This window comes from Triticum aestivum, chromosome 6B (assembly GCF_018294505.1).
Source record: "Triticum aestivum cultivar Chinese Spring chromosome 6B, IWGSC CS RefSeq v2.1, whole genome shotgun sequence".
Classification (NCBI taxonomy): domain Eukaryota; kingdom Viridiplantae; phylum Streptophyta; class Magnoliopsida; order Poales; family Poaceae; genus Triticum; species Triticum aestivum.
Window position 1 is genome coordinate 315,789,031 of NC_057810.1, and position 144,179 is coordinate 315,933,209.

Here is a 144,179-nt window from a genome sequence, read left to right on the forward strand (position 1 = left end):
ATGAGATGATCATGTTTTGTAACCGAGTTATCGGCAACTTGCAGGAGCCATATGGTTCTCGCTTTATTGTATGAAATGCAAGCGCCCTGTAATTGCTTTACTTTATCACTAAGCGGTAGTGATAGTCGTAGAAGCAATAGATGGCGAAACGACAACGATGCTACGATGGAGATCAAGGTGTCGCGCCGGTGACGATGGTGATCACGACGGTGCTTCGGAGATGGAGATCACAAGCACAAGATGATGATGGACATATCATATCACCTATATTGATTGCATGTGATGTTTATCCTTTATGCATCTTATCTTGCTTTGATTGTCGGTAGCATTTTAAGATGATCTCTCACAAATTATCAAGAAGTGTTCTCCCTAAGTATGCACCGTTGTGAAAGTTCTTCGTGCCGAGACACCACGTGATGATCGGGTGTGATAGGCTCTACGTTCAAATACAACGGGTGCAAAACAGTTGCACATGCGGAATACTCAGGTTAAACTTGACGAGCATAGCATATACAGATATGGCCTCGGAACACGGAGACCGAAAGGTCGAGCGTGAATCATATAGTAGATATGATCAACATAGTGATGTTCACCATTGAAAACCACTCCGTCTCACGTGATGATCGGACATGGTTTAGTTGATTTGGACCACGTGATCACTTAGATGACTAGAGAGATGTCTGTCTAAGTGGGAGTTCTTAAGTAATATGATTAATTGAACTTAAATTTATCATGAACTTAGTCCTGGTAGTATTTTGCAAATTATGTTGTAGATCAATAGCTCGCGTTGTTGCTTTCCTATGTTTATTTTGATATGTTCCTAGAGAAAATTGTGTTGAAAGATGTTAGTAGCAATGATGCGGATTGGATCCGTGATCTGAGGTTTATCCTCATTGATGCACAGAAGAATTATGTCCTTAATGCACCACTAGGTGACAGACCTATTACAGGAGCAGATGCAGACGTTATGAACGTTTGGCTAGCTCAATATGATGACTACTTGATAGTTTACTGCGCCATGCTTAACGGCTTAGAATTGGGACTTCAAAGATGTTTTGAACATCATGGACCATATGAGATGTTCCAGGAATTGAAGTTAAATTTTCAAGCAAATACCCGAGTTGAGAGATATGAAGTCTCCAACAAGTTCTATAGCTAAAAGATGGAGGAGAATCGCTCAACTAGTGAGCATGTGCTCAGATTGTCTGGGTACTACAATCGCCTGAATCAAGTGGGAGTTAATCTTCCAGATAAGATAGTGATTGACAGAGTTCTCTAGTCACCATCACCAAGTTATTAGAACTTCGTGATGAACTATAGTATGCAAGGGATGACGAAAACGATTCCCGAGCTCTTCGTGATGTTGAAATCGACGAAGGTGCAAATCAAGAAAGAGCATCAAGTGTTGATGATTGACAAGACCACTAGTTTCAAGAGAAGGGCAAAGGGAAAGAAAGGGAACTTCGAGTAGAATGACAAGCAAGTTGTCACTCTTGCGAAGAAGCCCAAAGCTGGACCAAAGCCTGAAACTGAGTGCTTACACTGCAAAGGAAATGGTCACTGGAAGCGGAAATGCCCTGAATATATGGTGGATAAGAAGGATGGCAAATTGAACAAGGGTATATTTGATATACAGGTTATTGATGTGTTCCTTACTAGTGTTTATAGTAGCCCCTGAGTATTTGATACTTGTTCGGTTGCTAAGATTAGTAACTCAAAACAGGAGTTACAGAATAAACAGAGACTAGTTGAGGGGGAAGTGACGATGAATGTTGGAAGTAGTTCCAAGATTGATATGATCATCATCACACACTCCCTATATTTTCAAGATTAGTGTTAAACCTAAATGTTATTTGGTGTTTGCGTTGAGCATAAATATGATAAGATCATGTTTATTGCGATACGATTATTCATCTAAGATAGAGAATAAATTGTTATTCTGTTTACATGAATAAAACCTTCTATGGTCATACACCCAATGGTGATGGTTTATTGAATCTTGATCATAGTGATACACATATTCATAATGTTGATACCAAAAGATGCAAAGTTAATAATGATAGTGCAACTTATTTGTGGCACTGCCGTTTGGGTCATATCGGTGTAAAGCACATGTAGAAACTCCATAAAGATGGATTTTCGGAATCACTTGGTTATGAATCATTTGATGCTTGCGAACCGTGCCTTTTGGGCAAGATGACTAAAACTCCGTTCTTCGGAACAATGGAACGAGCTACTAACTTGTTGGAAATAATACATACCGATGTATGCGGTCCAATGAGTGTTGATGCTCGTGGCGAGTATCGTTATTTTCTGACCTTCACTGATGATTTGAGCAGATATGCGTATATCTACTTAATGAAGCACAAGTCTAAAACATTTGAAAAGTTCAAAGAATTTCAGAGTGAAGTGGAGAATCATCGTAACAAGAAAATAAAGTTTCTACAATCTGAAGAGAAGAATATTTGAGTTACGAGTTTGTCCTTCATTTTAAACAATGTGGAATTGTTTCACAGCTCACGCCACATGGAACACCACAGCGTAATGGTGTGTCCGAACGTCATAACCGCATTTTATTGGATATGGTGTGATCTATGATGTATCTTACCGATTACCACTATCGTTTTGGGGTTATGCATTAGAGATAGCTGCATTCACTTTAAATAGGGCACCATCTAAATCCGTTGAGACAACACCGTATGAACTATGGTTTAGCAGTAAACCTAAGTTGTCGATTCTTAAAGTTTGGAGTTGCGATGCTTATGTGAAAAAGGTTTCAACCAGATAAATCTCGAACCCAAATCGGAGAAATGTGTCTTCATAGAATACCCAAAGGAAACTGTTGGGTACACCTTCTATCACAGATCCGAAGGCAAAACATTCGTTGCTAAGAATGGATCCTTTCTAGAGAAGGAGTTTCTCTCGGAAGAAGTGAGTGGGAGGAAAGTTGAGCTTGATAAGGTAATTTGTACCTTCTCCCGAATTGGAAAGTAGTTCATCACAGAAGTCAGTTCCAGTGATTCCTACACCAATTAGTGAGGAAGCTAATGATGATGATCATGAAACTTCAGATTAAGTTACTACAAAACCTCGTAGGTCTTCCAAAGTACAGTCCGCACCAGAGTGGTACGGTAATCCTGTTCTAGAAGTCATGTTACTAGACCATGATGAACCTACGAACTATGAGGAAGCGATGATGAGCCCAGATTCCGCGAAATGGCTGGAGGCCATGAAATCTGAGATAGGATCCATGTATGAGAACAAAGTGTTGACTTTGGTGCACTTGCCTGATGATCGGCAAGCCATAGAAAATAAATGGATCTTCAAGAGGAAGACACTCGTTGATAGTAGTGTTACTATCTACAAAGCTCGACTTGTCACAAAAAGGTTTTCGACAAGTTTAAGGTGTTGACTACAATGAGATTTTCTCAACTGTAGCGATGCTTAAGACTGTCTGAATCATGTTAGCAATTGCCACATTTTATGAAATCTGGCAAATTGATGTCAAAACTGCATTCCTTAATGGTTTTCTTAAAGAAAAGTTGTATATGACGCAACCAGAAGGTTTTGTCAATCCTAAAGGTGCTAACAAAATGTGCAAGCTCCAGCGATCCATCGATGGACTGGTGCAAGCATCTTGGAGTTGGAATATACACTTTGATAAGTTGATCAAAGCATATAGTTCTATACGGACTTGCAGTGAAGCCTGTATTTACAATAAAGTGAGTGGAAGCACTACAACCTTTCTAATAAGTATATGTAAGTGACATATTGTTGATCAGAAAGGATGTAGAATTTTTCTGGAAAGCATAAAGAAGTGTTTGAAAGGAGTTCTTTAAAAGAAAGACCTCAGTAAAGCTGCTTACATATTGGGCATCAAGATCTATAAGATAGATCAAGACGCTTGATAAGATTTTTCAATGAGTATATACCTTGGTAAGTTTTGAAATAATTCAAAATGGATCAGTCAAAGAAGGAATTCTTGTCTGTATTACAAGGTGTAAAGTTGAGTAAGACTCAAAACCCGACCATGGCAGAAAATAGAAATAGAATGAAAAGTCATTCCCTATGCCTCAGTCATAGGTTCTATAAAGTATGCTATGCTATGTACCAGACCTATTGTATACCTTGCTCTAAATTTGGCAAGGGAATACAATTCTGATCTAAGAGTAGATCACTGGACAGCGGTCAAGAATATCCTTAGTAAGGACTAAGGAAATGCTTCTCGATTATGGAGGTGATAAAAGAGCTCATCGTAAAGAGTTACATCGGTGCAAGCTTTTACATCGATCCAGATGACTCTAAGTCTCAATCTGGATACATATTGAAAGTGGGAGCAATTAGCTATAGTAGCTCCGTGCAGAGCATTGTAGACATAGAGTATTTGCAAAATACATACGGCTCTGAATGTGACAGACCCGTTTACTAAACTTCTCTCATGAGCAAAACATGATCATATCTTAGTACTCTTTGGGTGTTAATCACATAGAGATGTGAACTAGATTATTGACTCTAGTAAACCCTTTGGGTGTTGATCACATGATGATGTGAACTATGGGTACTAATCATATACACATATGAATATTCGTGTTAAATCACATGATGATGCGAACTAGATTATTGACTCTAGTGCAAGTGGGAGACTAAAGGAAATATGCCCTAGAGGCAATAATAAAGTTATTATTTATTTCCTTATTTCATGATAAATGTTTATTATTCATGCTAGAATTGTATTAACCGGAAACTTGATACATGTGTGAATACATAGACAAACATAGTGTCACTAGTATGCCTCTACTTGACTAGCTCGTGAATCAAAGATGGTTAAGTTTCCTTGCCATAGACATGAGTTGTCATTTGATTAACGGGATCACATCATTAGGAGAATGATGTGATTGACTTGACCCATTCCGTTAGCTTAGCACTTGATCGTTTAGTATGTTACTATTGCTTTCTTCATGACTTATACATGTTCCTATGACTATGAGATTATGTAACTCCCGTTTACCGGAGGAACACTTTGTGTGCTACCAAACGTCACAACGTAACTGGGTGATTATAAAGGAGCTCTACAGGTGTCTCCGAAGGTACATGTTGAGTTGGCATATTTCGAGATTAGGATTTGTCACTCTGATTGTCAGAGAGGTATCTCTGGGCCCTCTCGGTAATGCACATCACTATAAGCCTTGCAAGCAATGTGACTAATGAGTTAGTTGCGGGATGATGCATTACATAACGAGTAAAGAGACTTGTCGATAACGAGATTGAACTAGGTATTGAGATACCGACGATCGAATCTCGGGCAAGTAACATACCGATGACAAAAGGAACAATGTATGTTGTTATGCGGTTTGACCGATAAAGATCTTCGTAGAATATGTGGGAGCCAATATGAGCATCCAGGTTCCGCTATTGGTTATTGACCGGAGACGTGTCTCGGTCATGTCTACATAGTTCTCGAACCCATAGGGTCCGCACGCTTAAAGTTCGATGACGGTTATATTATGAGTTTATGTGTTTTGATGTACCGAAGGAGTTCGGAGTCCCGGATGAGATCGGGGACATGACGAGGAGTCTCGAAATGGTCGAGACGTAAAGATAGATATATTGGATGACTATATTCGGACTTCGTAAAGGTTCCGAGTGATTCGGGTATTTTTCGAAGTACCAGAGAGTTTCGGGAATTCGCCGGGGAGTATATGGGCCTTATTGGGCCATACGGGAATAGAGGAGAGAGGCCAAAAGGAAGGAGGCCTGCGCCCCCCCTCTGGTCCGAATTGGACAAGGGGTGCAGCCCCCTTTTCCTTCTCCCCCTCCTCCTCTTTCCTTCTCTCCTACTCCAACAAGGAAAGGAGTCCTACTCCCGGTGGGAGTAGGACTCCCCCCTTGGCGCACCCTCCTCCTTGGCCGGCCGCCTCCCCCCTTGCTCCTTTATATACGGGGGCAGGGGGCGCCCCATAGACCCAACAATTGATCTCTTGATCTCTTAGCCGTGTGCGGTGCCCCCCTCCACCATAGTCCTCCTCAATAATATTGTAGCGGTGCTTTGGCGAAGCCCTGCGACGGTAGAACATTAAGATCGTCACCACGCCGTCGTGCTGATGGAACTCTCCCTCGACACTCGGCTGGATCGGAGTACGAGGGACGTCATCGAGCTGAACGTGTGCCAGAACTCGGAGGTGCCGTAGTTTCGGTGCTTGATCGGTCGGGCCGTGAAGACGTACGACTACATCAACCGCGTTGTTCTAACGCTTCCGCTTTCGGTCTACGAGGGTACATGGACAACACTCTCCTCTCTCATTGCTATGCATCACCATGATCTTGCGTGTGCGTAGGAATTTTTTTGAAATTACTACGTTCCCCAACATATGTCAGTCATGGCATATCACAAAAATAGTGCAGCTTAGCTGTGAGCAAACTGGGACTCTTTCAAATCACCGCAATGTGACGTCAAGATATGTGGCAGAGGTGATGGAAACAATTGTGCAGGGAAGTGTCAACATTAGTGTTAGGGCTTTGCAAAAAGATGCAGAAGATCAGATTGGCTTCCCTGTCAGCTACAACAAGGCTAGGCATGCGAAGGAAAATATATTCCAGAACTTGTATGGAACCTATGAGGAGGCCTATTCTTATGCCCCCAGAATGCTTCATCAGATAGCAAGTGCTAATAGGGGGACTCAAGTTTGGCGGAGAGAACGTACAAACCCAAAGAACCCGGGTGAGCTAATCCTGGACCGCTTATTCTGGGCATTCGCCCAGACTATACAAGCCTTCAGGCACTGTCGCCCTGTATTATCAGTTGATGGTACCTTGAAAGTACAAGGGCACACTATTGGCGATTGCAGCAAATGCAAATAATTAGCTTCTTCCTATTGCATACGCACTGGTCGAGAGCAAAAACAAAGATAGCTGGTTGTGGTTCCTGAGCTGCGTGAAGATGGGTGTCGTGAAAGAGCGTTTAGGTGTTTGCATCATCTCTGATTGCAACACAGGATTATTAAGTGCTCTCGACATAATTAAGGAGTCGTCAGAAGAGTGGGAGTGGCCGGATCTAGAGGGAAGGTGGTGCATGCGGCATTTGGCAGCAAACTTTTACTCCAAATTCAAGAATAAGGATTGGTTCAAGTCATTTGTAGGACCTTGAAGTATGTCTAGAGGGGGGGTGATTAGACTACTTGACCAATTAAAAACATAACCTTTTCCCAATTTTAGACTGGCAGATTTTAGCTATCTTTGGACAAGTCAAGCAATCTTCACATAATTCAAGCAAGCATGCAAAGAGTATATGAGCAGCGGAAATTAAATCATGCAACTTGCAAAAATGTAAAGGGAAGGGTTTGGAGGACTCAAACGCAATTGGAGACACGGATGTTTTTGTCGTGGTTCCGATAGGTGGTGCTATCGTACATCCACGTTGACGGAGACTTCAACCCACGAAGGGTAACGGTTGCGCGAGTCCACGGAGGGCTCCACCCACGAAGGGTCCATGAAGAAGCAACCTTGTCTATCCCACCATGGCCGTCGCCCACGAAGGACTTGCCTCACTAGCGGTAGATCTTCACGAAGTAGGTGATCTTCTTGCCCTTACAAACTCCTTGGTTCAACTCCACAATCTTGTCGGAGGCTCCCAAGTGACACCTAGCCAATCTAGGAGACACCACTCTCCAAGAAGTAACAAATGGTGCGTTGATGATGAACTCCTTGCTCTTGTGCTTCAAATGATAGTCTCCCCAACACTCAACTCTCTCTCATGGGATTTGGATCTGGTGGAAAGAAGATTTGAGTGGAAAGCAACTTGGGGAAGACTAGAGATCAAGATTCATATGGTAGGAATGGAATATCTTGGCCTCAACACATGAGTAGGTAGTTCTCTCTCAGAAATGGTAAGTTGAAGTTTAGGATTGTTCTGATGGATCTCTCCACAAATGAAGAGGAGATGGAGGGGTATATATAGCCTCCACACAAAATCTAACCGTTACACACAACTTGCCAAACTCGGTGGGACCGAATTGGTAAACTCGGTCGGACCGATTCAGCAAATCTAGTGACCGTTAGGATTTTTGATGGGACCGACATGCAACTCGGTAGGACCGATATGGTTAGGGTTAGGGCATAATGTAATCTCGGTGAGACCGATTACACAAACTCGGTGAGACCGATTTTGGTAATAAGCTAACCAGAGAGTTTGGGTAAACTCGGTGGGACCGATTCGCTCTTTTCGGTGAGACCAAAATGTTACGAAAGGGAAACAGGGAGTTTACATTGCAATATCGGTGGGACCGATCGCTCACTTCGGTTAGACCGAAACGTTACGAAGGGAAACAGAGAGATTACAATCCCATCTCGGTGAGACCGAGATCCCTATCGGTGAGACCGATTTGCCTAGGGTTTGTGGCAGTGGCTATGACATTTGAACTCGGTGGCGCCTGATAGAAAGAATCGGTATGGCCGAGTTTGACTTTGGGTTTAGGTCATATGTGGATGTGAGAAAGTAGTTGAGGGTTTTTGGAGCATATCACTAAGCACTTGAAGCAAGAGGCTCATTAAGCAACACCTCATCCCTCCTTGATAGTATTGGCTTTTCCTATAGACTCAATGTGATCTTGGATCACTAAAATGTAAAATGTAGAGTCTTGAACTTTTGAGCTTGAGCCAATCCATTGTCCTTAATATTTTGAGGGATCCACTTTCATCATCCATGCCATGCCATTCACTGAGCTTTCCTGAAATAATAGTCTTGGAATAGCATTAGCTCAATGAGCTATATGTTGTTATGAATTACCAAAACCACCTAGGGATAGTTGCACTTTCAATCTCCCCCTTTTTGGTAATTGATGACAACATATAGATCAAAGCTTCGACAAATGATAATAAGATTGAAAAACATCGTTGCTTTGAGAAGTATGTGATAAGCAAGAGCTCCCCCTAAATTTGTGCATAGTTTAAGATTTGCTTTGGACTGCAAATGCACAACGAATTAGGCTCATGGGTTACTCTTCCATGTCACATACATCTTGTTGGAGCGCTCAAAATAATAAATATTGAATACATGCACTCATCACCAAGCAAAGTGAATGATCATATAAGGATAGTTAAGATAATGTCATCCAACAAGCATAAATGTAGCATATGATCAAACACATGATCATCAAGTATCACACAGACATAAAGTATCTCAAACAAGAAAATAAAGTTCAACCACCAAAGCAAGAGAGAACAAAAAACAACACTCTCCCTCGAAGCCTATGATCTATACATTTTTCTCCCCCTTTGGCAACAAGTTACCAAAAAGTTCATAGAAAATGCATAGGACTAGATCGACTCTCAGGCTTGGTCTTCAGGTGGTGGTGTAGATAGAACGCCAAGGACGAAAGCATCAGTTGATGTAGATGGAGCTGGAGGTGTGGGTGCTGAAGCTGGTTGCACTGGAGCTGTAGGAGTTGTAGCTGGTGCAGATGAAGTGGCTCTGGTGTCTGTCACTGGCACTGCAGCTGATCTTTGAGCTCTTGGCACTCTGGTAAATGCATCTGTGGTTGTCTTGCCCTTCCTCTCCTCCATGTCATCCTGAAGCTGCTCAACAACAGACTGGATTTCAGTCACCCTCACATCTAAATTGTAGAACTTCTGCTCCATGATCCTCTCCAGGCTCTCCTGGTTTTGAGTCAAGGTGGCCAGCCCCTTCTCAATCCTCAGAGTGGATGCAATCAAGTAGCCTAGTTGATCCAGTTTTCTTTTCAGAAAGTATTGAGATGCCTCTTCCATTGTTGGCATCTTGGTTGCCTTCTCTGTCCTTGCCTTCTCCTTCTTGGCTTGAGCATGCACAGAAGATGGTTCATCTTCATCCATAACCACTTGGTTGTCCTCAAATTCTGGATAGATAGCAAAATGTTCCTTGTCCATCAAGTATGTGCATGTGCCCATCTTGGAGTTGATCAGCTCCTGAATCTGTGGGGCATACCCACAACTTCTCTTCTGGTCTGCTGCTGTCCTCTTGATGGTCTCAACAATGAGGCTCATGACCTTGAATTTTTGTGGCACATCAAACAAGTGTAGTAAGTTTATAGCATGCCCTCTGATCATGTTGTGTTCACCTGACTTGGGCAATAGAGTATGCCTGAGGATCCAGTTGATCGTTGGGAGTCCTGACAGAAGATCATGTACAGATCCAAATTTATGTGTCTCAACTGCAGCATCTGGGATCTCCTTGTACATATGAGCCATGGAATTGTGATCCATCTTCTTCTTGGCATAGAAATCCAAGTCATCTTCCTGCTCCTTGGGTGCATTGATCAGATTTGCCCATTCCTCAATAGTTGATTGGTACCTTGTACCTTCAGACATCCACACTATCCTGCCATCTGGGTAGAAATGTGTTGTGGAGTAGAATTGCATAATGAGCTCATCATTCCACTTTGTGAGCTTCTGCCCAAGAAATTCTGCAACTCCACAAGCAATGAAACTGTCTTGTACTCCAGGATAGTGTTCCTCATTCTCTTTCATGTAGGTCCAGTCGACCCACCTCATGTCACAAACTATAGGTTTCTTGTCCAACAACACTGTCTCATAGAAATCCTGCTGTTCCTTAGTGTGGAACCTGTAGTCAACAACAGTCCTCCTCCTGATAGCATAGGGATCAAATAACCTCCACTGTCTGAGTCCTGCATCCTTTCTTAGCTTCATGTTCTCAGCCACAGGATGAGCATCATTGTGGTATGGAATCTTTGGCTTTAGCTTTCTCAACACATGCTCTTCATCTTCTTCTTCCTCAGCAACAGTTTCAGGCATTGGGGCCTTGTTCTTCTCAGTAGCTGGTATACTCTTGGTATTCCTCTTTGGTGCACTCTTGGGCTTGGAGGCAGCTTTGGGTGCTTCTTTGGGCTTTGATGTTGCAGCCCCTGACTTTATAGCATCACCCATCAGCTTTTGTGCCTTGGGTGCTGGTGCATCAACCTCTTCTTCCTCCTCCTCAGAGTCTCTCCTCATAGAGGGGTTGCCAAGAACCTTGGCAGTAGTGGTTTTGGATCTCTTCTTCTTCTTATCTTGACCAGCAGCTTCATCTTCTGACTCAATAGTAAACTTCATGGTTTCTCCAGTGGGAACCTTCTTGGGTTTGGAAGTGGTAATCCTTCTTGCAGGTGCCCCTTTGGGATCAGGCTTTTCAGGTGCTTGTGTTGATCCTCTGACCTTCAGCATAGGTGTCCTCTTGGCAGGGACCTTCCTATTGAGCCCAGGCTTTGTGTTCTTTGCTAAGCCATACTCCTTTTTAAGCACTACCTTCTTGGAAGTAGCCTCATCTTCAGCTGCCACATAGTCCTCATCCTCAGAGTCTGAGGTTCTCTTCCTTCTGGCTCTTGTGGCTGCTTTAGGCAAATTGCTACGAGTGCTTCTGCTGCCATCATCTAAAGAACTTGAGGGACTAGTGCCCTCACTCATGTGAATCTGCTCTTCTTCCCTGTTCTGACTATCACTTTGGTCTGACATGCTGAATACACTGACTGCTAACCCTGTGAATAGCTATAGATGAGATAGAATGGATGAGCATCACAAAATGCAGAGATATTTGCAAAAAAGTGATTCAAAAACTTAGTTTTAGTTTTCCATTGAAAGCATTTAGGATCAACCGATTTTCAAACTCGGTGATACCGAAGCAGTTTTGGAACCTAAACTAGTGAACTCGGTCAGACCGAGTCACAGTTCGGTGGCACCGAGACTGCTAGGGTTTCACAAAGTTCTAAAATCGGTCACACCGATTAGCAAGTCTCGGTCAGACCGAGAGCTACTAGTGCAATGGCGTTAGCCGAATCGGTGGGATCGAGTTTTCCAACTCGGTGGGTCCGAGATGGTTTCGGCGGAAACCTAACCCTAAATTTTCAAATCACATCTATTCTAAGGATTGTTTTGACTGGATAGAAGTGTTTCAATCATGGCAAGAATCATAATGAACACAATGTGCTGAGAATCAGACGAGGATAGCACTGTGATCGAGTTCATACCCTAGTTCGGCGATGAACTCGCTACGGCGGCAACGGCGGAGAAGAAATCGAAGACGTCATTCTATGGCGGCTACGGTGAGTTCTGGGTCTGGGGCATTGATATGAACTACAAAATGTTGTGGCCAGATGGGCCGAAATGGGTTCTGAATACCGACTTGATGAGAACCGCCAAGGGACGACGTCATTCTAGGCTTCATCGCAATGACATGGACCATAGCCAGATGGGAGAACCAAGGTGATGCCGCGTTTGTAGGTGTCCTGGACATTCACGTAGGGAATGCCCGTATCGAGCGAACAACACCGCATGATGTTGATTTATCTGTACTCGCTATGTCTACTTATATTTGTATTATACTTTTATTAATTTAAATTGAATCTGTTTGTATTATTGAATCTCTTTGTGTTATTGTATTTATATTTATTTTAAATTGAATCTCTTTGTATTATTGTACCCGTGATGTTAACTACAACTAATTAATGTAAATTATATCTCTTTGTATTATTGAATCTCTTTGTGTTATTGTATTTATATTTATTGTACATTGAATCTCTTTGTATTTTTTTTGTATGTTTGTGTGCAGGTTATGGCAGAAGTGTCAATGCTTTTGGAGGGGCCCCATGACGCCGGCCACCGTTGCCACCTATTTTTTAACCCAAATAAAGAACATGATTATCGGAGTTTCAGACTTCGAACCGTAAAGAAAACCTGGCCAATACACAATTATTTCATTCCTCACCTTGACGCTTATGGACTACATGCTTTTGCTAGGCTCACATCAAGCAAAGACCCATCCAAGTTACGTTCGGACCCATCCCTTTTGACATCCCTCGTTGACCGATGGAGACCTGAAACCCACACCTTTCACTTTCGTTTTGGGGATCTTGCACCTACACTGAAAGATGTTTCTATGATTCTTGCTCTACCAATTAGAGGTGAGCCGTTAGTCTCTCGATGAGTGTCTAAGTCTTGGGCACAAAATATATCAGACCATCTTGGGATGACAATGCCAGAATCACAACATACTGGTGGCCCTCGTGGCATCCCACTCCCCTGGCTTCATGATAACTTTCTTAATTTTTCTAGCTTCGCTGATTCTGAGACGAGGAAAAGACATATGTTTGCGTATTTGTTGTGGCTCCTCGGGGTTATGTTGCCAAATTCACACGGGGACGTACTTCTCCCTGGTCTCATCTACATTGTGGAGAAGATGGTAGATGAACCTTTACCCGAGCAGCCAAAATACAGCTTCGGTTCTGCCATTCTATCTCATACATATAGAGGCTTGTGTGATGCCACACAAAAAACTTCCTTCGCAAAAAAAGCTCTGTTACTTTGTGTCCCCTACGAGTTTCTACAGTTGTGGCCCTGGGAATACCTCCCTATAGGATGACCTCATACAATAAATCCCATACACCCATACGACTGTAGCGAGGGCAGTTGTGTAACTATGGCCAGCAGGTGGACAAAGGCACGGAAACATTGGTCTCCAAGTATTGCGAAAAATTGTTACCCTATATACCACCAGCAGTTTGAGGCACTTGATGAGTCTATAGTCACATGGAACATATGGACTCAGGAGCATGTACAGATGGTCTTTGATATACGACCCATCATAGCAGGCATGTTGACCGATAGTGCATTCTAGCAGATGTACCGACGAGAAACCCATAAGTAAGATGTGATCTCCCTAAATAGTTAGTGTCCTTTTTAATTTGCTAAACTCACACTTTGTTACATAATTTGCAGGCTAACCAATATGGGCCACGGTTGGAGTCTTTACAATTGGATGGAACGCAACATTCAATGGGTACAGAAGTGGGAAAATGAAGCGCTAGCAGATATAGTGTATCAACTTAGGTACATTTTATTTACATTATTTATTACAATGACCATACGATGCGTGAAGATGCTTTGCTTTCATCACAAGCAGTGGTACTGCATCAGCACGCGTACAAGCCTGGCCGGTCAACCAGCTACGATACCAACAAATCTCACGCACGAGGAGCAGATGCAGAGACCTGTTGAGCTGCATGCAGCTTACTATCATGACGGGATGGTAATCACTAGTAATTTTTTTAGGTCCATCATTTCATAATCATTTCAACCAAATAACAATCAAATATTTTTCCAGCTCCAAACTGCCAACGAAATAGGACAAATGGCGACGGAAAGCATGCCGCCCAGGGGACAAGTTGTCAAGTCATTCAATAAACGTTTTAAAGAGTACGTGCTAACAAAGTTGAGATGTGGTAGAGGCGACGACGTTGTCACTGGAGCGTACAACATGCCAGTACCGAGGTCAGCCAGACCGAGTGCAGCGCCATCATCCAGACCGAGCGAGCCGCGTACAAGCCATGGGCAGTGGGGGGAGGATCTGAGTACTACAACGACATTGCCACGACATGACTCATCTCTGCCACTACATCGCTCTTCATCGGTATTGCTTCATCAGGGGCAAAAATCGCAGGACCATGGCATGGGCTTGGATTCGATGCCCGAGTTGTATCTTTCCCCAAAGCCATATGCATACGCAGGATATGGTGCATACACTCAAGGTGAGGGATCTCAGCCGTATCTCTCCACGCGAGGGATCTCCATGCCCGAGGAGACTCGTGTCCCAGATTTAAACCTGTACCAGGTAGAATGTTCAGACAGTACAGGCGAGGGATCTGATCAGGTAGTCATGTTTACATTTTTATGCATTTACAGTGATATTACATATTATCCTCTAACAGTTTTTGTTTACAATGTTTCTATGTGCAGGGCATACCTGATGCAAATTGGGACGATGAGTACACCCAACCTGGCGACAATGTTAACGCAGTAGATACAGATTTCTTCAGAGAGGACGTTATTGGCCCATCTTTTATCCCCGAGGAGTCACAACAACCATATGCCTACAATTATGCAGCGGGTTCGCAACAAGAATTATAGACTCCACCACCTATGCAGGAGTCGCAGACACAGGAAGACCAACTGGAGTACGGTCGTGGTCTTCGTGTAACTCGACCACCTAATCGCTTGGAGCTTTCCGGTCCGAAGGGAAGGCCAGGTGGCCGTCGTCGACTACAATGATTCATCTATCTACGTGTGCGACCCATTGTATCTACATATGTCAGTATCAGACTTTCCGACTTATGTATCAAACATTATGTATGCTGAAATAAAAATGCACCAGTCCCGTTAAATTCAGATGTACTTGCATTATTAGTTTGTGCTTGTTGTACTTGTTGAACGACGTTCGATAATTAGTGGAGGGAAATAAAATGCTACATCTTATTGTAAACCAATATTTTTTTCATTAAGACACGATACAACTGAAATTAAGATACATCATACTATTGAAATAAAGCTACATTTAAGTACTGAAATAAAGCTACACTAAACTGCAGAAATTAAGATACAAACGATTGCGAAATAAAGCTACACGAAACTACAAAAATTAAGACACTAAACTCACACATCGTCCCCCACGTCCCTCTGTCCAACATTCAGAACCACGACAATCTTGCCCTTCGAGGACGTAGCTTAAAAAATACATGAAGGCATCATCGTCATCCTCCGTGATGCAGAATTCTTGCCCTTCGAGGACGCGGAACTCTTGCCCTTGGATGATGCAGAACTATTGCCCTTCGAGGATGCAGAACCCGGAAGCGGCGACATGAAGATATCATCGTCGTCCTCGCTTTCTTCAGTCCATAAAAATGGATGCTTTGTTGCAGTCCTTTTGAAAGTTTCACTCTTCGGCTCCACTACCTTCTTCCACCTTTCATGCAACCTAAGAAGTTCAGTACATACGTCCTCATAAGTCCTTTAAGGCCACCCAGACCTATGTAATTCGTGGGCCAACTCATTCATTATGGTGTCACTACCGGTGAGTTCGTCCCATGGAACTATCCTATTGTCCATCCTGAAATCAGTGGCTAGCTTCAGAAGACATCTGCTCATCCCAGGGTGAAAACTACGATCGAAAGGATAATGGGACATGTCGACTACACTACACTACACTGCTTATTCACCTCCATGTGAAGGTGGTTGGCGGGAAGAGGATGACTGGACGAGAGCCTCGGTGTCTCCTTTTATAGGCTTAGACGACAAATGATGGCGAAAAAATAAGCGCAAACGGACGAAATTAGGCGGGAAATTTTAGGATCCCTGTAGTGTCGGCACAACAGGTTCCCGCAGCATCGGATTCCCACAGCGAGTGACTGATTGCCACAGTGCGTCACATCCGCTCAAGAAATAGTTAGAGCGATTCTCGCAATGTCGTCGCATCCGCTGAGGCAAAAGTAGCAAAAGCAGGCTGATTACCAGTGCATCAATGCTCTTCGGTGTGCGGCACAAAACACGCGTACAAATAAGCACGCCTGAGTGTTGTCGCTTCGGGGCTAAAGACGGAAGCGTAAATCATGCAGGCAGGCGGGAATCCGATTCCAGATCATCGGAACTTGCGGCAGAAAGCAAAACAAATTTGGTGTTGTCACCTCCGCTGCAGCAGCAACTTTCGAAGCATGGGAATTAGCAGAGTTTGCATCGGAATCAGTGCTGTCAGTCACGGAAATCAACGCCAAATCCTCCTTTCCCGCAAGCGCATGCAGCAGCCGGCCGCCTCCGCTAATGGCGGCAGGGCCCGCGCCTCGGCCAGAGCAGCAGCAGTTGTCGGCCAGCAGCTGTCGGCCAGGTGAGGCCGCCTCAGGTAGTGGGGGCGAGGCCCACTGGCAGGGCGACCGCGCTAGGGCTGGCCGCCTCCGGCAGTGGGGGCAGGGCCCACCTGGCCCACCCCGTTCCGTCGCGGCTCGGTGTGGTGCTACGATTTTGTTCGCCTAGGTGACCGCCTCCTGCGGTGGCGGCAGGGCCCGCCGCCTCCTTGCATGGTGGCAGGTGCCACGTGTCGCCTGCCGCGCCTGCCGCTACCGCTGAGGGGGTTCTTTTTATCAAATTGATCCACAGGTAGTCCTTTTTGTCAATTCATCTCGGCAGGGGGTCCTTTTGGACAAAAAAATCCCTCTTATTTTACCTTTTAACAAAATAAATAAAAGGTATCTGATTATGGCGTGACAACCGGCATCACTAACTGGCATTTGTTAATACTCGTGATACTTTACATGATATATGTGCTTTTTTGAAGTTACATGCATGAACAAAATGACTGGATTGCAAACCTCTTAGACTCACCTAAAATAACCCTAAAAAAAGACTCACCTAAAATATGTGACGAACATGCTACTACATAAACTCATTATAAAGCAAAGTAGAACCAAACACATTTCAAATGTAGCTAGATCTTTTGAACATATATGACACCATACACCATGCATAACTTAAGCTTTTTTCCATGCCTTATGAATGGTGCTTTCTTTTTTCATATAGAATTGCCTATAAATTCAGAGACAACATTAAAACTTCCTAATGAAAAAAAATCCATCATGTGGTATGTCATGATTACAAAATATGGAGTGCGTTTGGATTCATATTCTCTCAAATCCATATAGTGGCTTCTATCTGCAAAGTAGAATCTCGAAGTAGGACATGACAATCGGCACCACAAACTTGTATTTGTAAACACTCATGACATTTTGCATCATGTATGTGTTTTTTAGTTACAAGCACGGATAACTTGATTGTGCATTCCAACCTCTTAAACGCACCTAAAATATGTTATGAATATGCTACTACATGAACACATCATAAAGCAAAGAAGAACCAAACAAATGTAAATGCAGATAGATTTTTAAACAATCACCTATACCCAATATATGATAATGTGTATAACTTAAGCTTTTTTCATGCCTTATTAATGGTGTTTTCTTTTTTGTGTGGAAAATGCACCCAGAGACAGTCCCAAAACTCCCTAATGATATGTACACAATGATATTTTTAAACCCTCTTCACCATGTGGTATGCATAATGATTACAAAGTATGGAGTGTGTTTAGATTCATATTCTCTTAAAATATGGGGGCGACTGTCACACCTCAAAAGTCCTCACACGAATAGTGACAGGTTATAACCAAGCCGCCACCCCCTTACCCTTGATGTTCGGAATCACCTCTAAATTGGGAAGGCATGTCAAGAACAATGACCAGTAGTTATCCATAAAATTAGCAGAGGCAAAGATGGATACTTTCCCCTTCCCAAAATCATTTCTTAAGTGCCAGGTTTTTCAAAAAAATGAATATGATTTGCTCACGCACCGGAGAGCTCAACTAATCCAACAAAATAAGGATCCATTCTGGCCCAAGAATCCGAAGAACTCTTCCCCTCTAATATTCCAGACATCTCTCAATGCCATCCGAAGAGCCATCACCTTAGGGCAACTCACCAGGGCATGGAAAACATTTTTATCTTCTACCCCGCAAATAAAGCACATACCAGAAGTAGCCTGATGGTGTTTAACTCGGTTAACCTGTACTGCTAGGCTATTAGATGCAACACGCCACGCAAAAAAAACTGATTTTCTGAGGGACATTCGCCTTTCAAATGACATTCCAGAGCCTCATATCCCAGTTCCCTCTGCCACTTGATTGTCCACAGTCATCTGTATGCTCCTTGATATTCCACGCTAAATTGTACGCATTTTCTACGAGAAACAAACCATTTCTTCTTATAATGCCACGTAATAAAATCACCATACCCGAGGATAGAGTACGCAACTTTAGAATCTCTTCCGCATCATGGGGATAGAACAAGTGTGTGATCAAATTCTCATCCCATCTATTCGATCTGATCATGAATAACTCGCACCTTGATCCAGGTCCTATCCTTTCTTTGTTGAAATTTTAAGACCAAAAATCTTAGGGACCCAATTATCTCTTCAAATATTAATGCTAGAGCCATCTCACCCCTCCAAATCACAGTTTTTGATAAGTTCCAGATCATGCATGATACCTTGCTGTTAGAAGGGAATAGAAGCTGATTGGCGTAATGCGTTGGATAGTTTTTGTATTGCTTGAGGCTCGTGGGCGTATATATAGGAGTACATGGTCATCTTGGGGTATAAGGCAAGGTAGAATAACATCCTACGCTATCCTAGCTTTCCTAATAATCACGATACTCAACATTTTCCCGCAGTCACAACGTTAGCGACACAGACGGTGAGACTAAAGAAGAATCTGAAGGTAAGCGGACGGACACTTCCCCACAGTCGTAACGGTCGATGCATCACGGAAGTCGTGGCTGGAGTGGAAACCGACGAGTTTGCTCAAGCAAGGCGGTAGCCCTTTTTGCCGATGTCGATGTAGCCGAGAGTGTAGGGTGGTGTAGCTGTTGTTGAGGTAGTCGTGCGAGGGACGTCGTGTTCGATGTCGAGTCGGGGTGGCCGATGTCGAGGTAGTCGCCGTGGACCGGGAAGAAGAGCGGTGGCGGCGGCCTGAGGAGGTGGTGGAGGCGGCTAGGTCAGAAGCAAGACGACGGTGCTTGAAGTAGGCAAGGAATAACCCGACGGCGTGACGAGGACCGGCGTAGATGGTGACGTTCCCGTGCCTAGGAAGCCGGTGCGACGCATACCACGTAGAAGTCGACGCGCGGGGAAGCCGGAGTGGACCGCGCACCCCGATACTATGGCCCGAAGGGGCGACACATCGGTAGTGCACGGGTCGGGGCGACGACGGGGAAGACCTCATGCCGGTTGTTGGGACCACGTGCCACGCTCACAACGACCCGACGGAGCGATGCATTGGCAGCGCGACGGTTGGTGTGTAGCCTCGGGGACGGCCTGGAGCAAACGGCCTCAAGGCGGCGGTTGACCGCGGGCCGCAGCACTACGGTTCGAAGAGATGAAGTAGTGGTAGCGCACAGGTTCATGCAACCACGTGAACGGCGGGGACCACGTGCCGCGGAGTTACGACCTGAAGGGACGACGAAGCGGCGGCGCGGATCGGTGCAACCACACGGCGGCAGCGCTGCGGCCCGACGGGGCGACGCAGCGGCAACCTGTTACTCGATCAGTGGTGGGACGGCGTATACTTGATCATGATCTTCGCTAAATCCTGCGGAGACGCGCGCATGCAGTTGACCTGACCGGCGGGACAGACGTTGAGGTGCCCGCGGCGTGCGTCCGCACTGCCGGACGATGCAGAAGCTCGCAATCCGGCGAAAGTGTACAAAGAAGCCGGTCGAGCAAATATGCACACGAACAGCCACCTGGGCTGCAAGCATCCACATGCGCGTAGGACATAGCGTGCGTATCAGACAAGACCAGCGGAACATGCACTGTCAGCCATGCATGCAAGGTGCAGGAACGTGGTATGCATCAATGGGCCCCAACGCGGGTGCTCTAGCCGCCAACAACGCCCGCGCGGCCGCGTGAGACCATGAGTGGTCGCGGGCGACACGGCCACAACGACAGGGCAGCGCAGGGCTGCACAACTGACCACCGTACCAGCATACAAGATGCACCATGCGTGAAGCAGAGGCGTCATCTGGCAACTAGATCTTGATGAAGATGTTGACGAAGTAGGCACGCGTCTTAGATCACAAAAGAGGATGGGCGACGCAAACTGATCTATATAAAAAAAAATCATCGATCAATCAATCGGCGAGAGAGAAAAACCAAATCAACAGATTGGGAAAAAGACTCTCAAGGGCATCCGATCAACACGATCGGCGGACGAACCCGAGGTACGGGCTGTGCGGCCCCCGGCAGCGGCCATGGAGGCTGACCGCCCTGGAGGCAGTGCGTGGAGCGGAACCGGCAGGCGACGGCTAGGGTTGGATCGATTAGGCTGATACCATGTTGGAAGGGAATAGAGGATGATCTCTACTCCTAATGGAGCAGTTGGTAGTCTCGCTTCCAGGTTTTTTTTCGTCCCACCACTTTCGTCCGGTTTTTTTTCGTAGGTTAATCGTCATAGATTTTTTTCGATGCTGGTTTCTTATTCACCGGTTTGTTTACCCCTCAGCTCTTTTCTTGCAAATCAGCACTTTCCAAACGTGCACGCAATCACGGATCTAAATTTATTAACTTATCCAAATCAACCGATACCTTCCATTATTGCAAATCTCTTTAGGAAACAAATAATAGATTTTAAGGAAACAAATAAAAGATTTTAAAGACGCATCATACTTTACTAACAATCACTAAAAATCAAATCTAAATTAATTAACCTTACCTTAAATCACTCAATCACTTTAATTAGAAAACATTTCCTTTCCTAACTGCACCCCGCTTAGTGTGCACATAACAATCCGAAGTAATTAGAGTCACATGATTGAATCTATTTATTTAGAGCGACATGATTGAATTCACTTATTAACAATAATCCTCACTAAAAGTGCGTTTAGCAATTTTAGAGGGCAGACCAAAACTCTGCCATCCGCTCGCTCACGTTTGTTTAGGTACAGGAAAAAATGGCATAATATATGGAAACAACACGACCGGGGCGGCAGCGCAATCTTCGGGGATAGGGGATCGGAGGAGAAGGATTGGCCTGGCAGCATGATCGGGGTGCTTCCCCACGGCCGCGGCCGTCCTCGCGATGCCACCTACCCGAAATCAACGCTGCTCCCTGCCGTCAGTCGAGGCGACGCCGCCTGCCCTCCTACCCACGGCCCGCTGCCGCGTGGAGCTACGGCGGGAGGAGTAGCGACGGGGCCGAGGTCCTTCATGCGTTCCGGGATGGAGGCCATGATTTCGTCGAGGTCGTTGCTGCCTCCTACACTCAGGGTGTGTCACCGAGATTGAGGCGAGCATGAGGAGCTGTGGCCACCGCCATGGTCACCCCATCGCAGGGGATGGAGCACGCCGCCGGCCTACAGCTTGTGGAGATCACTATTGCTCTTCAGGTCGCGTGGTGACCGGATCTTGCCGATGTGTCCCTCCCCAACGACCTCCTCTTCGCCCGGTTGGCCGGCATGGATCTCGCCACTGCTGCCCTCAACTTCTCTGCCTCGAGCTCGACGGTCAGCCACCATGGATCCCCCAGCTGGAGGGTCACGTGAACCAGCCGTCCTCCCATGCTGCAGCGGCGAGAAGGTTTCATGGCTCTCCGTACACGAAGAGTGGAGTTCAGTCAAGTACTTATATACTTGGCCTCTACTGCTGATCCATGTACATGGAGAAGAACAGACAACCGCTCATTCATGCTTCGTTCCACTCCTTTGCGCTACATTACTGGAGGTGACATTTTCCTATCTCTCTATGTTGTAACAAGCCTGCTGCCTGCATAGTTAATGAATTTTTTATTTAAATTTATCGCTGCTTAGTGCTTTGTTGCAATTGTTCACCCAAGATTCTTATATATAATCTGAGCGTATGTAGGCATACTTAGCTTTACTATTCCATTTTTTCTGGCGCATAGAAATAAGAGTATTGTCCAGGTTAGGTATTCAATTGAGTATGGTATTTGGATTGCTATCAGAATGTCTTTTCTATGCATGTGATTTCTCACATCTGGTTATAATATTTGTGAAGACGTGCATTGCACGTGCACTTGGAAGCGGGCCCGTGGCCCGCACTGGACGGCGCCGACGCCGACCCGAGCCACCTCGTCCGCGTATTCTTGGAGCTGTGGCTGGTCGATTTACATGAAATTAATTCCCTCAGTTCTGGTGACAAATATAATACACATAATCCATATTGTTATGCACTAGCGTGTATGTGTGAAATAGATGGATTATGGTCCCGTACCCAATAATCTCTACTCCTAATGGAGCAGTTGGTAGTCTCGCTTCCAGGTTTTTTTTCGTCCCACCACTTTCGTCCGGTTTTTTTTCGTAGGTTAACCGTCATAGATTTTTTTCGATGCTGGTTTCTTATTCACCGGTTTGTTTACCCCTCAGCTCTTTCCTTGCAAATCAGCACTTTCCAAACGTGCACGCAATCACGGATCTAAATTTACTAACTTATCCAAATCAACCGATACCTTCCATTATTGCAAATCTCTTTAGGAAACAAATAATAGATTTTAAGGAAACAAATAAAAGATTTTAAAGACGCATCATATTTTACTAACAATCACTAAAAATCAAATCTAAATTAATTAACCTTACCTTAAATCACTCAATCACTTTAATTAGAAAACATTTCCTTTCCTAACTGCACCCCGCTTAGTGTGCACATAACAATCCGAAGTAATTAGAGTCACATGATTGAATCCATTTATTTAGAGCGACATGATTGAATTCACTTATTAACAATAATCCTCACTAAAAGTGCGTTTAGCAATTTTAGAGGGCAGACCAAAACTCTGCCATCCGCTCGCCCACGTTTGTTTAGGTACAGGAAAAAATGGCATAATATATGGAAACAACACGACCGGGGCGGCAGCGCAATCTTCGGGGATAGGGGATCGGAGGAGAAGGATTGGCCTGGCAGCATGATCGGGGTGCTTCCCCACGGCCGCGGCCGTCCTCGCGATGCCACCTACCCGAAATCAACGCTGCTCCCTGCCGTCAGTCGAGGCGACGCCGCCTGCCCTCCTACCCACGGCCCGCTGCCGCGTGGAGCTACGGCGGGAGGAGTAGCGACGGGGCCGAGGTCCTTCATGCGTTCCGGGATGGAGGCCATGATTTCGTCGAGGTCGTTGCTGCCTCCTACACTCAGGGTGTGTCACTGAGATTGAGGCGAGCATGAGGAGCTGTGGCCACCGCCATGGTCACCCCATCGCAGGGGATGGAGCACGCCGTCGGCCTACAGCTTGTGGAGATCACTATTGCTCTTCAGGTCGCGTGGTGACCGGATATTGCCGATGTGTCCCTCCCCAACGACCTCCTCTTCGCCCGGTTGGCCGGCATGGATCTCGCCACTGCTGCCCTCAACTTCTCTGCCTCGAGCTCGACGGTCAGCCACCATGGATCCCCCAGCTGGAGGGTCACGTGAACCAGCCGTCCTCCCATGCTGCAGCGGCGAGATGGTTTCATGGCTCTCCGTACACGAAGAGTGGAGTTCAGTCAAGTACTTATATACTTGGCCTCTACTGCTGATCCATGTACATGGAGAAGAACAGACAACCGCTCATTCATGCTTCGTTCCACTCATTTGCGCTACATTACTGGAGGTGACATTTTCCTATCTCTCTATGTTGTAACAAGCCTGCTGCCTGCATAGTTAATGAATTTTTTATTTAAATTTATCGCTGCTTAGTGCTTTGTTGCAATTGTTCATCTAAGATTCTTATATATAATCTGAGCGTATGTAGGCATACTTAGCTTTACTATTCCATTTTTTCTGGCGCATAGAAATAAGAGTATTGTCCAGGTTAGGTATTCAATTGAGTATGGTATTTGGATTGCTATCAGAATGTCTTTTCTATGCATGTGATTTCTCACATCTGGTTATAATATTTGTGAAGACGTGCATTGCACGTGCACTTGGAAGCGGGCCCGTGGCCCGCATTGGACGGCGCCGACGCCGACCCGAGCCACCTCGTCCGCGTATTCTTGGAGCTGTGGCTGGTCGATTTACATGAAATTAATTCCCTCAGTTCTGGTGACAAATATAATACACATAATCCATATTGTTATGCACTAGCATGTATGTGTGAAATAGATGGATTATGGTCCCGTACCCAATAAGATGGATATGTGTGTGTGTTAGAGAGAGAGGGAGAGGGGGATAGAGAGTGAGGAAGAGGGAGGAACAGTGTGTGTCTATGTGTGTGAGGATTTGATGGTAAAAAAGATCGCCAATGTCGTAATATTGAACTCTTAAAGTTAATGTGGCCCCGTTGCAACGCACGGGCGTTCTTCTAGTTGGCATAATGCGTTGGATAGTTGTTGTATTGTTTGAGCTTCCTGGGCGTATATATAGAAGTACATGGTCATCTTGGAGTATAAGGCAGCGTAGAATAATATCCTACACTATCCTAGCTTTTCTAATAATCACGATACTCAACACTTGCCAAGCTACCAACATCGACTGTGAAAAAACCATGTCCAGACGATGCCTCTGAGGATATTCTTTCGCCTTCATCAATTGGGCATACAACGACTCCAGATTTACCAATAAATATTGAAAGTGCTAGTTATCAATTAGGAGATAAATTTTTCAAAAATGGGCGCTTTATTACTTAAAAGGTTTAAGCATTACACTCGGCCTCTGCATAACTAAGATCCTCACAGCCAACAAAGTCCTCATGACAAGCCAAAATAAAAGGAGAAGGCGAAATACAAGGATTATCTGTATGACGCTTAAACCGAAGGAGGCCCAATCTTAAGATCATGCTGCCACCCATGTTGGGCAAAAGTATCCCTCGCCGCAGCCTCCAATCGTGTACACACCTCCATAAACAGGTCTCGATTCTCTACTCGCTGTAGAGAGGACCATAAACGAAGCGTCCTGGTACATCTGTAGATAACCTGCATAAGGGAAGTACTTTATCATTAAAAACCTTATCATTTCTACACAGCCAAAACGACCAAATCACGGCAAGCGCTCCCACCCTGAGAAGAATTCTAAACATGTGATCAACCCCATGTAACCGGTTGCCAAATATATTAGCAACACTACACGAATGATACAAGCTAGAAACTATCTGGATGACTAACAATATAGAACGAGCCAATTTACAATGGAAGAACAAATGTTTTATTGTCTCATCATACAGACAAAAAACACACTGCATACTTCCATGCCAATTCCTCTTAATAAGGTTATCTTTAGTAAGAATGACTCCACGATGAAGAAACCACGCAAAGATTTTATTCTTAAGAGGTATCTTCATCTTCCAGATCTTCTTATTATTATCAACTGGCACGTCTGACTGGATCAAAGCTCTATACATAGACTCCACTGAGAACTGCCCATTCCCATGTAGGTTCCAACGAAAGACATCAGACCCTTGTGACAACTATACCGTGGTTAACCGTTGGAGCAGTATGTTCCACGATTGGAGTCTAGGTCCAATTAAATCCCTTCTGAACGTCACATTTGGCGGAAATGATTCCAAAACATTGGCAATAGTATAGCCCTTGTGACGCACAATATTGTACAGAGCTGGATATTGTTCTCGGAGAGTAGCATTACCTAGCCACTTATCCTCCTAGAATCTAATTTCTGAGCCATCCTTAATTGAGAAGGAACCATAGAGGAAGAAATATTTCTTCGTGGCCATTAGTCCGTCCCAAAAATGAGAGTCCCCAGGCTTCCAGTATACTTGCGATACCGCCTTAGAACCCACATATTTTTCTCCTTAGGAGGTGCTACCTCTTGAGCACTGCGTTGGTTTTCCCTTGAAGAGGAAAGGGTGATGCAGCAAAGTAGCATAAGTATTTCCCTCGATTTTGAGAACCAAGGTATCAATACAGTAGAGGCCACACGCAAGTCCCTCGTTCCTACACAAACAAACAAGAACCTCGCAACCAACGCGATAAAGGGGTTGTTAATCCCTTCACGACCACTTGCGAAAGTGAGATTTGATAGAGATAATAATAAGATAAGATAAATATTTTTGGTGTTTTTATGATATAGGTTGGAAAGTAAAGATTGCAAAATAAAGTAGATCGTAAACTTATATGATAGAAAATAGACCCGGGGGACATAGGTTTCACTAGTGGCTTTTCTCAAGATAGCATAAGTATTACGGTGGGTGAACAAATTACTGTCAAGCAATTGATAGAAAAGTGCATAGTTATGAGAATATCTAGGCATGATCATGCATATAGGCATCACGTTTGCGACAAGTAGACCGACTCCTGCCTGCATCTACTACTATTACTCCACACATCGACCGCTATCCAGCATGCATCTAGAGTATTAAGTTCATAAGAACAGAGTAACGCATTAAGCAAGATGACATGATGTAGAGGGATAAACTCAAGCAATATGATATAAACCCCATCTTTTTATCCTCGATGGCAACAATACAATACGTGTCTTGCTGCCCCTGCTGTCACTGGGAAAGGACACCGCAAGATTGAACCCAAAGCTAAGCACTTTTCCTATTGTCAGAAAGATCAATCTAGTAGGCCAAACCAAACTGATAATTCGAAGAGACTCGCAAAGATAACCAATCATACATAAAAGAATTAAGAGGAGATTCAAATATTTCTCATAGATAAACTTGATCATAAACCCACAATTCATCGAATCTCGACAAACACACCGCAAAAAGAGTTACATCGAATAGATCTCCAAGAAGATCGAGGAGAACTTTGTTTTGAGATTCAAAGAGAGAAAATAAGCCATCTAGCTAATAACTATGGACCAGAAGGTCTGTGGTAAACTACTCACAACTCACTGGAGAGGCTATGGTGTTGATGTAGAAGCCCTCTGTGATTGATTCCCCCTCCGACGGAGCGCCGGAAAAGGCTCCAAGATGGGATCTCACGGGTACAGAAGGTTGCAACGATGGAAATAGGGTTTCGTGGTGCTCCTTGATGTTTTCAAGGTATGTGGCCGGTCAGGGGAGCCACTAGGGGCCCACGAGGGTGGGGGGCACGCCCACCCCCCTAGGGCGCGCCTCCCTGCCTCGTGGCCACCTTGTTTGCTTCTTGACATCCACTCCAAGTCTCCTGGATTGCATTTGTTCCAAAAATAACTCTCCCGAAGGTTTCATTCCGTTTGGACTCCATTTGATATTCCTTTTCTTCGAAACACTGAAATAGGCAAAAAAACAACAATTTGGGTTGGGCCTCCGGTTAATAGGTTAGTCCCAAAAATGATATAAAAGTGTATAGTAAAGCCCATAAACATCCAAAACGGGTAATATAATAGCATGGAACAATCAAAAATTATAGGTATGTTGGAGACGTATCAGGATGGTTTGCCATACACCATCTTCCGTCAACAACTTAAACAACCATTTGCCAAGGAGGGCCCTATTCTTAACCTCAAGGTCATGAATTCCCAAACTGCCTTGGTCCTTGGGACGGCAAACCACACTGCATTTAGCTAGCCAATATTTTTCTCTCTCGCTATCTCCTTGCCAAAAGAATCTCGACCAGAAGTAATCCAATCTATGTAATACTCCTTTCGGAAATTGGAAGAAGGAAATCATATATAGTACCATGTTACTTAGTACTGAATTTATGAGGACCAACCTTCCACCTATAGATAGCAATTTGCCTTTCCAACTGCTAAGTATTTTTTGTAGTCTCTCCTCGACGTGTTTCCATTCAACATTTGTGAGTCTCCGATAATGTATCGGTATCCCCAAATAAGTGATCAGAAACTGGCCCAATCTACATCCGAATAGCTCAGCATACGCATGGGCCTCGTCTTGAGCCTCGCCAAAACAAAACAGTTCACTTTTATGGAAATTGATCTTAAGCCCTGAGAGTTGCTCGAACGCTGATAAAATTAATTTCAGATTTCTTGCTTTCTCGAGGTCATGATCCATAAAGAGAATCGTATCGTCAGCATATTGGAGGATAGATAGGCCACCATCCATTAGAAGGAGGTAAATAGGCATTTTTATGAAAGTCTTAAAAACAGGCAATGTATTTGAAGAAGCGGAAGCTAAACAAGAATTAAACAGAACACATTCAAAGTAAGTCTACCCTAAGCATGCATAGTGAGCGTAGCAAGTACATGATATACAATGAAACATAGGGAACAACTAGCTTGAAGACAAAAATATAATTAGGGGAAATGTCTTCAAGCAATGTCTTCACACAAGTATGAGCAAGTAAAGGCTTCACACAGAACATTAAGTAAAGTAGTGAAGTGATAGAACCAGATGCTCGATGAAGACAGGTGATTTATTTGACCAGTTCCAGTTGTTGTGCAATTGTACGTTTGGTTGGGGAGACTAAGATTGAACTCTAAAGACCTGGTCTTCACCTTATTCCCCTTGATCTAAGGAAGACCTCGCCCAATCTCTCATGTAAGTCTTCAAGGTAGACTTTCAAACCTTCACAAACTTCGTTCACCAGCAATCCACAATGCCTTTTGGATGCTCAGAACGTGGCGCCTAACCGTCTGGAAGATCACAATCTTCAAGCATAAGAATTCTTTGGTTCACTCAAAACAGAATGTCTTCGGTGATGCTCAATCACTTTGGGGCTCTTGGTGTTTGGTTTTCCTCTCAAGGAATCTCTCTCAAAGGCTTCGGAGGTTGGTTGCTCTCAAATGACAAAAGCAGTGCAATAACTCGAAGCAGCCACCAACTTATGATGGAGGGGTGGCTATTAATAGCCAGGGGCAACCCAACATGGTATGACCGAACTGACCCTGGTGTGACGCCCGAATAATTAAGCTACAGTAACCCTCTACTAATGAGGCCACGTAACCACGGTTACTGTTGATAAACTCGCGTTGATTCAAACCCTGTTCAAATTCTAATTTAAAATCAAGTCAAACTTTAAAAGTTTTCAAACATTCAAACTAAAATGTTCATCATGTGGCAAATAATCCCACTAATTTTGGAGGTGCAACAACCTTCTATAAAGTGTATAAATGCCCTTAAATAATCAAAACAGCGGCTAAACAAATATTTAAATGCTTTTAAAATAATAAACAAATGCAAACTACTTTATTTAATGTGCCAAATTGTATGTGGCAGTGGCCTAAATTATAGTACTGTTTTAGGTGCAAATTTTGTATTTTATAAAACTAGTTTGTTTTAAAAAGAAATAAAAATAAAACAAAACTAGAAAAAGGAACCCACCCCCCCCCTTGGCCACTTGGCCCAGTTAGCTACACGGAGCCCAGCCCATGCCCCACTCACCTCCCTCGTCGCTACAGGGCGGGGAGGGGTCGTGGCAAGCATCTGGTCGCCTCGGTTGCGTGGCGGCCATCCCGCCCTCCTCGACGCCATATAAGGCCGCCCCCGACCCCTTTCATGAAACCCAAGCCCTCCCTCAGCTCCCCCTCTCGGTCGCCCCTTTCCCTCTGTCTGACAGCCGGAAGGGACGTCACCACACCGTCGTCAAGCCCGCGGCCACCGGACACCGTTCGCTGCACCGACGAGTCCAGGAGGATCTCCACCGTCGACTTCGTCCATCTAGAGCATTAAATCGAGTGGAGCCGTCCCGTGCGCTCGCCATTGACCTCATTTTCATCACGTACATCGTGGTTGTCATCGTCGATTCCCATCATTCCGGTTCGCCCCGACCATCCCCGAGCACGCAGCCGGACTCACGGTGAGCTCCTCCTTCGAACCCCCTCATCCCGGTGTCGATCTGTTGTCGTAGTCGCCAGTAGCCAATGGGGCCGCCATGCCCGAAGCTTGTCATGGCCGTGATAGATCCTCTGGATCGGAGTAGGCTAGATCGGTGGGATATAATCTGTATTCGGTTGTGTACCTTAGCCTTCCGGCCATCGCTGGTTCGTCGGTGAAGGTCTGCGCACGGGCAGCGACCAGTCGGTGTAGAGGGCGACTGCGAGGTAGTTGTGGCATCGTGGGCTTCCCATTGCTTCAGTGCCTCCCTCTCGATCGAACTAGGGTTAGGAGTGGGGAACAGTAGCGGCGGCGAACCTCGTACCTTGTGCTATGGTCCCCACCTCCTCTATATGGCACTATGCAACAGGGGCCCACCAGCCTTGTTTGGGCTGGACGCCCCCGATCAGGGCGTGGGTCAAGGGTCCAATGGGTCGTTGGGCCCATTGGGGAAGAGATCAATCTAACATTCTCCCCCTTGACCTCATCATATACTTTTAACTTTATACTTTGAAATAACTCTTTTCAAAGTATTCGTTCCATCATAGATTTGCATGTAGAGCATGTCTCATCATCACCGTCTATCCCCGATAGAATCAACACCTACAACTCACTCCTCTGTTTTGAAACAGATTCTTTAACCTTGGGCCCTTTTATTGTCCGAAAATCTTATACTATACCATAAAACCCATGTCGATTGTGTGTTCTCCGAACACACTAGGCGGTAAGCCTTTAATAAGCAGATCTGCAAACACTTGTCTGTTGCTTTTATGCTTTAAGCATTTCTACATAATTCTGGACTTTCTCCTTTACAATGCATAACTCTGCGTCCGTGTGTTTGGTATCAACACTTGACTCGTTGTCATAGGAGCGAAAACTTAAAATGGTTATTGTTGTTGTCAACCATTATCAACTCCGGGTACAGGTCTTCCTAAACATTTTGCCTGTCCCTCAGCCTCATATCAAGCTATAACATGTTTTTGCATCACATTGATGATAATTGTTTCATTCTTTGGAGCTTTTCCACACAAAAACTCCAAGTGTGAAAGTTAGCGACAATTGTGGATTTCGCTATACATTTCACAAGTCCTGTCTTTGTACTCACAATCTTTTGAGAGCATTTCTTTCTTTCAACATGAGACCGATATCTTTGACTCCATTCTAGTGATCTATATATGGACTGGACATGCCAAAACAACCCGGATACGTGAACTGTGTAATATATTGAGCTTCCAACAGCTGAAGCATATCGCACCATATCCATTTTCAATCTTCTCTCATCAACTTTTGGAACACCAAAGTTTCTAGTTCCATTACCCTTGACTATAAGAACAGGCGTAGGTTTTCTCACATGCATACTTTAGAGACCTTTCTTAGCATGTCCATGCGACATTCCTAATAACCCCTTTTTATTCTTTTCTTGGTGAATCTTGATAATTATAACGAGAGACACCCTACCGAGAACATTCTTTTGAACTTTGAGGTCAAGAACTTCTTTTCTCCTCCTGCAGTAGATTGACATGACCACTATCAAGTAGGACGTCATCCACATGCACGGGATTAGAATGAATTCCCTATTCTATAACTTTGCATGAATACAATTGTTCTCTCATTTTCTTTAACCCAAAATAACATCTGATTCATAACTTTAAATGCCACTGTCTGGAGACTTGCTCTAGTCCATAAAAGACTTCTTGAAGCAGTATCCCTTGTGTTCTTTACTTTCATCTTATGTAACTCAGATCATGATCTCGATCATGATGTGCCACTGACACTCATTGTAATTTATTCATTCTCTTTGCACAAAAACTTTCGATTTAAGTCGCGCTTTACACCTTTACATATTTCCTTTGGAGTCACATTGGCCTTGTAGACCCTTTACAACCTACTGCTTTGGCTCCATTGAAAATTACTTATGAGTCCCAAACATCATCGGGATTCACCAATTTTACTTCATCTCACATAGTATCTTATCATTTAAACAAACAGACACTTCTCAAAGCTCGATTGAGCGCTTTAAATGAGGTGGGATAAACCTCCATTTAAATTTCACTAACATAGACTTTATAGTAATCAGAAGTATCTGATTTCCTCATTCCTTGAGACCATATGTGTCTCAGGTACTAACACTTCTTTCATATGGGGTTGTTGTTGCTTTGTCATTGCCAAGAGGCAAATTAATTCTATAGTCTTTCATTTCCAAGAGGCAATAGATTTTACAGGGACCTGTATCACAAGATCCATGTTTACTCATTCATCCTTTATAGAGCTGACAACAGGTGTTGTATAGGTCATACAACATGCTCCCTCGGATTACTCCATCTTCACTAAAAAATGGCGTAGCTTTAAACTTTATTATTGGGTTTATTCTGTTAAAACTTTCTTCTTTATGGCACTTTAAGCATCGTCTTAGTATTCCTTAGTCTGCTTTCGAAACTGTAAAAGATCCAGGAATACAACTATTTCTTTTCTTTAGGGGTATTATTATAACCATCATACTCCCCCAGACGATCACATCCTTCATTAATGGATCACCTTAGATGCATAATGTGCATCACATTATCTAAAGTATAGGGGAGTTTCAACATTCTTAATTTATCTCATATTTCTTTCTCCCCCTCGAAACGTGGCAAGAACTTTTCTGCCACAATTTTGAAAAACCATTCATAACTCTTATGAATTGAGGAAACTTCGATTATCTACTTCATTTATCTGATTACTTCATGTGAAATGAAGTTATCTGTCAACTGGTAGGGGAGTACTTTTTCCTCATTCCATTTCAGAAACTCAACAGAGTTCTTTATCATTAGTACTTTTGCAAGTCACACTTGTATATCATTCTTATCTTTAGGTTTGGCTGTAACTTTTATTCTCTTTGGATTTATAGAGTGCTTAATGACCATTACACATAAGGTGTACGGTCGATACTAGGAAAGCATAATAGCTACTCCATACTTTTCTCCCAGAGTGGGACACATTAAAAGCACATGAGTCATCATATCTTTCTCCTGTCATACAGGATAAGTCCTTTGCCAAAATTTCTCCCGTCATACGGGATTTTTGACATAATATTATGTCAACTTTACCCCTCTACGCGGGTATTTTCCCAGACTTTTCCCGCAATGTGGGTTTTGTCATAATCATCTTTTCCCGCCATGTGGGTAATTCCCTGTAAGGGACATAAATGCCATAATTGGCTCTTTTGACTGCATATTCAATCATAAAATTTAGGAACAAATCTGAATGCTCTTTGACACACATGCTTGATCCGATGTTGGTCAAATTAAACACACATGTTGCTTGTTTAATCTCAAATCATGTTGACTGAAAAATCTTCTTCATAGGGAGTACATGAAAGACATTCGTCAACCAAGACTTCTCAATGATCTATCTCTTTTCTTTTGAAGCCATTCTTTAGAGAGAACATACTCCCTCACGTTATGACCTTTCTTGGTCATCTTTCGGGTCAAAAGTACCTAGCCATTCTCTTTCACGAATGAAAGCATGGAAAACTTTTAGTCTGAGAAAAATTAGCAAATAATCAACAATAATGAGCATAAAAATAGCCCCATGTTGGTTTGGTTAAAAAATATGCACATTAAACTTTTAAAATTTTCTTTTATATTCTAAATCACCTTTGGGCAGAATTAGAATAAAACATCATCCTTCTACATTAATTCCATATCACTATTGGGAGGAAATGGAAATAATGCATATAACTTATAAACAATGTGTATGTCTATTAAACAACTTTGCTAAGAAATAATCATCATCAACTTTATTGTAGCGGGAACAAGAAATATACATTTCTCCAGTTCAAGAGCATTTCTTGATCTTTATCTATTCTCTGAAAATTGATCACTTTGATACAAAATTTATCACAGATTTAAGCTTTGAACATAAGACTCATAGAATTATAGTATTGTTATCACCAAAACTGGACAAGAAAATAAAATAAAGGAAAAAGAGCAGCAGCCGCGCCGGCCTCGGCCCAGTGCGTGGCAGCGCCTCCCGGCCCAAAAGGCTCGCAGCAAGCGCGCGATCGCGGCCTGGTCCGACGACACAAAGGCCCGGGGCGGAGCTAGGGTTTTGATCCTGGTTGTCGATCTGCATCGGACGGTCCAGCGTGCTTTTAGCTTGAACAAAACCTGGGAGAGAGCTCCTCCGAGCGGAACCCTAGCTCCATTCTGTCTGCCTCGCTCGATCTCTGTCTCTCTCGTCGACGCTCTCCCTCTCTCCTGCAGCGGAAACAAGGGCAGTGCCCCAGCCGCCCGGCCCAGCCGCCGGCAGCGGCGGCTGGAGCCACCACGTCGCGTCGCCTTTTGTTTTCCTTCTCCTCTTTCCTCCATCCAGCCTGCGCCTCCTGTGGCAGAGAGAGAAGGACGCGACTGTGCCCTTCTCTGTTCCCCAGCGCGCGATGGCGGCGGACCGACCACCGGCGGCGGCGCCGAAGCCACCTCATCGCGCCTCCTCCTCTTTACCTTTCCCCCTCCCCTCTCTATTTCCATGAGAGAGAGAGAGACGCAACGAGGCTCCCCTTTCCTTTTCGCGTGAGAAAAAAAAAGAGGAGCGCAGCCACTTTGCGCCGTGGCCATCTTCAGTTGCGCGTCCTCCCTAGTGGTGGGCGCGCCGCCGTCGAGGGATTTGGCCGCGGTGCTGACCCCCTTTTTTGTATTTTTCCTTTCTTTTCCGGCGAGCCGTTGAGCTAGCTCCGGTAGTTCTTCTTCTAGACGCATCCCGATGCGCGTCCGAATCGAGAGGAACGGCGCGGCCGTGAGGCGACGCTACTTTTTCCTACGGGATTTATTTTCCCTCTTTTCTCTGTTAGTTCTTTGTACCATAGATCTTAGCCTAGCATCGCTCTGATACCATTGATAGATCCTGGGGGTCGGAGTAGGCTAGATCAGTGGGACATAATCTGTATTCGGGTGTGTACCTTAGCCTTCCGGCCATCGCTGGCTCGTCGGTGAAGGTCTGCGCAAGGGCAGTGATACGTCTCCAACGTATCTATAATTTTTGATTGCTCCATGCTACTTTATCTACTGTTTTAGGCAATATTGGGCTTTATTATCCACTTTTATATTATTTTTGGGACTAACCTATTAACCAGAGGCCCAGCCAAGATTTGCTGTTTTATGCCTATTTCAGTGTTTCGTGGAAAAGGAATATCAGACGGAGTCAAAACAGAACGAAATCAACTAGAGAAGTTATTTTTGGAAGGAACCCCACCTGATGGACTTGGACCCCATGTCAGAAGATAAGGGAGGTGCTCACGAGGGTGGGGGGCGCGCCCTCCCCCCTGGGCGCACCCTCCTGCCTCGTGGGGCCCCCGTAGCTCCACCAACGTTCTCCCTGCACCCATATATACCTACGTACCCTAAAACTTCCAAAACAGAAGATAGATCGGGAGTTCCGCCACCGCAAGCCTCTGTAGCCACCAAAAACCAATCGGGACCCTATTCCGGCACCCTGCCGAAGGGGGATCCCATCACCGGTGGCCATCTTCATCATCCCGGCGCTATCCATGACGAGGAGGGAGTAGTTCACCCTCGGGGCTGAGGGTATGTACCAGTAGCTATGTGTTTGATCTCTCTCTCGTGTTCTCTCTCGTGTTCTTCTATGGCACGATCTTGATGTATCCTGAGCTTTGCTATTGTAGTTGGATCTTATGATGTTTCTCCCCCTCTACTCTCTTGTGATGAATTGAGTTTCCCCTTTTGAAGTTATCTTATTGGATTGAGTCTTTTATGAACACTTGATGTATGTCTTGCGTGGGATAACCGTGGTGGCAATGGGTTATTCTATTGATCCACTTGATCTATGTTTTGGTGATCAACTTGCGGGTTTCGTGGCACTTAGGAACCTATGCATAGGGGTTGGCACACGTTCTTGACTCTCCGGTAGAAATTTTGGGGCACTCTTTGAAGTACTTTTATGTTGGTTGGATGAATCTGAGATTGTGTGATGCATATCATATAATCATGCCCACGGATACTTGAGGTGACAATGGAGTATCTAGGTGACATTGGGGTTTTGGTTGATTTGTATCTTAAGGTGTTATTCTAGTACGAACTCTTTTATAGATCGATCCGAAAGAATAACTTTGTGGTGGTTTCGTACCCGACCATAATCTCTACGTTTGTTCTCCGCTATTAGTGTCTTTGGAGTGACTCTTTGTTGCATGTTGAGGGATTGTCATATGTTCTATCTATGTTATTATTGTTGAGAGAACTTACACTAGTGAAAGTATGAAACCTAGGCCTTGTTTCCTATCATTGCAATACCGTTTACGCTCACTTTTACCGCTTGTTACCTTGCTGTTTTTATTATTTCAGATTACAAAAACCTATATCTACTATCTATTTTGCACTTGTATCACCATATCTTCGCTGAACTAGTGCACCTATACAATTTGCCATTGTATTGGGTGTGTTGGGGACACAAGAGACTCTTTGTTATTTGGTTGCAGGGTTGTTTGAGAGAGACCATCTTCATCCTACGCCTCCTACGGATTGATAAACCTTAGGTCATCCACTTGAGGGAAATTTTCTACTGTCCTACAAACTTGTGCACTTGCAGGCCCAACAACGTCTACAAGAAGAAGGTTGTGCAGTAGACATCAAGCTCTTTTTTGGCGCCGTTGCCGGGGAGGCTAGGTAAGTGAAGGTATATCTTTAGATCTTGCAATTGAATCTTTTTGTTTCTTGTTTTAGCACTAGTTTATTTTATAAAATAAAACTACAAAAAATGGAGTTGAGTTTGTCTCATACGATTCACATTTTTAATATCTTTCGTGAGTATGATGGAAAGGATAATTGTGCTCAAGTGCTAGAGGAAGAAATCTATAGAATGTTTGGTACTAAATCTTTGAATGATGAGCATGATTGCAATGTTGTTAGTATGAATTCCTTGAATATCCATGATGCTAATGATATGCAAAACCACAAGCTTGGGGAACCTATGTTTGATGAATATGATATATTTTGTCCCCCAAGCTTTGATGAGCTAATTTACTATGATGATAACATGCCTCCTATTTATGACGATTATTGTGATGATACATATGTTATAAAGAAGAAGTTTGCTTATGTGGAGAGTATTAAAAATTGTATGCTTGTAGATCATGAAAAGAATGCTTTAGGTGCTGGTTATATTGTTGAATTCATTCATGATGCTACTGAAAATTATTATGAGGGAGGAACATATGCTTGTAGGAATTGCAATAATGTCAAGTTTCCTCTTTATATGCTTAAATTCTTGAAGTTGTGCTTGTTGTGCCATCCTATGCTAGTTGATTATTGTTCCCATAAGTTGTTTGCTCACAAAATCCCTATGCATAGGAAATGGGTTAGGCTTAAATGTGCTAGTCATATGCTTCATGATGCTCCCGTTATGTTTCAATTCTTATCTTTTATGTGAGCATCATTGTCATCATCATGCCTAGCTAAAAGGCATTAAAGAAAAGCGCTTGTTGGGAGACAACCCAATATTTATCCTTACTGTTTTTGTGTGTCCACATGATTATGCTACTGTAGTAATCATGTTTTATAGCTTTTGTTTCAATAAATTGCCAAGTAGAACCTTTGGGAAGACTTGGGTGAAGTTTATGTGATCTTGCTGCGAAAAACAGAAACTTTAGCGCTCACGAGATTAGCTGCCAATTTTTATTGGAGAGTGCTTTTAGGCTGATTCTTTTTTCAGATGATTAATAGACAAATTTCTCAGGTCCAGAAATTTATTTCATAATTTTTGGGGTTCCATAAGTATACGTTTTATATAGATTATTACAGACTGTTCTGTTTTTGACAGATTCTGTTTTCTATGTGTTGTTTGCTTATTTTGATGAATCTATGAGTAGTATCGGAGGGTATGAACCATAGATAAGTTGGAGTACAGTAGATATTACACCAATATGAATTTATAATGAGTTCATTACAGTACCTAAGTGGTGGTTTTATTTTCTTATACTAACGGAGCTTACGAGTTTTGTTTTGAGTTTTGTGTGGTTGAAGTTTTCAAGTTTTGGGTAATGATTCGATGGACAATGAAATAAGGAGTGGAAAGAGCCTAAGATTGGGGATGCCCAAGGCACCCCAAGGTAATATTCAAGGACAACCAAGCAACTGAGCTTGGGGATGCCCCGGATGGCATCCCCTCTTTCGTCTTCGTTCATCGGTAACTTTACTTGGAGCTATATTTTTATTCACCACATGATATGTGTTTTGCTTGGAGTGTCATTTTATTTTGTGAGGGTTTGCTTGATGTTAGTTAGAATAATATTTTGCATCTTTAGTTTCAACAAAAAAGTTAAGGATAGTCTTTGCCATGCTTATTTTGCTAGTTTGCATGTTGTTGTTTGAAAACAGAAAGTTTACCGCTGTTGCAAAAAATTCCTAGAAAAGTCAGAGCATGGTCTAATGTTGAATCTTTTTGATATTGAGATCTGATAAATTTATTACAGTGGTAATTTTAGTTCATAATTTTTGGAGTTAGGGAAGTATTGATACTCTTGCATTCTTTACGGATTGTACTGTTTTGGCAGATTGCTGTTATGGTTGCATTGTTTGCGTATGTTTGCTTGTTTAATGATTTTATTTGAGGATAGAAGTATTAAATATACAGAGTCATTTAGTATGCAATGTTGAATAATAATTTAAGTGATTTTCTACAGTATAATATGATAAGGTTTTGCATTGGTTTATACTAACCTATCTCACGAGTTCTTGTTGAGTTTGTTGTGAATGAAGCTTTTAATAAAAAGAGAAACCATGATATGAGAGGAATTAAGGAGACACAAAAGCTCAAGCTTAGGGATGCCCAAGGCACCCCAAGATAATATTTCAAGAAGTCTCAAGTATCTAAGCTTGGGGATGCCCCGGTAGGCATCCCACCTTTGTTCTTCAACAACTATCTAGTATCGGTTGAGCCTAAGTTTTTGCTTCTTCACATGAGTTGTGCTATCCTTGCAATGTAGTTTTCTTTAGCTTTGCTTGCTGTTTGAATAAGTATCAAGATCTGAAATTCTTTAATGAGAGAGAGCCTTACACAAATTGGAATTTGCTAGAATACTCTATGTGCTTCACTTATATCTTTTGAGCTTGATAGTTTTTGCTCACACTACTTCACTTATATCTTTTAGAGCACTGTGGTGGATTTGTTTTAAAGAAACTATTGATCTCTCATGCTTCACTTAGATTATTTTGAGAGTCTTTAATAGCATGGTAATTTGCTTAATGTTAATATACTTGGTATTCAAGATATGTGAAACTTTCTTTTGAGTGTGTTGAATACTAAGAAAAGGTTGATGCTTGATAATTGTTTTGAGATATGGAGGTGATAATATCAAAATAGTGCTAGTTGGGTGATTATGAATTTGAGAAATACTTGTGTTGAAGTTTGCAAATACCGTAGCATGCACGTATGGTTAAAGTTGTGTAACAAATTTGAAACATGAAGTGTACCTGGCTTGTGCATCTTGATGAGTGGCGGTTGAGGACGAGCGATGGTCTTTTCCTATCAATCTATCCCCCTAGGAGCATGCACGTAGTACTTGATTTTTGATGGCTTCTAAATTTTTGCAATAAGTATATGAGTTCTTTTGACTAATGTTGAGTCCATGGATTATACGCACTCTCACCTTTCCGCCTTTGCTAGCCTCTTCGGTACCGTGCATTGCCCTTTCTCTCCTTGAGAGTTGGTGCAAACTTTGTTGGTGCATCCAAACCCTGTGATACGATACGCTCTATCACACATAAACCTCCTTATATCTTCCTCAAAACAGCCACCATACCTACCTATCATGGCATTTCCATAGCCATTCCGAGATATTGCCATGCAACTTCCATCATCATCATCATGACATACATTACTTTTGTCATATTGCCATTGAATGATCATGTAGTTGACATCGTATTTGTGGCAAAGCCACCATGCATTATTTTTCATACATGTCACTCTTGATTCATTGCACCATCCCGGTACACCGCCAAAGGCATTCATATAGAGTCATATCTTGTTCTAGTTTCGAGTTGTAATTCATATGTTGTAATGAAAGTGTGATGATCATCATTATTAGAGCATTGCCCAAATAAAAAAAGGCCAAAAAAAAAGAAAGTCCCAAAAAAAGAAAGGCCCAAAAAAAGGCCCAAAAAAATAAAAAAATAAAAATAAAAAGGGCAATGCTACTATCTCTTTTCCACACTTGTGCTTCAAAGTAGCACCTTGTTCTTCATGTAGTGAGTCTCATATATTGTGCTTCAAAGTAGCACCTTGTTCTTCATGTGGTGAGTCTCATAAGTTGTCATTTTCATACTAGTGGGAACTTTTCAATATAGAACTTGGCTTGTATATTCCTACGATGGGCTTCCTCAAATGCCCTAGGTCTTCGTGAGCAAGCAAGTTGGATGCACACCCACTAGTTTTCTTTTTTTGAGCATTCATAGCTCTAGTGCATCCGTTGCATGGCAATCCCTACTCACTCATATCGATATCTATTGATGGGCATCTCCATAGCCCGTTGATATGCCTGGTTGATGTGAGAATTTCTCCTTTTTTGTCTTCTCCACACAATCCCCATCATCATATTCTATTTCACCCATAGTGTTATATCCATGGCTCACGTTCATGTATTGCGTGAAGGTTGAAAAAGTTTGAGATTATTTAAGTATGAAACAATTGCTTGGCTTGTCATCGGGGGTATAGAAATTGGGAGCATCTTTGTGTGACGAAAATGAAGCATAGCCTAACTATATGATTTTGTAGGGATGAACTTTCTTTTGCCATGTTATTTTGAGAAGACATGATTGCTTTGATTAGTATGCTTGAAGTATTATTATTTTTGTGTCAATATGAACTTTTGTCTTGAATCTTTTGGATCTGAATATGCATGCTACAATTAAGAAGATTTACATTGAAATTATGCCAAAGTATCACTCCGCATCAAAAAAAATTATCATTTACGTACTCGAGGACGGGCAGGAATTAAGCTTGGGGATGCTTGATACGTCTCCAACGTATCTATAATTTTTGATTGCTCCATGCTACTTTATCTACTGTTTTAGGCAATATTGGGCTTTATTATCCACTTCTATATTATTTTTGGGAGTAACCTATTAACCGGAGGCCTAGCCCAGATTTGCTGTTTTATGCCTATTTTAGTGTTTCGAGGAAAAGGAATATCAGACGGAGTCAAAACGGAACGAAATCAACTGGAGAAGTTATTTTTGGAAGGAAACCCACCTGATGGACTTGGACCCCACGTCAGAAGATACGGGAGGTGCTCACGAGGGTGGGGGGCGCGCCCTCCCCCCTGGGCGCGCCCCCTGCCTCGTGGGGCCCCCATAGCTCCACCGACGTTCTCCCTGCACCCATATATACCTATGTACCCTAAAACTTCCAGAACAAAAGATAGATCGGGAGTTCCGCCGCCGCAAGCCTCTGTAGCCAACAAAAAACCAGTCGGGACCCTGTTCCGGCACCCTGTTGGAGGGGGATCCCATCACCGGTGGCCATCTTCATCATCCCGGTGCTATCCATGACGAGGAGGGAGTAGTTCACCCTTGGGGCTGAGGGTATGTACCAGTAGCTATGTGTTTGATCTCTCTCTCGTGTTCTCTCTCGTGTTCTTCTATGGCACGATCTTGATGTATCCCGAGCTTTGCTATTGTAGTTGGATCTTATGATGTTTCTCCCCCTCTACTCTCTTGTGATGAATTGAGTTTCCCCTTTTGAAGTTATCTTATTGGATTGAGTCTTTTATGAACACTTGATGTATGTCTTGCGTGGGATAACCGTGGTGACAATGGGCTATTCTATTGATCCACTTGATGTATGTTTTGGTGATTAGCTTGCGGGTTTTGTGACACTTGGGAACCTATGCATAGGGGTTGGCACACGTTCTTGACTCTCCAGTAGAAACTTTGGGGCACTCTTTGAAGTACTTTTATGTTGGTTGTATGAATCTGAGATTGTGTGATGCATATCGTATAATCATGCCCACGGATACTTGAGGTGACAATGGAGTATCTAGGTGACATTAGGGTTTTGGTTGATTTGTATCTTAAGGTTATATTCTAGTACGAACTCTTTTATAGATCGATCCGAAAGAATAACTTTGTGGTGGTTTCGTACCCAACCATAATCTCTACGTTTGTTCTCCGCTATTAGTGTCTTTGGAGTGACTCTTTGTTGCATGCTGAGGGATTGTCATATGTTCTATCTATGTTATTATTGTTGAGAGAACTTACACTAGTGAAAGTATGAACCCTAGGCCTTGTTTCCTATCATTGCAATACCGTTTACGCTCACATTTACCGTTTGTTACCTTTCTGTTTTTATTATTTCAGATTACAAAAACCTATATCTACTATCTATTTTGCACTTGTATCACCATCTCTTCGCCGAACTAGTGCACCTATACAATTTGCCATTGTATTGAGTGTTGGGGACACAAGAGACTCTTTGTTATTTGGTTGCAGAGTTGTTTGAGAGAGACCATCTTCATCCTACGTCTCCTACGGATTGATAAACCTTAGGTCATCGACTTGAGAGAAATTTGTTACTGTCCTACAAATCTGTGCACTTGCAGACCCAACAACGTCTACAAGAAGAAGGTTGTGTAGTAGACATCACGCAGCGACCGGTCGGTGTAGAGAGCGACTACGAGGTAGTCGTGGCATCGGTGGGCTTCCCATCTCTTCAGCGCCTCCCTCTCGATCGGACTAGGATTAGGAGTGGGGAACGATAGCGTCGGCGAACCTCGTACCTTGTGTCGTGGTCCCACCTCCTTTATATGGCACTGTGCGACAGGGGCCCACCAGCCTTGCTTGGGCTGGACGCCCCCGATCAGGGCGTGGATCAAGGGTCCAATGGGTCGTTGGGCCCATTGAGAAAGAGATCAATCTAACAGGTCGTACCTGAGCTCATGTGCGCCCGTTGTTGCCGCTGTTGCTTCATGTTGCTGTTGCTCTTGCGTTTCTCCTTGCGCTGCTGCTGTCCCGCTCGCCGCAAGCTAACGCCCGTAGCCGCCCTTACCCACGCCCAGCCCTATGCACCTCGCCCCCGGCCGCCCTCGCCGCTGCCCCACGGCCTTCGGCGCGCACCCCCCGCACCCGGCGCTCGCCCTGGCTGTATCCAAGGCGTGTGCCCGCAGCCGCTCGCGACTGTGCCTGCTGCTTGCTGCGCCGCTGCTACTACCTGCTGTCGCTGCTAGTTGCGTTGCTGCTGCTGCTCCTAGCGACTACTAGCTACTGCTACTCTGCTTCTACTGCTCGCCTGCTACTGCTACTGCCTATAGCGCTGCTGCTGTTGCCGCTTATTGCTACCTGCTGCTGCCTGGCCATGGCCGATGTGGTCATTTGCTGTGCATGTGTGCGCACAAGCCGTGAGGCTGGCTGTGCCTCTGGCCGGCCATGTGCAAAATAGTTTAGCGTTAATTACTAGTTAGGTTAGCTACTAGCCTATGGCAGGTGGACCCCATTTTGTAAAGTTAGAACTTATATATTTTGTTTAGGTATAGTCTATGCCATGTGGGGCATGCCTTCCCTTTTAATCAGTCAAATTGACTTGGTCAACTTGAATTAAAAGTAATTTAAAAAATCTAGAATATTGTTGAAGTCTTGAAAAATCATATAAAATAAACCGTAACTCAGATGAAGAAGTTTTATACATGAAAATTGCTTAGAAAAATATGAAGAATCCGAATATGCGGTCCGTTCGTCTGCCACACGTCCCTAGCATAGCGAGTATGCAACTGTCCCCCTCCGACTCATCTATCCGAAAATGCCAAACTTCGGAAAAACTTTCCCGGACGTTTTCCCCCTTCGCCGGTATCATGTAGCACTGCGTTAGAACACCCCTAGCACCGCATATCGTCATGTCATGCTTAGTAATGCACATATGTGCTTTGTATTTACTGTTTCTTCGCCCTATTCTTCTCCGGTAGACCCCGAGACCGTTGCTGATGCCCTTGTGATCGACGACGACCCTTCTTCCTTTTCAGCAGAGCTTCCAGGCAAGCCCCTCTTTTGATCATCCCGATATCACCCATTTCTTTCTCTCTCTTGCTTGCATTAGATTTGCTATTGTCATTGATTGCTCCTATTTTGATGCATAGCCTACTTTTTTACCTGCTATTGTTACCTACCTGCTTATCCTAAACTGGTTAGTATAGGTTGGTTGGTGATCCATCAGTGACCCCCACCTTGTGCTTGTTGCCCCTGCTTCATCATCAACGACTCAATCAACGTGATCGACGACCAGAGACCGACACATCACTTCACCCCCTTAGTTGTACGACTCTGCATAGTTACTATCGAGTGCCGAGGGTGATACCTCGTAACGCACTCCTAGTGATAACTCTGTAGTGTAGCTATTCGGTTGTGGTCATCAAGGTGATTCCTCCTTCACCACTCCCGATATGACTCTGTCATGCAGCCCCTCAAATGTGAACGTCGAGGGTATGCCTCATACGTTCACCTTGATGATTACATCGAGTGGAATCCACCGAGGGTGATTCCTCGGGATTTCCCCTTGATGTTTGGACACACGGTTACCTTGAATTTACTTGAGACCTTTGTGAAAGTCGGGCGGGCCCGGAGAGCACCCGCAAGTTAATTACGTGGTACGGCCGGGCATTCTGGGCCCTTCCTGTAAGTCCACGAGATGGGGCGACGGGGTCACATCGATCGTGAGTCTCTGCTCGTCTCCGCAAGCTCTTAATACACTAATGGTTTGGGTATTTGTTTTGAGTTGGCCTCTGGCCTTTACGCACTAACCATCACGCGGGAATAGTTATGGGCCTCGGCGTCATAGTATCAGCCGAAGCTTTGTCAGACGTCCAGTTCAGCATTGTGGGCCTGTCGGGCCAGTGCCATCCATGATGAGGTGGTGCTCGTCCCGGCTCGTCGCACAACGACCGAGAGTGCAACGGGTGATGGGCCCAAGACCCCGGAGCGGTTAGGATGTAGACCGGCAGGGACCTCTCTGCTGAGCCTAGGTAGAGTTGCGACGTGTTGATCTTCTGAGATCGGGCGTTAACTCAGAAAAGTGTGTTCGGCTAGAGTAATCAAGCGTGTTGGAAAATGTGGTGCACCCCTGCAGAGAAGATTATCTAAATAGCCGTGTCCACGATAACGAACGTTCAGACTTGTATCCTAATCTAGTACAACTAGAAATGGATACTTGAGATATGTGATGGATATGTGGCTTCGAGATTGCTTTCTCGCAGGGAGTCGAGGAAGGATCTCTGGGCGTTGTTTCTAAAACATGCTTGTTAATTAAACTACTGTTCCATACTCTTCTGAATGCTGCAAGATGCTTGGAGCTGCTTGAAGATGCTAGTCTTCAATAGGCTAGGCCTTCCCCTCTATTCTGGCATTCTGCAGTTTAGTCTACAGATGCAACCCTTTCATTTGATACTAATGCCTACTTAGTATAGATCTGATGCTTGCGAGTATTTTGGATGAGTACTCACGGTTGCTTTGCTACCCCTTTTCCCCCTTCTTTCTTCTTTCCGGTTGTTGCAACCAGTTGGTGAATCCCAGGAGCCAGATGCCACTGTCGACTACTACTACTACCCCGAGGGTGCCTACTACTACGTGGAGACCGTCGACGACCAAGAGTAGTTAGGAGGTCCCAGGCAGGCGGCCTTGCCTCATCGATCGTTGTTACTTTTGTGCTAGCCTTCTTAAGGCAAAATTTATTTAACTCATGTCTGTACTCAGATATTGTTGCTTCCGCTAACTCTCTTGTGTATCGAGCTTTTATATTCGAGCCCTGGAGGCCCCTGGCTTGTAATATAAAGCTTGTATTATTTGATTTTATGTCTAGAGTTGTGTTGTGATATCTTCCCGTGAGTTCCTGATCTTGATCGTACGCATTTGCGTGTATGATTAGTGTACGATTGAATCGGGGGCGTCACACCTGGGTTAGTGGCCAAACGACACGTGTCCAATGGCTGGGTATTTAACACATGCGGCAGCTTGACTTGGGCTACGAGCAAAGCTGACTCAACCAAATCTAGAAGAGGTTTTCTCTCATTGTCTTCGCTGGAGGACATAGGATTTTAGGTTGAGTATAACGTCAGTTTCTGACTTCATTAACCTCGACCCCACTTAGCAATACGATGGTTCTTAATACACAAGAAAGAAGAAAATGAAACTACCAAAAGACTATGTGTTCGCGCTTCATTGTCTTCAAGCGAAAGTCTTCGCGTACCAGCATTATCTTCAATGTCTTCATATATGTTTAGGGGTCATCTTTAATGGGTGAAACCAAATCACAGGGACTCTGTGTTAACCTGTGTACAGTCGCAAACACATTAGTCTCCCTACTAAGTTTGTCGTCAATACTCCAAAACCAACAAGGAGTGACACTAGATGCACTTACAAATGCCAAGCCTATTTATCCAAAAACGCCTTATTAAATAATCCATGATCACGAAAACCCGTACCTCCTTCACCTTTAGGTGTAGTCAATTTTCCCAGGCAAGCCAGTGAGTTCTCCTCTTATTCTCTTGATCTCTGCACCAAAAAAATCAGATAATCTTGGATAATTCCTCACATAACGAAATCGAAAATTAAGAAGTTCCCATAGCAAAGACAAGAGCAGCTGAATAACTGATTTGGTTTGAAATTCCTTCACTCCACAAGAAGCATACTTTCCATCTAGTCAGATAGCCTTTTAAGGGCTTTATCTTTGGTCGACTCAAACTTACCTGCCTGCATTCTTCCCTCAGGCACATATAAGGCCAAATATTTATCCTCAAAACCATTAGGTGTAATATTTAGAAGGGTCTAAGCATTAGTGTCACTATCCAAACCATGAAAAAAAACATAAAACATCATCATGTCAATCTATGTTTGCACTGTCAGCTCAACTCCTTTACATTCATGCAAGTTGACTTATTTGACATGTCTATCCCACCCCCACCCCCACCCCCAATCCAAAACCTCAAACCATATCCATGACCCCTTCGTAAAGGCCAAACAGAAAACTATGACTCACTAATGACTACAATGAAACACCTATATTTCTCAAATTGCATCGGAAGATCAAGAACCAGCAAGCTCATAAGCAACTCCGAGATGGCCTCGTGGAACACTTGTGAGAATTTCATGGGCAATAGTTCCATCATGTTTTATTTGGATTACTTCATTTGGATCATATGTTGTGTTTGAATTAAAATTTAAAATAATGAATTTATAGTGTTGCTAAAAATGTGTGTTATAAACATAAGGTTTGAATTAATAAGTTTTATGTCAACATAAGGATAAAAGAAGGGCCCCAATAGTAAGCGAACGTTCACTCTATGGTGCATGTCATTTGCGATGTTTTTTATGGCAAATTCTTCATAAACGCATGGCAATTTTATTCAAACACACATGTCAAATTTGGATCTGAGGCGGAAATTGGTATTTTCGCTTGAGGAATTGCCACACTCCCAACACATAAATTGCGGTGAAAAACATTCATTTTGAACCCCAGGGAACCATGAATAGCATTACAGAAAAAAGATAACAAAGAGAAAAATAGAGTTGAGCAAGCGGGCAATTAGTTTTCGCCCTCCCAAATTGTTTTAGAGTGAATTTTCAAGAGTTGAAGACAAGGTAAGGTTTAGAGATGCACTAAACACAACCAAAATATAGGGAAATGTTTAAAACTGGCCAACCGGCTGAACATTGCGCTGGCCACACGCCAGTCACGCAATGGACAGAGATCCTATGGCACGCCACACACGCTTCGTCACCAGTCAACCAGACAATATCAACTTAATCCCCACCGACCCCATTATCCATTCAACCAGAACCATCCATCTCATCTTCTCCACCAAACTCTCCCTCACCTGCAAACCAGCGTCGGTCGCCGTTGCTGCTAGGTCGATCGCGCCGTTGGTACATGGTCGCGTACTTCTCATATCCGCCTCCTCTATCCCCCCCCCCCCCCCCCCCCCCCCCCCTGACAGGCTTCAGGCTACCGCGGCGAGGCTCCTGGCTGCGGCGAGCCACTGTTGCAACTGCGGCGAGGCTCCTAGAAGCTGCGTCCAGTGTGCGGCGCGAGAGTGCTGCAACCGGCCATGGGGGAAAGCTGGAACCGTCGGTGGGGCGCGCTGGAACCAGCGACAACAAGAGCTGGACGACAGGCTTCATGCAGCCGCGGCGAGGCTCCTGGCTGCGGTGAGCCACTGTTGCAACTGTGGCGAGGCTCCTGGAAGCTGCGTCCAGCGTGCGACGGCGTGAGAATGCTACAAACGGTCATGGAGAAGCTGGAACCGTCGGGCGGCCGTGCTAGAACCGGCGACAATAGGAGCTGGACGAGACGGCGCAACGCGCGACGACGCCAAGAATGCTCAAACCGGCAACCATGTTTGTTGGAACTTGGAACCGACAACACGGCGTGCTGCAACCGGACAAGTCGAAAGCTGCAACCAACACCGCGTGCCGGCAAAAGCTGGAACCAGCGACCAGAAAAGCTTCAACCAGCGGCGTGTTTTGCTACAATGGATGCGGCGACAAATGCTATAGAAACCGATTAGGCATCGAAGCTGCATCCAACGGCATTTTTTGCTACAACAGGCATGTGTTTTTGCTGGAACCATCGATGAGCGGGGGCGAGCGCCGGGAGCAACATCAAATGATGCAAAATGCTACGACCTGCATCAGGTTATGCTAGAACCACAAAAATCTCCACTGGCGAGGCATGGCGGCTGCCACCGTGGGGGCAGCATGGAGGCACGGTTGCTGTGCAGCCATTTTTCCTGAGACAACAACCACCTGATGGACTAGCAGTGTGACGGATGGATGGAAGTGATCATCGCACGCGCTTTCGAGCTCGCCGGTAGTGGGGTTGAGCGCAGTGATCACGAGGGCATGCAAGGGGTAGCGGGGCTGAGCGCAATGACCACGAGGGCATGCGAGGGGTGAGCGAGCGGCCCCGGAGGGAGAAAGGAAGACGCGAGACAGGGCCGGGAACTGGTTGAGTTGGCTCATCTGGCTGTCAGTCATCGAATCAGAGGGGGCGGTAATCTGCGCCGGCGCACCGGCCCAACTGCTGGGCTGGTCGAACGCCAGCCGCCCAATGCAGCGAGCAGGGACCGTCCGATCTGGCACTCAGCCCCAACTCGTTCTTCTTCCTCTGATCAAAGCTTCCAGAAAAATCGCCCCCACCCGCAGCCAATCTTCCTCCTCCCTGCCCCTGTGCGTGCGCTCCCGGCGAGCTCGCCGCTCCTTCCCCCCCCCCCACCCCCACCCCCTCCAGATGCTGCTCATGGCTCGCTTCACCAATGGCAAACAGGCAACGCCGGAGCTCCGTCACCACGAACCGGCTCCACCGTGTGTGCTGGTTGTAACTTTGCGCTGAGCGGTTGCAGAAAAAAAAAAGGTGCCCGCGGGGGATGCTCTTCTAGCACCGCCAGGTCACCGGTGTAGCAAGAAATACGATGGCCGGCGAGTTGCAACCGGCAACATTTTCACAAGCTGGAAACGGCAATTTAGAACGATACAACCAGCTGAAACGAAAGTTGCAACCGGCGTTTCGAAAAGCTACTACCGGCGATCAAAAAAGATGCAACGAGCTAAGCTGGAAATGGGCGATTAAAAATGCTGGAACTGGTGTTTGTAAAAGATGCAATCGGCTTGTTGAAAAGCTGCAACTGGCGATTCGGAAAGCTACTACCGGTGATCAAAGAAGATGCAAACGAGTTGAACAGAAGTTGGAACCGGTGATTAAAAATGATGGAACTGGTGATTGGAAAAGATGCAACCGGCTTGTAAAAAAGCTGCAACCATTGATTTGAACTGGTACTGTAGAGATTTAATTGAGGCCGGGGGTCGCCGGAGATGCAAAGGACATGGCCGTGGGTTGCAGCATGACCTGTTGTAGCAAATTTTGACACCGACTGTAGCAAAGAATCGATGATGATCGTGGTGACCGGCGAGCCCTAGTGCTCCGCCAACACGAGGTTGTAGCTCCCGGCATTGCCGGTTGCAGCTCCCCACGACAAGGTTGCAACTTCTAGCGCCAGTAGTCCCCGCAGCCGGCGACCGTGGGTGTCGCCGTTGCAGCTCGCCGCGCAGTGGCCCTGGTCGTTGTTCCAGGAAGCCGCCATCCTCATCGTAGCTCGCAGCGGCAAAGTAGGCTTGGGCGGCCGCGCTCAAGGAAGGGAGCGAGGGAGGGAGGGAGGGAGCTGGGGAGGTGGAGATGGACGGGAAAGCAGCATGTGTGGAGATAGAAGGAGGTGGGGATGGAAGGAACAGCAGCATATGCGTGAAGAAAAAAGGAGGGGAATGAGTGGTCAGCAAGGACGAACGGGAAAGGATAAGGTCGCGATGAGCGATGCGTATGGTAGCTGCGCTAGGCGAGCGAGCGGTGTGACCGGCTGAACATTCGGCCGGTCCGCCGTTCCCAAGCGTTTTCCAATCAGAGGGCTGTGCGGTCTGGGTCGGCCGACCGGCGCCTAGCGTTGTCCCCAAATACATTAATTTTCTTGTGTTCTATAAAAAAACAAATGATAACGTCCACATGTGTGGCATGTTTGCACATCGCTCACCCGCCTTGATCCACGTTGATTATGTTTTGCATGAATCCTAAAGTGCCATGTGGGCATTGTGTTTCTGCGTTGGCCCACACGCCCCGCAACACACGGTTTGCCAGTTGCGCTGTGTGGGCGTGTGGGCGAACTAGTTTTCCGCTCATACAGCCACCACCTAGTCCACGCGCGTATTGGCGAACTGTTTTTCGCCCACACGACACTCGTTCGTTGTTGGATGGCAACTGCAGTTTCACGTACATGAAAACTAGGTAAACACACATAACAACTATGGTTCGTTGCTTGACGACAACTGCAGTTGCGCGTACGTGGTAACCAGATAAACACACATGACAACTGCGATTAACCATATAGGCAAATATGGTTGGACCACACATGGTAACTAGGTAAACAAGCATAACAACTATTATTTGACCATATGTGGCAAGTAGTTAATCACACACCAACTACCATAAATTAGATATGACAACTATAAACAGAGAAAGTTGTCATGCTTTTACTACTGCATTTGTCATCCTGAATAACTACATCTGCCACAACTAAATCGTCATCCCGCGGATACCTAACATAGCTACGCTAGGACGTGTGGGCATACTTTGTGCCACACGCGCAGGGTGAGGAGTAGTAGTATTTATTGGGCGTGTGTGCCCACACGTGTGTGCAACTCTAATTTTCGCCCACACACAGCCCGTGTCGGCTGCCTCCTGCTCATGCCACACACGGTGTGGACGGATGTCTAGTAAGCCACATGTGCGGGCGTTATCAGGACAAAAAAATCACAGTTGGCAGCATAATAGCATATGGTCCACGGCTCAAAAGCGATCCAGGGTTCTGGATGTGGTCATCAATGATTGGGAAAAGGAACATGATAATGCAATCATATGAGTAGACAAAGCTTCCGGCATTTGAAAATTATCATAGGTAAAGGGTGTGCGGTCTTCTCTATGACAAAATTGATGGTAAGCTACCTAACTCTGACCTGAACCTATGTAATTAATGTGTAAGGTAGACCATCTCTGTATAACACTTACAAGCTGTGTATTATACTAGTAATAAGATCAAGTAACCTGGATGGTACATGGTTCGCAGTTTTGGGTAAAAAAGCTTGTCCTTGTCAGAGAAGCATCTGGGACAAACTGCTGCACATTTGCTCCATATAGCTGACTGAACATTCCGGCACCAGGAGCACCTCTTCTTTCAAGACTCCCTTCTGAGAAAATCCATGTCAGAACTCGGAGCAAACAAACTTACCGACCACAGGCATGAAACCCCTGATTCCATTCAGCAAGTCACCAGTCTTTTCCTTTTGACTATCCTCCACTCACGCAGTTTAGGGCAGACCTGTCATTTGGAAAAACAGGCACCAAACAGCACATGGTAAACAAAATACAGCATTTTTTTAGGACAAAAATACAGCACTTTGGATGCTAAATGCAACAGGATTATGATTACAGGACATGCCTAATTGAAGCTTTCTGGCTTCTGGATACAACCAATTTGGCACCTGCATAATCTTTAAAATATCACTTCAATCAAACCACTCAGCTTTGCAGAAAATAATAATTAAACAAAACAGAAATAGTAAAACATGAGCAAATTTTGTATCATAACGAAAATAGAATGATAATTTGAACAGGGAATGCACAGGAAGCTAAACCTGTTTAGTGGAAGGTCGCTTCAAATCAGCTCATTCACACAAGTGCATATTCTCACCAAGGACGTTTCCAGTGAGCATTTCTGTCTGCTCCATAAACTCGGCAGAATTGCTGTTTGCCAAGCTACCAATTCCCTCAAACTTGGGTTCATCTTTCTCAGCCACACATTTTAAAGGTGTGTGCACTGCCATAGTCTGGACCATACCATTGATAACACATGCCATTGAGCTTTCAGGACCAACAGTTTCATAAACCATGTGAACTGTTTCCACAGCTGCACAGCTTGTGCCTGATGCTGCAGACTCCTCAGATCCATGTGGTGAACTGGAGCAATTTGCTGATTCCAAATTTACATTGCCATGCGACAGTCCATTCTGAACTCCATTACAGAGGGCACTGGAAACCAATTTGACTGTGTTTCCGGATACAACTTTACTTACAATGCTTCCATATTCAGGTGGACTTTCCTCGTAGCCTAGGCATACTGAAGACCTTTTAACAGATTTACATGATTCACTGTGACCAGCTTCATCAAAATCACGCTTTCTCTTTAGTTGGCCCAACATAGATGCTGTCAGTGTGTCATCTTCAGTGTCATGTCTATCAGACTGCTCTTGCTGGTTTGCATGCATTGGTGGACAAGGTTTCTTGTAACCCTGTTCAAATACATAATAAGGGATCTGCTTCTTACGAACATGAGTGACCGCTAGGTCCATTCCAGACTTCCACAATGTGTACATTCCGATTTCATGCATAAACTCATCTACCGTTCCACGAATATCAAAGTTTTGACCATGTATTTTCATCCCTTCTTTCCTTGATAAGCCCATGTAGAAGGAGCAATGAGCACACTGTACTGTAGGATTTGAATAGTCACATGGGTAAGGATGGCATTGCAGCATTCCATTAGTATCCCGCTCTATCTGCATTTGATTAAAAATATATTATCACAGGGAAAGAAAGTATTCTGTGGTATCTTGGTCTAAAAAAGACCTGCTAATGTATATGTTTCTAATAAATATATGATCACAAAAGAGCAACTATAGTTAAAAACAAAAAATTGTGGGTTAAAATTAAGGCTTGTGAGCGATAAAGTTCTAAAATGAGGGAAACCTTCAAGGTCAGCTGCCTCAGTCGAGACTCAACCCATCCCTTCCAAAGCCGAAGATCATCATCATTGTCCGCAACAATGTCAACCACTAGATACTTCGTATATGCCTCGAAAAAAATAAAAGGCTCAAACAAGGCAGTCCAACTAGCCTTATTAAGGTCAATTTCCTGCATCAAAGATTCAGCAATGACGAATTGTCCTGAACACTAGGTCTGACGTATAAAGGTAAAAATAGTGTAATACCTGACAAATCTTATTACCGAGCTTAAATTGCTCCTTGATAACCCTCAATGTGCTAGAAGATACATTATAGCTAGAGTTCATGCATGGATAGCCTGGAGTTATGATAGGCATAACATGAGATCTATCACGAGGATTTTTACGTGGATCCCATACAGAAAAACCAAGGTCATCATTCTCAATGGCACAAAGCATCACTGGATTCGGCCACTGCCACTGCGTAAAAACTCTGAAGAATCTTGAGACCAGCATACTTGGTACAGCATTAGGATAGAGTTGGCAGATAAGAGCAACCAATATGGCCCAGTTGACACCCCCAAGGAAACCAGTAACCTAACCGAGAAAACTTTTAGATGCCAGCACGGTTCACTCACAAATTTAAATGGATCACAGATGATAAACATGCTTACATTGGAATAAACGCCCCTTCTCTCTGCCCAGTACTTCAAACACCTGAGTGTTGTCCGGAAATTCTACAAAGAATATGATTATTATAATGAGAAAGTGGAACAAGCATAAACAAATGGCAATTCCTGAATTAAATAACCTCAACATTTGGAACAAGTCGAAGAATCTGGTCTGCCACCCTGCACCCATTAAGACTTCGAACAGTTGATTCGTCAACACCACAAAGCACAGACCCTTCAGAGATGTTGAAATCCTGCAACCATATTACCGGGGGAGGGGGGGGGGGGGGGGGTAATAGACTTATTGGCATGTAACTGCAAAAGAATTCAATGCAAATAAAATGTAGTGCTGCACAACTTGCATTGAACTGAACGGTTTGCCTTTTTCATCACCTCAATATAGTAACCAAATGACCACGATTTAAGTTGAAGCAGACATTATAAATCTCCATCAACAGTTCAGTTGGCATAACAATTCCAAATAACAGGTCTTATCATAATTCCCCATAACCATTTGCGGCATGCGTTCATTAGGGACAACTAAAGCGGGGAAGGGACCTTACAGAATTGGTTGAGCAGTCAAAAGCAATACCTCAGGTGCATGCATAACGATAATACTACTCAAGTGTAACAAAAATATTTGAGAACATGCACAAATATTACCTAAAATGCAACTTACTGGTGGTATTACTGCAAGAGATACACTGGCATAGAGAAGGTCAATTGCCATCCTGTGGAACTTAAATTTCATAAGAGGTACATGAGCATCAGGTACAGGTTGTAGTTCAGTCACTTCTTCCAGTTGTGTTAATATGCCATGTAGTGTGACAAAGAAATCCTCCTGCAGAAATATTAACATTAATTATTGTAAGGCATATGTAATCTATAAACAGTAGGTTTTATGCAAAAGAAAGGTGACTAGACTTCACCTCTCGGTTCACATATGAAGGTCCAACACATAAGATATCAATGTCTGCTCCAGGCCCATGAACCTAACAAAGAGGTCATTATGAAGTAGACTCGCTTAAATTTACCAGCACAGGAAGTATTTACTCCAGAAGCCGAAGGAGATCATATACTGTAACAGGAACTTAGCAAAATACGTGAAAGAGCATAAAACTAAGAAAGCATGTGATATGCTGAAAGGTACATGGACAGATGCTGCACAGTGATGGCATTTAAACCTCTACATTGTAGAATCCCTTATTCCTGTGAGTTAACTACTGATATCAGAAGATTAGAAATATCCATTACACATGTGCCACTCCCACACATGGTTAGAAATGATTCTTAGCACGTTAAACTATTATTATTGCTTACAATAATGTTTAAGAACATTGTTTGGAAAAAGATGCAAAATCTCAAACATGAGCAACTACTCAATTGAATCTATCTTTCCTATATACCAGTATTAATGATCTGTCAGGTATCCTTGCGACGAGGGGCATACCATCAACACCAACCAAGCAGCATCCGTTCCAATCTCGAAAGCATGGATACAGCAGATTCAGCGATTTGCTGTCCTAGTGCGGCAGGACACGGTGACACGCCGGGATACGTGTATCCCACAGTACCATCTCATTTACGAATTAAAAAAATAAGAAAAAAAATAAGGACAAGGCTGGGATATGGTGGGGACTCGGGAGGCCCAATAACAGCCTCTGCTTGATACAAACCCACTCGCACATACGCTCACCACAAAAGGAAACGAGCTGCTCCTGGCTCTAGCGAACGCGCCGCCACCGCCTACATCAACGCCGCTGCCTGGACTCGCCCTGCCACCGTTTCCCAAGCACAGCAGCCTCTCCTACCAACGGCAATCACGCTCGAGCAGGTAACCCCAAGCACAGCAGCCTCTCTTCAACCTCTTCATCTCTTTGTGACACTTGTTGTTGAGCTGCTGCTGCTTGCTTCCCCATGCAGCCATGTCATTGCTGCTTGCGTTTTGATTGGCTACATGATATTGTGCTCGATTGAATGTGGTGCTGCTGTTGGGTGTTGATAGTTGCTTGCTGTTAGGGAGCATGTTATCTGGGAGCACCACTGCCAGTAGCGAAGACGCTGAAGGGCAGCCTGATGTTGAGATCCTGCTAGTTTACTAATACTAGCGTTTGATGTACTTTGTAAGTTGCAATGACATGGGTCTAGAGGATCAATTAATTCAATAATTGAGCACTTGAAAAATGAGACACCAGATGGAAATGAGGCGGTAGTCTGATCTCATCTCAATTCCTCATTAATTTTTTTGTTTTAACTCTATATTACATGGCATATTTAAAAATTTCTTTACATATACTCGTCGTATCCCCGAAATGGCTATTTTGGGAAAATGCCGTATCCCATGTTATCGCCGTGTCTGTGTCTCCGTATCCGTGTTTCTTAGGTTCCAGTACCAGATTGCGAAACATGCTGAACTAATTCACTACTCCAGACTCCTTCTAACTCAAATCTTATCTGTGACAATTATTGCTTTATTCTGGTCCATCATGAATTCATGAGAAAGTGTAAAAGTTGAATGTATGACCACATCTTTATTGGTTGTCGTTTTAGCTTACATCACACAGAACAGGTGGTCTTTGATTGTTTATCGGGTGACCTATTTCTCCCTCTTGATTTAACATAGTAATGGCACATAAATTACTCCACTGGCGCACCCTACTCATCCAATCACAATGACAATTTTTTCCTCTGACGTAATGTGTAGCAATGTTGCGGTGACAATATTTGTTTCACTCATTGGACTAAAGAGGAATGGTTGTGATTACTTTCAGATTACAAAAATTAGTTCTAGCAGCCTTTTAATAAATAGTTGTAGCACTTAACTTGACTTTTGATTCGTTATCCACCGTCTAGAAGAGCAGTAATGTGACCCTGACATAAACTATGCAATATCAGAGGGATGCAGTGCCAAGCTGATAACAACTCAACAAGCAATAGCAGTTTGGCAGCAGGTTATGGAATTTATACTGCAAAGTAACTTTTAGTAGGGGCCAATTTGGATGAAATGCCTAGAAAACCCAAAAGCATCTCTATGAGAGATGAAACAAGTCAAGTTTCTAAAACTGCAAACCCAAGTATGTTTACTTCTTCAAACGAGAACTTTTGGGTGGATGTTCTTATTTGAATCCGCTTGATTCACATTAATAAGATAATAAAAAGATAGACAAGTATGTTATTTAATGTGACAGAAGGGACAAGGTGTATGGAATAAAAGAATAGGGCAGAGAAATAGGCAGTTACCCCCAAGCGGTAAGATCCAAAAGTGAAAAGGACTACATTTGCCTTTTCAATCATTTGCTCAGAATACCCTTTCTGACTAGTTAACTGCTTCACCCATTCCTTAACTATCTGCAAATCAATTAAAAGCCCGAACAGGTTAGTAACTGCAGGGCATCGAAATGTAAGACCTGATAAAACATACTCCCTCTGTCCCAAAATAAGTGTCTCAACTTTGTACTAACTTTAGTACAAAGTTGTACTACAGTCAAGACACTTATTTTGGGACGGAGGGAGTAAGTTACACTACAGATAGGATTTACCATTTCTATCTAAAATAGAAAAATGGAAACAGGAATAAAACTAATCAAACATTCTCAAGTCTGGGTACTGAAATACAATACTCCACACCAAAAATCATTTGAATATAGTGCCCACAGGAAGCATTAGCTACTTAAATATCATAGTCATCGAAATGGCCATGCAAGGCAGACCTTTCCGATTAAATATAGTCCCCTTCTAGGTTCACCTCCTACTTCCATAGAATCAGAGACATCAAGTACTCCCTCTGTAAATAAATATAAGTGTTTAAACGCTCTTATATTTGTTCACGGAGGGAGTAGCAAGCAATGAAAGGGGTTACCCCATCAATCTCCCGTAGCACCTCCTCCCGTTTCGCGGACTGCTCCTCGCTCTCGTAAAGGCCCGCTTCAACCAAGAACTGCAAGCATGTTGCCAACGACACAAAAGCAACACTATCATCACAACAGACCACTTAGCAAAGCTCCAAAACATAAGCGATTAGCAATGAATAATAACCTTCTCGAGCTCAGCCGTCTTCTGCAGATCGAACATGGTCGGCCTGGTCAAAGATAACGGCGGATCCATGCCGTTGTACCGCTTTGGGGACGACCGAGGTGCTACCCTGCCTGTGCCCACAGATCCCGCCATTGAACCGCACAAACACAAACGTAGCTGAAAATCCCGTCGGTATTACAGCAGAATCGGAATCAAGCTAACCGCCACCGGCACCTGCATCCGACGCCCACTGATTCAAATCGACCACTAGATTCGCTCGTCGAAACGCACGACGCAGGCCCGACCAAACCAAACCGGCGGAACCCTAGAAAGCCGAACCCTGTTCCCCTGCAATCCCGATGGCACGAAACCCGCCGCGCGAACGGCCGGCGGCGGAGGAGAACCCCTAGGTGCGTAGTAAGGCGGAGTCGTGCGTGGGCGCGAGACGTTTGCCGTGTACGCGCGGTGGAAACGGGAAAGCAATGCGCGTGAACAGTATAGTCCACAAAAGCACTTCACAGACCTTTTTTTTTCGAGGCAAAGCACTTCACGGACTTGGCCAGATGGGCCGGCACGGCCTGGCCTAAACCGGCCGGCTCATCAGCATGTTTAGCCCATCAGCCTGTCTGATTTTGGGCTGTTTTGGGGGCTAATATATAAAAAATATCTGGAAAAAAAAAACGGGTCGGGCCATGCTGGCACTCGTGCTTAGCCTCGCAGCCCAGGCACAGCCCTAGGAGGGCCATGTGTCGGTACAGCCCGATTATAAATGGGGCGGGCCAGGCCCACCACGGGCCGGGCACGCGGGCTATCGGGCCAACACGTCAGTACTGGCCCATTTGGCCACCTTTGCTTCTACTACTGTGTGAGGTGCATCTTTCTTATTTTAATTGGGAATTAAGATAGTACACAAACTTGGTACGCTTGAACTCTATTCATATATGAACTTGATGTGGCGTCGCATATACCTTATTGTGATACCACTAGCCAACATGGCGCCGAAAGTTCCCTAGCAGAAACCTAGGGTTTAACATGTCCTCTTGTGATGTGTCGGCGGGAGTTTCCTTACTGCTTGACTGATCCAGCCATGTTCCCACGGCCTTCGCAATTATTGATGGGGATTTGCGTGCTTTACATTGACGTGCAGCGGAGGTGATCGTCGGTTAGGGTTTTGTTGCGCTCCCTCCCATCACTGATGGTTGACATGAGAGGATCGAGCAGAGTGACGAAGGCTGGTCGCAAGCCTATCGAGGATCATTGGTCGCCTAAACCTACATGAAGAAGAAATGGAGGATTTCATCTGGGAATAGTAAATTGTTGAGACCACGATCCAAGCCAAGTGGCTCGGTATTGCTAGGGTTCATAATCAGGATTCAACCCTACTTCACTCTATTCAGTATGAGGCATGCCTCATATCCAGCAAAGAAAGTAGTCTGAAGGGGAATTGAGGATAGTCTCTTCACGATCCAATTTGGCCGCCTGGGAGATTGGATAAGGCCACATGTGTTAAAGCTCTAGGATAACTATCTCCATTAGAAGGTAATTATAGGTATGTGTAGACCCATGGGAGAGATTACTCAGGTTCACATTAGATTCCCAACCGATTTTGTGGGTGGATTTGTTATAATATGTGTGGATCTGGGTGCTGCTAGGAAGCTTGTTTGATTTGTATCGGTCACAAAAGATACCAAAAATGTCTGGTACTAAGTGAAGTATGAAAAATTACCTACCTTTTGTGGAAACTATGAACTGATTGGCCATTAGCTACAGGAATGTGGTATCGAATAACATGATGAAGCTAAATTAGAGTGGGTGATTTTATTCTGGTCGATGGATGAGGCAGAGGAAGTGGTTGTGATAGAGGAGGCCGAGGGGCGCCAACTGGATGTGCCCCATCTATGGGACAATGTTATGGGTGTGCTAGCAGATTTGATGATGACTTTGATGGTTGCCACATGGGCACTACTTGGAGAGCAAATAACTTTGACAAGGATGATGTTGATAAGGCGGAGGAAACTTTGAGCTGGAAGAGGCTCACATACGAAACCGATTTGAGCCAACACTCAAGGACCTAATAAGTTGACCTTTGAGGGAGAGTAGCGTCAATTGTTAGTCAGATTCGTAATTATTAAAAGGGATAATTGGTTTTATACCCTTAGTTGTGTCCCCCTCGTCAGGATTGCCCCTAGTTTCTGAAAACACGTGGTCTTGCCCAATCCACTTTGTCGTCTTGTGCTTTTGCCCTTTGACCGTTTGACTGTCACTTTGAAAACTTCATAACTAATTCATACTAAATCAGAAAAATGCAAATAAGATAACAAAATGTTAGAAAAAACATTAGATGTATGTCAATGTCACTTGCATTCATGACAAAAGTGTTGGTAAGTGCCGATCCGAGTTTTAGCTCTTATCATACCACCATGAATAGTAAAATAAAAAAATAAAAAAAAGTTGGTGGCAAAGAATGACAAGTGTTTTAAGTGCTTGCCAAGTTTCATCAGGGAATGACATTCGTGCAAGTCATGGCAAAAAAATGTCATTCCCTGATGAAACTTGGCAAGCACTTAAAACATTTGTCATTCTTTGCCACCATTTTTTGAATTTTTTTAGATTTTACTATTCATGGTGGTATATAAGAGCTATAACTCGGATGTGCACTTACCAACACTTTTGTCATGAATGCAAGTGACATTGACATACAAGTGATGTTTTTCCGAACATTTTGGTATCTTATTTGCATTTTTTTGATTTAGTATGAATTAGTTATGAAGTTTTCAAAGTGACGGTCAAAGGGAAAAAGCACAAGACACCAAAGTGAGTTGGGCATGACCACGTGTTTTCAGAAACTAGGGGCAATCCTGACGAGGGGGGCACAACTAAGGGTAATCCCTTGTTAAAATAATAGTGGCAACACAACTTCAGTTGCAGGGATACCGGGTAAAACGCAACCTCTAAACATTCGAGAATGGGAGGGGACGAACAAAATCTTTCGATACCGGTGGCCTGTGTGCAGGAGGCTAACTGGATGCAATGAAAATCATCAGTTTGAATTGCCGTGGCTCTAGCAGGCAAGGCCCTACTTGATGTTCATGCTAGTAGGTGTCTCAGTGTGCTTTTTTCGTCAAAAGCACATATGGATGAGTGGCTGACATAATGTCTCCAGAGGAGGTCGGAAATGGACTTTAAGGAGGTGGTTTTTAGTGATGGTACAAACTATGGCTTGGTACTTTACTTTAAGAAGGAGGTAGCGATTTCTTTGAGATTCATAACAAATAAATGTTTTTGATGTTTTTGTCGGTAATGACCCGGGACATGTTTGGAGGTTTGCTAGTATGTACAGTGAGCCACGGTGGGAGGATAAACACTGGCAAATGTTACGGGATCTGAGAGCTATGGGTGATATGTTGTGGCTTGTTATGAGAGATTTGAATGAAATTTTGTACTCTTTTGAGAAGCAAGGTGGAAGGTCTTGATGCGGAGCATCCTATGGTCATCCCCATGGACCTACCATTGTCTCATCAAGTGACAAGAGGACCAATGACACGAGCACGAGCTAGAGCCCTCGAGACCGAGGTGACTTCCTTCCTTAGTGATATTCCATATGATACACTCGAGACATGGTTACTATCTAAGTCTGGAATGTTGTGCATGATCAGGTACCAGGAAGGCCCTTTAGAAGATGCACATGAAGATGGACAAGTCCCCAAGCTCACGGATGAAGAGGAACGATGGAAGGAATCGGAGAAGCCCCCAGGACCCGGACATCCGGCCCCTGGAGCATCATCCATAGCAGCAGCCCAGCCGCCAAGGATCTATAGGCCTCGAACATCCGGCCAGGCCCGGAAATTCGTCAGGAGCCCCAAACATCCGGCATCCACCAATCCAAAGAGCATCTGAATGGCCACTGCCAGCCCATACATTCGGCTAGAGGCCCGGTCATCCGGCTCCAAGCGAGCCGCCGGGTATCCGGCCTCCGACCCAGAAATCCGACACCCTCCTTCCATAGAGCATCAGGATGGCGTCTTCCCAGCCCGGCCATCCGACCCGACAGCCCGGACATCCGGCGTCTTGGGAAGGCCTGGACGTCCGGCCCAACGCCCGGACGTCTGGCTCTATCTGTCTGCGCACAGTAAAGGGCTGAAGCCCATGTATCCCTTCGCCCCCCTAGACTATATATACTCCATCTCCCTCACGTTTTAGGGTTAGCATTGGTTTAGCTCATTTGAGAGATAGAGCTTTGCTCATCCATCCGAATCTACTCCACCGAGAGAGACCGCGGCCTCTACAGAGTAGATCCATCTTGGATTCAAGACCCCTCATGGGAAGACCTTCAAGACCTCATCATGGAGAACTTGCTACTTGTATCGTCCTTTGTTGATCGTGGGTTGTGTATATCTTTGTGTTTTGAGGATCTAGCACATGTGTAATCGAATCTTGTTGGTTTGAGTGATTTCTCTCATTTTCCCCTCGTATTCCCCCCCGTGTTGTTCGTAGGACTGTTGGGGAATGTAGCATGCAATTTCACAAAAAAAAACATGCGCTCACGCAAGATCTATTTAGGAGGTGCATAGCAAAGAGAGGGGGAGAGTGTGTATACGTACCCTCGTAGACCGAAAGCGGAAGCATTTGACAACGCGGTTGATGTAGTCAAACTTCTTCTAGCTTCGACCGATCAAGTATCAGACGTACGACACCTCCGAGTTCTGCACACGTTCAGCTCAATGATGTCCCTCGTCCTCTTGATCCAGAAAGCGGAAGGTGTCGAGGAAGTAGATGAGTTCCATCAGCATGACGGCATGGTCACAATGATGGTGATGTGATCCACGCAGGGCTTCGCCTAAGCACCGCGAGAATATGATCGAGGATGTAAACTGTGGAGGGGGGCGCCGCACACGGCTAATAGTTGATGTTGTGTGTTGTCGGTGCCCCCTTCCCCACATATATATAGGTTGGAGGGGAGGGGAGGCAGCCAAGGGGGCGCCCCAAGTAGGAAGAATCCTACTCGAAGTCCTCTCCCAATTCAGCCAACCCCCTCTCCTATTCCTATTCGGAGTAGGAAGGGAAGAGGGGGAAGGGGGAGTCCTATTACCTTTTTCCTTTCCTCCTTCCTCTTTCCTTCTCCAATCTAGCCAGCCCATATGGGGGGTGCACCAGCCCATTTATGGCTGGTGTGTTTCCCTTCTTGGCCCATAAGGCCCATATCTTTTGCCGGGGGTGCCCGAAACCCCTTTCGGTGACCCGTAAGTACCCGGTGCTTCCCGAAACACTTCCGGTATCCGAATACCATCGTCCTATATATCAATCCTTACCTCTTAACCATTTCGAGACTCCTCATCATGTACGTGCTCATTTGGGACTCCGAACAACATTCGGTCACCAAATCACATAACTCATATAATACAATATCGTCATCGAACATTAAGCGTGCGGACCCTACTGGTTCGAGAATTATGTAGACATGACCGAGACACCTTTCCGGTCAATAACCAATAGCGGAACCTGGATGCTCGTATTGGCTCCCACATATTCTACGAAGATCTTTATCGGCCGAACTGTTATGACAACATATGTTATTCCCTTTGTCCATCGGTATGTTACTTGCCCGAGATTCAATCATCGGTATCTTCATACCTAGTTCAATCTCGTTACTGGCAAGTCTCTTTACTTGTTTTGTAATACATCATCCCACAACTAACTCATTAGTCACTTTGCTTGCAAGGCTTCTTATGATGTGTATTACCGAGAGGGACCAGAGATACCTCTTTGATACTCGAGTGACAAATCCTAATCTTGATATATGCCAACCCAACAAACACCTTTGAAGATACCTGCAGAGCATCTTTATAATCACCCAGTTATGTTGTGACGTTTGATAACACACAAGGTATACCTCTAGTATCCGGGAGTTGCATAATCTCATAGTCGGGGGAATATGTATTTGATATGAAGAAAGCAATAGCAATAAAACTGAACAATCATAATGCTAAGCTAACGAATGGGTCTTGTCCATCACATCATTCTCCTAATGATGTGATCCCGTTTATCAAATTACAACACATGTCTATGGTTAGGAAACTTAACCATCTTTGATCAACGAGCTATTCTAGTAGAGGCTTACTAGGGACATGGTATTTTTTTCTACGTATCCACACATGTATCAAGTTTCCGGTTAATACAATTCTAGCGTGAATAATAAACATTTATCATGAAATAAGGAAATGCAAAATAACAACTTTATTATTGCCTCTAGGGCATATTTCCTTCAATCTCCCACTTGCACTAGAGTCAATAATCTAGTTCACATCGCCATGTGATTTAACACCAATAGTTCACATCATCATGCGATTAACACCCATAGTTCACATCGCAATGTGATCAACACCCAAAGGGTTTACTAGAGTCAATAATCTAGTTAACATCGTCATGTGATTAACACCCAAAGAGTACTAAGGTGTGATCATGTTTTGCTTGTGAGAGAGGCTTAGTCAACGGATCTGTCACATTCAGATCCGTATGTGTTTTGCAAATTTCTATGTCTACAAAGCTCTGTATGAGCTACTCTAGCCAGTTGCTCATGTATCCAGATTGAGACTATGAGTCATCTGGATCAGTGTTAAAGCTTGCATCGACGTAATCCTTTACGACGGACCCTTTATCACCTCCATAACTGAGAAACATTTCCTTAGTCCTCTTTAGGTACATAAGGATAATTTTGACCGTTGTCCAGTGATCCACTCCTGAATCACTATTGTACCCCTTGCCAAACTCATAGCAAGGTACACAACTAGTCTGGTACACACCATGACATACTTTATAGAACCTATGGCTGCGGCATAGGGAATGACTTTCATTCTCTCTCTATTTTCTGTCGTGGTCAAGTTTTGAGTCTTACTCAACTTCATACCTTGCAATGCAGGCAAGAACCCTTTCTTTGACTGATCCATTTTGAACTTCTTCAAAACTTTGTCTAGGTATGTGCTGTGTGGAAGTCCTATTAAGCATCTCGATCTATCTCTATAGATCTTGATGCCTAATACATAAGTAGCTTTACCAAGGTCTTTTATTGAAAAACTCTTATTCAAGTATCCTTTTATGCTATCCAGAAATTCTATATCATTTCCAATCAACAATATGTCATCTACATATAATATCAAAAATGCTACATCACTCCCACTCACTTTATTGTAAATACAGACTTCACCATAAGTTTGTATAAAACCATATGCTTTGATCACCTCATCAAAGCGTATATTCCAACTCCGAGATGCTTGCACCAGTCCATAGATGGATCGCTCGAGCTTGCACACTTTGTTAGCACCTTTAGGATCAACAAAACCTTCTGGTTGCATCATATACAACTGTTCTTTTAGAAATCCATTAAGGAATGCAATTTTGACGTCCATTTGCCAGATTTCGTAATCATAAAATGCGGCAATTGCTAACATGATTCGGACAGACTTAAGCATCGCTACGGGTGAGAAAGTCTCATCATAGTCAACTCCTTGAACTTGTCAAAAACCTTTTGTGACAAGTCGAGCTTTATAGACAATAACATTGCCATCAGCGTCAGTCTTCTTCTTGAAGATCCATTTATTCTCTATGGCTTGCCGATCATTGGGCAAATCCACCAAATTCCACACTTTGTTCTCATACATGGATACTATCTCAGATTTCATGGCCTCAAGCCATTTATCGGAATCTGGACTCATCATAGCTTCTTCATAGTTCGTAGGTTCGTCATGGTCTAGTAACATGACTTACAGAATAGGATTGCCGTACCACTCTGGTGCGATCGTGTTCTGGTTGACCTACGAGGTTCGGTAGTAACTTGATCTGAAGTTTCATCATCATCATAATTAGCTTCCTCTCTAGTTGGTGTAGGCATCATGGAAATAGATTTCTCAGATGAGCTACTTTCCAAATTGAGAGAAGGTACGATTACCTCATCAAGTTCTACTTTCCTCCCACTCACTTCTTTTGAGAGAAACTCCTTCTCTAGAAAGGTTCCATTCTTGGCAATAAAGATCTTGCCTTCGGATCTGTGGTAGAAGGTGTAACCAATTGTTTCCTTAGGGTATCCTATGAAAACACATTTTTCCGATTTGGGTTTGATCTTATCATGCTGAAGCCTTTTGACATAAGTGTCGCAACCCCAAATTTTAAGAAATGACGGCTTAGGTTTCTTGCTAAACCACAGTTCATACGGTGTCGTCTCAACGGATTTAGACGGTGCCCTATTTAACGTGAATGCGGCTGTCTTTAATGCATAACCCCAAAATGATAGTGGTAAATCAGTAAGAGACATCATATATCACACCATATCTAATAAAGTGCGGTTATGATGTTCAAACACACCATTACGCTATGGTGTTCCAGGTGGCGTGAGTTGTGAAAAAATTCCATATTGTTTTAAATGAAGGCCAAACACGTAACTCAAATATTTGCCTCCATGATCAGATCGTAGAAACTTTATTTTTTTGTTACAGTGATTCTCCACTTCGTTCTAAAATTCTTCAAACTTTTCAAATGTTTCATACTTGTGTTTCATTAAGTAGATATTACCATATCTGCTTAAATCATCTGTGAAGGTCAGAAAATAACGATACCCACCGTGAGCCTCAACACTCGTCGGACTGCATACATCAGTATGTCTTATTTCCAGTAAGTCATTGGTTCGCTCCGTTGTTCTGGATAACAGAGTTTTAGTCATCTTGCCCATGAGGCATGATTCGCAAGTATCAAATGATTCATAATCAAGTGATTCCAAAAGTCCATCTGCATGGAGTTCCTTCATGCGCTTTACACCAATATGACCTAAACGGCAGTGCCTAAGTATGTTGCACTATCATTATCAACTTTTCATCTTTTGGCATCAATATTATGAATATGTGTATCGCTACGATCGAGATTCAATAAACCATTAACATTGGGTGTATGACCATACAAGGTTTTATTCATGTAAATAGAATAACAATTATTCTCTATCTTAAATAAATAACCGTATTGCAATAAACACGATCCTATCTTGTTCATGCTCAACGCAAACACCAAATAACATTTATTTAGGTTCAACACTAATCCCGAAAGTATAGGGAGTGCGTGATGATGATCATATCAATCTTGGAACCACTTCCAACACACATTGTCACTTCACCCTCAACTAGTCTCCATTTATTCTGCAACTCCTGTTTCGAGTTACTAATCTTAGCAACCAAATAGGTACCAAATACCCAGGAGATACTACGAGCACTAGTAAGGTACACATCAATAACATGTATATCAAATATACCTTTGTTCACTTTGCCATCCTTCTTATACGCTAAAAATTGGGGTAGTTCCGCTTCTAGTAAGCATTTCCTTTGCAGTAGAAGCACTCAGTTTCAGGCTTAGCTCCAGCTTTGGGCTTCTTCACGGGAGTGACAACTTGCTTTTCATTCTTCTTGAGGTTCCCTTTCTTTTCCTTTGCCCTTTTTCTTGAAACTAGTGATCTTGTTAACCATCAACACTTTATGCTCTTTCTTGATTTCTACCTTCGCTGATTTTAGCATCGAGAAGAGCTCAGGAATCTTTTACGTTATCCCTTGCACATTATAGTTCATCACAAAGTTCTAGTAGCTTGGTGATAGTGACTAGAGAACTTTGTCAATCACTATCTTATCTGGAAGATTAACTCCCACTTGATTCAAGCAATTGTAGTACCCAGACATTCTGAGCACATGTGAGCCATTCTCCTCCATCTTGTAGGAAAAAGTACTTGTCAGAGGTTTCATACCTCTTGACATGGGCATGAGTCTAAAATACCAATTTCAGCTCTTGGAACATCTCATATGCTCCGTGGCGTTCAAAACATTTTTGAATTCCCTATTCTAAGCCGCAAAGTATGGTGCACTAAACTATCAAGTAGTCATCATATCAAGCTTGCCAAACGTTCATAACGTCTGCATCTGCTCCTGCAATAGATTTGTCACCTAGTTGTGCGTTAAGGACATAATTCTTCTATGCAGCAATGAGGATAATCCTCAGATCACAGACCCAGTCCACATCATTTCTACTATTATCTTTCAACTTAGTTTTCTCTAGGAACATATCAAAAAACATAGGGGAGCTACAACGCGAGCTATTGATCTACAACATATTTTGCAAATACTATCAGGACTAAGTTCATGATAAATTAAGTTCAATTAATCAAATTACTTAAGAACTCCCACCTAGATAGACATCCCTCAACTCATCTAAATGATACGTGATCCAAATCAACTAACCCATGTCCAATCATCACGTGAGATCAGGTAGTCATCAATGGTGAACATCTCTATGTTGATCATATCTACTATATGATTCACATTCGAGCTTTCGGTCTCCAGTGTTCCGAGGCAATGTCTGTACATGCTAGGCTCGTCAAGTTTAAGCCGAGTATTCCGCATGTGCAAAACTGTCTTGCACCCGTTGTATGTGAACGTAGAGCCTATCACACCCGATCATCACGTGTTGTCTCAGCACGAAGAACTGTCGCAACGGTGCATACTTAGGGAGAACATTGATACCTTGAAATTTAGTTAAGGGATCATCTTATAATGCTACTGTCGTATTAAGCAAAATAAGATGCATAAAGATAAACATCACATGCAATCAAAATATGTGACATGATATGGCCATCATCATCATCATGTGTTTTTTATCTCCATCTCCAAAGCATCATCATGATCTCCATCATCACCGGCTTGACACCTTGATCTCCATGGTTGCGTCATGGTCGTCTCGCCAACTATTGCTTCTACAACTATCACTACCGCATAGTGATAAAGTAAAGCAATTACATGGCGTTTGCTTTTCATACAATAAAGAGACAACCATAAGGCTCCTGCCGGTTGCCGATAACTTTTACAAAACATGATCATCTCATACAATAACGTATATCACATCATGACATCATGTCTTGACCATATCACATCACAACATGCCCTGCAAAAACAAGTCAGACGTCCTTTACTTTGTTGTTGCAAGTTTTACGTGGCTGCTACAAGCTTCTAGCCAGAAGCGTTCTTACCTACGGCACAAAAACCACAACGGTGATTTATCAAGTTTGCTATTTTAAACTTCAACAAGGACCGGTCGCAATCAAATTCGATTCAACTAAAGTAGGAGAAACAGACACCCGCTAGCCACCTTTATGCGAAACTAGCTGCATGTCTGTCAGTGGAACCGGTCTCATGAATGTGGTCATGTAAGGTCGATCCGGGCCGCTTCATCCAACAATACCGCCAAATCAAAATAAGACATTGATGGTAAGCAGTATGATGATCACCGCCCACAACTCTTTGTGTTCTACTCATGCATATCATCTACGCATAGACCTTGCTCGGATGCCACTGTCGGGGAATGTAGCATGCAATTTCAAAAAAAATCCTACGCTCACGCAAGATCTATCTAGGAGATGCATAGCAACAAGAGGGGGAAAGTGTGTCTATGTACCCTCGTAGACCAAAACGAAAGCGTTTGACAACGTGGTTGATGTAGTCGAACTTCTTCTAGCTCTGCCCGATCAAGTACCGAACGTACGTCACCTCCAAGTTCTGCACACGTTCAGCTCGATGACGTTCCTCGTCCTCTTGATCCAGCAAAGGTGTCAAGGAAGTAGATGAGTTCCGTCAGCATGACGGCGTGGTGACGTGATCCGCGCAGGACTTCGCCTAAGCACCGCGAGAATGTGACCGGGGGTGTAAACTGTGGAGGGGGGTGCCGCACATGACTAACAATTGATGTTGTGTGTTGTAGGCGCCCCCTTCCCCACATATATATAGGTTGGAGGGGAGGAGAGGCAGCCAAGGGGGTGCCCCAAGTAGGAGGAATCCTAGTTGGGGTCCTCTCCCAATTCGGACAACCCCCTCTCCTATTCCTATTCGGAGTAGGAAGGGAAGAGGGGGAAGTGTTGGGGAATGTATCATGCAATTTCAAAAAAAATCCTACACTCACGCAAGATCTATCTAGGAGATGCATAGCAACGAGGGGGGGGGGGTGATACGTCCATTTTGCATCATGCTTTTATATCGATAGTTATTGCATTATGGGCTATTATTTCACGTTATGTCACAATATTTATGGTTATTCTCTCATATTTTACAAGGTTTACATAAAGAGGGAGAATGCCGACAGTTGGGATTCTGGGCTGGAAAAGGAGCAAATATTGGAGACCTATTCTGCACATCTCCAAAAGTCCTGAAACTCCACGAAAGTCATTTTTGGAATTAATAATAATTATTGAGTGGAAGAAGCACTAGAGGGGGCCCACACCCTGGCCACGAAGGTGGGGAGCGCGCCCTACCCCCTGGGCGCGCCCCCTGCCTCGTGGGCCACCTGGCAGCCCTCCGATGCCCATCTTCTGCTATATGAAGTCTTTTACCTTGGAAAAAAATCATAAGCAAGCTTACGGGACAAAACTCTGCAGCCACGAGGCGGAACCTTGGCAACCAATCTAGGGCTCCGGTGGAGCTGTTCTGCCGAGGAAACTTCCCTCCGGGAGGGGGAAATCATCACCATCCTCATCACCAACGATCCTCTCATCGGGAGGGGGTCAATCTCCATCAACATCTTCACCAGCACCATCTCCTCTCAAACCCTAGTTCATCTCTTGTATCCAATCTTTGTACCAAAACCTCAGATTGGTGCCTGTGGGTTGCTAGTAGTGTTGATTACTCCTAGTAGTTGATGCTAGTTTGTTTATTTGGTGGAAGATCATTTGTTCAGATCCTTAATGCATATTAATACCCCTCTGATTATGAACATGAATATGCTTTGTGAGTAGTTATGTTTGTTCCTGAGGACATGGGTGAAGTCTTGCTATTAGTAGTCATGTGAATTTGGTATTCGTTTGATATTTTGATGAGATGTATGTTGTCTCTCCTCTAGTGGTGTTATGTGAACGTCGACTACATGACACTTCACCATTAGTTGGGCCTAGAGGAAGGCATTGGGAAGTAATAAGTAGATGATGGGTTGCTAGAGTGACAGAAGCTTAAACCCTAGTTTATAAGTTGCTCCGTGAGGGGCTGGTTTGGATCCACTTGTTTCATGCTATGGTTAGGTTTACGTTAATACTTCTTTTGTAGTTGCGGATGCTTGCAATATGGGTTAATCATAAGTGGGATGCTTGTCCAAGAAAGGGCAGTACCCAAGCACCGGTCCACCCACATATCAAATTATCAAAGTAACGAACGCGAATCATATGAGCGTGATGAAAACTAGCTTGACGATAATTCCCACGTGTCCTCGGGAGCGCTTTTCTCATTATAAGAACTTGTCCAGGCTTGCCCTTTGCTACAAAAAGGATTGGGCCACCTTGCTGCACCTTATTTATTTTCATTGCTTGTTACCGTTACAAATTATCTTATCACAAAACTATCTGTTACCTATAATTTCAGTGCTTGCAGAGAATACCTTACTGAAAACCGCTTGTCATTTCCTTCTGCTCCTCGTTGGGTTCAACACTCTTACTTATCAAAAGGACTAGAATAGATCCCCTACACTTGTGGGTCATCAAGACTCTTTTCTGTCGCCGTTGTCGGGGAGTGAAGCGCCTTTGGTGAGTGGAACTTGCTAAGGAAGCATTTATATAGTGTGCTAAAATTTACCGTCACTTGTTACTATGGAAACTAATCCTTTGAGGGGATTGTTCGGGGTATCTTCACCCCGGCCAGTAGAGCAAAGAGTTCCTCCTCAACCTACTAAACCTACTGAAAATGTTTATTTTGAAATTCCTTCGGGTATGGTAGAGAAACTGCTATCTAATCCCTTTGCAGGAGATGGAACATTGCATCCCGATTTACACCTTATCTATGTGGATGAAGTTTGTGGATTATTTAAGCTTGCGGGTATGCCCGATGATGTTGTTAATAAGAAGGTCTTCCCTTTATCTTTGAAGGGAGATGCATTAACATGGTATAGACTATGTGATGATATGGGATCCTGGGACTATAAACGATTGAAATTGGAATTTCACCACAAGTTTTATCCTGTGCATCTTGTTCATCGTGATCATAATTATATATATATATATAATTTTTGTCCTCGAGAAGGAGAAAGCATCGCTCAAGCTTGGGGGAGGCTTAAGTCAATGTTATATTCATGCCCCAATCATGAGCTCTCAAGAGAAATGATTATTCAAAAAATTTATGCTCGGCTTTCTCTCAATAATCGCACCATGCTCGATACTTCTTGTGATGGTTCTTATATGTTGAAGACTATTGAATTCAAGTGGGATTTATTGGAAAGAATTAAGCGCAACTCTGAAGATTGGGGTTCCGACGATGGTAAGGAGTCAGGTATGACACCTAAGTTTGATTGTGTTAAATCTTTTATGGATACCGATGCTTTTAGTGGATTTAGCACTAAATATGGACTTGATTCTGAGATAGTAGCTTCCTGATAACCCACAAGTATAGGGGATCGCAACAGTTTTCGAGGGTAGAGTATTCAACACAAATTTATTGATTCGACACAAGGGGAGCCAAAGAATATTCTCAAGTATTAGCAGTTGAGTTGTCAATTCAACCACACCTGGATAACTTAGTATCTGCAACAAAAGTATTTAGTAGCAAAGTAGTATGATAGTAATGGTAACAGTGGCAAAAGTAATGATAGCAGTTTTGTAGTAGTTGTAACAGTAGCAATGGAAAAGTAAATAAGCAAAGCACAATATGGAAAAGCTCATAGGCATTGGATCAGTGATGGATAATTATGTCGGATGCGATTCCTCATGTAATAGTTATAACATAGGGTGACACAGAACTAGCTCCAGTTCATCAATGTAATGTAGGCATGTATTCTGAATATAGTCATACGTGCTTATGGAAAAGAACCTGCGTGACATCTGTCCTACCCTCTCGTGGCAGCGGGGTCCTAGTGGAAACTAAGGGATATTAAGGCCTCCTTTTAATAGAGTACCGGACCAAAGCATTAGCACTTAGTGAATACATGAACTCCTCAAACTATGGTCATCACCAAGAAGTATCCCGATTATTGTCACTTCGGGGTTGTCGGATCATAACACATAATAGGTGACTATAGACTTGCAAGATATGATCAAGAACTCACATATATTCATGAAAACATAATAGGTTCAGATCTGAAATCATGGCACTCGGGCCCTGTTGACAAGCATTAAGCATAGCAAAGTCATAGCAACATCAATCTCAGAACATAGTGGATACTAGGGATCAAACCCTAACAAAACTAACTTGATTACATGGTAAATCTCATCCAACCCATCACCGTCCAGCAAGCCTACGATGGAATTACTCATGCACAGCGGTCAACATCATGAAATTGGTGATGGAGGATGGTTGATGATGACGACGGCGATGAATCCCCCTCTACGGAGCCCCGAACGGACTCTAGATCAGCCCTCCCAAGAGAGATTAGGGCTTGGCGGCGGCTCCGCATCATAAAACGCGATGAAACTTTCTCTCTGATTTTTTTCTCCGCGAAAGAGAATATATGGAGTTGGAGTTGAGGTTGGTGGACATCCAGGGGGGCCACGAGGCAGGGGGCGTGCCCAAGTGGAGGGGGCGCGCCCCCCACCCTCGTGGACAGGGTGTGGGCCCCCTGGCCTTGATTCTTTCACCAGTATTTTTATATTTTCTGAAAAGTTCCTGCATGGATTTTCAGGTCATTCCGAGAACTTTTATTTCTGCACAAAAATAACACCATGGCAGTTCTGCTGAAAACAACGTCAGTCCGGGTTAGTTTCATTCAAATCATGCAAGTTAGAGTCCCATGGGCAAAAGTGTTTGGAAAAGTAGATACGACGGAGACGTATCACTTCCTTCTATGAATCATTTGCTACTCATGTTGATCTCCCTAAGGAGAAGTGGTTTAAATGTAATCCTCCCACTGAAGTAAAACTGGTTGCACCTGTTACGGTTGAAGAAAAGATTATCACTTATAATGATCCTATTGTTCCTACTACTTATGTTGAGAAACCACCTTTCCCTGTTAGGATAAAGGATCATGCTAAAGCTTCAACTGTGGTTCGTTAGAGTAATACTAGAACATATACACCTCCTGAGCAAATTAAAGTTGAACCTAGTATTGCTATGGTTGAAGATCTCTTGGCTGATAATATTGATGGGCATGTTATTTATTTCTGTGATGAAGCTGCTAGAATTGCTAGACCCGATGCTAAGAAACATAGACCCGTTGTAGGCATGCCTGTTATTTCTATTAAAATAGGAGATCATTGCTATCATGGCCTATGTGATATGGGTGCTAGTGCTAGTGCAATACCTCATTCCTTATATAGAGAAATTATGCATGACATTGCACCTGCTGAGATAGAAGATATTGTTGTTACAATTAAGCTTGCCAATAGAGATACTATTTCACCATTTGGGATTGTTAGAGATGTTGAAGTCTTGTGTGGGAAAGTTAAATATCCTGCTGATATTCTTGTTCTTGGTTCCCCACAAGATAGCTTTTGTCCCATTATATTTGGTAGACCCTTCTTGAATACTGTCAATGCTAAGATTGATTGTGAAAAGGATGTTGTTACAATTGGCTTGGGGGATATGACACATGAGTTTAATTTTGCTAAATTTCGTAGACAACCCCATGATAAAGAATTGCCTAGTAAGGATGAAATTATTGGTCTTGCTTCTATTGTCATGCCTCCTAATGATCCCTTAGAAACTAGAACATGAAAATGATATGTTTATGAATGAAAGAAGGGAGATAGATGAAGTATTCTTTAAACAGGGTCCTATTTTGAAACACAACTTGCCTGTTGAAATCCTAGGGGATCCTCCTCCACCCAAGGGTGATCCCGTGTTTGAGCTTAAACCATTACCTGATACTCTTAAATATGCTTATCTTGATGAAAAGAAGACATATCCTGTTATTATTAGTGCTAACCTTTTAGAGCGGGAAGAGGAAAGATTATTGAAAACTCTGAAGAAGCACCGTGATGCTATTGGATATACTCTTGATGATCTTAAGGGCATTAGTCCCACTTTATGCGAACACAAAATAAATTTGGAGGAAGACGCCAAACCAGTCATTGATCACCAACGACGGTTAAATCCTAAGATGAAAGAAGTGGTAAGAAAGGAAATACTAAAGCTCCTTGAGGCAGGTATAATTTATCCCGTTTCTGATAGTCAGTGGGCAAGTCATGTCCATTGCGTTCCTAAGGAGGGAGGTATTACTGTCGTTCCTAATGATAAAGATGAATTGATCCCGCAAAGAATTATTATAGGTTATAGGATGGTAATTAATTTCCATAAATTAAATGAAGCTACTAAAAAATATCATTACCCTTTACCTTTTATTGATCAAATGCTAGAAAGACTATCCAAACATACACATTTTTGCTTTCTAGATGGTTACTCTGGTTTCTCTCAAATACCTGTGTCATCAGATGATCAAGCAAAGACTACTTTTACTTGCTCTTTTGGTACTTTTGCTTATAGACGTATGCCTTTTGGTTTATGTAATGCACCTGCTACCTTTCAAAGATGCATGATGGCTATATTCTCTAACTTTTGTGAAAAGATTTGTGAGGTATTCATGGATGATTTCTCCATTTATGGATCCTCCTTTGATGATTGCTTGAGCAACCTTGAACGAGTTTGCAGAGATGCGAAGATACTAGTCTTGTTTTGAATTGGGAGAACTACCACTTTATGGTTAATGAAGGCATTGTCTTGGGGCATAAAATTTCTGAAAGAGGTATTGAAGTTGATAAAGCTAAAGTTGATGCTATTGAAAAGATGTCGTGTCCCAAGGACATCAAAGGTATAAGAAGTTTCCTTGGTCATGCCGGTTTTTATAGGAGGTTCATTAAGGACTTTTCTAAAATTTCTAGGCCTCTGACTAATTTATTGCAAAAAGATATTCCTTTTGTCTTCGATGATGATTGTGTAGAAGCATTTGAAATACTTAAGAAAGCTTTGATATCTGCACCCATTGTTCAGCCACCTGATTGGAATTTACCCTTTGAAATTATGTGTGATGCTAGCGATTATGCTGTAGGTGCTGTTCTAGGACAAAGAGTTGATAAGAAACTAAATGTTATTCAATATGCTAGTAAAACTCTAGACACTGCACAAAGAAATTATGCTACTACTGAAAAAGAATTCTTAGCAGTTGTATTTGCTTGTGATAAGTTCAGACCTTATATTGTTGATTCTAAAGTAACTATTCACACTGATCATGCTGCTATTAAATATCTTATGGAAAAGAAAGCTGCCAAACCTACACTTATTAGATGGGTTCTCTTGCTACAAGAATTTGATTTGTATATTCTAACATATAAGAAGCCTAGCCGACCCGCTCTCCTGAAGCATCCTCGTTTTTGCGCCGCGCGTGTTCGTCCGATTGGGCCTAGTCAGGTCAACGTGCATGCCCAGGCCGTTCGATTTTCACCACCCGTTTTGACTGGCTATTTTTCCGTCGAAGCAGATGACTGGTGGGCTCGGCGTGGTTTCTGGTTGGCTGGGTTTGAAAATTTTGAGTGGCCATTCGGCGAGCGTTGCGTGTGCTGTTTCGGGGTTGACCGCGCTGGGCGGTCGCGTGGGTTGGGAGACGGGTTTCGTACCTGCCTGGCGTGGCCTGCTCTTCCTGCCAGGTGGGCTCATGGTGATGCTGGGCCCGCTCGTCAGTAGCGCTGGCTGGGGCGCTGGCTGGGTTTGGCTCGCTGGCCCGCTCGTCGGTAGCGCTGGCTGGGGAGCTGGCTGGGTTTGGCTCGCTCACGGGATGGGATGCGCCCTGACTGCACTGGGCAATCGCGTGGGTTGGGCGACGGGTTTCGTGGGCCCCGGTGAGATGGGCTATGCGTGGGAATCACCGCGCATGGAGAGTGCAAGGGGCGGGGCGTGGGCATGCAGAGCCGCTGCCATGTGGGACACCCTAGTCCCTGGTCCTACGCGTCGGTGGGTTGTACCTGTTCGTCCTATGTCCAGCTTATATGGCCAGGGTTGGAGGGAGTTGTTTGTTCGCCCGCCTCGGCTTGCCCTGTCGATTTCGTCATGCGACTTTGACTCTTGCGCCTGTTATTTCTTTTGGGTCTTTCGGTACTCTTCTTTGCTTTGTTGCTGGTGGCTGCTCATGGGCCCCTGTGGATGGGCTGTCCCAGTTGTCAGTGGAGCGGTTGTGTGCTACAGGCGTGTGCTATGGGCGTTTGCCCCATCGATGGCGGTTCGCTGTGGCTGACGCACGGCTCAACCGGCCGGATGTGCACGTGCTGTGCATCGCGTGCGCTCAGCCTGCGCGACTTGACCGGTAGGACATGCGCGACCCGCTTCGTCGACTCTGCCTCTCCGTAGTGCGCGCTGAGCCTACGCGTTTTCCTCTTGCGCGAGGCGCTTTCACCTGTTGGCCTGGTGTATGTATGACGGTGGGCCAAACTTCGGCGCCTGGGACGCGTGTCTTCGCCGTGGTGGTGGGTCTGCTCCCATGCCCTGCTGTTGGCTCTGCTACGGAGAGGCGGAGAGGTCGCGCACACCCCTTTCCTCCTTTAAACATCTTTCCTTCCTGCTCCTTTTCTCTCTCCCGCTCTCCATTCTCGCTGTCCATCATTCACCTGCTTCGCCACACCACATTTCACTTCCTCTCTAGCTCGCTGCATGTGCCTGTTGTTCTTCGCCATCCGTGTGCGTGCCCGTTGTGATGGCGTGCCTGCGTGCGGTCGATGCTGCTGGTTGAGGTTAGTGCTCTGCTTGCTTTAGATCATGTTCATTTCCCGCGTTGCACCTTGCTTACCTTGCTGCTCTTCCTTTTCTATGCTACACGTGCAGCTGAAATCCTCTCTGTGCTGTCTCCTGCGCCAACCGGTGCGCCATTCTGCCGTCTGCATTGAGGTTGGGCTTCCTTCCGTTTGCCTGCATGCGACGTGTTCGGCAGAATGCCTCTGTGGTGGCCTGACTGTGTTTCTTCTCAGGTTGTTCGTCTGCCATTCCGCCTTCATTTGCTGTCCTGGTTGTTGTTCTTAATCCTGGTAATGTGCTTCTCCTTGCCTTCTTTCTTTCATCGGTGCAGAGATACACATGTGTTGTGAGTCTATGTGCTGATGATGATGTTGGTATGGTGTCTTATATTCTCTCTTCTAGGTTGTCTTACGCTCATGCTGTTGCGGTTGGGGTTGTTAGAGGCTTTATGCTAATTGTGTTTATTAATTTGGCTGAGAGCGCATAGTATGAGGTTGATTCATAGGAATCTTCTTAAGTTTCTACATGAGGGGAGAGGGTCGTAGCACTAGCAAGCTAAAGGCTTTTGTGAATATTCAGGAGAAAGATGCTTTAGATACATTATATCTAAATAGTTCTGTTGCACTAGCAAGATGTATGGTGGCCTGATATGATGAGATCTGAATAGTTCTGTTGCTCTGCGTCTATTGGATGGGCTTTGTTTAATGCGTGTTCTGCTGGCTTCTGTGGTTACATTGCTATTATTATGTTCTTATGTCTCTGTCTGGGTTTATTTTGCAGGTTTGAAGAGCTGCTCTGTTTCTGCATCTTCACCTGCGACTTGCTACTGGTGCTGAAGGTTTTCTCTCCTTTTACACCGCATGCGATTTCTTTCTGACTCAAGATATATTTATTTTTCTACATGCTGTTTTTTTACTGATTGTTTTGTTGTGCCAGATTTGTCTGGGGGTCGTGTTATTTTTCAGTTTTGTGTGACTTTCGTTTCATGTTTATATTTGGTGATTGCGTGTGAGCAGGATGTGTGCTCTTATTTCGACCGTTATACCTGTTTGGAAGCCGTGGTGGCTCGGTGTGCTTTGCCAGCGCTTTCGTACCTATGTGAGATCGCAGAGGATGGGTTCATTCTTGCTGGGGTAGAACTGGAACTTCCAGGGGATGGTTCTGGTCCAGTTCCATGAAGAGAGTTTTTTTGGAGCTCGGCCTGGTGTGGTTTTGTCCATGCCTATGAACAAGCTGCCCTCCAGGCCATAAGATTTTTACAGGGTTTATATGGGTTTGTGGTGAGAGACTATAATTATGATTGTATGATGGCCTATAGGAGTTCCCTTCGTTCTTCCATGACAGTTGCGGTCTCTGCCGTTCGGCATGTTGAGCGCTTGGAGAGGGAGCTATTGCGCTTGCGATATGCTTCTACGAATATAGAGATTAGCCCAGATATTACCCCTCTTCTAGCCCACTTCGATTGGGCTTTGTTGTGCTCGCATCTACTTTCCTCTCTTCGTTCTCTTTAGCTTTCTTCTATTGAATGTTTATTTAGGACCATGTGCCTGCTTTGTACTTGATAGTTAATGATTCCTCTGATGCAATAAAGTAGATAGTTAATGATTCCTCGGATGCAATAAAGTCTGGACTTTTTATATTTAATGTGGCTGCCCTGAGGGCCTTGCTGTACCTGCACACCAGCATTGTTGTTGTTGCCTGTGTTGTCCCTTTGGGCCGCGTTGTCTTTTGTGAGCAGGTGATTCTTCCTGGGCTTTTCAGAGGATGTTTCTTGCATTTGCCTTTTTGGGCTTTCTCTGTATCTTATCTATGTTTTCCTATCTTTTTATCTTAAAAACACTGTCCTCTTTGCATGTCTGCAGGAAAAAACTTGTGTGCTTTTTCTTGGGGTTGCTTTTGGCTGCCTTTCCCTTTCATTGGAGACTAGGATGAGATCTACAGGGTTTTGTTTGTTGGGGCTTGCTTCTTGGTTTAGGTCTGTATCTTCTTCTGTTGTTAGAAAACAGAGTATGGTTTTCGTAGGTTACAGAGATTTACAGGGTTTTGTTAGTTGATGCTTGCTACTTATGTTCTTTGTTTCATTCATCGTGTTACGTTTCTGTTGCAGTATCTCGCAGTCGTTCTTCATGTCATTTGTCTGAATATCATGCCTCCATGTCGTTCTATTCGTCTTAAGGCCGATTCGAACAGCCATCAGGCACCTCCATGCCGTGTTGTTCAACAAAAACTATCTTTCTGTGGACCGCCGTTACCTTACATATCCTCTGGGCTACCCAAAAGGAAATGCATGAAATCCTCTTTCGAGTTGGATTTCTTTTAGTTTACTGGTGTGCCTTCTGCACGCTCTTGCTCTCTCTTCCTAGTTGTGACATTGCCTCCATTTTTTTAGATGATGGTTTCTTCCCCGTTCTTAGTCCAGAAATTTCGGCCCGTAATAGAAAGAGATGCAGGGTGATCATCGATGGGCTTAGGGGACAAGGGCCTGTCATTCGGTCACCCTTAGGCACTAATTGGGCCGGGTTCACGCCCGAGGAGTCTGAGATGTTAAAAGGTATGCTTATTACTGGTGTTCCTATAGGCTATCTTGTGTTGCGTTGCTTGTTTGCAATTGTTACTAAGGCAAGATAAATTTGCAGTTGGGTACCGAAAGAGATCTTTCTATGGTGGCCCAGACTACAAGTGTCCCAGATGTGAGGCAGTCTTCTGGTTCGAGGAGAGAGTGAAGTCAGAGTCCGCTATCACACGAAGGCGGATGGTTTACAACAAATGTTGCAAGGGTGGTAAGGTGTATATTACACCTTTTAAAAAGCCACCCTTGTTCCTCTCTGAATTGCTGAGATACAATTGTCCTCCGCGTAGCAAAGATTTTATAAAAAAGATATGCCAGTACAACTGTCTCTTTGTGTTTACTTCTATGGGGACTACTGTTGATCGCTCAATAAATGATGGTAATGGCCCAAATATATACAAAATAAATGATCAGGTTTGCCATCGAACGGGGTCTCTTATGCCTAAGAAAGGAAACACCCCAAAGTATGCTGAATTGTATATATATGATACCCAGAATAAGATAAAAAACATGATTCAGGCTTTGGACAAGGGTGAAAAGGGTAATGGTGCTTTAGACAAGTCTATTGTTGAAGGGTTGATGCACATGCTTGATGCGCACAATTCTTTTGTCAAAACATTTCGATCAGCTAGGGAAATATTAGAAGCCAATAAACATGCTGAAATAGCCATATGTTTAATTGCCCCTGGAGAATCTGATAGTCCACAGTTTAGTCTTCCTACCACCGATGAGCTTGCATCTTTGATGTTTGGTGAGTTTACGGTAGAAACTTCTTGTCATGACATAATAATACATGGTAGGGATGACAATCTGCAACAAATATCTTCTTTGCAAACTTCATATATGCCTTTGCAGTATCCTCTTCTCTTCCCCTATGCCGAGCGTGGGTTTCAGCTTGGGATTAGATATATTGGTTCAGACCCCCTTGATACAACCAAAAGAACTAGGCTTACCATGCAGGATTATTATTCCTATTGTCTCCACTACAGACCAGAGCAACATAATCCATACCTTTGTTGTGGTTTGCTCTCCCCACAGGCCATTGTAGATGCACGCGCTTGCATAGATGAGTGGAGATTGCATTTTATCATGAAGGCTAACAATGATCTTAGAGCAGAAAACTTGCAAGGGGTTACTGATGCTGTTGGAAAAGGGCAGACAGATGCAGGTTCTGTTGGCAAGAAAAACATACTTCCATCATCTTTTACCGGTGGCCGCCGTTATATGGTTGAGAACTTCCAAGATGCGATAGCTATTTCGCGTGTATTTGGCCCACCAGACCTTTTCACCACCTTCACCTATAATCCCAAGTGGGGTGAAATAGCTGAGGCCTTGTCATCTGAGCCTGGGCAAATGCCTTCGGATCGAGCTGATCTTCTAGTTAGGGTTTATCACATGAAGCTAAATGACTATCTTCATGATATCAAGTCTGGGGAGGCATTTGGCCCTGTTGTAGCTGGTAATGCATGCTTTACGATCACTCCAGTTTCATTTGTTTAGGGTTTTGCCCTCTGGGCCCATGATAAATCTTGTCTTTGCTTTGTTCACAGTCCTGCATACTGTAGAGTTTCAGAAAAGAGGGCTTCCTCATGCTCATATCCTGATCTTGCTTGATAGGAAGAAGCGGGAGGTTAGTCCTGCTTTGATTTACTCTTTTATATCGGCTGCGATTCCTGATCCTGTGGCAGATCCTCTTGGATATGTTTTTGTTTCTGAGCATATGATGCACGGCTCATGTGACAGAGATAATGAGAAATGGCCTTGCTTGAAAGATGGAATGTGTTCGAAATTTTTTCCTAAGTCATTCTAGCTAGAAACCTCCATAGATGATAGTGGGTTCCCTGTGTATAGTCGCCCAGATAACGGTCGTTTTGTGGTAAAAAAAGGTTAAACTTGATAATAGGCATGTTGTTCCTTACAACTTGCTCATGCTGAAAAAATACCAAGCGCATATTAATGTTGAGTGGTGCAATAAAACTCATGTCATCAAGTATCTTTACAAGTATGTTACAAAGGGTCCTGATTTTTCGAAAACTTTGTTTGAAAGCATAAAAAACAAGAATGGTATTGAGATTGATGAGATCATTGAATATAGAGAATGTCGCTACATATGTGATAAAGATGGTTGCTGGAGGATATATGGCTTTGATATACATAGTAAAATGCCTTCTGTTGAAGGACTACCCATTCACCTATTAAATAAACACATAGTACGCTTCAATGTAAAGGCAAACCTGAAGTCGGTTGCTGATGATGCCTGGCTACAGAGAACAATGTTGATGGAGTGGTTTGTGGCTAACAGATCTCATTTGAGTGCTAGGTCTCTTACTTATTGCGACTTCCCAACCAAATGGACTTGGGTAGGAAACAAGAAACAATGGATTCCTAATACCTCAAGTTATAGGATTGGTAGAATTTATTATGTACATCCTACAACTGGAGAACTTTACTCTCTTAGAATGCTTCTCATGATTGTTAAAGGTGCCAAGTCTTATGCAGATGTTAGAACCTATAATGGGATTGTGTATGAAACTTTCAAAGAGGCATGTGCTGCTAGGGGCTTGCTTGGAGACGATCTCGAATGGTATAGTGCATTTGACAAGGCTTTAACCTGGGGTATGGGGGATCAGTTACATAGGCTCTTTGTTACAATACTTGTCCATTGTGGGGTTAGTGATGAAAATGCTTTTTTTGAAAAATATTGGTTGGAGTTGGCTCAAGATATTGAACACCGTATAAAGCGCTCCTTTCATGATGATGATCATGTTGTGCATGTTGATGAACTGATAGATATGTTACTTGATAAACTGACCATTCTATTTGCTAAAAATGCATCTAATATTCTAGATCACAATCTACCATTAAAGACTGTATATGATGATGATTTAGATGAAAATGGTATGATAAATGATGAACTATGCACTGATCCTAAAGCTAAGCTTATAAAAGTAGAGACCATGTACAACCAACTTAATCCAGATCAACTCCTAGATTACAAGAGTATTATTGATAGGGTTATATCTGGAGAACTTGGCTTTTTCTTTGTTTCTGGATATGGCGGGACTGGGAAAACTTTTCTCTGGAATGCTATAGTTGCTTATCTTAGAGGCAAGGAGAGGATTGTTCTCACGGTTGCATCTTCTGGGGTTGCAACACTTCTTTTGCCTGGAGGTAGAACTGCTCATTCTAGGTTTAAAATGCCGATCTGTCTAGATGACAATGGAACATGTGATATAAAAAGATCTAGCAAGTTAGCAGAGATGATTGAATCAGCCTCACTAATAATTTGGGATGAAGCTTTAATGTCACATCGTAAGTGCTTTGAGGCTCTGGATCGTAGTTTGCGTGATATTTTATCTGCTAATGATCCTTCTATTGTTGGCATGCCTTTTGGTGGTAAGGTTGTGGTTTTGGGTGGTGATCTGAGACAGATTTTACCATTCATTGAGGGTGGGACTCGCACCCAGGTTATTAATGCCGCTGTAACAAATTCGCCTCTATGACAGTTTATAGAAATTCTACATCTTAGGATAAACATGTGTTTAACTGGGGAAATGGCAGACCCTGTTCTACAAGCTGAGGTAGCTTCTTTTGCTGATTGGATCTTGAGTATAGGTGATGGCACAGCACCTTCTGTGGCTCGGCAAGGAGAGCATGAACCAAGTTGGATAACAATTCCTAATGACATGTCCATTCTGAGGATAATATAATAGCTGCTATTGTTAGTGTTGTATACATAGACTTTGCTAAAAACTGTTCAAATCCAAAATACTTGCGTCGAAGGGCTATCCTAACAACAACTAATGATCTAGCTCATGAAGTTAATGAACACGTGCTAACCTTGACGCCTTCTGCCGAGAGGGAATATCTAAGCTATGATTCTATTGGAAATGCTGCTGATGCAATGCGTAACATGGATGTGTTTTATCCTGTTGAATACCTGAACACAATTAAAATTAACAATTTCCCACAACATAGACTGATTTTGAAAAAGGGTGTGCCCATCATGCTCCTTAGAAATTTAAGTCAAGCAACTGGTCTTTCTAATGGTACTCGTCTTATTGTCTCTAAGCTTGGTGAGAAGGTCATAGAGGCTGTTATTATGACTGGTTCTAATATCGGAGATGTTGTGTACATTCCAAGGATATGCCTCACTACCAAGGATCCTAGATGGCTGTTTACTCTGCATCGCCGCCAATTTCCGGTTAGGGTTTCTTATGCCATGACCATCAATAAAATCCAGGGACAGACTCTCTCAGCTATTGGATTATACCTTAAAAGCCCTATTTTTACTCATGGCCAGCTTTATGTGGCGGTCTCACGTGTCACTTCTAAGAAAAATTTGAAAATACTTATTGAAAATGAAGATGGCACACTTGGATCTCATACTAGAAACATTGTTTTCTCTGAGATCTTTCAGTCTCTGGAATAATCTTTATGTCACATGTTATTTTGCGAACTACTTCTGGTCTCACTACTACTTACTGTTTTCACATGGATCTTGATTTTGATGATACCTTTTGTTTGCGTGATCCCTTTTCAACAAGGTTTGAGATTGTAAATACTGTTTACGCTGCCATCACCCATTGCCTCGGATAGTATCTATGTTATCGTTGGTTTTTAGCTTGATCTTAGACTCTTTAGCTATATTTACGTCTTCAAACTATTTTCATAATTTGCTTGGTATGTTTGTTCGCTTCAATTTAATTAGGTATGCTATATCATATTGCTCTACTTAGTATAACTCTTCTGTATATGTTTTCATCTTCCTAAGCAGCGCTGTGTTTGCCTTTGTAGATGGCGCATCAAATGCTTTCTGAGATACACAACCACAGCAGGAAACGGGTTGTCTTTGTCCTTGTATCTCACCTCTGGTTCTAGCGTGGAGGAACTGACAATGGACCCATCCAACACATGGATTTGGTTGTTCTTGATAGCCAGGTATGCCTTGTACATGCCTGAATGAACACTGTTTGTCTATGTTGGAGCTGGGCTGTCTTTATAGTCATTCATTTTGTTCGCAGGGCAATCATATGTACGTGCAGATACCGCCTCAGGCAGCAGAACGCCTGCAGCATGAGCTAGAAGAAGGAAAGGTCTACATGATGACTAAGTTCAACTGCATTAAGTCAAAGCCTACCTTTAGGGCTGTTGAGAGCCTATACATGATCTAGTTCACCAGGTTCAGTGATACAGTGCTTCGCCCAGGCTTGTAGGCAGACTACCCATTTTGTACCTATAATCTGGTCTCATTTGAAGACATTCCCAGGCCAGGTGGTCGTCCTGTCCGTTTTCTTGGTAAGTTCTGATGATGCATGCCTACCCATAGGAAATATCTCCTTCTAAAGATTTGGAAAGCTCATACTTTTGTGGATCCTTTCATTTTGAAGATGTCATTGGAAGGATAACTACTGTTTCTGATGTGATCCCTATCCAATCATCACACCAGCCAGAACCATCAAACACAAGGACGAATCCTCACTGACTTACAATGAGTTTAGTTATTGTTTTATTATGCTCAGGCCCTTTACAATATTTGTGCCTTGATTGCTTTGCTGATCCGTGAATGGTGTGGAATCTGTAGGGGCCAGGAGCTAAGGCTGGTCCTCTGGGGTGACCGCGCAGTTGAATTTGAAGCAGAGGCAGTGCACGCAAGGGACAAAAAGTAGGCTGTCATTGCAATTTTCGTGGGAACATTGCCTAAGATGAATCAAGGTAGTCACTTTACGTGTGTGTCCTGGCTGAAACTATAGTATATTATGCTACTTTATATTGAATTCTGTGCAACTTGCTCATCCTCTGTCATGTTTGATAACTACACAGGTGTTAAAGGACTTAGCGGTAGTTCTGCCTGTCGCTGGTACATCGATGAGGATTTGCCTGTTATAAATGACTTCCGCAACAGGTAATTTTTATGTGCTTGCTGATGGATTGCCTGTTATCTTTCCTTTGCTTATGAACATGTTGCTTCTTATTTCACTATAGCCCTGGCTGACTCCTTTGTTTTACACAGGCTTGGAACTAATTTTACACCTATTGATGTCAATGCTGCTATTGATGGAGGGTCGCTTCCTGCTCGTATCTATGATGCTCCGGTCGAAATGACTGTGTCAGAACTCCTTAAGCTCGACCCTTATGAGAGCGGGCTATGTTTATTCTCTTCTCATGCTTTCCAGATGTTCCTTTTTACTTTTGTTGTTTATGTACCCAATACTGAATGATGTTGTTTACACAAGAAAAAAGGTTCATCTGCACCGTTACAGTCCAAAGGCTTACTCCTGATCAGTGCTAGTGGTTCTTCTCTTGCTCTTCCTACAGCAAGACCTCAACAATGATGGGATCGCAGTACCGATGCACTAATCCTAGCTGCTCAGCTAAAGAAGCACAAGAAACGTATGTGCCTTGCTCACTCTCTGCTTGTTGTCCGCTCTTTTACAGTTGTTTATTCTCGAGCTTGCTGTCTAATTTCATTCTGCTAATGCCATGTGTAGATACTGTGTTTCTGTCCTTACACGTGATGATGTGGATGAGGCTGAGTTTGTTATGTTTGATAAGGTCGGAAAAGCAGCTATGGGAAAGCCTCTTCTTACCTTGCTGAAGTTTAGGAACCCAGGGCTTGTAACCATAGAAGAAATTGCTCGCGTGCCAATGGTTGACAGGATTGCTCCACCGGAAGTTAATCAGGTTGTTGGGCAGAAGTATAAGCTCCTGGTGTCCATTTCAAGGAGAAGCTTTTCAACCACTAGCCACCAGTTGTCATTCCAAGTTGTAAAGATTATGGAAACCTACAAGCCTCAGTTAAGCTCATCTGCTTTTGACTATATTCCTGGGACGTCCGGAGCATCATCTTCTACCTCACTAATTGATGGTCCAGCAACTTCTGCAATGTTTACACCAAATACGCCAAACATCCATCAAGTGCAACCTAGAAGCTCATCAGGAAGCCTTGCTATAGGCTATCAGACACCTACAAGCGAGGTGTGTAGTTGTCTTAACATACCTTCCACTATGTCGGTTTGACTGCCAGCAGGCTATTTTAATTCTTCTAACTGCCTCTTGATGCATAGACGCGCACACCAACTTCAAAGCTCAGTGTCAATCTCCTTCCAACTGCATCCCCAGGGTATGCCTTTTGAAACAGAGCAATACAATGCACTTGGCTGTTTTATTGCACTCATGTTTGTCTTTGTTTTTTGGGTAGCAAATCGCCATGCCCAACCGGTAGTGCCAGACGTGCCTTGTTTCCAGGTCTTGACAATAAAGCAGCTCCACTAGAAGAGCCTATGAAGAAGCCTGATGAAACAGCAGAGGTAAAGCCATTGAATGAGTTGAAACATACTTGAACCAATTCATTTACCTTCAAGTGTTGATATCTCTTCTTGCTCTGTTATCAAATGATTGTTAGGTGCACCAGGAGGAATCTGATGGCAAGGTCGAAGCTCCTTTAGTTGCTGTTGAGGAAAAGAATGACAAGGATGAGCAGAACCAGACGACCAAAAACAAAAGGTGCCAGTTTCTATGCTTTGTATCTGCCTCTGCATTCTTGGAATCCATATAAATTTAGCACTCCCTCATGTCTAACTAAAACACTTTTCTATAAAGGAACCCTACTGCTAGAAAGGGGACTGGGACAGGAAAGAAATCAAGGCAGTAACTACTCCGCGCTAGCTACGCAGAGATATATTACCTATAGGTACATCCCAAATCCGTTCTCTCGTGCTGTTCCTGGATTCCTTTCCTATAAACATGCTTTAACTTTGTTTTCTATCCTATGTTTTACTGTAGATTACCTATGCTGTAATGTTAGCTTCTCTGCGATGACATCATGGGAGAAAGACGATAGTCCATGCAACTAGCCTCATCCTCGACAGTGCTCCACCGCAGTGCTCTTTGACCAGCTTCAAGACGAGCCCGTTGATGCCTATGCTACCTGCGTGAACTTTTGTGTAACTAAATGCTCCTTATTAAGCAGGTCTGAAACTAGAGTCTTTAGCTGCTCAAGTAGCAGTGTCAAAGCACGGCAAAACAAAAAACTCCCCTATATAATCAAGTGAACTCTAGCCTATTATGTGTGTGCTGTTCGATTATGATTTGCCTTTTTTTGCGTGATATGCTGCCCCATAGCCTGCAGATGATTTCTTCTTCTCATAGATAATTTTGTTTCCCCTCTGTTTTAGACTCTGGTCATCTCCTCCTTTTTTCATACCCTTTAAGGCTCTATCCAATTCCTGTTTTTGCTTCGGCCCACTAGGCCCATTCTTGTCCGTCGCTCATATACAGACAGGTTGTGTGGCTGAGGACTGGCCTATGTGCTATCCCCCATAACCTGCACGCTCTCTTGCTCCACCCCACCAATCCCGCCGTCACACTCTCCGCACATCCATTTCTAGGGTTTCTTCCCTCGCTGCATCTTGGTGCCCTGGGCTTATGGCGTCTTCTTCAACCAATGAAGCTACATCCTATACTGCCGTTTCAGTTTAAGGTAGATTCCATTCTTTCCCTATTCCTTTAAGTTGAGCCGCTGTCCTTGTATTCTTAGATCCAGTCTTCCTTTCTCAGCGCCTAAGCTGGCGAGTAGCCTAAACTATTTTATAATCTTGCTAGGTATTTCGTCCTCGTCTGTCTCTTCCAGAAGAAATATTACAAGAGCTTTCCTTTCTTATGGTGAAACAAAATGCCGAGAGATCCGGACACACTACCATTTCCAAATCATTTTCTCTCCTGATAGTAGAACTGCACGAAGGCACTTTGATAATGCATTGGCTAAAGCTTTTCAGCTTGAATGTGATGAAATTGTTACTATTGATACTCCTGACCAGGAATATTAATTAGCATCCCAAACAAGCAGCAGAACAGACAAGCAGTCGAGTTCCTTCAGTCTGAACAGAGGCTTAACCTGGGTAATATATACTTTACGACTCTCTGTGCAGATGAAAACTCAACATTTTGTGGCACACCAGGCTATGATTTCAATGATAAACATGCTGGATCCCAGGTTATAGTTGAAGTAACAAACCTCCCGCTGCACCTTTGGACATTCGAGACAGTGGATTTTATGTTGCATCCATATTGTGTTGTCTCTGAGCTTTGCCCTGACACAATCACCTACAACGATCTTCTCGTGTTCCGGTGCATCTGTTGGACAGACACGCCAGAAAATGTGCCATTGCGGATGAACATCAAGATCAGACGTAAGTTTAGGGATCGAGCAAACACAACAATAGGGATCCACCCGGACATGTTCACTGTGCTTATTAGTGTGCTTAACAACCCTTTCAGGAAGATAATGAGGCCCATCGAGCCATTATCGCCTGTGCCAGATGCCCGAGGCCTCACCATCGATGCTGCCGCCCCACACTGTTTTCTTCAGGACACAGAGGTCGACCCTGATAGATTCCAGGAGCTATCACATTCTATAATCCTCAAACGAGAAGATGGTGTTGAACCCATAGACACAAAGGAAATATTTTCTGCGGTAATTCAGTATATACCAGCGTCAAGATACGTCATGGTGAAGCCGATTAGCTTTGATGCTTTCCTTGTATACTATCAAGGGGATGTTTAGTATGCTACATTTGCGGCATTCAGATCAACTGTCCTGGCAAGGGGACACATTGAGTTAGGTGGCCACATCTTCAAGGCTATTCCTTGGTGTTCTTCTTATGGTGGCCAGCAAATTTCTCTTACCCGATTTATTCGTGTGAGTATAAGTGAACTTCCGGCTGGAATCCTCCGACACGAGATAGCAAGCCAATTAATGAGCCTGTTTGTTTTGGTCGAAGGGAATGATTTGCCTGGACAGGGCTTCATAAATACACATAGATATGACTGTTTCGGCTGGGTTGACAGTGTGATTGATATCCCAGACTATATTACCATCTACATAACACCACATGGATGCGAATTAGACTATATGCATACAGGACATCATTACATGCCGTTGTACACGTGACATGCAAAGATAACGGTTCGATCTCCAACTATGCTGAAAAACTAAGGTATACTATATGTGTCAGTCAATTTATGTACACGTGCTGACAAGGTCCTATGATATAACAGTTAACTTGTTTCTTCATTTCCCACAGGAATATTGCTGCGATGAAGCCTACAAAAGTTGATGTATTCTGCTCTCTGAGCAAACTGCTATACATCAAATAGAGGAGAAGATCGAAAAATTCAACTCCCTATTATAGATGGCGTATTATCAAGCAACTTTACTATGCTACCAGTGTCTTTTTATTTTCAAACTGTAATGCTAGTTTAAGACCTTAGATACTCACCTTTGCACCCCATTTGTAAGACTGTATTACCTGCTTCTCTTTGCTATTACCTGCAATCAACAATTAGCGTGGCCCTCTGTGTACCTTTCTATTCGCAATCTTTCTTTCCAGCTACTATGCAGGCCCTTGGGAGTTGTGGTGTATGGGCCCAGAGACAATAGCCCAGCCAAAAGGCCCATGGACATATCATATATTGGTATGAAGGTAGCCAGATGAAACCCTAGATCGGCAGGGTGTTCTCTCCCGCATGTTCAGTGCGTCGCTCCCAAACAATGACCACACCGGCGCCAGCGCAGTCAATATTGCTAGCCGTTGTTTCTCCATGTGTTTCAGCATCTGAATGCCCGGAGAAGTCCTCAGCGGGGCCACAGGTAACTACCCTTACAATTCAGTGATGTAGCCGCAGATCTATGTGCCCTCTTTCTGATTAAGGTTGCATCTGTGGTCGGTGTTTGATCTATCTGCCTGATTTCACAGGAGACGCCACTGGATGCAGAGGAGATACATACCAACTTTTCTCCGGATGAAGAATACTCCAACAATAACCAATCTGAAGGCCAGCTGCTTGAGGTGGCTTCCTTTCAGAAAAATAGCCGAGCATTCCTTTGACCAGAATGATTTCCTTGGTATGCACTGAAGCTGTTCTGAATATTTGATGCATGAGGAGGTGCCATGCATGGCAGAGGCCTACACTGAGTATGAGAATTCACAGCCCCGCTGTGAGTTTGGTGATTATATAGTAGAAAACAACCAATGCATAATTTAAGCTTCGTAGGCTTATTATGAAAACTATTTCTTAATGTCATGAAGTTTTAAGCAGGCAAAAAGATATGCCTGTACTGACATCACTCAGCAAGACAAAATCTGAGCCACGAAAACCAATGCTAGCGTGCTCATCTAAAAAGAATACACCAAGTGCTTCCATACAAACACACACCCAAGTCTTTTTGTTTCATACAGGTACATTACTAGAGAGCTTCCTGCATTGTTTCAGTGTTAGATGTGTGTTCGTACGCAAGTCTTTCACACCAAAGTCTTTTTGTTTTATACAGGCACAGTACTCATGTACATTGCATTCAGGCTTCAATTCAAACTTGTGATAGTTATTAGTTCATACTTGTGATAATTAGAAGCTACCAGGTAGTAAATGTTGTGGTCTACACCGTCGATGCATAGCTTATGCTTATACAGGTGATCATATACAAACTTACCTTCTTTAACATCTTGTGCATAAAGTTATCCAGGATAAATTAGTTATCTTCATTTCTTGTTCTCTCATCCTTGAATTTGATCATCCAGCTGTTGCCATAGCAGAAACTAATATGGTGTTAGTTTTGCTTGGGTTATTCAAAGTACACTTTCCCCTCTAAAAACTTTTACCTGCCGAAATATGATTCATGCCCTCGTGCCTACTAACATCTGTTTAAAATCATAGGCCACACCATCGATGATCAAAATCCCTTATAGGATGATGCTGGATGTTCTTTTAGAGACTTTAGAACTTCCAACAGCTGAGTATCGAACCAAAGCATGTGATGGCGGTAGAGTATGTGTCACTGTTTTTTTCATACGCCCACATCATATGTTGAAGATCATGGCAGTCGTATGGCTATTCCTGGGGTGCAGTGTATCGACCATGCAATGTCAGAGGACACAGCCGCCATGGAAGCAATTGGATACATAAAATGCATGGTTAAGACTAAACTAAGAGACTACAATTACAACAACATGAAGAAACTGGATGAGGAAAATCAATCTCTAAAGCATGAGCTGGTTGTAGCAAAGTATAACAAGCAGAAAACAAAGGCGAAGACCAGATCCATCAAGAACAAATTAATGATGGCTAGGTATAAGAACAAGAAAAATGCTATGGGCTGGTTTGTTCTTACAAGATACATGCATGGATTATCTGATCATATATGCAATGTGACAACGCTCAACAGATCATCTGGGAAAGAACCCATGGATTAGCTTATGAACGAACCTCTTAACAACATTGAGAAGATAGTAGAAAGGCTCAAGCGCAGGGTGCTCAAATTAGAGAAGCAACTAAAAAGCATTAGGAGAGGTTTCTAGAGTTCTATTCTACAAGAATGCATCCTAAACCAGACCATTTAGAATTGTAGTCTGCTTTGATCCTTTTGTTTAACCGCATAGGTCAATCGTAATGTATAATTATATTTCTCTGTCTATGTAAGACTTGCCAAGACTATGCGTGTAAGAACTAATGATGGCCCTGTTAAGACTGTTGCTTGCAGCGTTTATGTCTCTGTGGCTTCTTATTTAATTTTTAGTGCCATTTATGTCTATAGCTGGCATAGCCAAGGCCATCAATATACTTCAGGATTCCTATTGCGTGTACAATTCCCATTTCTGTAGACAGCAAAGCTAATACAGTGTAAAATAGCTTGTTTCCATCCGGCTATGAAAATGGGCTCGCACGGCTGTGAGAGTGGGTTCATATTCTAAAATACACGCACTAAAAAATGAATGAAGCCTCACGATGACAGGTGGGGCAATGCTGCTGCTGGGCCCGCTCGTCAGCTGCGTTGGCTAGGCTGTTGACGAGATGGGGTGTGCGCGGGCGGTCTTGCAGCATGGGGATTGGATCTGCGGGGTGCGCATGGTGGGCAGGCGCATGTGCACCCGCCTGGTACACAACTTTGCTGCTGGTGTGATGACATGTGGCCCCATGCTGTCGCTGGTCCCCGTTGTCAGTTGCAGTGTGTGCTCTGCGTGGGCGTCTCGAGTGCGTTTCGTGGGCGTCGCGTCTGGAATTTGCAGGGTATGGTTGTCGCTGCCAGCTCCCTGTGGCTGATTCACGGTTCCACCAACCGGACATGCGCACTGAAAACCCTTTGCAAGCCCACAACAGTCAATATACAGTAAGCACACTGGCTCCAACTCACAGATTCTAGGGTTTCTATCAGTCACATCCATTTCCAGTTCGATCTACCACCCCCTGAGCCGCCTCTATCTTCCAGCTCTGTAAATCACACATCTAGTGCAAGGATATGGCGGGCGAGGATCTGGATTCTCCATTGGACGAAGAACTCATGGTCAGGGGCCTTCCATAGGTACGTGCCTCAGGACAACTAGGTAATTTACTTTCTGTTTATATCGTCAATTAAAGCATATGTGCAACCACATCTTCGTCCATTTGCATGATGCATACCTGGTTTACAACTTGCAGATGTCGCCAATCCATGTCAACATAAGCAAACATTACATTCTTCAGCAAGCCATGAACACTCTTAAGCTGCAAATCACTGACCATGACCTACTTGACATGGGAGAACATGGCCTAATTGCCTCTCTTTCAATCAATTTACCACCTCATAGAGGCTGGGCAACCACAGAACCCAAATTGTTTTATGGGGATTTCAAAAGTACATCCCTCGAAGCTGCTGAATCAGCTAATGAAGCTGCGATAAGCTATCTACAAGAAAATAAAATAGTCGTCTTTGATGATGCAAACCTACAACCTCTGAAGAAATGCAGAAGAGAACTTCTACAAGCAACATCCTGGTCATGGAGTTTTGAACAATCTACTATGCAGCTTAAAAAGCAAGTCGAAGCCATGGAAAGAGATAGGGTGCAACCATTAACATTGCTGCTTTCATCTGATGACGACAGTCCAAATACACCACTTCTTGAGGTATATTAGACATACTTTGTCTTAGTTTGTGTGCCAGTTTTACACATGCAAAAAATAGACCATGTATGTCTCATAACAAGTTTCAGGAACCCGATGATGAATTGGTTGCAACACCTGAAGCAGAACCACAGTTTAATAGCAGCACAACGAACACACCGCCAACTGAAGTGATCTCTAACCTCTTTCCTGCCACCAGCAAGTTGGACCCAGAAATCGCAGGCAATGGAACTACTGTTGGGGAACGTTGCAGAAAATTAAAAAATTTCTACGGTTTCACCAAGATCCATCTATGAGTTCATCTAAGCAACGAGTGATAGGAGTGCATCTACATACCCTTGTAGATCGCGAGCGGAAGCGTTCAAGAGAACAGGGATGATGGAGTCGTACTCGCCGTGATCCAAATCACCGATGACCAAGTGCTGAATGGACATCACCTTCGCATTCAACACACGTATGGAGCGGATGACGTCTCCTCCTTCTTGATCCAGCAAGGGGGAAGGAGAGGTTGAGGAAGAAGACTCCAGTAGCAGCACGGCGGCGTGGTGGTGGTGGAGAAGCAGTACTCCGGCAGGGCTTCGCCAAGCAACCGCGGGAGGAGGAAGAGGTGTAGCAGGGGGAGGGAGGCGCCAAGACTCAGGGTTCGGCTGCCCTCCCTAGCCCCCTCCTTTACATAGGCCCCAGGTGGGGAAGCCGGCCAAGGGGGGTGGAGTGCCCCCCAAGGCAAGTGGAGGCGCCCCCTCCCCTAGGGTTCCCAACCCTAGGCGCAGAGGGGCCCAGGGGGGGCGCACCAGCCCACCAGGGGCTGGTCCCCTCCCCACTTCAGCCCACGGGGCCCTCCGGGATGGGTGGCCCCACCCGGTGGACCCCCGGGACCCTTCCGGTGGTCCCGGTACAATACCGGGTGACCCCGAAACTTTCTCGATGGCCGAAACAACACTTCCTATATATAAATCTTCACCTCCGTACTATTCCGGAACTCCTCGTGACGTCCGGGATCTCATCCGGGACTCCGAACAACATTCGGTAATCACATACAAGTCTCCTAATAACCCTAGCGTCACCGAACCTTAAGTGTGTAAACCCTACGGGTTCGGGAGACACGCAGACATGACCGAGACGGCTCTCCGGTCAATAACCAACAGCGGGATCTGGATATCCATGTTGGCTCCCACATGTTCCACGATGATTTCATCGGATGAACCACGATGTCAAGGATTCGATCAACCCTGTATACAATTCCCTTTGTCAATCGGTACGTTACTTGCCCGAGACTCGATCGTCGGTATCCCAATACCTCGTTCAGTCTCGTTACCGGCAAGTCACTTTACTCGTACCATAATGCATGATCCCATGACCAAACACTTGGTCACTTTGAGCTCATTATGATGATGCATTACCGAGTGGGCCCAGAGATACCTCTCCGTCATACGGAGTGACAAATCCCAGTCTCGATCCGTGTCAACCCAACAGACACTTTCGGAGATACCTGTAGTGCACCTTTATGGTCACCCAGTTACATTGTGACATTTGGTACACCCAAAGCACTCCTACGGTATCCGGGAGTTACACGATCTCATGGTCTAAGGAAAGGATACTTGACATTGGAAAAGCTCTAGCAAACGAACTACACGATCTTGTGCTATGCTTAGGATTGGGTCTTGTCCATCACATCATTCTCGTAATGATGTGATCATGTTATCAACGACATCTGATGTCCATAGTCAGGAAACCATGACTATCTGTTGATCAACAAGCTAGTCAACTAGAGGCTTACTAGGGACATATTATGGTCTATGTATTCACACGTGTATTACGATTTCCGGATAATACAGTTATAGCATGAATAAAGACAATTATCATGAACAAGGAAACATAATAATAATCCTTTTATTATTGCCTCTAGGGTATATTTCCAACAGTCTCCCACTTGCACTAGAGTCAATAATCTAGTTACATTGTGATGAATCGAACACCCATATAGTTCTGGTGTTGATCATGTTTTGCTCGCGAAAGAGGTTTAGTCAACGGATCTGCGACATTCAGATCCGTATGTACTTTGCAAATATCTATGTCTCCATCTTGAACATTTTCACGAATGGAGTTGGAGCGACCCTTGATGTGCCTGGTCTTCTTGTGAAACCTGGGCTCCTTGGCAACGTCAATAGCTCCAGTGTTGTCACAGAAGAGTTTGATCGGCCCCGACGCATTGGGTATGACTCCTAGGTCGGTGATGAACTCCTTCACCCAAATTGCTTCATGTGCTGCCTCCGAGGCTGCCATGTACTCCGCTTCACATGTAGATCCCGCCACGACGCTCTGCTTGCAGCTGCACCAGCTTACTGCTCCACCATTCAACATATACACGTATCCGGTTTGTGACTTAGAGTCATCCAGATCTATGTCGAAGCTAGCGTCGACCTAACCCTTTATGACGAGCTCTTCGTCACCTCCATAAACGAGAAACATGTCCTTTGTACTTTTCAGGTACTTCAGGATATTCTTGACCGTTGTCCAGTGTTCCTTGCCGGGATTACTTTGGTACCTTCCTACCAAACTTACGGCAAGGTTTACATCAGGTCTGGTACACAGCATGGCATACATAATAGATCCTATGGCTGAAGCATAGGGGATGGCACTCATCTCTTCTTTATCTTTTGCCGTGGTCGGGCATTGAGCCGAGCTCAATCTCACACCTTGCAATACAGGCAAGAACCCTTTCTTGGACTGATCCATTTTGAACTTCTTCAAAATCTTATCAAGGTATGTGCTTTGTGAAAGACCTATGAGGCGTCTCGATCTATCCCTATAGATCTTGATGCCTAATATGTAAGCAGCTTCTCCAAGGTCCTTCATTGAAAAACACTTATTCAAGTAGGCCTTAATGTTGTCCAAAAGTTCTATATCATTTCCCATCAAGAGTATGTCATCTACATATAATATGAGAAATGCTACAGAGCTCCCACTCACTTTCTTGTAAACGCAGGCTTCTCCATAAGTCTGCATAAACCCAAACGCTTTGATCATCTCATCAAAGCGAATGTTCCAACTCCGAGATGCTTGCACCAGCCCATAAATGGATCGCTGGAGCTTGCATACTTTGTTAGCATTCTTAGGATCGACAAAACCTTCCGGCTGCATCATATACAGTTCTTCCTTAAGATGTCCGTTAAGGAATGCCGTTTTGACGTCCATCTGCCATATCTCATAATCATAGTATGCGGCAATTGCTAACATGATTCGGACGGACTTCAGCTTCGCTACGGGAGAGAATGTCTCATCGTAGTCAACCCCTTGAACTTGTCGATAACCCTTAGCGACAAGTCGAGCTTTATAGATGGTAACATTACCATCCGCGTCCGTCTTCTTCTTAAAGATCCATTTGTTTTCTATCGCTCGCCGATCATCGGGCAAGTCTGTCAAAGTCCATACTTTGTTTTCATACATGGATTCTATCTCGGATCGCATGGCTTCAAGCCATTTGTTGGAATCTGGGCCCGCCATCGCTTCTTCATAGTTCGAAGGTTCACCGTTGTCTAACAACATGATTTCCAAGACAGGGTTGCCGTACCACTCTGGTGCGGAACGTGTCCTTGTGGACCTACGAAGTTCAGTAGCAACTTGATCCGAAGTACCTTGATCATCATCATTATTTTCCTCTCCAGTTGGTGTAGGCATCACAGGAACATTTTCCTGAGCTGCACTACTTTCCTGTTCAAGAGGTAGTACTTCATCGAGTTCTACTTTCCTCCCACTTACTTCTTTCGAGAGAAACTCTTTTTCTAGAAAGGATCCATTCTTGGCAACAAAGATCTTGCCCTCGGATCTTAAGTAGAAGGTATACCCAATGGTTTCCTTAGGGTATCCTATGAAGACACATTTTTCCGACTTGGGTTCGAGCTTTTCAGGTTGAAGCTTCTTGACATAAGCATCGCATCCCCAAAATTTTAGAAACGACAGCTTAGGTTTCTTCCCAAACCATAATTCATACAGTGTCGTCTCAACGGATTTAGACGGTGCCCTATTTAAAGTGAATGTAGCTGTCTCTAGTGCATATCCCCAAAATGATAGCGGTAAATCGGTAAGAGACATCATAGACCGCACCATATCCAATAGAGTGCGATTACGACGTTCGGACACACTGTTACACTGAGGTGTTCCAGACGGCGTGAGTTGTGAAACGATTCCACATTTCCTTAAGTGTGTACCAAATTCGTGACTTAAATATTCTCCTCCATGATCTGATCGTAGGAATTTTATCTTTCGGTCACGTTGATTCTCTACCTCATTCTGAAATTCTTTGAACTTTTCAAAGGTCTCAGACTTGTGTTTCATTAAGTAGACATACCCATATCTACTCAAGTCATCAGTGAGAGTGAGAACATAATGATATCCTCCGCGAGCCTCAACGCTCATTGGACCACATACATCGGTATGTATGATTTCCAATAAGTTGGTTGCTCGCTCCATTGTTCCGGAGAATGGAGTCTTGGTCATTTTGCCCATGAGGCATGGTTCGCATGTGTCAAATGATTCATAATCGAGAGACTCCAAAAGTCCATCAGCATGGAGCTTCTTCATGCGCTTGACACCAATGTGACCAAGGCAGCAGTGCCACAAGTATGTGGGACTATCGTTATCAACTTTACATCTTTTGGTATTCACACTATGAATATGTGTAACATTACGCTCGAGATTCATTAAGAATAAACCATTGACCATTGGGGCATGACCATAAAACATATCTCTCATATAAATAGAACAACCATTATTCTCGGATTTAAATGAGTAGCCATCTCATATCAAACGAGATCCAGATACAATGTTCATGCTCAAACTTGGCACTAAATAACAATTATTGAGCCTTAAAACTAATCCTGTAGGTAAATGTAGAGGTAGCGTGCCGACGGCGATCACATCGACCTTGGAACCATTCCCGACGCGCATCGTGACCTCGTCCTTCGCCAGTCTCCGCTTATTCCACAGCTCCTGCTGTGAGTTACAAATGTGAGCAACGGCATCGGTATCAAATACCCAGGAGTTACTACGAGCACTGGTAAGGTACACATCAATTACATGTATATCACATATACCTTTAGTGTTGCCGGCCTTCTTGTCCGCTAAGTATTTGGGGCAGTTCCGCTTCCAGTGACCCTTCCCTTTGCAATAAAAGCACTCAGTCTCAGGCTTGGGTCCATTGCTTGACTTCTTCCTGGCAACTGGCTTACCAGGCGCGGCAACATCTTTGCCGTCCTTCTTGAAGTTCTTCTTTCCCTTGCCCTTCTTGAACTTCGTGGTTTTATTGACCATTAACACTTGATGTTCTTTCTTGATTTCTACCTCTGCCGACTTCAGCATTGAAAATACTTCAGGAATAGTTTTCACCATCCCCTGCATATTGTAGTTCATCACAAAGCTCTTGTAGCTCGGTGGGAGCGACTGAAGGATTCTGTCAATGACCGCCTCGTCCGGGAGGTTAATGTCCAGCTGGGACAGGCGGTTGTGCAACCCAGACATTTTGAGTATGTGCTCACTGACAGAACTATTTCCCTCCATCTTACAACTGTAGAACTTGTCGGAGACTTCATATCTCTCGACCCGGGCATGAGCTTGGAAAACCATTTTCAGCTCCTCGAACATCTCATATGCTCCGTGTTGCTCAAAATTCTTTTGGAGCCCCGCTTCTAAGCTATAAAGCATGCCGCACTGAACGAGGGAGTAATCATCAACACGTGACTGCCAAGCGTTCATAACGTCTTGGTTCTCTGGGATGGGTGCTTCACCTAGCGGTCCATCTAGGACATATGCTTTCTTGGCAGCTATGAGGATGATCCTCAGGTTCCGGACCCAGTCCGTATAGTTGCTGCCATCATCTTTCAGCTTGGTTTTCTCTAGCAACGCGTTGAAGTTCATGTTGACATGAGCGTTGGCCATTTGATCTACAAGACATATTTGCAAAGGTTTTAGACTAAGTTCATGATAATTAAGTTCATCTAATCAAATTATTTTAATGAACTCCCACTCAGATTAGACATCCCTCTAGTCATCTAAGTGTTACACGATCCGAGTCGACTAGGCCGTGTCTGATCATCACGTGAGACGGACTAGTCATCATCGGTGACCATCTCCATGTTGATCGTATCTTCCATATGACTCATGTTCGACCTTTCGGTCTCTGTGTTCCGAGGCCATGTCTGTACATGCTAGGCTCGTCAAGTTAACCCTAAGTGTTTTTGCATGTGTAAAACTGTCTTACACCCGTTGTATGTGAACGTAAGAATCTATCACACCCGATCATCACGTGGTGCTTCGAAATGACGAACTTTAGCAACGGCGCACAGTTAGGGGAGAACACTTTCTTGAAATTGTTATAAGGGATCATCTTATTTACTACCATCGTTCTAAGTAAACAAGATGCATAAACATAATAAACATCACATGCAATTATATAATAGTGACATGATATGGCCAATATCAAATAGCTCCTTTGATCTCCATCTTCGGGGCTCCATGATCATCTTCGTCACCGGCATGACACCATGATCTCCATCATCATGATCTCCATCATCGTGTCTTCATGAAGTTGTCACGCCAACGACTACTTCTACTTCTATGGCTAACGCGTTTAGCAATAAAGTAAAGTAATTTACATGGCGTTCTTCAATGACACGTAGGTCATACAAAAAATAAAGACAACTCCTATGGCTCCTGCCGGTTGTCATACTCATTGACATGCAAGTCGGGATTCCTATTACAAGAACATGATCTCATACATCACAATATATCATTCATCATTCATCACAACTTTGGCCATATCACATCACAAGACACTTGCTGCAAAAACAAGTTAGACGTCCTCTAATTTGTTGTTGCAAGTTTTTTTACGTGGCTTCTATAGGTGATCTAGCAAGAACGTTTTCTTACCTACGTTAAAGCCACAACGTGATTTGTCAACTTCTATTTACCCTTCATAAGGACCCTTTTCATCGAATCCGCTCCAACTAAAGTGGGAGAGACAGACACCCGCTAGCCACCTTATGCAACTAGTGCATGTCAGTCGGTGGAACCTGTCTCACGTAAGCGTACGTGTAAGGTCAGTCCAGGCCGCTTCATCCCACAATACCGCTGAAGCAAAATAAGACTAGTAGTGGCAAGAAAGTTTACAACATCTACACCCACAACAAATTGTGTTCTACTCGTGCAAAGAGAACTACGCATAGACCTAGCTCTGATACCACTGTTGGGGAACGTTGCAAAAAATTAAATTTTTTTCTACGGTTTCACCAAGATCCATCTATGAGTTCATCTAAGCAACGAGTGATAGGAGTGCATCTACATACCCTTGTGGATCGCGAGCAGAAGCGTTCAAGAGAACGGGGATGATGGAGTCGTACTCGCCGTGATCCAAATCACCGATGACCAAGTGCTGAACGGATAGCACCTCCGCGTTCAACACACGTATGGAGCGGATGACGTCTCCTCCTTCTTGATCCAGCAAGGGGAAGGATAGGTTGAGGAAGAAGACTCCAGCAGCAGCACGACGGCGTGGTGGTGGTGGAGAAGCAGTACTCCGGCAGGGCTTCTCCAAGCAACCGCGGGAGGAGGAAGAGGTGTAGCAGGGGGAGGGAGGCGCCAAGACTCAGGGTTCGGCTACCCTTCCTCCCCCCTCCTTTATATAGGCCCCCAGGGGGGGGGATCTGGCCCTAGAGATGGGATCTCTAGGGGGGGGCGGCGGACAAGGGGGGTGGAGTGCCCCCCAAGGCAAGTGGAGGCGGCCCCTTCCCTAGGGTTCCCAACCCTAGGCGCAGAGGGGGGCCCAGGGGGGGGGGGTGCACCAGCCCACCAGTGGCTGGTCCCCTCCCCACTTCAGCCCACGGGGCCCTCCGGGATGGGTGGCCCCACCCGGTGGACTCCCGGGACCCTTCCGGTGGTCCTGGTACAATACCGGGTGACCCCGAAACTTTACCGATGGCCGAAACAGCACTTCCTATATATAAATCTTCACCTCCGGACTATAACAACATTCGGTAATCACATACAAGTCTTCCTAATAACCCTAGCGTCACCGAACCTTAAGTGTGTAGACCCTACGGGTTCGGGAGACACGCAGACATGACCGAGACGGCTCTCCGGTCAATAACCAACAGTAGGATCTGGATACCCATGTTGTCTCCCACATGTTCCACGATGATTTCATCAGATGAACCACGATGTCGAGGATTCGATCAACCCCGTATACAATTCCCTTTGTCAATCAGTATGTTACTTGCCCGAGACTCGATCGTCGGTATCCCAATACCTCGTTCAGTCTCGTTACCGGCAAGTCACTTTACTCGTACCGTAATACATGATCCCGTGACCAAACAGTTGGTCACTTTGAGCTCATTATGATGATGCATTACTGAGTGGGCCCAGAGATACCTCTCCGTCATACGGAGTGACAAATCCCAGTCTCGATCCATGTCAACCCAACAGACACTTTCGGAGATACCTGTAGTGCACCTTTATGGTCACCCAGTTACGTTGTGACGTTTGGTACACCCAAAGCACTCCTACGGTATCCGGGAGTTACACGATCTCATGGTCTAAGGAAAGGATACTTGACATTGGAAAAGCTCTAGCAAACGAACTACACGATCTTGTGCTATGCTTAGGATTGGGTCTTGTCCATCACATCATTCTCCTAATAATGTGGTCCTGTTATCAACGACATCTGATGTCCATAGTCAGGAAACCATGACTATCTGTTGATCAACAAGCTAGTCAACTAGAGGCTTACTAGGGACATATTATGGTCTATGTATTCACACGTGTATTACGATTTCCGGATAATACAGTTATAGCATGGATAAAGACAATTATCATGAACAAGGAAATATAATAATAATCCTTTTATTATTGCCTCTAGGGCATATTTCCAACAACTACTAGGTAAAACACTCACAAGAAAAACCTAATAAATCAACTATCTTGCTCTTTGACCAACCAACAAAGCACTATGTACAGGGTGCCTGGAAAAAGAAGTGCAAAGAAAGCGTTGTTCGACCATGGCAATGAGCTATAAATCCAAGCAACAGCGTCGATCAGGATACTTTTGAAAGCTAGCTCAAAGGCATTACCAAAACTTATTATCCTTCATGCAGAGTATTTTGTTGCGGCCAAAACTTTAATATTATCTTATGAAATGCCATGTACTGACTATGCTATATCTATGTGCGTACGCTTAGTTGCTTCAGACAAACATAATTACAATGTTAGGCAAAAGCATATAGCTCACTAATAGTTTAGAGTCTTCACCATCAGTGCATTACATAGATAGCATATAGGATACATTAGTGCCAAAAGAAAAGCATCCTAGCTCCCGTGACCCAACAGACCTGACCGCAGTCTATGAAATGACTAAACATTACTAAACATAGGCATACAGTCATACTAGAGAACATATATACATGCCCTTGCAAAGCACCTTGCCATCTTCCTCCTTCCAAACTGCATCACAGAAACCTACAGAAACTCATACTTACTTAGACCAGGAAATAAACTAAATATTTCTTTCAGAAATAAAATTCTGTTTCATACACCAACCTCTTCAGATTTTGTGCACAGTGAGCACTGGCACCCCCTTGAAATCTCGGAGATAAAAGACATAGATTTCCCCTTCTTTCAGCTTTGCTCTTTCCGCAAAGCGGCTCTAGTTATGTGTTATAGCAGCCCTGTTGTCAACCCCTTTCATCAATCGAACATAGATTAAACAACGCCCAGGTGAAAGATTAATCCGCATTCGATCGACCAGAGTAGAGAGAAACTTCATCAGGTGCTTCTCAGTGAACAAAGTAGAGAAATACTACAAGCATTCAATAGATTTATAGTTAGACACCATGATTGATAGAGTAGGCAAATACACATATAGGCAAATAAATTTGCTTCTTACCATTCTCTGCCGAGCTTTTGTAAAAGTCTTGTTCATCTCACACACATAGTGCCTAATAGCAGGCTTAATAGAACAGACATAGCAACTAAGATGCTTTCGAGCACACATTGACATCATAAATTTCTTTGAATGCATCCAGTCGGCTTCAGAATTAGGAACATATCCTAAGAACAAAAGTAAAATAATTAATTTCCTATCTATAGAAAGAAACACTTTGGATTATCTAGCATTAGTCCTTACCAATTGAATACTCCCTAGGGCAGTCACTCACATCCTTGCATGTCTTCTGAAGCTTCTTTTTCTTCATACGGTAGTACATGCCTCAATAGTTCAACAAACAAATGGCCCATAAGCACAAATGATTAAAATACAGACCATGACCACATTTTATTAAGTCAAATGTCTGATGATTAGCATTACTAAAAATACCTTCATCAGAGCTCGTGTCGACGCCATCATCAGAGCTGGTGTACGCGCGTTCATCAGAGCTCGTGTCCACAACTTCATCAGAGCTGGTGTACACACGTTCATCAGAGCTCATGTGTAGACCTTCATCAGAGCTGCTATCCGGGCTCTCATCAGAGCTAATGTTCACAGGATCGTTGGTGCGATCTCCCCTCATGCCTGACCTAAAACATCAAAGATTTTCAGTCCGCGCAAACTAATCAGAGCACAATGCTATCACAACGTATAGATCTGGAAGAACACGTATCCATCAGCAGAGGCGGTGGATAATAAAAAAACATTGCCTCCTCTCCTGTCGCCGCCGCTGCCTCGGCCTCGTCCGCCTCCTCTACTACCACCGCCCGTGCCCGCGCCCTCGCAGCCACCTCCTCTCCTGCCGCCGCCTCCTCGGCCTCATCCGCCTCCTCTCTCTCTTGCCACCGCTGCACCAGCGGCCTCTGAGCCCCCCTTCTCCAGCTCGTGATCGTGGCCACCTAGCTTGAGCTCGAGCCGAGGGGCGACTCGGCAGGACGTCGGGGGGAAGGAGAGCAGGCAGCCACGCCTCGCCCCGTGACATCCAATCACAACCGTAATCGAGAAAACCAACAATACTAATGCCAAAATCGCATTGATTTCTTTCCATAGGTAGAAATCCCTATGTGTAAATAGCCACAAAACATCGCAATCCATGCCTGAAAAAAGACAACAATGGAGTAGGAGTCGGCTGAAAACGAAAGAGGTTGCCAAATCCAAACGAATGCAGATCAGATCCATGATTCAAATAAGCTCCAGCCAGTCAGAAAGGGGAAGAAATCTCACCAGCACGCAAACGCTGCACTTCGCCTCTCAATGAAGCATTGAACCACTGAACGGAGTTGCCGAGGAAGAGGAAAAGCAAGGGACCGATGCCTGCCGCTTCATATTCTACAATGAGCGGGCCAAGCAGAAAAATTGTCCGTGGGCCAAACACCAAGCAGGCCAGCCCAGTAAACCTTAAATGCTCTGTAAATAATATTAGACATGCTTCTAAAAGAACAGGCACATACCTTTCAGTCTACATAATACATGCATATGCCTCAATAATTGTTACAGCCAATTTTTTGTTGAGAGGGACAACCTTTTCAAAACACTTCTATCTTAATTTTTCATAGCAACGAATGATATTTTTTCAACTTTCACTCTATGCTATTAAAATAAACCAATTATATTAAGATAAACCGACTATATTCATATCATTTACGCAAGATTCCACCGTGTCTCATATAAAAAGGACCAAACCATGCAAAAAAAATCTTCGCAAACATGGTTTTTGTGTGCCTCTGTGCCATTTGGCGCAACGGGTCCACTAGTTATTGATAGAAAGGGAGCCGAGAACCCCGTTGCAGACAACTTGTCTAGGTTAGAGAATGTTCTTGATGACCCACTACCTATTGATGATAGCTTTCCTGATGAACAATTAGCTGTCATAAATGCTTCTCGTATTGCTCCATGGTATGCTGATTATGCTAATTACATTGTTGCTAAATTCATACCACCTAGTTTCACATACCAGCAAAAGAAAAAGTTCTTTTATGATTTAAGACATTACTTCTGGGATGACCCACACCTTTACAAAGGAGTAGATGGTGTCATTAGATGTTGTGTACCTGAGCATGAACATGAACAGATCCTACGCAAGTGTCACTCTGAGGCATATGGAGGACACCACACTGGAGATAGAATTGCATATAAGGTATTGCAATCCGGTTTTTATTGGCCTACTCTCTTCAAAGATGCCCGTAAGTTTGTCTTGTCTTGTGATGAATGTCAAAGAATTGGTAATTTTAGTAGACGTTAAGAAATGCCTATGAATTATTCTCTTGTTATTGAACCATTTGATGTTTGGGGCTTTGATTATATGGGACCTTTTCCCGCCTCTAATAGATATACACATAATTTAGTTATTGTTGATTACATTACTAAGTGGGTAGAAGCTATTCCAACTAGTAGTGCTGATCATAACACCTCTATTAAGATGCTTAAAGAACTTATTTTTCTGAGGTTTGGAGTCCCTAGATATTTAATGACTGATGGTGGTTCACATTTTATTCATGGCGCTTTTCGTAAAATGCTCGCTAAGTATGATGTTAATCATAGAATTGCATCTCCTTATCACCCACAGTCTAGTGGTCAAGTAGAATTGAGTAATAGAGAGCTCAAACTAATTTTGCAAAAGAGTGTTAATAGATCAAGAAAGAATTGCTCCAAGAAACTTGATGATGCATTATGGGCATATAGAACTGCATATAAAAATCCTATGGGTATGTCTCCATATAAAATGGTTTATGGAAAGGCATGTCACTTACCTCTCGAACTTGAACATAAGGCATATTGGGCTATTAAAGAGCTCAATTATGATTTCAAACTTGCCGGTGAGAAGAGGTTATTTGACATTAGCTCACTTGATGAATGGAGAACCCAAGCCTATGAGAATGCCAAGCTGTTTAAAGAAAAAGTTAAAAGATGGCATGACAAAAGGATACGAAAGCATGAGTTTAATGTAGGTGATTATGTGTTGCTATACAACTCTCGTTTAAGATTTTTTGCAGGAAAACTTCTCTCTAAATGGGAAGGCCCTTACGTTATCAAGGAGGTCTATTGTTCTAGTGCCATAAAAATCAACAACTTCGAAGGCACAAATCTGAAGGTGGTGAACGGTCAAAGAATCAAACATTATATCTCAGGTAATCCTATAAATGTTGAAACTAATGTTATTGAAACCATAACCTCGGAGGAATACATAAGGGACACTTTCCAGAATGTTTCAGACTCCAAAAAGGAATAGGTATGTGGTACGGTAAGTAAACCGACTCCAAAATAGTTCTAATAGAAAATTTTCTCTGTTTTGGAATATTTAAGAAAATAGGAAAATAAGAAGTAGTCCGGGAAGGACACGAGGCGTCCACGAGGGTGGAGGGAGCACCCTACCCTATTGGGCGCACCCTTGCCTCGTGGGCACCTCGTGTGCTCTCTGGACTCCGTTTTCTTGCACAATACTTCTTTCGGTCGGTAAAAATTCATTATATAATCTCCTGAAGGTTTTGACCACCGTATCACGCAATCATCCTTTGTCTTTGTTTCGAGCTGTTTTTGCCGCAGATTAGAGTAAGATGTCTTCTCAAGAGTCAGTAGGGGAGAGTCGGGTGTCTCACCCGACACCAGGTCCAGGAGCAAACAATGATGCTTATCACTTTGGGCCATCAACGGAGGATGAGATGGAGGCTGACTTGAAAAGGATAGATGCTATGGAGGAGGATCAAGAAGTTACCTCTCATTTCCAAGCCGGATTCATGATGGGGGAACTACAAAGCTCAACCATTCCAAACACAGTCATCCCTTCCAATGTTAAATTTCTTTCTTATGAAAATAGGAAAAAGAGTGTCACTTGTTCTCCAGCAGCTATGCAACATCCTTGGGTGAATGGAGCTTTAGCCGTCACGGGCAAGCTCCGCAAGGAAAATACGGACCTCAAGCAACAAGTCAATAAGCTTGAGGAGGAGAATCGTATCCTGAGGGGCATCATTGCCAAGAAGATCACTCCGTCAACTCCGAAGGAGGAGACATAATCACATGGGTATGGGCACTCCCCTTGGCAACTGTCAAGCTTGGGGGAGGTGCCCCGGTATCGTATCATCATCACACTCCTATCTTTACCATTTTTCTTAGTTTGATCCTTTTGGTAATATCTTGATCTAGTAGAATAAAGTTTTGGTATGAATTAGTTTTGAGTTTTGCTTTGTGATCCCTTTATGTAATCGAGTCCGTGAGCTATATATAATAAAGACTAGTGTTGAGTCAAGGGCTTTGTTGCTATGATCTTGAGAAAATAGAAAGAATAAAAAGAAATAAAAGAGATCATAGTGATCTTGTGGATAGTAATGACTTCACATATAGAGAGTATGATGATTAAAAGTTGTTGAGAGTTGGTAAACATAGTTTTGGTCATCGTTGCAATTTATAGGAAGTAATAAAGAAAGAGAGGTTCTCACATATAAATATACTATCTTGGACATCTTTTATGATTGTGAGCACTCATTAAAGTACGACATGCTAAAGAGTTGATGTTGGACAAGGAAGACAACATAATGGGTTATGTTTTCTCACATCTCAGTTTAAGTATATTGTCATGGATCATCCAAACATGTTGAGCTTACCTTTCCCCCTCATGCTAGCCAAATTCCTTGCACCAAGTAGAGATACTACTTGTGCTTCCAAATATCCTTAAAACCCAATTTTGCCATGAGAGTCCACCATACCTACCTATGGGTTGAGTAAGATCCTTCAAGTAAGTTGTCATGTTGCATGCAATGAAAATTGCTCTCTAAATATGTATGACTTATTAATGCGGAGAAAATAAGCTTTATACGATCTTGTGATATGGAAGTAATAAAATCGACGGACTGCATAATAAAGGTTCATATCACAAGTGGCAATATAAAGTGACGTTCTTTTGCATTAAAATTCCGTGCATCCAACCATAAAAGCACATGACAACCTCTGCTTCCCTCTGCGAAGGGCCTATATTTTACATTATGCAAGAGTCATGGTGATCTTCACCTTTCCCTTTTCATTTTATCCTTTGGCAAGCACCTCGTGTTGGAAAGATCCTGATATACATATATATATATATCCAATTGGATGTAAGTTAGCATGAACTATTATTGTTGACATTACCCTTAAGTTAAGACGTTGGGAGGCAGCACTATAAGCCCCTATCTTTCTCTATGTTCAATTAAAACTCCCTAACCATAAGTATTGCGTGAGTGTCAGCAATTGTGAAAGACTAAATGATAGTTGAGTATGTGGACTTGCTGAAAAGCTGTTATATTGACTCTTTCCGATGTTATGATAAATTGCAATTGCTTCAATGACTGAGATTATAGTTTGTTAGTTCCCAATGAAGTTTCTGATTCATACTTGACATTGTGAATAGATTGTTACTTGAGCATAAGAAATCATATGACAAATTATATACATGTTGCTTTTATAAGAATGATCATGATGCCCTCATGTCCGTATTTTATTTTTATCGACACCTCTATCTCTAAACATGTGGACATATTTTTTGATATCGGCTTCCGCTTGAGGACAAGCGAGGTCTAAGCTTGGGGGAGTTGATACATCCATTTTGCGTCATGCTTTTATATCGATATTTATTGCATTATGGGCTGTTATGTCACGTTATGTCACAATATTTATGGCCATTCTCTCATATTTTACAAGGTTTAGATAAAGAGGGAGAATGCCGGCAGCTGGGATTCTGGGCTGGAAAAGGAGCAAATATTGGAGACCTATTCTGCATAGCTCCAAAAGTCCTGAAACTCCACGAAAGTCATTTTTGGAATTAATAATAATTATTGAGCGAAAGAAGTACCAGAGGGGGCCCACACCCTGGCCACGAGGGTGGGGGCGCGCCCTATCCCCCTGCCTCGTGGGCCACCTCGTAGCCCTCCGGTGCCCATCTTCTGCTATATGAAGTATTTTACCCTGGAAAAAAATCATAAGCAAGCTTACGGGACGAAACTCCACCGCCATGAGGCGGAACCTTGGCGGAACCAATCTAGGGCTCCGGCGGAACTGTTCTGCTGGGGAAACTTCCCTCCGGGAGGGGGAAATCATCACCATCATCATCACCAACGATCCTCTCATTGGGAGGGGGTCAATCTCCATCAACATCTTCACCAGCACCACCTCCTCTCAAACCCTAGTTCATCTCTTGTATCCAATCTTTATACCAAAACCTCAGATTGGTGCCTGTGGGTTGCTAGTAGTGTTGATTACTCCTTGTAGTTGATGCTAGTTGGTTTATTTGGTGGAAGATCATTTGTTCAGATCCTTAATGCATATTAATACCCCTCTGATTATGAACATGAATATGCTTTGTGAGTAGTTACGTTTGTTCCTGAGGACATGGGTGAAGTCTTGCTATTAGTAGTCATGTGAATTTGGTATTCGTTCGATATTTTGATGAGATGTATGTTGTCTCTCCTCTAGCGGTGTTATGTGAACGTCGACTACATGACACTTCACCATTATTTGGGCCTAGAGGAAGGCACTGGGAAGTAATAAGTAGATGATGGGTTTCTAGAGTGACAGAAGCTTAAACCCTAGTTTATAAGTTGCGTCGTAAGGGGCTGATTTGGATCCACTTGTTTCATGCTATGGTTAGGTTTACCTTAATACTTCTTTGGTAGTTGCGGATGCTTGCAATAGGGGTTAATCATAAGTGGGATGCTTGTCCAAGAAAGGGCAGTACCCAAGCACCGGTCCACCCACATATCAAATTATCAAAGTAACGAACGCGAATCATATGAGCGTGATGAAAACTAGCTTGACGATAATTCCCATGTGTCCTCGGGAGCGCTTTTCTCATTATAAGAACTTGTCCAGGCTTGTCCTTTGCTACAAAAAGGATTGGTCCACCTTGCTGCACCTTATTTATTTTCATTGCTTGTTACCCGTTACGAACTATCTTATCACAAAACTATCTGTTACCTACAATTTCAGTGCTTGCAGAGAATAACTTACTGAAAGCTGCTTGTCATTTCCTTCTGCTCCTCGTTGGGTTCGACACTCTTACTTATCGAAAGGACTACGATAGATCCCCTACACTTGTGGGTCATCACGGGGGGAGGGGGGGGGGGGAGAGTGTGTCCATGTACCCTCGTAGTCCAAAAGCGGAAGCATTTGCTTAACGTGGTTGATGTAGTCAAACGTCTTCTCGTTCCGACCGATCGAGTACCAAACGTACGACACCTCCGAGTTCTGCACACGTTCAGTGCAATGACATCCCTCCAGCTCTTGATCCAGCAGAGGGTCGAGGAAGTAGATGATTTCCATCAGCATGACAACGTGGTGATGGTGATGGTGATGTGATCCACGCAGGGCTTCGCCTAAGCACCGCGAGACTATGATCGGAGGCGTAAACTGTGGAGGGGTGTGCCGCACACGGCTTAGAACAATTAGTGTGTCTTTTAGGGGCGCACCCCCCTCGTATATAAAGGAGGGAGGGAGAGGAAGCCAACCCTAGGCGCACCCCCAAGTAGGAGTCCTACTTGGGGTCGTAGTAGGATTCTGTAGGATCGAAAGTATGTCTAGAGGGCGGGTGATTAGACTAGTTGACCAAATAAAAGCTTAACCTTTACCCAATTTTAGTTCTTGGCATATTTTAACAACTTAGCACAAGTCAAGCAATCTTATCACAATTCAAGAAAGCATGCACAGAGTATATGAGCAGGGGAAAGTAAAGCATGCAACTTGCAAGAATGTAAAGGGAAGGGTTTGGAGAGTGCAAACACAATAGGAGACATGGATGTTTTTGTCGTGGTTCTGATAGGTGGTGCTATCGTACATCCACGTTGATGGAGACTTCAACCCACGAAGGGTAACAACTGCGTGAGTCCACGGAGTGCTCCACCCACGAAGGGTCCATGAAGAAGCAACCTTGTCTATCCCACCATGGCCATCGCCCACGAAGGACTTGCCTCACTACGATAGATCTTCACGAAGTAGGCGATCTCCTTGCCCTTACAAACTCCTTGGTTCACTCCACAATCTTGTTGGAGGATCCCAAGTGACACCTAACCAATCTAGGAGACACCACTCTCCAAAAGGTAATAGATGGTGTGTTGATGATGAACTCCTTGCTCTTGTGCTTCAAATGATAGTCTCCCCAACACTCAACTCACTCTCATAGGATTGGATTTGGTGGAAAGATGATTTGAGTGGAAAGCAACTTGGGGAAGGCTAGAGATCAAGATTCATATGGTTGGATTGGAATATCTTGGTCTCAACACATGAGTAGGTGGCTCTCTCTCAGAAAATAGGTAATGGAAGTGTAGGCACGTTCTGATGGCTTCCCTCGCGAATGAGGAGAGGGTGTAGGGGTATATATAGCCTCTACACAAAATCTAACCGTTACACACATTATACCAAACTTTGTGGGACCGAATCAGAAAACTGAGTCGGACCGATTCAATGCATATGTGATCGTTAGGCAATTTCAGTGCGACCGATGTGTCATCTCAGTGGGACCGATATCATTACGGTTAGGGCATAACGTAATCTCGGTTGGACCGATTACACAAACTCGGTTGGACCGACTTTGGTAACAAGCTAATAGAGAGTTGGTCAGGCAAACTCGGTGGGACTGATTCGCTCGTCTCGGTGGGACCGAAGCGTTACGAAAAGGAAACAAAGAGTTTGCATTGCAGACTTGGTGGGACCGATCGCTCATCCTGGTTAGACGAAATGTTACGAAGGGAAACAGAGAGTTTGCAACCCCATCTCGGTGAGACCGAGATCCCTATCGGTGAGACTGAAACGATTAGGGTTTCTGGCAGTGGCTATGTCAAATGAACTCGGTGGCGCTAGATGGATCAAATCGATGGGGCCAAGTTTGACTTTCGGTTTGGGACATATGTGGATATGAGAAAGTGGTTGAGGGCTTTTGGAGCATATCACTAAGCATTTTGAGCAAGCAAGCCATTAAGCAACACCTCATCCCCTTTTAATAGTATTGGCTTTCCTATAGACTCAACGTGATCTTGGATCACTAAAATAGAAAATGTAGAGTCTTGGACTTTGAAGCTTGAGCCAATCTTTTGTCCTTAGCATTTTGAGGGGTCCACATTCCTTATCCATGCCATGCCAATCATTGAACTTTCCTGAGTATCTTGTAATGGCATTAGTTCAATGAGCTATATGTTGTTAATCATTACCAAAACCACCCAGGGATAGTTGCACTTTCAATCTCCCCCTTTTTGGTAATTGATGACAACATATAGATCAAAGCTTTGACAAATGATAGTAAGCTTGAAATACATTGTCGCTTTGAGAAGTATGTGACAAACAAGATCTCCCCCTAAATTTGTACATTATTAAAAAAATTGCTTTGGACTGCAAATGCACAATGTGTTAGGACCATGGGGCACTCTTCCATGTCACATACATCTTGGTGGAGCGCTCAAAATGATAATAATTGAACACATGCACTCATCACCAAGCAAAGTGAATGATCATAGATGGATATGAAGGATAATATCATTCAAGCACACATTAAAGTAGCATATGATCAAGCACATGATCATCCAAGTATCTCACACATGTATCAAGAAAACACACAATAAAGTTCAAGCAAATAAAATGCAAAGAGAGACAAAACAACACTCTCTCTCTCGAAGACTATGATCTATACATATTTCTCCCCCTTTGGCAACAAGTACCAAAAAGTCAAAAATATGCATAGTGTTATGCGTCTCTCAAGCTTGGTCTTCATGAGGTGGTGTAGAGATGGCTCCAAGGATGAAAGCTTCTGTAGATGTAGCTGGAGCTGGTGGAGTGACTACTGGAGCTGGTGGTACTGAAGCTGTAGCTGCCGGTGCAGATGTAGTAGCTCTTGTATCTGGGACAGGCACTGCAGCAGACCTCTGACTCCTGGGCACTCTAGTGAGAGAATCTATAGTAGACTTGCCTTTCTTCTCCTCCACTTCCTCCTAAAGTTGCTCAACTACTGATTGAATCTCAGTTACCTTGACATCAAGATCATAGAATTTGTGCTCAATGATCCTCTCCAAGCTCTCCTGGTTTTGAGTTAGGGTGGCCAGGCCCTTCTCAATCCTCAAGGTGGAGGCAATCAGATATCCAAGCTGATCTTGCTTGCTCTTCAAGAATACTTGAGATGCCTCTTCAGCTATTGGCATCTTTGCAGCTTTCTCTGCCCTTGCCTTCTCTCTCTTCTCATGTGCTTGCACTGATGATGGTTCTTCTTCATTCATGACAACAATGTTGTCCTCAAAGTCTGACTTGAGGGGTAAATGCTCCTTGTCAAACAAATATGTGCCTGTTCCCCTCTTGGAGTTGATGAGCACCTGAATTTGTGGAGCATACCCACAAGATCTCTTCTGATCTGAGCTGTCCTCTTGATTGTTTCCACAATCAGACTCATCACTTTGAACTTTTGAGGGACATCAAATATATGTAGCAAGTTGATGGAGTGTCCTCTGATCATTCTGTGATCCCTGACTTTGGCAACAAAGTGTGCCTCAGAATGGTGTTGATAGTTGGCAGCCCTGATAGCAAGTGCTTCACAGAGCCAAACTTGTGAGTCTCTAGGTCTGCATCAGGAATCTCCTTGTACATGCTAGCCATTGAGTTGTCATCATTCTTCTTCTTGGCATAGACATCCAAGTCATCTTCTTGAGCCACTAGGGCATTAATTAATCTATCCCACTCATCAACTGAAGATAGGTACCTTGTACCCTCTGACATCCACACAATTCTGCATCTGGATAGAAATGAGAAGTAGAATAGAATTGCATGACCAGCTCATCATTCCACTTAGTGAGCTTCTGGCCAACAAACTTTTCAACCTCACATGGCTTGAAGCTATCATAGACACCTGGGAAGTGTTCTTCATTCTCTCTAATGTAGGTCCAGTCCACCCATCTCATGTCACACACTATGGGCTTCTTGTCAAGCAGGATTGTCTCATAGAAATCTTGTTATTCCTTTGTGTGGAATCTGTAATCCACAGCAGTTCTCCTCCTGACAGCATATGGGTCATCCTTTCTCCACTGTCTCAGTCCTGCATCCTTCCCGATCCTCATATGCTCTGCAACTGGATGTGCATCATTATGATCTGGGATCTTGGGCTTTAGCTTCCTTAGCACTTGGGCTTCAGCTTCCTCTTCTTCAGCTTCAGGCACTGGGGTCTTGTTCTTCTCCTCAGCAGGTATGTTCCTGGTACTCCTCTTGGGTGCAGTCTTGGGAAATGGAGCAGCAGCTTTGGGAGCAGTTTTGGGCTTAGCAGCAGCCCCTGGCTTTATAGCATCTCCCATGAGCTTCTGTGCCTTAGGTGCTGGAGCAGCATCCTCTTCCTCTTCATCATCTGATCTCACCATTGTGTACTTTCCAAGAACTTTGGCTGTTGTTGTTCTTGCCCTCTTCTTCTTCTTGTCCTCACTAGCTGCCTCTTCTTCAGATTCAATGGTGAACTTCATAGTTTCACCTGTGGCAACCTTCCTTGGTTTGGATGTAGGCACTCTCTTAGATGGTTCCTTCTTGTTCAAGCCTGGTTTTGTTGATGCAACAGTGCCAAATTCTTTCTTCACAACTTTCCTCTTGGAAATGGCCTCATCCTCAGCTGCAACATAGTCTTCATCCTCTGAATCAGAAGTTCTCTTCTTCCTTGTTCTAGTAGCTGCCTTGGGCAAGTTACTAGGTGTGCTCCTACTGCCCTCATCATAGCTACTGGAGGGACTAGTGCCCTCACTCAACTGTCCTTGCTGTTCAGACCTGTTCTGGCTGTCACTCTGGTCAGACATCTTGCACGCAAACTATCAGCAGACCTTGTGAATAGGTTGTAGATGAGCATCACAAAGTACAAAGGTTTCATAAAACAATTTGAGTCAAAAAGATTAGTTTTAGTTCTCTATAGAAGTGATCTTGGAGCTACCGAATTGACAGACTCGATGATACCGAAGCAACACTTGGAACATAAACTAGTGAACTCGGTTGGGCCGAGTCACAGTTTGGTGGCACCGAGATTGCTAGGGTTTCACAGAATCCTGAACTCGGTCACACTGATTTGCACGTTTCGGTCAGACCGAAAAGCGCATGTGCAATGGCCTAAGCCGAATCGGTGAGACCGATTTCTACATTTTGGTCGGTCTGAGATGAGTTCTACGGAGGGCTGACCCTAAATTTTTTGAATCAATCTAGACCTAAGGAAGATTTAGCTGGATAGATTAATCTCATTCGTGGCAAGAAGCATGGCATTGTCCTTGTGCTAGGAATCAGAGTGAAAAAGACAACACAAGGGGTCAACACACATACCCTAGAGCGGCGAGTGTTCTCTACAGCGGCGACGGCGGAGCAGAATCCGTCGATGGTGGTAGAGTATAACGGCGGGAGGTCGTCAGTGGCGAGGAGACGATCCGTAGACTCGAGGAGGCAAAGCAGGACACACGCGGGCTGAGAGGATTTGAAGAAATTTCCAAAGTCTCACCCGTGGGTATATATATATATATCCCGACCCTGTCGGTGTGACCGAGTGGAACAACTCGGTGGCACCGAGATTGCAGAATCGCAAGCAGTTGCTGCAACTCCGTGTGACCGAGGTGTTCAAATCGGTTGCACCGAGATGAAAACCTAGATCAACTTAGTGAACTCGGTTTGACCAAAATGGATTTCTCGGTCAGACCAAAATGCATAAAGAGGTTTTGGAAGTTTAAGTCTATGACGAATCGGGGACTCCGAGTGCTCCTCACACAGAGTGGTTCGAATCTGACTTGATCAAACTTTGTGATGTAGCATGTATAGAGTTTGAGACGAGAAAAGCATAGATAGCTAGAGAAGGTTCTTAGGCATTCTTTTCCATCCACTTGGCGAAAGAAAAAGAGTCCCAAACAATCAAAACAACAAGTGGATGTCCTCGAATGAGTAAAATATGCAACCAACATGCTCATACAATAAGAAGGAAAATGAAATATGTGGCAAAGCATGCACAACCAATTCTAGCATCCATCAGACAATTGGCGATGACTAGGTCATCTATATATGAGTATATTGACTTAGGGGTCAAATGAGAACATTTGATCATAGGTCATACTCATCGTTTAAGCACAAGTGGGGTTACCACTTTTACATAAAGCATTGTTGTGTTCACACCATTAGAGTTGCTTTAGCTTAGTTCTTTAGAGTAAAGCTCCCCCTATATGTGAGATCCCCCCTAAGAGGGATGAACTAACCTTGGGTTTTGTCGATGATGACTTCATGTAGATGTTGAAGATGTGGATGCTCAATGTTGTTGATCATTTGGAGCAATCCATTGGAGTAAGTTGCACTTTGAATACCTACACGGGTTAGTCCCACAAGGAACAAGCAAGAAAATACATAGACATAGAGTGATGCACACACAAGATGATGTCCATGAAAGCATTAGGTTACCTTGTCCCTTGTCTTACCAACAAGCTCCTTGAACTAGTGCAAGATGTGGAAGTTAATTGCACTTGTCCTTGCCAAAATGATATGAGTGAAGAATATTGGCGGAGTCACCCTCAAGAACCCTCTAGTTCTTCTTCTTTGGGATCCACATCATCTTGGTGGGAATCCTTGGGGTAGTAGTGGAACTTGGTGAAGTAGAGCTTGATGTAGTCTTGGGAACCCACTTGACCAAGGCTTTGGGAGCTTCTTCAAATGCATCACTCTCCTCTTGAAGCTTGTCCTTGCCTTTTTGCTTGTGGTCTTGTGGTGGAAGATCATCTTGAGCTTGTGTCCCTTGGAAAGAAGTAGGGTCATACTTCTCTTGTTGAGGAACAAACTTCGTCTTGGGGTATTGATATTCTTCCCACTCAACTTCATTGGCATTGAACTTTCGTTCAAAACCAACACCTTGATTCTTCCTGTGCCTTCCTTGCTTGCGTACAATTTCCTATAATTGCTTACTCCCGGCAAGGCTCTTGTAGACACCCTTCTCTATAATTCCCTTCAATAAGCTATTTTCTTTCTCAAGTGCAACTTGGCTAAGAGAATCATTATTGGAATCAAGAGAACTACTAGAAGCAACCAATATTGGATTTAGCATGATTATTGTTACCACTAGAAGAGGAATCTTTCTTACTCTTGTTACTAGACTTGACTTGCGGCATGTAAGTGGATAAGAGTAAACACTTGGCAATGTAAGAAGAACTTTTCTTGCAAAGATCACCATTGATTGCCTTTAAAAACTCATGCTCTTGCTCAAGGTTGAGCTTTTCAAAGCGTAGCTTCTCATGAGTCTTTAAAAGTTCTCGATGATCTTCCAAGATAGTTTCATGAGCTAACTTAAGAGTGTTTAGTTCTTTCGTTAGAAGCTCAATCTTCTCCTTATCAATGTCATTCGTTTTATCTTGATTAGCATGATTAGTTGACGTTTCATCATAGTATTCATCACTAGAGTTGTTAACAAGTAAATCATCATCACCTAACAAGTCATCTTCATCACTATTGAAATCAACATACTCGGGGTGTGATACCTTTGGGCCTTTAGCCATGAAGCATCTTCCAATTCCTTCATTTGGCGAGTTAAATATGTCGTAGGAGTTGGTTGACACAAGTGCTAGACCGGCAACACCTTCATCTTGAGTATATTCAGAGTCGGAGTAATAGCTTCTCTCGGAGTGATTGTCGGAGTTGGAGCCGGATACCCATTCACCAACATGAGCTTGATGTCTTCGCTTTGTGTAGCTCTTTGATGATGTAGGAGCATCACATGAGGCTTTGTAAGCACCACTTGACTTGTTGTGAAGCTCCTCCTTATCCTTGAGTGACATCTCATGAGCAACAATTCTTCCAATGACTTCTGTTGGCTTGAGATCTTTGTAATTGGGCATCATTTGGATCAATGTGCACATGGTATCATATTTTCCATCCAAGGCTCTTAGGATATTCTTGATGATGAATTTGTCGGTCATCTCTTCACTTCCTAAGCCGGCAATCTCATTTGTAACGAGAGCAAGCCTAGAGTACATTTCAGCGACACCTTCACCATCCTTCATTTTGAACTTGTCAAGTTGACTTTGAAGCACATCCAATTTGGATTCCTTGACAGAGTAGGTACCTTCGTGCATGTCAATGAAAGTATCCCAAATTTCCTTTGCATTCTGAAGGCGACTGATTTTGTTTAACTCTTCGGGGCACAATCCGTTGAGGAGGATATCACAAGCTTGAGCGTTGTATTACAACATCTTCAACTCTTCCGCGGTAGCTTCACGGTTCGGTTCTCTCCCATCAAAGAATTCACCTTGCAAGCCAATATACACAATAGCCCAAACGGCAGGGTTATGTCCAAGAATATGCATTTTCATCTTATGCTTCCAACTAGCAAAATTAGTACCACCAAAGTAAGGACCTCTACGGTGGTAATTTCCCTTGCTAGACGCCATACTCTCCTAGGTTGTGAAACCAAGGCTACGATCACCAAAAGCTATGCAAATCAAGGCAAATGGAGACTGAAGCTCTGATACCAATTGTAGGATCGAAAATATGTCTAGAGGGAGGGGGGGGGTGATTAGACTACTTGACCAAATAAAAACTTAAGCTTTTCCCAATTTTAGTTCTTGGCAGATTTTAACAACTTAGCACAAGTCAAGCAATCTTATCACAATTCAAGCAAGCATGTAAAGAGTATATGAGCAGCGGAAAGTAAAGCATGCAACTTGCAAGAATGTAAAGGGAAGGGTTTGGAGAGTGCAAATGCAATAGGAGACATGGATGTTTTTGTCGTGGTTCCGATAGGTGGTGCTATTGTACATCCACGTTGATGGAGACTTCAACCCACGAAGGGTAATGGCTGCACGAGTCCACGGAGGCTCCACCCACGATGGGTCCACGAAGAAGCAACCTTGTCTATCCCACCATGGCCATCGCCCACGAAGGACTTGCCTCACTAGGGTAGATCTTCATGAAGTAGGCGATCTCCTTGCCCTTATAAACTCCTTGGTTCCCTCCACAATCTTGTTGGAGGCTCCCAAGTGACACCTAACCAATCTAGGACACACCACTCTCCAAAAGGTAATAGATGGTGTGTTGATGATGAACTCCTTGCTCTTGTGCTTTAAATGATAGTCTCCCCAACACTCAACTCACTCTCATAGGATTGGATTTGGTGGAAAGATGATTTGAGTGGAAAGCAACTTGGGGAAGGCTAGAGATCAAGATTCATATGGTTGCATTGGAATATCTTGGTCTCAACACATGAGTAGGTGGCTCTCTCTCAAAAAATGGGTAATGGAAGTGTAGGCACGTTCTGATGGCTTCCCTCACAAATGAGGAGAGGGTGGAGGGGTATATATAGCCTCCACACAAAATCTAACCGTTACACACATTATACCAAACTCGGTGGGACCGAATTAGAAAACTCGGTCGGACCGCTTCAGTGCATATGTGACCGTTAGGCAATTTCAGTGGGACCGACATGTCATCTCGGTGGGACCAATATCATTAGGGTTAGGGCATAACGTAATCTCGGTTGGACTGATTACACAAACTCGGTTGGACCGACTTTGGTAATAAGAAAACAGAGAGTTGGTCAGGCAAACTCGGTGGGACCGAAGCGTTACGAAAAGGAAACAAAGAGTTTGCATTGCAGACTCGGTGGGACCGATCGCTCATCCCGGTTAGACCGAAACGTTACAAAGGGAAATAGAGAGTTTGCAACCCCATCTCAGTGAGACCGAGATCCCTATTGGTGAGACCGAAAAGACTAGGGTTTCTGGCAGTGACTATGTCAAATGAACTCGATGGCGCTGGATGGATCAAATCGGTGGGGCCGAGTTTGACTTTTGGTTTGGGACATATGTGGATATGAGGAAGTGGTTGAGGGCTTTTGAAGCATATCACTAAGCATTTTGAGCAAGCAAGCCATTAAGCAACACCTCATCCCCTTTTAATAGTATTGGCTTTCCTATAGACTCTATGTGATCTTGGATCACTAAAATAGAAAATGTAGAGTCTTGGACTTTGAAGCTTGAGCCAATCTTTTGTCCTTAACATTTTGAGGGGTCCACATTCCTTTCCATGCCATGCCAATCATTCAACTTTCCTGAAATATTTATCTTGTAATGGAATTAGTTCAATGCGCTATATGTTGTTAATCATTACCAAAACCACCCAGGGATAGTTGCACTTTTAGATTTGCCCCCCTTCCTTTTAACAAAGGGGGAAAGGGGGAAGGAGAGAGAGGGGGAGAAGGAAAGGGGGGTGCCGCACCCTCCCCTTGTCCAATTCGGACTCCTCCCTGGTGGGGGGCGCGCCACCCCTTTGTGGGCTGGTGTGCCTCCCTCCTATGGCCCATATGTCCCATATATTTTCCCGGGGTGTTCCGGTAACCCCTCCGATACTCCGATATGTCCCCGATACATTCCGGAACACTTTTGGTGTGAGAATACTACCTTCCAATATATCAATCTTTACCTCTCGACCATTTCGAGACTCCTCGTCATGTCCGTGATCTCATCCAGGACTCCGAACAACCTTCGGTCACCAAAAAACATAACTCATATAATACATATTGTCAACGAACGTTAAGCGTGCGGACCCTACGGCTTTGAGAACTATGTAAACATGACCGAGACACCTCTCCGGTAAATAACCAATAGTGGAACCTGTATGCTCATATTTGTTCCCACATATTCTACGAAGATCTTTATCGATCAAACCGCTATGTCAACATATGTTATTCCCTTTGTCATCAGTATGTTACTTGCCCGAGATTCAATCGTCAGTATCTTCATACCTAGTTTAATCTTGTTACCGACAAGTCTCTTTACTCGTTCTATAATGCATCATCCCGCAATTAACTCATTAGTCACATTGCTTGCAAGGCTTCATATGATGTGCATTACTAAGAGGGCCCAAAGATACCTCTCCGGTACTCGGAGTGACAAATCCTAATCTCGATCTATGCCAACCCAACAAACACCTTCGAAGATACCTGTAGAGCATCTTTATAATCACCCAGTTACGTTGTGACGTTTGATAGCACACAAGGCATTCCTCCGGTGTCCGGGAGTTGCATAATCTCTTAGTCGGAGGAATATTTATTTAACATGAAGAAAGTAGTAGCAATAAAACTGAACAATCATTATGCTAAGCTAACGGATGGGTCTTGTCCATCACATCATTCTCCTAATGATGTCATCCCATTCATCAAATGACAACACATGTCCATGGCTAGGAAACTTAACCATCTTTGATCAACGAGCTAGTCTAGTAGAGGCATACTAGGGCCACAATGTTTTGTCTATGTATTCACACATGTATCAAGTTTCCGGTTAATACGATTCTAGCATGAATAATAAACATTTATCATGAATAAGGAAATAAAAAATAACAACTTTATTATTGCCTCTAGGGCATATTTCCTTCAGTCTCCCACTTGCACTAGAGTCAATAATCTAGATTACATTGTAATGATTCTAATACCCATGGAGTCTTGGTGCTAATCTTGTTTTGCTCGTGGAAGAGGCTTAGTCAACGGGTCTGCCACATTATGATCCGCATGTGTTTTTCAAATCTCTATGTCTCCTTCCTTGACCAAATCTCGGATGGAGTTGAAGCATCTCTTGATGTGTTTGGTCTTTTTGTGAAATCTGGATTCCTTTACCAAGGCAATTGCTCCAGTATTGTCATAAGGGATTTTCATTGGACCCGATGCACTAGGTATTACACCTAGATCGGATATGAACTCCTTCATCCAGACTCCTTCATTTGCTGCTTCCGAAGCAGCTATGTACTCCGCTTCACACGTCGATCCCGCCACGACGCTCTGCTTGGGACTGCACCAACTGATAGCTCCACCTTTCAATAAAAATATGTATCCGGTTTGTGACTTAGAGTCATCAGGATCTGTGTCAAAGCTAGCATTGATGTAACCTCTATCGACAAGTTCTTTGTCACCTCCATAAATGAGAAACACATCCCTAGTCCTTTTCAGGTACTTCAAGATGTTCTTGACCGCTGTCCAGTGATTCACTCCTGGATTACTTTGGTACCTCCCTATTAAACTTATAGCAAGGCACACATCAGTTTTGGTACATAGCATAGCATACATGATAGAACCTATGGCTAAAGCATATGGAATGACTTTCATTCTCTCTCTATCTTATACAATGGCCGAGCATTGAGTCTGACTCAATTTCACACCTTGTAATATAGGCAAGAACCCTTTCTTCGACTGATCCATTTTGAACTTCTTCATAACTTTATCAAGGCATGTGCTTTGTGAAAGTCCTATCAAGCATCTTGATCTATCTCTATAGATCTTGATGCCTAATATATAAGCAGCTTCACCGAGGTCTTTCATTGAAAAACTTTTATTCAAGTATCCGTTTATGCTATCCAGAAATTCTACATCATTTCCAATCAACAATATGTCATCCACATATAATATCAGAAAAGCTATAGAGCTCCCACTCACTTTCTTGTAAATACAGGCTTCTCCAAAAGTCTATATAAAAACATATGCTTTGATCACCTCATCAAAGTGTATATTCCAACTCTGAGATGCTTGCACCAGTCCATAAATGGATCATTGGAGCTTACACACTTTGTTATCACCTTTAGGATCGACAAAACCCTCTGGTTCCATCATATACAACTCTTCTTTAAGAAATCCATTAAGGAATGCAGTTTTGACATCCATTTGCCAGATTTCATAATCATAAAATGCGGCAATTGCCAACATGATTCAGACAGACTTAAGCATCTCTACGGGTGAGAAATTCTCATCGTAGTCAACTCCTTTAACTTGTCAAAAACCTTTTGCGACAAGTCAAGCTTTATAGATTGTATACCATCAGCGTCAGTCTTCTTCTTGAAGATCCATTTATTATCTATGGGTCGCCGATCATCAGGCAAATCCACCAAAGTCCACACTTTGTTCTCATACATGGATCCTATCTTAGATTTCATGGCCTCACACCATTTATCGAAAATCTGGGCTCATCATAGCTTCTTCATAGTTTGTAGGTTCATCAAGGTCAAGTAACATGACTTACAGAATAGGATTACTGTACCACTCTGGTGCGGATCATGCTCTGGCCTACGTGGTTCTGTAGCAACTTGATCTGAAGTTTCAAGATAGTGGTAAATCAGTAAGAGACATCATAGATCGCACCATATCTAATAAAGTGTAGTTACGATGTTCGGACACACCATTACGTGGTGGTGTTCCTGGTGGCGTGAGTTGTGAAACTATTCCACATTGTCTTTCTTGGGAAACGTAGCATGCAATTTCAAAAAAAATCCTACGCTCACACAAGATCTATCTAGGAGATGCATTGCAACAAGAGGGGGAGAGTGTGTCCACGTACCCTCATAGACCGAAAGCGGAAGCGTTAACTTAACGCGGTTGATGTAGGGGAACATCTTCTTGAATCAACCAATCAAGTACCGAATGTACGTCACCTCCGAGTTCTGCACACGTTCAGCTCGATGACATCCCTCGAACTCTTGACCCATCAGAGTGTTGATGGACTCGATGAGTTCCGTCAGCACGATAGTGTGATGACGGTGTTGGTGATGTGATCTGCGTAGGGCTTCTCCTAAGCACTACAATGATACTATCGGAGGAGTAATTGGTGGAGGGGGGCACCCCACATGGCTAAGAATAACTGTTGTCCCTTTGGGGTGCCCCCCGCCCCCGTATATAAAGGAGGGAGGGAGGAGGTGTCCGGCCTAGGGGGGGCGTGCCATGGGGGGAGTCCTACTAGGACTCCTAGTCATAGTAGGATTCCCCTTTCCTATTCCAGAGCGGCAAAGGGGGAAAGGGAGAGGGGGTAGGAGAGGGAAAGGGGGCCGCGCCCCCACCCCTTGTCCAATTCGGATTGGGAAGGGGGGGGGGGCGCCACCTCCCGTGTCTGTCCTCTCCTCTCCACTAAGGCCCATGTGGCCCATTAACTTTGCCGGGGGGGGGGGGGTCCGGTAACCTCCCGGTACTCCCAAAAATCCCCAAACCTCTTCAGAACCATTCCGGTGTCCGTATATAACCTTCCAATATATCAATCTTTACCTCTTGACCATTTCGAGACTCCTCGTCATGTCCGTGATCTCATACGGGACTCCAAACAACCTTTGGTCACCAAAACACATAACTCATATAATACCAATCGTCATCGAACGTTAAGCGTACGGACCCTACGGGTTCGAGAACTATGTAAACATAACCGAGACACCTCTCCAGCCAATAACCAATAGCGGAACCTGGATGCTCATATTGGTTCCCACATATTCGACGAAGATCTTTATCGGTCAAACCGCAACGTCAATATAGTTATTCCCTTTGTCATCGATATGTTACTTGCGTGAGATTCGATCGTCGGTATCTTCATACCTAGTTCAATCTCATTACCGGCAAGTCTCTTTACTCGTTCGTAGTGCATCATCCCGCAACTAACTCATTAGTCACATTGCTTGCAAGGATTCGTGTGATGTGCATTACCGAGAGGGCCTAGAGATACCTCTCCGATACTCGGAGTGACAAATCCTAATCTCGATCTATGCCAACCCAACAAACACCTTCGGAGATACCTGTAGAGCATCTTTATAATCACCCAGTTACATTGTGACATTTGATAGCACACAAGGCATTCCTCCGGTGTCCGGGAGTTGCATAATCTCATAGTCGGAGGAATATATATTTGACACGAAGAAAGCAGTAGCAATAAAACTGAACGATCATTATGCTAAGCTAATGGATTGGTCTTGTCCATCACATCATTCTACTAATGATGTGATCCCGTTATCAAATGACAACTCATGTACATGGCTAGGAAACTTAACCATCTTTTGATCAACGAGCTAGTCTAGTAGAGGCATACTAGGGACACGTTGTTTTGTTTATGTATCCACACATGTAGCAAGTTTTTGGTTAATACAATTCTAGCATGAATAATAAACATTTATTATGAATAAGGAAATATAAAATAACAACTTTATTATTGCCTCTAGGGCATATTTCCTTTAGTCTCCCACTTGCACTAGAGTCAATAATCTAGATTACATTATAATGAATCTAACGCTCAACATCCCGTCTCATCTTTGGCCAAAAGAAATGTGTAGCAAGTACGTCCTCCTTCTTCTTCACGCCAAAGTGTCCCATTAATCCTCCTCCATGTGCTTCCCGCAACAACAAAAGACGAATAGAGCTAGCTGGAATGCATAGCTTGTTAGCACGAAACACAAAGCCATCATTAAGAACGAACTTGTTCCATGTTCTTCCTTCTTTACAATTCTGCATTACATCTTTAAAATCAGCATCATGCACATATTGATCTTCGATGGTCTCCAAACCAAATATTTTGAAGTCAAGTTGTGAAAGCATAGTATAGCGACGAGACAATGCACCAGCAATAACATTTTCTTTACCCTTCTTGTGTTTAATAACATAAGGGAAAGTCTCAATGAATTCAACCTATTTAGCATGTCTACGATTCAGTTTAGCTTGACTTTTAATATGTTTCAAAGATTCATGATCAAAATGTATAACAAATTCTTTGGGCCATAAATAATGTTGCCATGTCTCTAAAGTCCAAACAAGAGCATATAATTCTTTATCATAAGTAGAATAATTCAGACTAGGCCCACTCAATTTTTCAGAAAATTATGCAACATGTTTGCCATCTTGTAATAACACACCTCCTAATCCAATTCCACTAGCATCACATTCAAGCTCAAAAGTCTTATTAAAATCAGGAAGTTGGAGTAAAGGAGCATGTGTCAACTTATCTTTCAATATCGTGAAGGCTTCTTCCTGTGCGGTACCCAAACAAAAGGCACATCCTTCTTTGTAAGCTCATTGAGAGGTGCCGCAATGGTGCTAAAATCTCTCACAAAACGCTTATAGAATCCGGCAAGGCCAAGAAAACTCCTCACTTGTGTGACCGTTTTGGGCTGCGGCCAACTCTCAATAGCTTCAATCTTGGCTTTATCAACTTTAATTCCGTGTGGAGTACCAACATAGCCAAGAAAATACACTCGGTCGGTGCAAAAGGTGCACTTCCCAAGGTTACCAAACAAACGTGCATCACGTAGAGCAATAAAAACAACACGCAAATGTTCCAAATGTTCCTCCAAAGATCTGCTATAAATCAATATGTCATCATAGTAAACTACCACAAATCATCCAATGAAAGCACGTAAAACTTCGTTCATTAATCTCATGAAAGTACTAGGTGCATTCGTTAACCCAAAAGGCATGACTAACCACTCATATAATCCAAAGTTAGTTTTAGATGTTGTTTTCCATTCATCCCCCAATTTCATACGAATTTGATAGTATCCACTACGCAATTCAACTTTGGAGAATATTGTAGAGCCACTCAATTCATCAAGCATATCATCTAGCCTAGGAATAGGATGACAATAACGAATAGTAATATTATTAATGCCTCTACAATCAACACACATACATGATGTACCATCCTTTTTCGGTACTAGAATAATAGGAACAACACAAGAACTAAGGGATCCACGTATATAACCTTTGTCGAGAAGCTCTTGTACTTGACGCATAATCTCCTTCGTCTCCTCTAGATTGGTACGGTATGGTGCACGGTTGGGTAGCGATGCACCGGGAATTAAGTCAATTTGATGCTCAATCCCTCGAATAGGTGGTAATCCCGGTGGCACGTCTTGTGGGAAGACGTCAGCGAACTCCTGCAAAATGTTAGTGACAGCAGGGGGCAAAGAGGAAGGCACGTCCTCGAATGAAAATAATGCCTCTTTGCACACAAAAGCATAGCAAACAGATTTGCTAAAATCTAGCTCATCAATATTAGATTTAGTGGCAAGTAAACATGCACTTTTCAATTTAATTACAGAAGCAACACTAGATGGTTTATTATTAGGCTTCATTTGTTGCTCAAATTCTTTTGCCACAATCCCATTTTCACTCTTCTTCTTCTCCTGTTTTGCTTTATTAGCTCTATTAATATCATCTTTCAAAATGGAATCAGGAGTCATAGGAAGCAAAGTAATATTTTTATCCTTATGAACAAGAGTATACTGATTGTTTCTACCATGGTGGACAATTTTTTTATCAAATTGCCATGGTCGACCAAGTAATAAGGAACATGCTTGCATAGGTACCACATCACAATCAACATAATCAGCATATGTAGAGATACTAAAATGCACACGAACAATACGTGTTACCTTAACCTTGCCGCTATTGTTGAACCATTGGATGTAGTAAGGATGTGGATGTGGTCTTGTGGTGAGAGATAGCTTCTCCACAATCTCCATGCTAGCCAAGTTGTTGCAGCTCCCTCTGTGTATGATAACACGCACAGAACGTTCCTTCACAACTCCCTTTGTATGGAACAAATTATGCCTCTGATTTTGCTCAGCTTGTGTGACCTGCACACTCAAAACATGTTGAGCAACTAAACATTCATACTTGTCAGCGTCTTCAGGAGCCATGTATTGCGTCTCATGATCAGAATCATACCACCATGTTCTTCACGTGTAATAAGGGCCAAAGTCTCCTCATCGTAGTCACTAGCGGACTCATACCCACCATCCTCAGTAGCAATCATCACACGCTGAGACTTGCATTCTCGTGCATAATGACCTCTTCCCTTACAACGACGACAAATAATATCACTTGTGTGCCCTGTTGATGCCATGGAAGAAGAAGAGCTCTGTGTAGGCCCGACAGGTGCGCTCTTGGCAAATAGTGGTGGTTGTGCCTGCTTTCGTGTATCACGGCTGGAGGTGGCACCTGATGGAGGTGCTGGTGCAGTGGAAGTAGAAGATGCACGCGGTGTCCATGAGGAAGGTCGACCTGCAGAAAAGTTAGTGCGCGCCATTGCTTGTCGATCCTGCACTTCACGTTCAGCTTTACAAGCAAGATGGAATAAACGAGTGATATTAGTATACTCCTTATACTCTAGAATGGTCTGAATCTCTCTATTTAATCCACCCATAAAACATGCAAGCATAGCTTCATTCTCCTCAACAATATTGTCGGATTTCGGGTTCCGGCAGACCCTTGAGGTTCGAACACTGGGGTGCGCACGGAGATTCAACCCTCTACAGGCTCGCTCCTCGCCGAATCGCTAGGACCTAAACTACCAAACTGAACAGCACAAGAGACACAAGATTTATACTGGTTCAGGCCACCATTGTGGTGTAATACCCTACTCCAGTGTGTGGTGTGTGGATTGCCTCTTGGGCTTGATGATGAACAATACAAGGCAGAACAGCCTCGCGAGGGTATGTTCTTGGCTGGTGCGACGAACTGCTGGGAGGAGTTCAATCTCTCTATCTACTGGTTTCTTGGCGAGGATCCCGATTGCTAGGTCAGGTCTAGATTGCCCTACCCTGGGGGTGGCTAGTCCTATTTATAGGCAAAGGCCCTGGGCCTCTCCCAAATATTGAGCGGGAAGGGCGCCAACAATTGGCCATTTTGAAGGGGAACAGCGGGTACACTTATCCTGACTAAAGTTGGTCCTCGCCTGTCAAAGGCTCTGGTGGTGACGCCTGCTTGGGCTCCACAATGACTTCCTTCCTGCCGTTGGGCTGGTCTTGGTCTTGTTGCACCGAAATGGACGCCTTTGCTTGATGCTCTCGCCTGCGCTTGCCCCCTTTGCACCAAAGAGGAAAGGAGGACACTGCGCGGGCTGGCGCCCGACTGGCGCCCTTGGTCGTCATGGCTTGCGTCATGGGCACCTCGCGAGGTACCCCGCCTTGAACTCTCCGCCTCCTCATGAGCCAGCCTGACGAGGCCGTGCCTGAGGAAGCTCCTTGCCGTCCGCCCCGCGAGGCTTGGCTCCTCGCGAGGGTCTTGAGCTTGCGTTGATGAAGATGGGCTGTGCTGGGCCTCCTTTGAGCCACGCCGCAGGCCGCAGGCAGGCAAGTCTGGGGACCCCCGTTCCCAGAACACCGACAGTAGCCCCCGGGCCCACGGCGCGCCCGAACTTGGCCGAGCAGAGAGGCGAAAGGGCAAGTGCGAAGCGTCGCGGGCCCTAACAGCCTGCGGCCTTGGGCGCCGCGTGGCGGTTGATTGGACGTGGGCGCCTCTGCAACCGCGCGAGTTGATAAAGGAGCGGCATCTCCCTTGTCTCCTTTACTTCCTCCAGTTGCTGCTCAGATCCCCTTTCTTGCGCCTCTCCTCCCTGCTTCCGAAGTCTTCAGATCTACTCCATCTACGCGCCCTAGCCAGTCATGGCGCCTCGCCAAGCCCCGGCCGGAGCTTGGTACTCGCCTGCCTTGGACTCGCCAAATGTGTCAGAGGCGAGCCTTGCCCGGGTGCGCCAGATGGCGGCGGCGCAGGGCATCGACGGGACGAAGGCGTTCAAGGCCGGCTCTACCATCCCTGAAGGCCGAGGGAGCACCTTCTATCCGCTCTTCGTGAGCGCCATCGTCGCCGGTCTCGTGCCTCCCTTTTCTGAGTTCTTCTTCTCTGTCCTCCGCCACTACAATATACAAGCTCTGCACCTCCATCCCAACTCCATCCTTCTTCTGGCGATCTTCGCCTACTATTGTGAGGCTCACGTAGGGGTGAAACCCTCGGTGGCCTTGCTACGCCACTACTTCTCCCTCCGGACCTCCCGTGGTTCCGCCTCCGCGTGCGCGAGCTTCGTCGCGTACGGCGGCTCCATCGCCATTTCGAACCCTGGGAAGAGGATTGAGGGCTTCAGGAGCAAGTGGGTCTTGGTGGATGCTGGGCGCATCCATCCTCGGCTGATCCTGCCCACGGAGCACCCCGCGAGCTCCGACGACTGGTCCCGAGTGGAGCTTCTGGATACACGCACGAAGCTTGTGTTGGAGAAGATGGACACAGATCTGAGGCAGGCCAGCGTGGCGGCGGCGAAGCTGACCGGTGCGTCGCTGCTGAGGGAGTTCCTGGAGCATCAGCTGGCTCCGCTCCGTCAGTACTCCCTTCTGAAGTGGAGGCCTCACCCGAGCCCCGTGGTCATGGCCGACGAGGATCTGGCTTCGGTCCTCCAGTCCTTGGTTGGGGGCGATGTGGCGAGGCTGGAGGGCGCCCCTACGCCCCTGTTCCTTCGCGAGGATTGGGAGCAGGTAGTGGGGTCCATGCCCGTCTTCAACGGGGACGGGCCCATGCCCGTGGAGGCTCTAGAGGACCTGGTGGACGTGTCCTCCGACGACTCCAGCAAAGAGAAGGAAGAAGGGGAGCAGGAAGAGGGGGTTGACTCAGAGGCGGAGTCAAGGGCTCCTCCCCTTCGGCGCAGGTCCCGTACTCTCCGCCTCCCCCAGAGTGACGACGACGAGGATGAGGATGAGCAGGGCGGCAGGAGCCTGCCTCCGATCCCGAAGAAGGACCGGATTGGGCTGATCCCCCGCGGGTCTGCCCCGGCCCCGAGGCGATCCGCAGGCGCGCCTCCTGCTCCCGAGCTCCTTGAAGATGACCCTTGCGGCCGGCTCTCGGGCTTTAAGTACGGCCGGAGGCTGCTTGAGCCCATCTGCGACGACCTGTAAGTGCTCGATTCCTGTCTTGATTATTGTTTTGTTGCCGAGACTTGATGCTCGTATCTTCCGGCCAGGCTGGCGCCCGCGGCAAAGAAGCCAAAGGGAGCTCCCGAGGCCCCATCCTTTATAGTGTCTTTGCCTGAGAAAGAAGGTGACTGTGACGCGCAGGCCTCCCCTGCCCGGGCATCCTCGCAAGGCCAGGCTGAGCCTACTAGGGCGAGCTCAGCCCCCTTGACCCAGGCGACTCCTGAGGTGCCCTTGCTTGACGCTGCCTCCACCGGCGTCGTGGCGCAGCTAGTTCCGCCTCAGGATACTGTGGTCACGCTGCCGTCTTCTCCTCCTACTCCACCGACTGCTGCTTCCCCGAATACTATTCTGGATCGCGCCGTTGCTGGACTGGACCGTCTGCGGCAGGATCTTCTGGGCGCCGACCCTCGTCTAGTGGCCGGGCGCTTGGAGCTGGCTTCTGGCTGGATTCGCTCCGATGCTTCGATACAGGCGGCGCTGGTCCAGGCCTCGACGGCTTGCGACAAGGAGAAGCAGGCCGTCCTTAAGGCGAAGGTTGCCCGCGATGCTGCCCTTGGGGAGGCAGCTAGCGTTCGAGGTCGCTGTGAGACGCTGGAGAGCGAGCTGAAGGGCCTGTAGAACCAGCTTGCCGAGGAGGCCCGCCTTCGCCAAGAGCAGGAGGAAAGCATGAAGGCTCGCGAGGCGGCCATCAAGGACCTGGAGGCCAAGCTCAAGAGGTGTCGTGGCCACCTAGGCACGCTGGAGCAAGAGCTGGAGGCGAGGAGGGTTGAGCTGGACGGCAAGGCCCGGGTTCTCGCCGAGGATCGCGTGGCTTCCGCGGATATGGAGGAGAAGGCTCGCACTTCGCTGAAGACACTTTATGACAGCGGCCTTGAGAGCCCGCTGGCCGGCGAGGAGGATGGCCCCGCCAAGCTGCTTCCCTTCCTGGTTCGCGCCCTTCAAGACGTCACCCTTGGCCTTGGCCCTATGGCTGAGGCCGAGGCATGCGTCTTGTCTTCTGCAGCGCTGACGCGGGTCTTCACCCACATCTATCTTCGTGACCCCAACATCGACCTCGATAGCCTGCTAGAGCCAGTGAGCGGCGAGCGTGCCGCTGCCGCTGCTGAGGCCGTGAAGGGTCGTGCGGAGGCTCTGCTGGGGAAGTTCCGGGTCTTCAGTACCAAGCCTAAGTGGAGCGCTGCTAGCCCTGCTGCTCCACAAGGCGAACCTACTCCGCGCAGCTCCCCCGCCGGCAAGTGACTCCGTCGTGGCTCCCGTCCTGCTTTTAGTTCCTGCGCATGTACCATGCCTCGGGGAGGCGTTAAAACTTATGTTTGATGCTGTGATAACAACATGGACTGTAATATTTGCTTTTGAATTCCCTAAAATTTGCATTATTCCTTCCTACTTGCTTACGTTCTATGCCGGCAGAGCCCGGCCCCGCGCATACCTCAGCCGCCATTGGCCCCGACCGGAAACCAGGACGGGACCAAGGAGTGAGGGGCTACATGACAAGTTAGGCTCCTGAGTCGCGATGCCTAGGAGTCCCTCTTGGCACTTGATCAACAAGTAGGGAGGTGAGATGCGGGTGGATCTGCCGTTCTACGTCTGTAGAGCCCGGCCCCGCGCATACCTCAACCGCCGTTAGCCTTTCGGAACTAAGGAGTGAGGGGCTACGGGACCAGTTAGGCTCCTGAGTCGCGATGCTCAGGAGTCCCCCTTGACGCTCAAACAGCCTTCGTACCTTGGCTCCGCTCGGGGAGGGACGTGCGACGAACCAGGCCCGGGGGGCCTGGCCAGGTGGCGTGCATCTGGGCGTGACCCAGGCGCAGCCCCCGTGCCTAGCCCCTTCGCGCGGCACTCCCGAGGGGAGGCGTTGCGACAAGGCCAGACACTGAGCTCCGGGCTCCCTAAGGTTGATGTGGCCCAGAGGCCACCCTCAGTTGTTTATCACCAGCGCGGAGCATAGCGCTTCCGTATGTGTACGGGCATAGCCGCTCCTCGGCAGTGTCGTCAGCCAGCGCGGAGCATGGTGCTTCCACTGGTACGTGGGAGGGGGCTCCCCTTCGGGAGGAGCCCCTAGGGCTTATGCAGCCCCACCCTGACACGTGGCTGGCACGGTAGGGCTTGGCGAGGTGTATCTGGGCACCCGTGAGCCAGCGCGGGACTCACGGGGCCCTACCTCAAGGCGGGTTGCGCCTGGCTCTGGGCCTTATCTTCGAGTGCGTTCCTGCAAATTTGGCCAGATGTCGGTGCTCTACGTCTTCGGGTCCCGGCTCTCGGGCTGGTCTCAGCCGTCGCTGGCATGCTAGGTCGCGATGCCATGGACAAGACCAGAGGGTGAGGGCTGGAGAGCCGGTAGGAGCCCTGAGTCGCGATGCTCAGGCACCCCCCTTTAACGCGCAAGCTGGGTTAGATGTCGAAACTCTACGTCCTCGGGTACCGGCTCTCGGGCTGGTCTCAGCCGTCGCTGGCATGCCAGGTCGCGATGCCATGGACAAGACCAGAGGGTGAGGGCCGGAGAGCCGGTAGGAGCCCTGATTCGTGATGCTCAGGCACCACCCCTTTAACGCGCAAGCTGGGTTAGATGTCGAAACTCTACGTCCTCGGGTCCCGGCTCTCGGGCTGGTCTCAGCCGTCGCTGGCATGCCAGGTCGCGATGCCATGGACAAGACCAGAGGGTGAGGGCCGGAGAGCCGGTAGGAGCCCTGAGTCGCGATGCTCAGGCACCCCCCCTTTAACGCCCAAGATTCCGACACCCAGGAGAAAAAGGGCACCAAATAACAAGCATGGTGGATTGAAAGCATAGCCCTAAGATACACGCAAGAAGGATACATGCCGCTGGGACAGGCCCGAGCGGCTTGGGGATGATGCAGCCCGAGGGGCTCCCCCAATAAGGTAAGCTACGAACATGAAATAAAAGGGATACATGCCGCAGGGACGGACCCACGCGGCCTGGGAATAATGCGGCCCTGAGGGCGCTCCCAGCCAGAAATTGAACTTAAAAGATGTCACCTGATGATGTTGGGGACAAAGGGGTGTTGGTGTAGCTGACCTGGTGGGCTGCGGGAGCCGATCCTCACGAGCCCCCTGGCCCAGGGGCCTCAGGAGGCTCCGGAGGCGCTGGCGGCTCCTCGCGGGCCATCTCCATCTCCGCCAGGGTTGCGGCACGCCTGACCTCTTGAGCCTCCAAGATGGCCCTCATGAGACGCTGGTGCGCAGCAGCCGCGTTCGGCAAGCCGTAAGGCATGCGCACGTAGCTATGGGGCGGACCCTCGCAACGTCCCACTCGCGAGGGCCAGAGGCGCTCTTGAGACGCGGTTCGGTTGAGCCCCGGTATGTCGATGCAGACACACAGCCCACCGTCCTCGCCTGGATGGGGGGCCACGGCAGGTAGGCGGTGGCTGCCTCTCATGACCCTTGACTCCTGTAACTCCCGAATGGCCTTACTGACGAACTCCTGAGGGTTCGGCCCTCCTTGCCTTGCTCCTTCTTGAGGGAAACGTGCTTCGAAGCACGCCTCCACGTGGTGCCCAAGCGCCTCCCTCGTGACCTTGGCGAGGTCGGCGACCCTCTAGGGGAGAGCCCCCGAGCCCTGCCTGAGGAGGGCGCCGGGCGCGCTTCCCTATGCAATGGAAGGAGGCTCCCCCTGAGCAGGCGCGGGCCTTGAGGGGCCTGCCTCCTGAGGGGCCGGGCCGGACGATGTCTTCTTCTTCTTGGGGGCGGCCTCGGAAGGCCTCCTGCTACCGCGGTCTGGGTCTTCCAGCGATGCGGCCTGAAAGGCTCGCTCCAGGGAGCACACCGCGTCTCTCTCCTCGCAGGGCACCGTGATGACCCCGCCGCTTCCTGGCATCTTTAGGACGTTATAGCCGTGGTGGGTTACGGCCATGAACTTGGCCAGCGCCGGGTATCCGAGGATGGCGTTGTACGACAGGCGAATGTGGGCGACGTCAAAGTCGATGAGCTCGGTGCGGTAGTTGTCGCGTGCCCCGAAGGTGACAGGAAGGCGGACCTGCCCTATCGGGACCGTGGAGCCGTCGGTGACTCCGGAGAAGGGCTTGGTTGGCTGAAGATGACTATAGGGCACTTGAAGATTGTTGAATGTTTCCACGGACAGGACGTTGAGCCCTGCCCCGCCGTCGATGAGGGTCTTGGTGACTAGCACGTTGCCGATGATTGGGGAACAAAGCATCGGGAGGACCCCGGCTGTGGCCGCGCACTTGAGCTGATCCTCTGAGCTGAACGTGATGGCGCATGCCGACCACCTGAGAGGGCGCGTGGCCTCGAGCTTGGGGAGGACTGCATTCACTTCGCAGGCGAACTGCTTGAAGATGCACTGAGAGGCTGGGGCTTGAGCTCTGCCCAGGATGCAGGAGATAGCGCGTGGTTCCTGGAAGCCCCCAGCCCCCTCGTCCTGATGACGGTCTTCATTTCTCCTTGGATGCGGCGGCAGCAGAGGGAGGCCTGCGTTCCCTTGCGGGCGATCCTCGCGAGGCTGATCCCTCCAGCCTCCCTCGCGAGGCGGGTCCTGCCAGTGATCCTCGCGAGGTTGGTCGCTCCACCCTTGGCGCGGGCCGCGGTCTTCCCAACGTCCTGCATTCCTTCCTCCTCCTCGGTCGTAGCCTCGGTCGCTGCGGTCGGGACATCTGCCAACCCTTCCTTCACGCATGGCCCGGAGCTCTTGGCATTCATTGGTGTTGTGGGTGTGGAGGTCATGGTACACACAGTACCGACTGCCCTTGGAGGATTCGGGCTTATTTCTGCCCCGCTTGGTGTCTGGCTCGGCCGCGAGTACGGCAGCTCCCTTGCGCTTCACGTCCTTGGCCTTGGGCTTCTTCTCTTCGGGGTCCATGGCAGGCAGCTCGAGGAGGGAGAGGCGCCCCTCCTCAGCCCTGGCGCACTTGGTTTCCAAGTTGAACAGCTCCAAGGAGGTGCACAGGTCTTCATGCATCGCCAGCTCCTCCTTCATCTTGATGTCGCGCACACCGTCAGAGAAGGCTGAGATGATGGCCTCCTCCGTCACCCTGGGGATCTTGAGGCGCGCGTTGTTGAAGCGCTGGATGTACTTCTGCAGGGTTTCCCCTGGTTGCTGCTTGATATGGCGCATGTCGCTCACGGCGGTTGGCCGGTCGCGAGTACCCTGGAAGTTGGCGATGAAGCGAGTGCGCATCTCGTCCCAGGAGGAGATCATGCCTGGGGCCAGATTCAGGAGCCAGGTGCGGGCTCCGTCCTTGAGCGCCATGGGAAACCAGTTCGCCATGACCTTTTCGTCTCCATTGGCAGCCTCGATGCCCAACTCGTAGAGTTGGAGGAACTCTGCAGGGTCGGCCGTGCCGTCGTAGCGAGGAGGCAGGTCTGGCTTGAACTTGCCGGGCCACGCGACGTTGTGCAGCTCGGAGGTGAAGGCGTGGCAGCCCGCCGTGGCCGCAGGGGGCCTTGGGCGATGGAGAGCTTGGTCCTGCGGGTCCCCATGCGCCGCGGCTGGGGGCAGCGCAGGGTCTTGACATGCTGGAGCAAGGAGCGCTCGGGCAGCTTCTTGAGGGCGAGGGACTTCTTGGCAGCTCTGCTCTTGCCGCGCTGGCGCCTGATGGAGCGGGTCCCGCCCAGGGGCCACGCGCCTTGGGGCCAGGGCGCCTTCTTGAGGAGGAGGCGGCTGAGGCGCCCCAGGAGCTTCATTGCCCGCGCAGGGCGGGGTGCGGTGCAGCGAGAAGGACGGCGTGGGGGCGCCTCCGGCGGCGGGGACGAGCTCGGCGACTCGGTCGAGCCATTCTTCGTAGACGTCGTCGATGGGGCGGTAGCGCAGGAGCTCATTTGCCGCGATGAGCGTAGCTCGGGCCTCCATGGCCGCGCGGGGCGCGCGTGACGAAGAACCAGCGGGGGTGAGCGAGGGCGTGGCAGTGCGGCCGTCCCGCCTCATGGATGGATGCTAGGACGATGCTTGCTGTTCGTTCCCCGCCGGGCCGGTGGCGGCATTGACGGCAGGTGACGGGGAACGACGAGGACGCCCGCCGACGGGAGCCGTCTGGGCGACATGGGAAGCGAGGGCGGCTCGGCGCTCGGCGCAAGCCCGACGAGCATCAGACATGGATGCGGTGGTCGGAGAAGAACGAGACGACGGAAGGCAAATTCCAGCGCACCCCTACCTAGCACGCAAAATGTCGGATTTCGGGTTCCGGCAGACCCTTGAGGTTCGAACACTGGGGTGCGCGCGGAGATTCAACCCTCTACCGGCTCGCTCCTCGCCAAATCTCTAGGACCTAAACTACCAAACTGAACAGCACAAGAGACACAAGATTTATACTGGTTCAGGCCACCATTGTGGTGTAATACCCTACTCCAGTGTGTGGTGTGTGGATTGCCTCTTGGGCTTGATGATGAACAATACAAGGCAGAACAGCCTCGCGAGGGTCTGTTCTTGGCTGGTGCGACGAACTGCTGGGAGGAGTTCAATTGCTCTATCTACTGGTTTCTTGGCGAGGATCCCGATTGCTAGGTTAGTTCCAGATTGCCCTACCCTGGGGGTGGCTAGTCCTATTTATAGGCAAAGGCCCTGGGCCTCTCCCCAAATATTGAGCGGGAAGGGCGCCAACAATTGGCCATTTTGAAGGGGAACAGCGGGTACACTTATCCTGACTAAAGTTGGTCCTCGCCTGTCAAAGGCTCTGGTGGTGACGCCTGCTTGGGCTCCACAATGACTTCCTTCCTACCGTTGGGCTGGTCTTGGTCTTGTTGCACCGAAATGGATGCCTTTGCTTGATGTGCTCGCCTGCGCTTGCTCCCTTTGCACCAAAGAGGAAAGGAGGACACTGCGCGGGCTGGCGCCCAACTGGCGCCCTTGGTCGTCATGGCTTGCGTCATGGGCACCTCGCGAGGTACCCCACCTTGAACTCTCCGCCTCCTCATGAGCCAGCCTGACGAGGCCGTGCCTAAGGAAGCTCCTTGCCGTCCGCCCCGCGAGGCTTGGGATATGGAAAAATAGGATAGGGAAAAAATATTTTTAGTCACCGAAATTTTGGCCTAAAAACTGCCCGGGGGTCTCCAGGCTCTTTTTTTCCCGAAACCTACTCAGGCAAGGAAACACGAATCGGAAATTAGATGGATCTCGGAAACAAACCTAATACGAAAAGAACTCGGATTGGTGGTGGATATATGGTGGTAGGATATGGCAGCGGTGGTGGTATATGATAGCGATGGTGGTATATGGATATGGATCGGTGGTATATGGCAGCGTTGGTGGGATATGGCAGCGGTGGTGGTATAAGGTAGCGTTGGTGGGATATGGCAGTGGTGGTGGTATATGGCAACATCGATGAAGATGGTGCGGCGGCGGCGTGACAAACTATGACAGAACTCGAAACTCTAAAGGACTAGATGCTAAGACCAACAACTAGACACGATGGTGCAACCGCAAATTCAACAAAGCAAAACCCTAAAAAGATTATGCAAAGGCTCAGATTGGTTTGGATATGATGAACTAACCCTAATTTATTTTTGTGTGTGGCTTTTTCGTGGACTATAGGTATGAAGCACACACTCGATCTAAACTACGAAAAACTGTAAAATCTCACCGAGCAACCTGGAAATATGATACCACTTGATAGAGGCAAAGGTGTCCCGTCTTTCGATGAGATGATGGATATCGCTTTGGTGGAAGTCGACTTTGACGATCCGACTACGAACGTGCGAGGACGTCGCGCCTTAGCAATCGCTAAACCAACTCCGAGAGGTTATTGACCATGCCGGAGCATGATCAACCTGACCACGAGGGTCTGTTTCCTACAAGCAAACGAACAACAAGCAAGAAACTGAGATTGCATTCTGGATATTGTGAATATAAGATGAAAGCTTTATTGATCAAGGTGGGGTTCTGTGACGCCTTTGTCTGGTCGTTGAACACAAACGAAGTACGTGAAGTTGCAGCTATGGCAAACTTTAATCTAAACAAAACCCAAAGTCTAAACGATGCCCTAAGGGCTGTATATATGGAGGAAGACGGGGGGAATTTCGTGGCCCTTGAGGGAGGGGTCCGAAACCAACCCTAACTCTTGTTTCCCCACACATACGGACTCTAAAAATAGCCTATAATCAAGTATTTCAAAATTACATGGGCCTGGCCCAATAATAAGGTGACGCAACACCTAGAATAGCCTCTGGACGAAAATTATGAAGTAGCATCTTGTATATTTCGTCCAAGGCTTCATGCACTCATTATGGTGGCTTCCACGTCCTGAGATCATCACTTGTAACTCCGTTCTTGTTCACCTTGCGCATGCCATCATCTCCATGCTTGTTCTTGCTCCAATGTTCATCCTTCTCAAAGATAGGCCCTTCATTTGTAAGCAAAACAAATGTATCCAATTTAGGCAGCATCATATTCTCATGAACATTAGAATCATTACCAAGAAACAAAAGTACCTGGTAATTTAATTGGCGTGCGCGAGCTCTAGTAATTGGTCCAGTATGTATAGCAGTAGGGGTTGTGGGTGTAACAATGGTATTGATGTCCTCATCAACTAGAGTTAATAATCTAGATTACATTGTAACCTATCTAACACCCATGGAGTCTTGGTGTTGATCATGTTTTTCTCATGGAAGAGGCTTAGTCAATGGGTCTGCAACATTCAGATCCGTATGTATTTTGAAAATATCTATGTCTCCCTCCTTGACCAAATCTCGGATGGAGTTGAAGCGTCTCTTGATGTGTTTGGTCTTTTTGTGAAATCTGGATTCCTTTGCCAAGGCAATTGCTCCAGTATTGCCACAAAAGATTTCCATTGGACCCGTTTGTCGGTGTCAAAACCGGCGGATCTCGGGTAGGGGGTCCCGAACTGTGCGTCTAAGGCTAATAGTAACAGGAGGCAGGGGACACGATGTTTACCCAGGTTCGGGCCCTCTTGATGGAGGTAATACCCTACTTCCTGCTTGATTGATCTTGATGATATGAGTATTACAAGAGTTGATCTACCACGAGATCATAGAGGCTAAACCCTAGAAGCTAGCCTATGATTATGATTGTTGTTGTCCTACGGACTAAACCCTCCGGTTTATATAGACACCGGAGGGGGCTAGGGTTACACAGAGTCAATTACATAGAAGGAGATCTACATATCCGAATTGCCAAGCTTGCGTTCCATGCAAAGGAGAGTCCCACCCGGACACGGGACGAAGTCTTCAATCTTGTATCTTCATAGTCCAACAGTCCGGCCAAAGTATATAGTTCGGCTATCCGAGGACCCCCTAATCCAGGACTCCCTCACCGATGCACTAGGTATTACACCTAGATCAGATATGAACTCCTTCATTTGCTGCTTCCGAAGCAGCTATGTACTCTGCTTCACACGTAGATCCCGCCACGACGCTCTGTTTGGAACTGCACCAACTGACAGCTCCACCATTCAATAAAAATACGTATCCGGATTGTAACTTAGAGTCATCTGGATCATTGTCAAAGCTAGCATCAACAAGCTCTTTGTCACCTCCATAAACGAGAAACATATCTAGTCCTTTTCAGGTACTTTAGGATGTTCTTGACTGCAGTCCAGGGATCCACTCCTGGATTACTTTGGTACCTCCCTGCTAAACTTATAGCAAGACACACATCAGGTCTGGTACACAGCATAGCATACATGATATAACCTATGGTTGAAGCATAGGGAATGACTTTCATTTTCTCTCTATCTTCTGCAGTGGTCGAGCATTGAGTCTGACTCAACTTCACACCTTGTAACACAAGCAAGAACCCTTTCTTTGACTGATCCATTTTTAACTTCTTCAAAACTTTATCAAGGTATGTGCTTTGTGAAAGTCCTATGAAGCATCTTGATCTATCTCTATAGATCTTGATGCCCAATATGTAAGCAGCTTCGCCGAGGTCTTTCGTTGAAAAACTCTTATTCAAGTATTCTTTTATGCTATCCAAAAATTCTACATCATTTCCAATCAACAATATGTCATCCACATATAATATTAAAAATGCTATAGAGCTCCCACTCACTTTCTTGTAAATACATGCTTGTCCAAAAGTCTGTATAAAACCATATGCTTTGATCACCTCATCAAAGCGTATATTCCTACTCCGAGATGCTTGCACCAGTCCATAAATGGATTGCTGGAGCTTGCACACTTTGTTAGCAACTTTAGGGTCGACAAAACCTTCTAGTTGCATCATATACAACTCTTCCTTAAGAAATCCATTAAGGAATGCAGTTTTGTCATCCATTTGCCAGATTTCATAATTGTAAAATGCGGTAATGCTAACATGATTCGGACAGACTTAAGCATCGCTACGGGTGAGAACATTTCATCTTAGTCAACTCCTTGAACTTGTCAAAAACCCCTTGCAACAAGTTGAGCTTTATAGACAGTAACATTACCGTCAGCGTCAATCTTCTTCTTGAAGATCCATTTATTCTCTATGGGTCGCTGATCATCGGGCAGATCCACCAAAGTCAACACTTTGTTCTCATACATGGATCCTATCTCAGATTTCATGGCATCAAGCCATTTATCGGAATCTGGGCTTATCATAGCTTCTTCATAGTTCATAGGTTCATCATGGACAAGTAACATGACTTCCAAAGTAGGATTGCCGTACCACTCGGGTGCGGATCATGCTCTGCTAGACCTACGAGGTTCTGTAGCAACTTGATCTGAAGTTTCATGATCTCTATCATTAGCTTCCTCTCCAATTGGTGTAGGCATCATGGGAGCAGATTTCTCGGATGAGCTACTTTCCAAATTGAGAGAAGGTACAATTACCTCATCAAGTTCTACTTTCCTCCCACTCACTTCTTTTGAGAGAAACTCCTTCTCTAGAAAGGTTCCGTTCTTAGCAACAAAAATCTTGCCTTCGGACTTGTGGTAGAAGGTGTACCCAATTGTTTCCTTAGGGTATCCTATGAAGACACATTTCTCCGATTTGGGTTCAAGCTTATCGGGCTGAAGCCTTTTGACATAAGCATCGCATCCCCAAACTTTAAGAAACGACAGCTTAGGTTTGTTGCCAAACCATAGTTCATACGGTGTCGTCTCAACGGATTTTCACGGTGCCCTGTTTAAAGTGAATGCAGCTGTCTCTAATGCATAACCACAAAATGATAGTGGTAAATCGGTAAGAGACATCATAGATTGCACCATATCTAATAAAGTGCGGTTACGATCTTCGAACACACCATTAAGCTGTGGTGTTCCAGGTGGCGTGAGCTGTGAAACTATTCCACATTGTTTTAGATGAAGGCCAAACTCGTAACTCAAATATTCTCCTCCACGATCACACAGTAGAAACTTTATTTTCTTGTTACAGTGATTCTCCACTTTGATACAAAATTCTTTGAACTTTTCAAATGTTTCAGACTTGTGTTTCATTAAGTAGATATACCCATATCTGCTCAGATCATCTGTGAAGGTCAAAAAATGACGATACCTGCCACGAGCATCAACACTCATTGGACCGCATACATCGGTATGTATTATTTCCAATAAGTCAGTAGCTCATTCCATTGTTCCGGAGAACGGAGTTTTAGTCATCTTGCCCATAAGGCACGGTTCGCAAGTATCAAATGATTCATAATCAAGTGATTCCAAAAGTCCATCTTTATGGAGTTTCTTCATGCACTTTAAACCGATATGACCCAAACGGCAGTGCCAAAAATAAGTTGCACTATCATTATCAACTTTTTATCTTTTGGCATTAATATTATGAATATGTGTATCATCAAGATGAAGATTCAACAGAAATAGACCACTCTTCAAGGGTGCATGACCATAAAAGATATTACTCATATAAATAGAACAACCATTATTCTCTGATTTAAATGAATAACCGTCTCGCATTAAACAAGATCCAGATATAACGTTCATGCTCAACGCTGGCACCAAATAACAATTATTCAAGTCTAAAACTAATCCTGAAGGTAGATGTAGAGGTAGTGTGCCGACATCGATCACATCAACCTTGGAACCATTTCCGACGTGCATCGTCACCTCATCCTTAGCCAATCTTCATTTAATCCGTAGTCCCTGCTTCGAGTTACAAATATGAGCAAACGAACCAGTATCAAATACCTAGGCACTACTACGAGAATTAGTAAGGTACACATCAATAACATGTATATCAAATATACCTTTGTTCACCTTGCCATCCTTCTTATCCGCCAAATACTTGGGGCAGTTCCGCTTCCAGTGACCAATCCCTTTACAGTAGAAGCACTCCGTTTCAGGCTTGGGTCCAGGCTTGGGTTTCTTCCCAGGAGTGACAACTTGCTTGTCAGTCTTTTTGAAGTTCCCCTTCTTACCCTTGGCCTTTTTCTTGAAACAAGTGGTCTTGTTAACCATCAACACCTGATGCTCTTTTTTGATTTCTACCTCCGCGGCCTATAGCATCGTGAAGAGCTCGGGAATAGTCTCATTCATCCCTTGCATATTATAGTTCATCAAGAAACCTGTGTAGTTTTTTGGCAGTGATTGAAGAACTCTATCAATGACACAATCATTTGGAAGATTAACTCCTAGCTGAGTCAAGTGATTATGGTACCCAGACATTCTGAGTATGTTCTCACTAACAGAACTGTTCTCCTCCAT

General features: G+C 44.9%; 3 protein-coding genes across 13 annotated transcripts; 1 reads left to right on the plus strand and 2 right to left on the minus strand.

Moving 5' to 3' along the window:
- Positions 1-51,458: 51,458 nt before the first annotated feature.
- On the minus strand, positions 51,459-58,494 carry LOC123137056 (nuclear poly(A) polymerase 4). 4 transcript variants are annotated; one of them, XM_044556609.1, is made up of 12 exons: positions 58,025-58,491; positions 57,849-57,926; positions 57,230-57,337; positions 54,919-54,981; positions 54,669-54,830; positions 54,130-54,243; positions 53,993-54,055; positions 53,586-53,915; positions 53,345-53,509; positions 52,234-53,154; positions 52,038-52,080; positions 51,459-51,917 (listed from the first exon to the last, which is right to left on the minus strand). In XM_044556609.1, exons 1-10 carry the CDS (start codon positions 58,154-58,156, stop codon positions 52,264-52,266), a joined length of 2,106 nt encoding a protein of 701 aa, XP_044412544.1. In that variant the 5' UTR covers positions 58,157-58,491; the 3' UTR covers positions 51,459-51,917; positions 52,038-52,080; positions 52,234-52,263. The 4 variants fall into 4 exon arrangements, with proteins under 4 accessions (XP_044412544.1, XP_044412542.1, XP_044412545.1 ...); XM_044556607.1 differs by having other exon boundaries at positions 52,038-52,089; XM_044556610.1 differs by lacking the exon at positions 57,230-57,337 and having other exon boundaries at positions 52,038-52,089; positions 58,025-58,492.
- Positions 58,495-77,368: 18,874 nt separating this feature from the next.
- Positions 77,369-88,334, plus strand: LOC123137057 (uncharacterized). Of its 8 annotated transcripts, XM_044556612.1 has the most exons (14): positions 81,308-81,728; positions 81,820-81,899; positions 85,067-85,210; positions 85,294-85,567; positions 85,660-85,764; positions 85,854-85,984; positions 86,093-86,174; positions 86,283-86,662; positions 86,761-87,247; positions 87,337-87,392; positions 87,471-87,579; positions 87,675-87,775; positions 87,872-87,962; positions 88,055-88,334. In XM_044556612.1, the coding sequence occupies exons 8-13, from the start codon at positions 86,601-86,603 to the stop codon at positions 87,921-87,923; spliced, it is 867 nt and encodes a 288-aa protein (XP_044412547.1). In that variant the 5' UTR covers positions 81,308-81,728; positions 81,820-81,899; positions 85,067-85,210; positions 85,294-85,567; positions 85,660-85,764; positions 85,854-85,984; positions 86,093-86,174; positions 86,283-86,600; the 3' UTR covers positions 87,924-87,962; positions 88,055-88,334. The 8 variants fall into 8 exon arrangements, 1 of the variants encoding a protein (XP_044412547.1); XR_006467676.1 differs by lacking the exons at positions 86,761-87,247; positions 87,337-87,392; positions 87,471-87,579; ... (1 more) ...; positions 87,872-87,962; positions 88,055-88,334 and adding exons at positions 77,369-77,699; positions 77,791-77,853; positions 77,934-77,990; positions 78,481-80,251; positions 80,337-80,485 and having other exon boundaries at positions 86,283-86,588; XR_006467671.1 differs by lacking the exons at positions 86,761-87,247; positions 87,337-87,392; positions 87,471-87,579; ... (1 more) ...; positions 87,872-87,962; positions 88,055-88,334 and adding exons at positions 77,370-77,699; positions 77,791-77,853; positions 77,934-77,990; positions 78,481-78,538; positions 79,563-80,251 and having other exon boundaries at positions 80,337-81,728; positions 86,283-86,588.
- A 15,479-nt stretch (positions 88,335-103,813) lies between these two features.
- Positions 103,814-104,565, minus strand: LOC123137058 (uncharacterized). Its single transcript, XM_044556613.1, has 3 exons — positions 104,376-104,565; positions 104,136-104,299; positions 103,814-104,048 (listed from the first exon to the last, which is right to left on the minus strand). The coding sequence occupies exons 1-3, from the start codon at positions 104,452-104,454 to the stop codon at positions 103,896-103,898; spliced, it is 396 nt and encodes a 131-aa protein (XP_044412548.1). The 5' UTR covers positions 104,455-104,565; the 3' UTR covers positions 103,814-103,895.
- Between the last annotated feature and the right edge of the window lie 39,614 nt (positions 104,566-144,179).

Bases quoted from the DNA above. Each gene is read 5' to 3' on its own strand.
- LOC123137056 (XM_044556609.1), bottom strand. From the start codon at position 58,156: ATGGCGGGATCTGTGGGCACAGGCAGGGTAGCACCTCGGTCGTCCCCA. The intron at 54,831-54,918 runs GTGAAGTCTAGT...ATATTTCTGCAG, and splicing joins CTTCATATGTGAACCGAGAG to GAGGATTTCTTTGTCACACT. The intron at 53,510-53,585 runs GTATTACACTAT...TCTTTGATGCAG, and splicing joins TCGGTAATAAGATTTGTCAG to GAAATTGACCTTAATAAGGC.
- LOC123137057 (XM_044556612.1), top strand. From the start codon at position 86,601: ATGATGGGATCGCAGTACCGATGCACTAATCCTAGCTGCTCAGCTAAA. The intron at 86,663-86,760 runs GTATGTGCCTTG...TGCCATGTGTAG, and splicing joins GCTAAAGAAGCACAAGAAAC to ATACTGTGTTTCTGTCCTTA. The intron at 87,776-87,871 runs GTGCCAGTTTCT...TTTTCTATAAAG, and splicing joins CAGACGACCAAAAACAAAAG to GAACCCTACTGCTAGAAAGG.
- LOC123137058 (XM_044556613.1), bottom strand. From the start codon at position 104,454: ATGTACTACCGTATGAAGAAAAAGAAGCTTCAGAAGACATGCAAGGAT. The intron at 104,300-104,375 runs GTAAGGACTAAT...TTTTGTTCTTAG, and splicing joins CCCTAGGGAGTATTCAATTG to GATATGTTCCTAATTCTGAA. The intron at 104,049-104,135 runs GTAAGAAGCAAA...GAATGCTTGTAG, and splicing joins CAAAAGCTCGGCAGAGAATG to TATTTCTCTACTTTGTTCAC.